Here is a 144,179-nt window from a genome sequence, read left to right on the forward strand (position 1 = left end):
CAGGTTCGACTTCACAAGCAACAATTATCAGATGTGACTGTAAGTCTTGTCTTTTAAGTCCATTTTTAAACAGTATTGCATGCACTGTATGCTTAATGAACATAATACACATAGGCCCAGAAATTCGGGTCTCCACGGGTGAGTACGCACGGGGTACTCACCCATAGGCCCGATGGAAGTGCCGGTGTCCTGCATGTGCTGCGCATGCATGGGAAACCGGCACTTCCGTTCCTCTGAAAGCAGGGGTTCAGAGGTCGAACGCGTGCACAGGAGATGCTGCGCGTGCGCATCAAACTTAGTTTTTTTTTACAGGTTTGTCCATGAGGGTAAGTCTCCAGAATTTAGAAATGTAAAAAGCAGGCGTAAGTCCTGCTTTTTACAAGGTAGGTGGTGAATTAATTAAAATTAAAACACTTTTTCCACAGGTTTATTATTTTTAAATACTTTAAAGCAAGGTAAGTTTATTTTTAGCCCTGCTAGAATATAAAATTATTTTTTTCAAAAATGTGTTATTCTTTAAAATAATTATTTCATGTAATTTATAGTTTATTTAAAAAATGTGACCAAAAAAAAAATTATTTCAAGGTTTAGTGCTATTTTGGGGCCGTAGTATTTATAAGTCTTGACAGCACTTCCTGTCGAGACTTATGAATGGAGCATTCCCTGCTCCGATTGGCTCCCCATGGCCCATGTGATACCAGGGGATGCATCGAACTGACTGCGCCCCTGGGATATGCAAGCACTGTGTGCCAGCAGCTGGACCAGGCCCCGGATCGGAATTCCATTGGAGCCCAGACCTCAACGGCTGGTGCACAAGGTAAGTGCAGATCGGGGGCCCACGAATGGCCCAGAAATTCGGGTCGAGGGCTTCCCGCGGGTGAAAACCCCCGACCTACACTTACCTATCACACTGACATTTGAGGACTGGGCCTGCGTGCATATCTGCTCTGTGACCCGGTCCAGCTCCCAGCGCGCTGTGCTTGCGTGATCCAGTGGCGCAGTTAGTTCGATGAGCCGGCTGGGATCACGTGAGCACTGGGCAACCAATCGGAGGCTGCAAAAGTTCATTCATGAGTTTGATAGTAGGAACTGTCAAGCTCATGAAAACTCAGGGCGCCCAAAACAGTACTTAAACTTCAAATAAAAGTTAAAAAAAATCCCACTAAATAAATGAACTATGAATAACTTTAAAAAAACTATTTTAAACAATTAATCAAATTTTTGAAAAAAATAATTTTTTTAAAAGTCGGGCCTAAAACTACACTGACCTTACTGTAAACTCTTTAAAAAATTATTTTATTAATAGACCACTTACCTTTTAAAACTAAGGCCTAGAAATTCAGTTGCGTTCGCCAGCCGTTAACGCCATAAGAGGGGTAGATCTCCAGCGCTAGGCACTTAGCGCCCGGGCGCAGGCCGATCTGCGCCTATGCCCAACTTCAGTTGACATTTAGCGCCGGGGCAAAGTGTTTGCGCCTGCTCAGCTGCGCGCGCAGCTTATGACATCATTTCGTCGTGCAACGCTGTTTGTGCGCCCCAAACCGGAAATTCAGTGGCGCCCGCCCAATGTGGGCGTGGCGCTGTTAAGAACTGTGAACTGGAACGCAGCAGAGGCCCTGCGGGCCTCGGGGAGCGCTAATTAAAGGGCACTTAGACTGAACTATAAAGGCCAGCCATTTTGCTGCAATGACTTTAGTGCTTTGGATTTCTGGACAGAGACCAAGGAACAGACCTTACTGATTTGGGACAACATAGGAGAGGTATTTTTGGCTTCTGGCCAGAGCTTTGAAATTAGACTCATTGTGATTTCACTTTTTGCAAGTTTATTATGGGGGCTGCATGGGGTTCCAACCCTCAGTTCCAGCATTATGTGCGAAGGGATCGCAGACGCTGTGTGAGAGGGCCAGCCATGCCTAGACGCAGAGGGGCCATCAGGTGTCAGCAATGTAGGCCTTACCCACTCAGGGAATACCGGCAGCAGGTGTCCTATCTCACCATGACTGCCGCGCATTGTGTTAAGAGGCTGCGCTTCAGAAGGGAGGTGGTTGCAGAGATCTGCCAGCTGCTTCACAGAGATCTGCGTCCACAGCTGATGGGCAGGACGTCTCTGTCGGTGGAAGTGAAGGTCACAGTGGCTCTGAACTTTTATGCAACCGGCTCCTTCCAAGCCGCTGCTGGGGACATAGCGAACATCTCCCAGTTCGCCGTGCATCGCTGCATCCGGCAGGTCACCGATGCCCTTTTCGCAAGGAGACACCAATTCATCTCCTTCCCCATGACCCTAGAGAGGCAGGAGCAGCGTGCAGTCGGATTTGCCAGGATCGCCAACTTCCCCATGGTGCAGGGCGCCATTGACTGCACGCATGTGGCTATGCGGGCACCTATCGACAATGCCGAGGATTACCACAACCGGAAGGGCTACCATTCCCTCAATGTACAGCTGGTGTGTGACCACAGGCAGCGCATCCTAGCTGTCAATGCCCGCTTTCCAGGAAGCAGCCACGATGCATTTATCCTGCGCCAGACTACTGTGGCTGACATGTTCGAGGCACAGCCTCCACCAAGGGGATGGCTTATTGGGGACAAGGGCTACCCTTTGTGTACATGGCTCATGACCCCGCTCCGCGCGCCCAGGACCCCTGCGGAGGAGGCATACAACGAAAGCCATCAAGCCACAAGGAACATCATAGAGCAAACGATTGGTGTCCTCAAGCAACGGTTCCACTGCCTGGATCGTTCCGGCGGATCTCTACAGTATTCGCCGGATAGAGTCTCCCAGTTCGTCGTTGTTTGCTGCATGCTGCACAACCTGGCTATCCGCAGGACTCAGGCACTGCCACCTCGCGTTGGACCACCACCTCAGGAGGACGAGCAGGAGGATCATGAGGAGGAGGAGGAGGAGGAGGAGTACCAGCCCAGGAGGGAGCCACAAGGTCCAAGGGCCGTCCGCCGGCGGCTTATTGAACGACACTTCTAGGCCCCCTGTCAGGGAATGGCTTGTGGCAATGAACGCACCTGAATGCAGCTGCTCCGCAAGCCCTCAGCCGGTTAACGCAACAACCACTTGAAACATGACACCTGGACAAGCTGAATAAATAAAAAGCTTTATTTAACAAACTCAGGGCCCTTCCCACATGAAACAGAAAAACAGACAAGACCCCCAAAAAACAGTCAAAAACATATCTCACTCCCGCAAACTTGGGAGGAATAACAAAAATTGTCCTTCCAATTGGCCTTCATCCTCGGCCTTACCAAAATAAGCCCCCCCCGTCAAGAACACAAACACCCCCTTATAAAAAAACATTTGCCTTCATTTTCGGCCTTACCAAAATAAGCACCCCCCCCCCAGAACACAAACACCCCCATATAAAAAAAACAGTTGGCAACACACACTACTTGGTGTGCCGAGAGGGCGAGTCCTTGTGCAGGCTTCTCCGGCCCCTGCCCGACCTGTTGCTCCGCCTCAACCTGGGCCCTGTGGGTGTTGCAAGGCTGGGGGAAGGCTCCTGAGGGGCACAATGCATGATGGCAGATGCCCTTGGGGGTCGGCCTAGACGAGGTCCGGCCCTGGAGGGGCCGGCTGCTGACTGCTGCAGCTGTGGCTGGCCAGCATCAGTCTCTCCAGCAGCTCGTCGCACCTTGGCTGGGGGAGTGGCAGTGGCGGCTGCAGCAATGGGGGCAAGCTGGCTGATGCCAGGCGCTCGCTGGTCGCCAGAGACACTGGCACTCGGCCGGGCTGGCACTGCAGCAAGCACAGCAATCTGGTGAAGGCCAGACCACTGTGCTGCAGCAGGGCGGCGGGTGCCCTGGCGATGCTTCCGTGACACAGCGAGTGTGGCAGAAGTGAGTGCGCAAACTGCCCTGGTCTGTGCCCGCATCAGATCAGCCAGTGTCTGGACGGCACCACTCATGAGCTCGCGACTCGCGTCCTGTGCTGCAGCGAGTTGGTCGACACCCCTGGCCTGTGCTGCCACGAGTTGCTCGACACCCCTGGCCTGTGAGTCCCCGAAGTTGGCCACACTATGAGCCAGGGACTCAATGGCCTGAGGCAACTGTCCCACAACCCCCATGAACTCATTGTGGCGCCGCTCCAAGGCCGCGGACATTTCATCAAGGAGGCGCACCTCCTGGGTGAGGACCGTCTCCGGACTGGAGGGCGGACTCTCCCTCTGGGGAGAAGGCCGCCGAGCTGCCCGACCCTTCCCACGTGCCTGGACGCCACTGGGCCCAGCAACTGCCCTCCCCTGCAACACTTCCCCCCTCTGGGGAAAAGGCAGCCGTGCTGCCCGACCCTTCCCGCGTGCCTGGATGGCACTGGGCCCAGGAGCTACACCCCCCTGCAACACTTCCCCCTGGCTCTCCTCCAGGCAAGACGTGTCCCCTCCATTGCCATCCCCTGGCGCGGATGAGCGTTCCCCCAATGTGCCGCCTTCCTCTTGGTCCTCGTCGTCCTCCTCTTCCGAGGGACTGGCACTCTCAGCTTCAGGGACCTCCTCCTCACCAGCTGAAAGCAGGAAGGCACAAGAGTAGCTTTAGAGTGAGGACAGGGCATCAGCGAGGGAGGCATGAGTGGTGCTATTATGCGCATTGGTGGGACAGTGGCAAAGGATGTAGATCTGAAGCGCAAGGGGAACCAGAGAGGTCCAAACGGTCATGTCCTTACCATTGGGTCCCAGCACAGGGTCGGCATCTCCAATAGCAACGGGGCCAGTCACCCGGCCATGCATGAGTCGAGCCATGCTCTCCTCCAGCTGACTGAGCTCCTGGAACTGGGCACGGCCTCCCCCGGTGACAGTCTGGCTCTTCAAATTCCGCGCCAGCTTGGCCTGCAAGAGAAAGGACGGCCTCTAAGTACAGTGTGGTGCCCTGTTGTTGTGTGCACTGCCTCCCATGGTGGAATAGCTTGGCCAGTGTGGTGCCCTGTTGTTGTGTGCACTGCCTCCCATGGCGGAATAGCTTGGCCAGTGTGGTGCACTGTTGTTGTGTGCACTGCCTCCCATGGTCGAATAGCTTGGCCAGTGTGGTGCCCTGTTGTTGTGTGCACTGCCTCCCATGGTCGAATAGCTTGGCCAGTGTGTTAAGTGCAGAGAGTGCTATTGATGATCATGCCAGTGCCATAGCTGCGGGAGGAGGGCTGGCCATTAGGCCTTTGAGGTCCCTTTGCCCATCATGTGAGGTGCTAATGCAAGGATGAGGAGGACACTGGAAAGGGTACTCACCCTGACCAACCGACTGAGGTCGTTGTACTTCTTGCGGCATTGGTCACCAGTCCTGGGGACATCGCTGTTGGCTGACACCCTCTGGGCGATTTCCCTCCAGGCTCTCCTGTACTGCCTCCTGGGAGCCTTCTCGCCACTGTCCGGGCACAAGATCTCTCTGTTCTTTTCCAAACCCTTAAGCAGCACCCTCAAAGCATGCTCTGAGAAGCGCTGCGCTCGTTCACGGGCCTTCTGCATGGCTTCAGGCGCTATTTGGGTCCACCAGCAGTGTTCAGGCCTAGCTGCAGGGCTCCACTATCCAGGGCGTGGCTGCAGACAAAGTCGGCCCTTCCCCCTTTAAGAGCTGGCCGGCGTCAGGGTGTCTGCTGTCAATCAAAACATGACCGCACCTGCGCTGCGCCCGGCCTCGGCGTTATCAGTTCGCACTGCCGGCTTAGCGCCTAAAGATAGGAGTGCAACGCCAGTTTCAGCGCTCGCCCAAACTCCTTGGCCAAAGCTACTGAATTTCGGCGAAGTGGCCTCCACTTTCCGGCGGGCGCTAACTTTGGCGCCCGCCTGACTTTACCGCCCCAAAACTGGCTATACTGAATTTCTAGGCCTAAGTACTTATGTCTGCTTTTTTCACGCGTACAAACCGGAGGCCTTTACGCATGGGCAACTCTTTAGAAAAAACTGAATTTCAAAGGAGACAATGAAGGATTCATTCAGTTTCAACCTTGCCTCAGTGGCACCTCTAAGTCGGAAGGTTGCGGGTTGATTTCCCACTCTAGGGATTTGCGCACATGATTGAGGCGGACACTCCAGCGCAGTACTGAGGATGTGCTGCACTGTCGGAGGTGACATCTTCCAGAAGAAACTTAAATTAAGACCCCATCTCCTCTCTCGAGTGGATGTAAAAGATCCTATGGCACTATTCGAGAAATAGAGGGGCAGTTCTCCTGGTTTTCTGGTGTTTTATCTATTAAAAAGCATCAGCAAAAACATCTCTTTTCAACCTTCTGGATTCAACATCGAGTTCAACAATTTCAGGTTAAAACCACTGCTTTCGTTTTATCGGAAAGCAGGAACTGGTAATGGAGTATAATTATGAAGTTTGCAGATGATACAAAATTGGCCATTGTGGGTGATAATGAATAAGAAGGCTGCAGACTGCAAGAAGATATCAATGGACTCGTCAGGTGGGCAGAACAGTAGCAAATGCAATTCAATCTGGAAAAGTGTGAGGTAATGTATTTGGAGAGGGCTATTAAGGCAAGGAAATACACGATACATGCTAGGACACTGAGAAGTGCAGAGGATCAGAGAGACATTGGAGTGCATGTCCACAGATCCGTGAAGGTAGCAGGACAGGTAGATAAGGTGGTTAAGAAGGCATACAGGATACTTGCCTTTATTAGCATAGATTATAAGAGCAGGGAGATTATGCTTGAACTGTATAAAACACTAGTTAGGCCGCAGCTAGAATACTGCGTGCAGTTCTGCCACCACATTACAGGAAGGATGTGATTGCCCTAAAGGGGGTGCAAAGGAAATTTTCAAGGATGTTGCTTGAGCTGGAGAATTTTAGCTATGAGGAACGATGGATTAGGCTGGGTTGTTTCTTTTGGAACAGAGGATGCTGAGGGGAGACCTAATTTAGGTGTATAAAATTATGAGGGGCCTAGATAGAGTGGATAGGAAGGACCTATTTCTCTTAGCAGAGAGGTCAATAACCAGGGGTCATATATTTTAAGTAATTGGTGGAAGGTTTAGAGGGGAGTTGAGGAGAATTCTTTTCACTCAGAGGGTGCTAGGTTTCTGGAACTCACGGTTTGAAAGGGTGGTAGAGGCAGCTTTGTTAAAAACAACAGAAACCCTCATTACATTTAAAAAGTTACTTGGACATGCAATTGAAGAGCCGTCTCCTACACGGCTACAGACCAAGAGCTGGAAAGTGGGATTAGGCTGGATAGCTCTTTGTCGGCCGGCACGGACATGATGGGTCGAATGGCCTCCTTCAGTGCTGTAAATTTCTATGATTTTATGCTTAGCCGGAAGCCGACAGCCCGAGGCCTTTGGTCAGAAATCAGCAGCAAGAACAATTCGTGCGTTTCTTGTTCCGAGACCGGAGCCTTTGGGGCCGATTGTTTTCCGAAGCGCTGGATGAAACTATCATTGTGGAATTTGGGTGTTTTCTTTTAAATTAAGAAACACCCATCCATTGTTATTAAAACAATGAAGTGAAACTGAGTGACGTGATCTGTTTGTTCAAATAACTGCAATTAACATAAATGGTGATTCGGACTATTTGTGTCACTGGAGGATTCCAACAAGTATAAATGAGGGACCCTCGAATATTTCACACAGCAGATTCAGATTCTCGTCGACACTCGAAGCGAGCTGATAGAGGATCTGGAGAAATGCTCGGACAAGTGACGGGGCCAGTCTACGCCATTTACTATCCTGTTCTCGCAGCTTTTGGTGTCCCGGGTAAGTCACTGCGATCACTGATTCATTTTACCGATCATTTTGAGCTGTCTCGCTGCTGTCGCCATGTAACTGGTGATGTAACGTGTGTCCTTGGTACAGAGTCCACCCATCTCTGCTATCGACTGCCCATTGCTTGTCTAAGGCGCTGTTTTAGATTTTTTTTTAAACTTTACATTCAAATATGATTAATATTATTTTGGGATTATTATTTTTCCCGTGTGTTTTAGGCCGAGTGCTGCCGGGAGATTCTAAATATGTCTTCCTGGTTTACAGTCTATTGGACAGGGAGTGGGGAAGGTCACCCGGCGGAACACACCGCTCGCCATCCATGTCCAACACCAACATTTTGAACTGTGTCACACTTTACTCCGATCATTGTTATTAGACTGGTAGTGGGGAAGGTCACAGGGCGGAACACATCACTCGCCATCCATGTCCAACACCAACATTTTGAACTGTGTCACACTTTACTCCGATCATTGTTATTAGACTGGTAGTGGGGAAGGTCACAGGGCGGAACACACCGCTCGCCATCCATGTCCAACACCAACATTTTGAACTGTGTCACACTTCACTCCGATCATTGTTATTAGACTGGTAGTGGGGAAGGCCACAGGGCGGTACCTACCGCTCGATCATTCGGTGGTTCCAGGACCGTACGCATTTACTGCCATCACCCACTCGGCAGCAGGGTCACTGCTTGTGGCTGATGATCAGCGGAATCACAAGAACTATCGAGGCTAATATCTCAACATCTTTTATACTTCGTTTATCCCCATTCATTTCTATTCAGTAAAAGTTCCAAGGAGCGGTCGCCTATTTAACCTGGGCTCAGTTTAAATCGTTTCCTCTTGGCTCTTCACATCAATTATTTCACCTGGTTGTAACTACAGAATGTTGTAACCTATTTCAATGTAACCCAATATATCTCAGAAATCTGGGATAACTGTTTAGATTTTGAGTGTTGTGTTGGTTTTCCATTATTCGTGCCGTTACCACAGAATTTTAACTTTTTTCCAGTTTTCTTCCCTGCTCTGATGCAAAACCGAGCAGTTCCAATGGCGCCGACAGCTATCGGGTACCCGAGCCTTTCTCCCTACTAAGGTTATTTGTAGCATAATTGGTAGAGTGAAGGTGGAAATAAAGTCCCTGTAATCAGAGGGAGGAATCTCAGCCTGGAACTCCGGGATCTGAGTATCCAATCCAGGCTAACCCCCCATAACAGTAGAGTGTTGGTGGGACTACATTGTTATTTGTGTATTAAGACAGCAGCATCTCGGTATAGATCTCCGGGACTTGAGTTCAAATCTAGGGCGATCCTCCATAACAGTAGAGTGATGGTGGAAATACATTGTTCGTTGTGTATTGAGACAGCAGGATCTCAGTTTGGATCTGCGGGACTTGAATTCCCAATATAGGGCGAACCTCCATAACAATAGAGTGATGGTGGATATTGTAAAGTCTGTGGGTTGTTTTGTTAATTAATACACAGACTACCAGAGTAACTTAAAACAGGACTTTACTATTCAAAGGTCAGGGCGAATCTGCCCAATAAATCCTGACACAACACTTATATACTGGTGTGGTCACCGTCGGTATTACAGTATACAGAAGCCAAACAAAGTAGTGCCACACCTAAAATAGTTCTCTTAAAGGTGAACGGTTACATACAATAGTTCTCTTAAAGGTAGACGGGTACATACACTACAATCCTCCCTTTTTAGCTTACAACATACTTATTCCCCATTAAACATAACATATAATCAACTTCATGTAAAACAATTCACAGATATAGTCTCTGCGGAAAACAGTTCACAGATTCAGTCTCTGCGGGAACAGTTCACAGATTCAGTCTCTGGTCTTGACTCGGTCTGAACAACATCTCTGTGGTGTAGCCGGTTCACATTTCTAGTGTGACTCATCCAATAGTCTTTCCCTTGGCTTAACAGCTTGAACTTCCGTCCTGCTGAACCAGCAGTGCTGACTTTTACAAACAGCTGCACTGCCTTGGTGACTTTTCCTACTTTCCAACTGATTTGGCCCCCTTCGTAGGGCCCACGTGCATGATCTGATAGAAGTGATAATGATTTAGATGTTTATCGTCTTCTGCTTCGTCTTTTTCCTTTCTGCTTCTTGGAGACTCTCGGGGCTCCCTTATCCGCTGCCAGCTGTAGCGCCACCATCTCCCTATGTTCCTTAGGCTTTAAGTGCTTCATCCTGATTTCTGCACTTTGGCAGTTTTCATCACAAGCTGGGCAGACCAAGTCATCGTAATATTCCGTGTCACTCAACAGGTCATTGTAATATTCGGTGTCGTCCTGAGCGAGTCTAGCGAGAGGGCCTGCTACTTCTTCCTTACCCAACTGGACGTTAGCCGACTGTTGTTCCCTCCCTAGACATCTTTCCTGAAGAGACTTCTTCATGCATTCATATTCATCCCGCTCTTCCTGGGTTTCCTGCCAATCCTTCACTAATGACCTCATTTGTGATTCCAATACTTCCCCTTCCATCGGGGATTGATTGATCGGGCTATTCAATCCTTCTACTGGAGCAGCTGTTTCAACATTCTGTTGTTCACATTGACGTGATTCAGCGTACTTTCGGCAGCCCCGTAAAATCTGTGTTGCAACCACAACTATTCCCCAAACTTTTGAGAGCTCCGAACCCCTTCCCTTTGAAGATTGAAGCTCGTGTTCAAATGGTTCCCATTGCAGAGTCGTATCTCTCAGCATATGAAGGAGTTGGCTGACCGTTAACTCTTCCCCGGGGACCCTGTGGATCAGAGTCTTCTCCATTTCATCCACCTTTTCCTCCAATGCTTTCACCTTTTTTCCTCTTGTACTTTGGCTTTAAGCGCTCGGAGAAGTTGTGCCTTGATGCTCTCTAGCTCATGTTCAGGGGCCATTCTTACAGTCTCTGTGTTTCTTACAGTTGCCTTTTCTTTCACTGAAAGAATTCCCAGTTGAATCTGTTCTTCAAGTTGTTGAACCTCGGTCATTGCCGCCTCATATTTGTCTTGGGTTTCCTTCAATATTTTTATGAGTTCTTGGACATCTTGACTTTCATGTTCTGCCATGTCTTTCACCTCTAATTTCTCATCTATGGATGGAACTTCTACCGATGAGTCTGTCTTGGCCTTGAGCTCATCAAGAATTTCCTGCAGCCTTTGGGCTTCTTGCTCATGTTCAACCTTTAGTTGCTCATAAGCTTCCATTGAAACTAGCTTTTCGGAGGTTGCCGAGTTAACCCCCTCCAGGATTGTAGCCTGGGCCTGTTCATACTGTTCCTTCAACTTCCAAACGCTGCTTGTAAGGGGTCGTAGAGAAGAACTGGAATAAAATCCTGGCTTCCTGAAGATTCCTCTTCATTTGCTTCTTTCTGCAAATATCCTAACTCCTGAACATCATAAGGGAGATGTGATCGGTGATTGGTCACAATGGCTCTATGGTCGCTCTCTGCTTGAGCTAGCTGCTTTTGTTGTCTTTCCAGATCCTCCCATTCGGTGTCATAGAACTTTTTCATTGTTTTCATCTCTTGTACGAGACGGTAACTCAATAGTTCTAATTGTTGTCGTAATTTGAAATAAAGTTGAGTCCGAGCTCGGTGTTCTTCTGTCATGGATATGTCCTTAAACTGAACAGACTCAGAATTCTCTGTCAAACTATGTTGTCGTTGTTCGGTGGAGATCTGTTCTGAAACTTTGTTCTTCTCTGGAGCATAAGCCTTTCTGCATGCCTTCGTTTTTCCAACCTTGGTCGGCAAGTCCATTTTAGCCTTGTCTTTCACATTTGGGTTGGTCTTATCGTCATCCGATTCAGAATCTGAGCTGATTGTCTGCACCAAGTCCTCACTCGTTATGGCTTTTAGATAGTGCCATTCCATGTCTATTTTCTTGATCCCCTCCCATCCTAGAAGTGGTGGTCCTCCCTCAGGTCGAACGTATAAGTTCATTCTTGGGTGTTCTTTACCCCTATCTCTCAGCTTGACTCTTATCTTTCCCATGGGGTATACTTTATGCCCTGTGTATGTCTGCAATACGAACTTGGTATCTCTTAAGGGTATATGTGAGAATAGCTGGTGGTAATCCCTTCGATTTATGACTGATAGAGCTGAGCCAGTGTCTAAATCCATTTTCACTTGGACTCCAGCTATTTTTAGCATGACCCAGATAGTTTGTAGGTCAGCTTCCTTACTCACATTGTGAATTCTCAGACTACCCAGCTCCTGGCCGTTTGGGTCTGAGTCCGAATTCTGTTCGTCTGAACTCTTCTCAGCCACCTTGTGTACCTTGTTGTACTTTTCCTGTGATGGCTTCCTTTGGTTGTTGGTCCTTTGGTTGTTGGTCTTCTTCCCTGACCGGCATACCTTAGCTATGTGACCCAGTTTGCCACATTTCCTACATTCCTGGTTCTTAAACCAGCATTGGTTCTGGTCGTGTGTTGTCTTCCCACAACGATAACATTTTGTTGTTGTCGAGGTAATTTGATCCACACTGAGTGCCGCTGTCTTTAGCTGCATTTCTGCAGTTCCCTTCGCTGCGGCTTTGTCCGATGCTGCAATAAGGACAGCCCTGTCAAGTGTAAGGTCGTTCTCTTCGAGTAGTCGCTTTTGCGTTCCTTCCTTTGCCAATCCGCACACGAACTTGTCTCGCAATGCCTCTGTCAGATTCCCTCCAAACTGGCAGTATTTCGCTAGTCTACGCAGTTCGACCAAGTATTCTGCGTTGCTTTCGTCTTTCCGTTGCGTTCTCGCATAGAATTTGAATCGTTCCGCCAACATCAACGGTGTGGGGTTCAAGTGATCCTTCAGAACAGCCACAATATCATCGAAAGTCTGATCCGCCGGTTTAGCTGATGATAGTTGATGCTTCAAGAGCCCGTATGTCTTCGCGCCCATCGAGTTTAGCAAGGTTATAGCTTTGTCATCTTCTTCTATTTTATTGGCCTCACCATAGATCTCAATGCGTTCCACATACGTGGCCCAGTCTTCTACCTCGGAATTAAAATCGTTGATGTTACCACGCTTAGGCATCTTCCTCTCTTCCTGCTAAGCGCCACGAATTATTTCTTAAAATTTTTTTTTTTCAAGATGGCGGTTCCCGCGAAAATGGCGGTTTCCCGCGCTTTTCTTCCCTCCCCACCCACTTCAATGGCAGTTTCCTGCTTCTGTCTTCTCCCCCACCTAATGGCGGCTTCCCGCGTTTCTTCCCTGGTGGGAGGGGTACACTTTCCCCACGGGCGACGGCCGCTGGCTTTCAGGTTCACAGCCTGCGCGTCGGCTTCAGTGCTTTCCCTTTTCTCGGCAGGGCAACCGGCGCTGGGTACACCCCATTGACGGTGAACAGTTTCAGCCACTGGGCTGGCTCTCGCTCAGTTCCCCTTGCTCGGGCTCTGTCTCTCTCCTGCTCGCTCGGCTCTACCGGCGCTGGGTACACCCCGTTGATGGAGAACAGTTTCAGCCGCTGGACTGGCTCTCGCTCAGTCTCCCTTGCTCGGGCTCTGTCTCTCTCCCGCTCGCTCGGCTCTACCGGCGCTGGGTACACCCCGTTGACGGAGAACAGTTTCAGCCGCTGGACTGGCTCTCGCTCAGTCTCCCTTGGTCGGCTCTGCCTCTCCCGCTCACTCGGCTCCCAATCGCGCCTCCCAGCCCTCTCACAGTCCGGTGCTTCCCTCCCCGGCTGCGGCTGAGTTTATCCCTTCCCGCGCCTACGTTCCCGGTCGCAGCGCTTTGTGGCTTCGGTCGCTGCCCGGCCTTTTTCGCCGGTTGCGGTCTAGCTGTCTCACGACGCCGTTGCTTCCCCCAGCCTGTCTGTACCGCGGCTTCCTTGCTCCACGCTGCCCCAGTCTCAGCGCCTCTGGACCCGACTTCTGTCCGGCTCCTTTCCCCCTTGACCGTGGTCGAGTGCACCGCCCTTATCCTCCGGTTATTCTTTTTACTTTCCCTTACTCACATTCACCGTGGCCGCCTTGCTTCTCGTGCTGATCGGCTCACTCCTCACCGTGGCAGAAGGGACAGTCGGTGCCTGTTGCTGATGGAAGTCTTTGTCTCTAAATTCTTCCTCCTTTCTAGTTCTGCAGCCTCGAGTTTTCTCCCAGCAGAACGACGAGGGCGGTTGCCTCTTCTCGACGCTCGTTAACTGCTTCGGAAGTATTGTTGCCGCAGGGTACGATCGGACTCGTCACCACTGTAAAGTCTGTGGGTTGTTTAGTTAATTAATACACAGACTACCAGAGTAACTTATAACAGGACTTTACTATTCGAAGGTCAGGGCGAATCTGCCCAATAAATCCTGTCACAACACTTATATACTGGTGTGTTCACCGTCGGTACTCCAGTATACAGAAGCCAAACAAAGTAGTGCCACACCTAAAATAGTTCTCTTAAAGGTGAACGGTTACATACAATAGTTCTCTTCAAGGTAGACGGGTACATACACTACAGATATACATTGTTACTTGTGTATTAAGACAGCAGGATGTCAAATTAAATCTCAGGGATTTGGGTTCCCAATCTAGAGCGATCCACAATAACAAGAGAATGGTGCTGGAAATATATTGTTATTTGTGTATTAAGACAACAGGATCGCAGTTTAGTTCTCTGGGATTTGGGATCCCAATCTAGGGCGAGCCTCCATAACAGTAGAGTGATGCTGGAAATACATTATTTGTGCATTAAGACAGAAGGATCTCAGTTTAAATCTCCGGGATCTCAGTTCCCAATCTAGGGCAATCCTCCATAACAATAGAGTGATGGTGGCAATACATTGGCCCAGAATTGGTGTCGGGGGCTTGCCGCGCGTGGAAGCCCCCGATCTGCACTCACCCTGCGCGCTGACATCTGAAGCCCGGGCCTGCTTGCATTTCCTGTCACAGGCCCGGTTCAGATGTCAGCGCGCAGTGCTGACCTGATCCAGCGGCGCAGTTAGTGCGATGTGCTTGGGATCAGCTGAGCAATGTACAACCAATCAGGGGAGGGGAAGGCTCTTTCATGAGTTTGAGAGTAAGAATTGTCAAACTCATGAAAACTACGGGGGCCCAAAACAATATTTAAACTTTAAATAAAAATTTAAAAAACATCCCAATCCTTAAATTAAGTATAAATAAGTTAAAAAAAATAACTTAAACAATAATTTTTTTTTTGAAAAAAATAAATTTGTAATAAAAAGTGTCTAAAACTAAACTTACCGTATTGTAGATGCTTTAAAATAATAAACCTGTGGGAAAAAACTTTCCAAATTGCACTAAAACACCACATACCTGTAAAAATAAATACTTACGTGTGCTTTTTACAAGCGTAAAGACCCAAGGCCTTTACACATGCGCAAATCCCCCAAAACAGAGGAAATCCAAGACGCACGCGCTGCCCCCTACAGCGCACGTGCTAGCCTCTTCAACTCTTGGGTTAGAGAGGAAATGCCGGTTTTCAGCGTTTGGGGAGGAATTGCTGCCCCATTGTTATTTGTGTATTAAGATAGCAGGATTTCAGTTTCTATCTCTGGGTTTTGGGTTCACAATCTAGGGAGATCCTCCATAACAGGAGAGTGATGGTGGAAATACAGTGTTATTTGTGTATTAAGGCAACACAGTTTAATTCTTTGGGATTTGGGTTTCCAATCTAGGGCGAACCTCCATAACAAAAGAGTGATGGTGGTAATAAATTATTATTTGTGCTTTAAGACTGCAGGACCTCAGTTTACATTTCCCTCAATTGAAAACCCAATCTAGGGCGATCCTCCATAACAATAGAGTGATGGAGAAAATACATTGTTATTTTTGCATTAAGGCAGCAGGATCTCAGTTTAAATCAAGGGGATTTGGGTTCCCAATCTAGGGCGATCCTGCATAACAGTACAGTGAAGGTGGAAATATATTGTTATTTTTGCATTAAGACTGCAGAATCTCAGTTTAAATCACTGGGATTTGGTTTCCCAATCTAGGGCGATCCTCCATAACAGTAGAGTGATGGTGGAAATACATTGTAATTTGCTTATTATGCCAGCAGGATCTCAGATTACATCTACGGGATTTGGGTTCCCAAGCAAGGGCGGTCCTCCATAACAGTAGAGGGATGGTGGGGCTACAATATTATTTGTGTATTAATTCAGCAGGATCTCAGTGTACATCTCCGGGATTTGAGTTCAAATCTAGGGCAATTCCCCCTAACAATAGAGTGATGGTGGGGCTTAATATTTATTTTTGTATTAAGACAGCAGGATCTCAGTGTCCATCTCCGGAATTTAAGATTCCAATCTAGGGCGATCCTCCATAACAATAGAGTGATGGTGGAAAGGCATTGTTATTTGTATATTAAGACAGCAGGATCTCAGTGTACATCTCCAGGATTTGAAAGCCCAAATTAGGGCGATGCTCTTTAACAACAGATTGATGGTGAAAATACATTGTTATTTGTGCATTAAGACAGCAGGATCTCAGTGTACATCTCCGGGATTTGAAAGCCCAATCTAGGGCAATCCTCCTTAACAACAGGGTGATGATGAAAATACATTGTTATTAGTGTTTTAAGACAGCAGGGTCTCAGTTTAAATCTCTGGGAATTGGGGTCCCAATCTAGGGCGATCCTCCATCACAAGAGAGTGATAGTGGAAGTACATTGTTATTTGTGTATTAAGATAGCAGGATAACAGATTAAATCTCTGGGAATTGGGGTCCCAATCTAGGTCGATCCTCCATCACAAGAGAGTGATAGTGGAAGTACATTGTTATTTGTGTATTAAGATAGCAGGATAACAGATTAAATCTCTGGGATTTGAGTTCCCAATCTAGGGCGATACTCCATAACAGTAGAGTGATGGTGGAAATACATTGTTATGTGTGTATTTTTACAGCAGGATCTCAGTGTACATCTCCAGGATTTGAGTTCAAATCTAGGGCGATCCTCCACAACAGTAGAGTGATGGTGGAAATACATTATTGTTTGTGTATTGAGACAGCAGGATCTCAGTTTGGATCTGCGGGACTTGAATTCCCAATATAGGGCGAACCTCCATAACAATAGAGTGATGGTGGATATACAATGCTACTTGTGTATTAAGACAGCAGGATGTCAAATTAAGTCTCAGGGATTTGGGTTCCCAATCTAGAGCGATCCACCATAACAAGTGAATGATGCTGGAAATACATTGTTATTTGTGCATTAAGACAACAGGATCGCAGTTTAGTTCTCCGGGATTTGGGATCCCAATCTAGTGCGAGCCTGCATAACAGTAGAGTGATGCTGGAAATACATTGTTATTTGTGCATTAAGACAGAAGGATCTCAGTTTAAATCTCCGTGATCTCAGTTCCCAATCTAGGGCAATCCTCCAAAACAATAGAGTGATGGTGGCAATACACTGTTATTTGTGTATTAAGACAAGAGGATTCCCGTTTCTATCTCTGGAATTTGGGTTCACAATCTAGGGAGATCCTCCATAGCAGCAGAGTGATGGTGGAAATACATTGTTATTTGTGTATTAAGGCAACAGGATCTCAGTTTAAATCTTTGGGATTTGGGTTTCCAATCTAGGGCGAACCTCCATAACAAAAGAGTGATGGTGGTAATAAATTGTTTTTTATACATTAAGACTGCAGGATCTCAGTTTACATTTCCCTGAATTGAGATCCCAATCTAGGTCGAACCTCCATAACAATAGAGTGATGGAGAAAATACATTGTTATTTTTGCATTAAGACAGCAGGATCTCAGTTTAAATCACGGGGATTTGGGTTCCCAATATAGGGCGATCCTCCATAACAGTAGAGTGATGGTGCAAATACATTGTTATTTGTGTATTAAGACAGCAGCAACTCAGTGTAAATCTCGGGGATTTGAAAGCCCAATCTAGGGCGATCCTCCATAACAGTAGAGTGATGGTGGAAATTCATTGTTATTTGTGTATTATTTCAGAAGGATCTCAGTGTACATCTCCAGGATTTGAGTTCAAATCTAGAGTGGTCCTCCCTAACAATAGAGTGATGGTGGGGCTTCATTGTGATTTCTGTATTAAGACAGCAGGATCTCAGTATAGATCTCGGGATTTGAGTTCCCAAACTTGGGCGATGCTCCATAACAATAGAGTGATGGTGGAAAGACGTTGTTATTTGGGTATTAAGACAACAGGATCTCAGTGTACATCTTCAGCATTTGAAAGCCTAATCTACGGCGATCCTCCTTAACAACAGAATTATCGTGAAAATACATTGCTATCTGTGTATTATGACAACAGGATCACAGTTTAAATCTCTGGGATTTGAGTTCCCAATCTAGAGCGATCCTCCATAACAATAGAATGATGGTGGAAAGACAGTGTTATTTGTGCAATAAGACAGCAGTATTTCGGTTTAAATCGCTGGGATTTGGGTTCCCAGACTAGGGTGATCCTCCATAACAGTAGAGTGATGGTGGAAATAAATTGTTACTTGTGTATTAAGACAGCAGGATGTCAAATGAAATCTCAGGGATTTGGGTTCCCAATCTACAGCGGTCCACAATAACAAGAGAATGATGCTGGAAATACATTGTTATTTGAGTATTAAGACAACAGGATCGCAGTTTAGATCTGTGGGATTTGGGATCCCAATCTAGGGCGAGCCTCCATAACAGTGGAGTGATGCTGGAAATACATTGTTATTTGTGTATTAAGGCAATACGATCTCAGTTTAATTCTTTGGGATTTGGGTTTCCAATCTATGGCGAACCTTCGTATCAAAAGAGTGATGGTGGTAATAAATTGCTTTTTGAGCATTAAGACTGCAGGATCTCAGTTCACATTTCCCTCAATTGAGATCCCAATCTAGGGCGATCCTGCATAACAATAGAGTGATGATGGAAATATATTGTTATTCTTGCATTAAGACTGCAGAATCTCAGTTTAAATCACGGGGATTTGGGTTCCCAATCTAGGGCGATCCTCCATAACAGTAAAGTGATGGTGGAAATTCATTGTTATTTGCGTATTAAGCCAGCAGGATCTCAGTTTAAATCTACGGGATTTGGGTTCCTAAATTGGGCGGTCCTCCATAACAGTAGAGTGATGGTGGGGCTACAATATTATTTGTGTATTAATTCAGCAGGATCTCAGTGTACATCTCCGGGATTTGACTTCAAATCTAGGGCGATTCCCCCTAACAATAGAGTGATGGTGGGGCTTCATATTTATTTTTCTATTAAGACAGCAAGATCTCAGTGTAGATCTCCGGAATTTGAGTTTCCAATCTAGGGCGATCCTCCATAACAATAGAGTGATGGTGGAAAGGCATTGTTATTTGTATATTAAGACAGCAGGATATCAGTGTACATCTCCAAGATTTGAAAGCCCAAATTAGGGCGATCCTCTTTAACAACAGATTGATGGTGAATATACATTGTTATTTGTGCATTAAGACAGCAGGATCTCAGTTTACTTCTCTGGGAATTGGATTCCCAATCTAGGGCGATACTACATAGCAGTAGAGTGATGGTGGAAATACATTGATATTTGTGTATTAAGACAGCAGGATCTCAGTGTACATCTCCGGGATTTGAAGGCCCAATCTAGGGCGATTCTGCTTAATAACAGATTTATGGTGAAAACACATTGTTATTTCTGTATTAAGACAGCAGGATCTCAGTTTAAATCTATGGGATTTGGGTTCCCGATCTACGGCTATCCTCCATAACAATAGAGTGATGGTGAAAATACATTGTTATTTGTGCATTAGGACAGCAGGATCTCCGTGCACATATCCGGGATTTGGGTTCCCAATCCAGGGCGATCCTCCATAACATCAGAGTGATGATGGAAATACATTGTTATTTGTGTATTATGACAGCAGGAGCTCAAAATAAATCTCTGGGATTTGGGTTCCCTATCTACGGCAATCCTCCATAACAATAGTGATGGTGGAATTACATTGTTATTTGTGTATGAAGACATCAGGATTTCAGTTTAAATCTCTGGGATTTGTGTTCACAGTCTGGGGCGATCCTCCATAACTGTAGAGTGATGGTAAAATACATTGTTATTTGTGCATTAAGACAGCAGGATCTCCATGTACATATCCGGGATTTGAGTTCCCAATCTAGGGCAATCCTCCATAACAACAGAGTGATGGTGGAAATACATTGTTATTTGTGTATTAAGATAGCAAGATCTCAGCATAAATCTCTGGGATTTGAGTTCCCAATCTAGGGCGATCCTCTATAACAGTAGTGTGATGGAGAATATACATGTTTATTTGTGTATTAAGACAGCAGGATCTCAGTTTAAAGCTTTGGGGTTTGAGTTCCCAATCTACTGCGATCCTCCATAACAGTAGATTGATGGTTAAAATAGATTGTTATATGTGCATTAAGGCAACAGGATCTCAGTTTAAATCTCTGGGATTTGGGTTCCCAATCAATGGTGATCCTCCATAACATCAGAATGATGGTGGAAATATATTGTTATTTGTGAATTAAGACAGCAGGTTCACAGTGTAGGCCTCTGGGATTTGAAAGCCCAATCTAGGGCGATCCTCCTTGAGAACAGAATGATGGTGAAAATTGTTCTGTATTTTGAATGTGTATTAGAATTGTCCACAGGGGATACCGTAGTTGTGATTTGCAATGCACTATGGGAAATGTAGTGCATTGACTGAAGAAGCACATTGTAAATAAAATGGCCGTTAACTAAACTCTCCACCACGGAGTCCTTCTTAATTGTTATATAGATAAGGTTATAAAACCCCTTGAGACACAATATAAAGCCCCTTGAGACGCAACAAAGAACTGGCAATGAGGACGATGGACTTGCGTATCACTTTGCAATGGAATCGGCAATGTTTAAAGTAAGAAGTTCCTGTCTTTTCTTAATGGCAGTTTAGGGCTGATGCAATCACCTCGTAATAGTGGCGGTTCGGGTGTTACACAAATCAGAAGGGGGAGAGTAATGATACAGTGAAACGAAGGGGCGAAAAAGGACTGTGAAAAACAAAAGAATTGGAGGAAAAAGGCCTGGAAAAAAAAAAGAAAAAATGGCTATGCTAACCGGACCGTTTGGACCATTTGATGAAACGGCAGAGCAATGGAGGGCTTATACAGAGCGTTTCGGATTTTTCGTGACTGCAAATGGCATTAAAGGTGATGTGAAAGTGGCGATGTTGCTCAGTGTGATCGGAGCAAAAACATTTAGCTTGTTACGGAGTTTGATGCACCCACATAAGCCCAGCGCTAAGACATATGATCAGATTGTGGAAGTTTTGGAAAAACATTTCACACCCAAGCCGCTGCTGATTGCCGAGAGGTTCAGGTTTCACCAACGAAACCAAGGGGAGGGTGAGTCCACAGCCGAATATGTTGCAGTGCTAAAGAAGCTAACTGAGCATTGTGAGTTTGGTGCAACTCTAAATGACACTGTCCGTGATAGGTTTGTGTCTGGATTAAGATGTGAAACAACACAGAAGCGCTTACTCACAACTGACATACTGACGCTGAAATCAGCAGTGGAGCTCGCTGTGTCTATGGAGTTAGCAGCTAAAGATGCACAGCTGTTGGGGACTGCTACGAGAGTGCACAGGGTAGCAGCTACACCGGATAAGATTGCAAGGGGCGCCAGAGAGTGTTACAGATGTGGGAGGTCAGTTCATCAGCCATCTGACTGCTGGTGTAAAGACCTGACCTGTCGGAAATGTGAAAAGCAAGGACACATTGAACGTGTGTGTAAAGGGCAAAGCAAACAATCCTACACAGAGACACACAAAAACAAATAAGGAAACACATCCATCTGGCGTTCTAAAAAGAAAAACCTACACATGGTGAAACAAGAACAGGAAGACAGTAACACAGACTCTGATGGGGAGTTGAATCTCCATGTGTTAACAGTGAATAGAGGCTCATCAGGCTATGGAGTCACTCCACTACTGGAGGGAATACCGGTCAAAATGGAGCTGGATACGGGGGCCGCTGTCTCCTTGATCTCAGAGAAGCTATTCAAAGAAAAACTGAACCACCTATCACTGACGCCAGCCAAGCTCATCTTAAAGGCCTACACTGGGGAAACAGTCCCAATGCTGGGTAAGACGGAGGTCAAGGTGGAGCTTAATGGACAAACCGTGATGCTGCCAGTTTACGTCGTCAAGGGTGCCTATCCATTCCTGATGGGCAGGCCATGGTTGGAGAAAATCCATCTGGATTGGGAAAAAGTGAATGCGGTGTCAGTCGAAGAGGCGGGGCTAGCAGCAGTGTTGATAATGCACACGGCTGTCTTTGACGGAGAATTGGGGAGTATGATGGGGATTACGGTCAAACTCAAGGTGAAGCCTGACAGCCAGCCGCAATTCGTGAAGGCCAGGAACGTTCCCTACGCCCTCAGACCAAAGGTGGAGGCTGACCTGGAGCGTCTGGTCAAGATAGGGGTCCTGGTGCCGGTTTCGCGCCGTGAGTGGGCCATGCCCATGGTACCAGTGATGAAGAGTGATGGCGTGGTTTGCTTATGTGGAGATTTCAAACTAACAGTGAATCCTGTGCTCTCAGCTGAACAGTGCCCCCTCCCCATCATTGAACATCTTTTCGCGGGTCTAGCAGGCAGTCAGAAGTTTATCAAGATTGATCTATGCCAACCCTACTTGCAGATGCATGTAGAAGAGGACTCACAGAAATACCTCAACATCACCACCCACAAGGGCCTCTACAGGCACTGCTGCCTACCTTTTGGTATAACGTCAGCACCAGCTTTGTTTCAGTGGGCTATGGACCAGATTTTAAGTGGCATTCCAGGGTTACAATGTTATCTCAACGATATCCTTGTCACAGGAAAGGATGACAATGAGCATCTGTAGAACCTGGCGAAGACACTGGGAAGACTTGAAGAATATGGCTTACACGTTCGCAAGGACAAATGCGAATTTTTCAGGCCACCAGTGGAGTACCTAGGCCATGTCACTGACACTGATGGCCTACACACAGCACCGTCGAAAGTGAAAGCCATTGCCGACGCTCCTGCACCTACAAATGTCGGCCAGCTGCGGTCATTCTTAGGTCTCCTGAACTATTACAGAAAGTTTATTCCACAGCTGGCATCACTGTTGAAGCCATTACATGAGTTGTTGTGTCAGGGCAAGGCCTGGGCGTGGACAAAGGAGTGCGAATCTGCATTCAAGAAAGCCAAAGCAGCTTTTACTGACCAAAGAGTGTTGACGCACTTTGACCCATCGTTGAAGATTCAGCTGGCCTGTGACGTGTCACCTTATGGTATCGGCGCGGTCGTGTCCCACATCTTTCCCTCAGGCAAAGAGAAGCTGATTGCATTCGCGTCAAGGTCCCTGAGCAAGGCGGAGGTGAAATACCCGCAGATCGGAAAAGAGGTTTTGGGCATCATCTTTGGAATCAAATAGATCCATCACTACTTGTTCGGAAGGAAATTCACCTTGCTGACGGATCATCGTCCTCTGACATCGATCTTTGGTCCACACACAGGAATACCCTCCCTGGCAGCGTGCAGGATGCAGCATGGGCGCTGATGTTAAGCGCTCACAATTACAACATCAAATACCGGAGGTCAGCAGCACATGGCAATGCGGACGGATTGTCAAGACTTCCGCTGCCTGTGCCCTCTGAAGGCTGTGAGCAGAAGATTTTCTACTTTGACATGGTGAGCAATGCCGCTGTCATGGCCCGGCAGGTCAAGAAAGAGACCAGAGTGGACCCTACACTATCCAAGGTGCTGGATCGGGTGATGCGAGGAGATGGATCACGGGTTTCAGATGCACCACCTGAGCTCCTACCTTACATGTCAAGAGGGAAGGAGTTGTCTGTCACGTCAGGATGCCTCGTTTGGGGCATGCGAGTGATCATACCACCAAAGCTGTGGAAACATGTCCTCAACCAGCTGCACTCGGGACATTGTGGTATTTTCCGGATGAATGAGCTGGCATGAAGCTACTTCTGGTGGACCGGTCTGGATCATGAAATTGAAGTTGAAGCGAAATCATACCCATCATGTGAGACAACCAGGGGTATGCCAAGAGCAGTGCCACTGCATCCATGGGAGTGGCTGGCGACACCGTGGCAACGGATCCATCTGGAATTCGCAGGACCAGTGGAAGGAGTGATGTTCCTGGTCGCGGTGGACCCCCATTCCAAATGGCCGGAGTCCGCAGTAATGTCCACTACGACTACGGAGAAAACCATCAAGACTCTGAGAGAGATGTTTGGGCGATTTGGTCTGCTGGAGCATATCGTAACCGACAATGGAACACAGTTCACATCCCAGGAGATGGAGGAGTTCCTCAAGAGCAATGGTATCCAGCACACATTCCCCGCGCCTTATCATCCATCCACGAATGGATTGGCGGGGAGATTTGTGAGAACGCTGAAACGCGCGTTGAAAGCTGTGAGAAGTGATGCTCCTCTAAAGCAGTGCCTGAATGCTTTCTTGCTGAAATACTGAAACACGCCTCATGCTACGACAGGAGCATCTACAGCTTACCTACTCATGGGAAGGCAGCTACGGACACGCCTTGACCTGCTGAGGCCAATGACCACAGAAGCAGTGGTGCACGCCAATCAGCAGGAACAGGTCAGCAGACGAGCTCACAGGTCCAAAGAATGACACTTTGTGGTGGGGGACAAAGTCCTCGCGCATAACTACACCACCCCGGAGTGGTGGGCCCTGGCTACGGTCATTCAAAAGACGGGCCCCATTTCATACCGAGTCCGCACCGGAGACAACCGAACATGGAGACGACATGTAGACCACTTACTGCCAAGACAGTCGCCACAGGTAACCCAAGAAACAGAGGTTCAAGGACCTGTTGGGGGCTCCAGCCGGGACTGGTCATCCGACCCTGAGACGGTGGCACCATTCACTCTTGTGCCATCCAGGGAGGAAGCCACGCCTGCAGGGTCACGGGAGAGCCAGCCAGAGCCTGCTCCTGAGGCTAGGCATTACCCCCAAAGAGAAGGGCAGCATCCGGATCGCCTTCGTTACAGTTAGTGCTAACCTGTGTGCATGGGGCATAATAATCCCCAGGGTTAGTGGAATGTAGAGGCAGTCTACCCTCTCTTCCAAAGTTATAGTCATTTTCAGTTATTCTGTTTTGTGGACATTCTATTTTAAGGGGTAGGAAATATGTTGTGTATTTTGAATGTGTTTTAGAATTGTCCACAGGGGATACCGTAGTTGTGATTTGCAATGCACAATGGGAAATGTAGTGCATTGACTGAAGAAGCACATTGTAAATAAAATGAACGTTAACTAAATTCTCCACCCCTTAGTCCTTCTTCATTGTTATATAGATAAGGGTATAAAACCCCTTGAGACACAATATAAAACCCTTTCAGACACAACAAAAATACTTTGTTATTTGTGCATTAAGACAGCAGGATCTCACTGCACACCTCCGAGATTTCATAGCCCAATCTAGGGCGATCCACATTAAAAACAGAATGATGATGAAAATACATTGCTTTTTGTGTATTAAGACAGCAGGATCTCAGTTTGAAGCTCTGGGAATTGGGGTCCCACTCTAGGGCGACCATCCATAACAATAGAGTGATGGTGGAAATACATTGTTATTTGTGTATTAAGACAGCAGGATTTCAGTGTACATCTCCGGGATTCGAAAGCCCAAACGAGGGCGATTCTGCTTAACAACAGATTTATGGTGTAAACACATTGTTATTTGTGTATTAAGACAGCAGGAACTCAGTTTATATCTCTGAGATTTGGGTTCCGAATCTACGGCGATCCTCCATAACAATAGAGCGATGGTGGAAATATATTGTTATTTGCGCATTAAGACAGCAGGATCTTCGTGCACAGATCTGGGATTTGGGTTCCCAATGCAGCGCGATCCTCCATAACATCAGAGTGATGATGGAAATAAATTGTTATTTGTGCATTATGACAGCAGTTTCTCAAATTAAATCTCTGGGATTTGAGTTCAAATCTAGGGCGATCATCCATAACAACAGAGTGGTGGTGGAAGTACATTGTTATTTGTGTATTAAGACAGCAGCATTTCATTTTATACCTCTGAGGTTTGGGTTCCCAATCTATGGCGATCCTCCATAATAATTGTGATGGTGGAAATACATTGTTATTTGTGTATTAAGACAGCAGGATTTCAGTTTAAATCTCTGGGATTTGGGTTCACATTGTAGGGCGATCCTCCATAACAGTAGTGTGAAGGTGGAAATACATTGTTATTTGTGTATTAAAACAGCAGGATCTCAGTTTAAATCTCTGAGGTTTGAGTTCCCAATCTAGGGCAATCCTCCATAGCAGTAGTGATGGTGAAAATACACTGTTATTTGTGCATTAAGACAGCAGGGTCTCAGTTTATATCTCTGAGATTTGTGTTCCCAATCTACGGCGATCCTCCATAACAATAGAGTGATCGTGGAAATACATTGTTATTTTTGTATTAAGACAGTAGGATTTCAGTTTAAATCTCTGGAATTTGGTTTCACAATCTAGGGCGATCCTCCATAACGGTAGAGTGTTGGTGGAAAAACATTGTTATTTGTGTATTAAGACAGCAGCATCTCAGTTTAAATCCCTGGGATTTGAGGTCCCAATCTAGGGCGATCCTCTATAACAGTAGAGTGATGGACAAAATACATGTTTATTTTGTATTAAGACAGCAGGCACTCAGTTTAAATCTCTGGGGTTTGAGTTCCCAATCTAGTGCGATCCCTCATAACAGTAGAGTGATGGTGAAAATACATTGTTATTTATGCATTGAGACAGCAGGATCTCAGTCTAGCCCTCCGGGATTTGAGTTCCCAATCTACGGCGATCCTCCATAACAACAGAGTGATGGTGGAAATACATTGTTATTTGTGTAAAATGACAGCAGGATTTCAGTTTCAATCTGTGGGATTTGGGTTCACAATCTGGGGCGATCCTCCATAACAGTTGAGTGATGGTGGATATACATTCTTATTTGTGTATGAAGACAGCAGGATCTCAGTTTAAATGTCTGGGATTTGAGCTCCCAATCTAGGGCGATGCTCCATAACAGTAGAGTGATGTTGAAAATACATTGTTATTTGTGCAGTAAGACAACAGGATCTCAGTTTAAATCTCTGGGATTTGGGTTACCAATATTCGGTGATCCTCCATAACAACAGAATGATGGTCCAAATACATTGTTATTTGTGCATTGAGACAGCAGGTTCACAGTGTAGACCTCCGGGATTTGTGTTCCCAATCTAGGGCGGCCCTCCATAACAATAGAGTGATGCAGAAAGTATATTTTTATTTGTGTATTATTTCAGTAAGGATCTCATTGTACGTCTCCGGGCTTTCAGTTCAAATTTAGAGTGGTCCTCCCTAACAATAGAGTGATGGTGGGGCTTCTTTGTTATTTCTGTATTAAGACAGCAGGATCTCAGTGTAGGTCTCGGGATTTGAGTTCCCAATCTTGGGCGAACCTCCATAATAATAGAGTGATGGTGGAAGGGCGTTGTTATTTGTGTATTAAGACGGCAGGGTCTCAGTGTTCATCTCCGGGATTTGAATGCCGAATCTAGGCCGATCCTTCTTAACAACAGAATGATGGTGAAAATTCATTGTTATTTGTGCATTAAGACAGCAAGCTCTCAGTGTAAATCTCCGGCATTTGATAGCCCAAACTATGGCGATCCTCCTTAACAACAGAGTGATGATGAAAATACATTGTTATTTGTGTATTAAGACAGCAGGGTCTCAGTTTAAAGCTCTGGGAATCGGGGTCCCAATCTAGGGCGATCCTCCATAACAATAAAGTGATGGTGGAAATACATTGGTATTTGTGATTAAGACAGTAGGTTCACAGTGTAGACCTCCGGGATTTGAAAGCCCAATCTAGGGCGATCCTCCATAACAACAGAATTATGGTGAAATCACGTTGTTATTTTTGTATTAAGACAGCAGGATCTCAGTGTACATCTCTGGGACTTCAAAGCCCAATCTAGGGCGATCCTCCATAACAATAGAGTGATGGTGGAAATACATTGTTATTTGTGTATTAAGACAGCAGGATAACAGTTTAAATCTCTGAGATTTGAGTTCATAATCTAGGTCGATCCACCATAACAACAGAATGAAGGTGGAAATATCTAGTTATTTGTCTATTATGACAGCAGGATCTCAAATTAAATCTCTGGGACTTGATTTCAAAGCTAGGGCGATCATCCATAACAATAGGGTGATGCTAGAAATACGTTGTTAGTTGTGTATTAGGAGAGCAGGATTTCAGTTTCAATTTCTGGGATTTGGGTTCACAATCTAGGGCGATTCTCCATAACAGTAGAGTGATGGTGGAAATACATTTTAATTTGTGTATTAAGACAGCAGGATCTCAGTTTAAATGTCTGGGATTTGAGTTCCCAATATAGGGCGATCCTCTATAACAGTAGAGTGATGGTGAAAATACAATTTTATTTGTGTATTAAGACAGGAGGATCTCAGTTTACATATCTGGGGTTTGACTTCCCAATCTCGGGCGATCCTCCATAACAATAGCGTGATGCTGGAAATACATTGTTATTTGTGTATTAAGACAGCAGCATCTCAACGTACATCTCCCGGATTTGAAAGCCCAATCTAGGGCTATCCTCCTTAACAACAGAATGATGGTGAAAATTCATTTTTATTTGGCATTAAGACAGCAAGATCTCAGTGTACATCTCTGGGATTTGATAGCCCAATCTAGGGTGATCCTCCTTAACAACAGAGTGATGATCAAATACATTGTTATTTGGGTATTAAGACAGCAGGATCTCGGTTTAAAACACTGGGATTTGCGTTCCCAATCTATGGTGATCCTCCATAACAATAGAGTGATGATGGAAATACATTTTTTTCTGTGTATTAAGACAGCAAGATTTCAGTTTAAATCTCTGGGATTTGGGTTTACAATCTAGGATGATTCTCCATAACAGCAGAGTGATGGTGGAAATACATTGTTATATATGTATTCAGACAGCAGGATCGCAGTTTAAATCTCTGGAATTTCAGTTCCCAATCTAGGGCGATCCACTACAACAGTAGAGTGATGGAGAATATACATTTTTATTTGTGTATTAATGCAGAAGGATCTCAATTTATTTCTCTGGGGTTTGAGTTCCCAATCTAGTGCGATCCTCCATAACAGTAGAGTGATGGTGAAAATACATTGTTATTTGTGCATTAAGACAACAGGATCTCAGTTTAATTCTCTGGAATTTGGGTTCCCAATCTACGGTGATCCTCCATAACAAAAGAATGATGGTGGATATACATTGTTATTTTTGAATTAAGACAGCAGGTTCACAGTGTAGACCTCCGGGATTTGTGTTCCCAACCGAGGGCGATTCTCCATAGCAGTAGAGTGATGGTGGAAATGCATTGTTATCTGTGTATTAAGACAACAGGATCTCAGTTTAAATCTCTGGGATTTGAGTTCCCTATCTAGGGCGATCCTCCATAACAATAGAATGATGCTGAAAATACATTGTTATTTGTGCATTTTGACAGCAGGATCTCAGTGTACATCTCCGGGATTTGAAAGCCCAATCTAGGTTGATCCTCCTTAACAACAGAATGAAGATGAAAATACATTGATATTTGTTTATTAAGACAGCAGGATCTCAGTTTAAAGCTCTAGGTATTAGGGACCCAATCTAGGGCGATCCTGCATAACAGTAGACTGATGGTGGAAATATATTGTTATTTGTGCATTAACACAGCAGGATCTCAGTGTACATATCCGGTATTTTAGTTCCCAATCTAGGGCGATCCTCCATAACATCAGAGTGATGGTGGAAATACATTGTTATCTGTGAATTAAGACAGCAGGATCTCAGTTTAATCTCCGGGGTTTGAGGTCCCAATCTAGGGCGATCCAGCATAACAGTAGAGTGTTGGTGGAAATACATTGTTATTTGTGTATTAACACAGCAGTATCTCAGGTTAAATCTCTGGGATTTGCTTTCCCAATCTACGGCGATCCTCCATAACAATGGATTGATGGTGGAAATACATTGTTATTTGTGCATTAAGACAGCAGTATCTCAGGTTAAATCTCTGGGATTTGCTTTCCCAATCTACGGCGATCCTCCATAACAATGGATTGAAGTGGAAATACATTGCTTTTGTGCATTAAGACAGCAGGATCTCCGTGTACATATCCGGGATTTTGGTTCCCAATCCAGGGCGATCCTCCATAGCAATAGAGTGATGATGGAAATACTTTGTTATTTGTGTATCATGAGAGCAGGGTCTCAAATTAAATCTCTGGGATTTGAGTTCAAATCTAGAGCGGTCATCCATAACAATTGAGTGATGGTGGAAATACTTTGTTTTTTGTGTATTGAGGCAGCAGGATCTCAACTTAACTCTCTGGGATTTGAGTTCAAATCTAGAGTGGTCCTCCCTAACAATAGAGTGATGGTGGGGCTTCATTGTTATTTCTGTATTAAGACAGCAGATTCTCAGTTTAACTCTCTGAGATTTAGGTTCCCAATCTAGGGCGATCCTCCTTAACGACAGAATAAAGATGAAAACACAACTTTATCTGTGTATTAAAACAGCAGGATCTCAGTTTAACTCTCTGGGCTTGTAGCTCAAATCTAGAGTGGTCCTCCCTAACAATAGAGTGATGATGGGGCTTCATTGTTATTTGTGTATTAAGACAGCAGGATCGCTATGTAGATCTCCTGGATTTGAAAGCCCAATCTAGGGCGATCCTCCGTAGCAACAGAATGAAGGTGAAAATTCATTGTTATTCGTGTATTAAGACAGCAGGACCTCAGTTTAAATCTGTGGGATTTGATTTCAAATCTAGGGCGATCCTCCATAACAATAGAATGATGGTGGAAAAAATTGTTATTTGTGCATTAAGACAGCAGGTTCACAGTGTAGACCTCCGAGATTTGTGTTCCCAATCTAGGGCGATTCTCCATAGCAGTAGAATGATGGTGGAAATACATTGTTGTTTGTGTATTAAGACAGCAGGATCTCAGTTTAAATCTCTGGGATTTGGGTTCCCAATCTAGGGCGATCCAGCATAACAGTAGAGTGTTGGTGGAAATACATTGTTATTTGCACATTAACACAGCAGGATCTCATGTTAAATCTCTGGGATTTGGGTTCCCGAACTAGGGTGATCCGGCTTAACAGTAGAGTGTTGGTGCAAATACATTGTTATTTGTGTATTATTTCAGCAGAATCTCAGTGTACATATCCGGGATTTGAGTTCAAATCTAGCGTGGTCCTCACTAACAATAGAGTGATGCTGGGGCTTCATTGCTATTTCTGTATTGAGACAGCAGGATCTCAGTGTAGATCTCGGGATCTGACAGCTCAATCTAGGGCGATCCTCCTTAAGAGCAGAATTATGGAGAAAACACATTGCTATTTGTGTATTATGACAGCAGGATATGAGGATAAATCTCTGGAATTTGGGTTCGCAATCTAGGGCGATCCTCCATAGCAATAGAGTGATGGTGGAAATACTTTGTTATTTGTGTATTATGACAGCAGGATCTCAAATTAAATCTCTGGGATTTGAATTCAAATCTAGAGCAGTCATTCATAACAATTGAGTGATGGTGGAAATACTTTGTTTTTTGTGTATTGAGGCAGCAGGATCTCAACTTAACTCTCTGGGATTTGAGTTCAAATCTAGAGTGGTCTTCCCTAACAATAGAGTGATGGTGGGGCTTCATTGTTATTTCTGTATTAAGACAGCAGATTCTCAGTTTAACTCTCTGAGATTTAGGTTCCCAATCTAGGGCGATACTCCTTAACGACAGAATGATGGTGAAAACACATCGTTATCTGTGTATTAAAACAGCAGGATCTCAGTTTAACTCTCTGGGATTGTAGCTCAAATCTAGAGTGGTCCTCCCTAACAATAGAGTGATGGTGGGGCTTCATTGTTATTTGCGTATTAAGGCAGCAGGATCTCAATGTAGTTCTCCTGGATTTGAAAGCCCAATCTAGGGCGATCCTCCGTAGCAACAGAATGATGGTGAAAATTCATTTTTATTTGGCACTAAGACAGCAAGATCTCAGTGTACATCTCCGGGATTTGATAGCCCAATCTAGGGCGATCCTCCTTAACAACAGAGTGATGATCAAAATACATTGTTATTTGTATATTAAGACAGTAGGTTCAAAGTGTAGACCTCCGGGATTTGAAAGCCCAATCTAGCGCGATCCTCCATAACAATAGAGTGATGGTGGAAATACATTGTTATTTGTGTATTAAGACAGCAGGATAACAGTTTAAATCTCTGAGATTTGAGATCATAATCTAGGTCGATCCACCATAACAACAGAGTGAAGCTGGAAATACATTGTTATTTGGGTATTATGACAGCAGGATCTCAAATTAAGTCTCTGGGATTTGATTTCAAAGCTAGGGCGATCATCCATAACAATAGAGTGATGCTGGAAATTCATTGTTATTTGTGTATTAAGACAGCAGGATCTCAATGTACATCTCCCGGATTTGAAAGCCCAATCTAGGGCGATCCTCCTTAACAACAGAATGATGGTGAAAATTCATATTTATTTGTGCATTATGACAGCAAGATCTCAGTGTACATCTCTGGGATTTGATAGCCCAATCTATGGTGATCCTCCATAACAATAGAGTGATGATGGAAATACATTGTTATTTGTGCAGTAAGACAGCAGGAATTCAGTTTAAATCTCTCGGATTTGGGTTTACAATCAAGGGCGATCCTCCATAACAGCAGAGTGATGGTGGAAATACATTGTTATTTGTGTATTATGACAGCAGGATCTCAGTTTAAATCTCTGGGAATTGGGTTCCCAATCTAGGGCGATACTCCATAACAGTAGAGTGATGGTGGAAATACATTGTTATTTGCGTGTTATTTCAGCAGGATCTCAGTGTACATCTTCGGGGTTTGCAAGCCCAATCTAGGGCTATCCTCCTTAACAACAGATTGATTTTGAAAATACATTGTTATCTGTGTATTAAGACAACAGGATCTCATTTTAAACCTGTGGGATTTGATTTCAAATCCAGGGCGATCCTCAATAACAATAGAATGATGGTGGAAATACTTTGTTATTTGTGCATTAAGACAGCAGGTTCACAGTGTAGACCTCCGAGATTTCTGTTCCCAATCTAGGGCGATTCTCCATAGCAGTAGAGTGATGGTGGAAATACATTGTTGTTTGTGTACTAAGACAGCAGGATCTCAGTTTAAATCTCTGGGATTTGGGTTCCAAATCTAGGGCGATCCAACATAACAGTAGAATGTTGGTGCAAATACATTGTTATTTGTGTATTATTTCAGCAGAATCTCAGTGTACTTCTCCCGGATTTCAAAGCCCAAACAAGGGCGATCCTCCTTAACAACAGAATGATGGTGAAAATTCATTTTTATTTGGCATTAAGACAGCAAGATCTCAGTGTACATCTCCGGGATTTGATAGCCCAATCTTGGGCGATCCTCCTTACCAACAGAGTGATGATCAAAATACATTGTTATTTGTGTATTAAGGCAGCAGAAATTCTGTTTAAATCTCTGGGATTTGAGCTCCCAATCTAGGGCGATCCTCCATTACAATAGCGTGATGGTGGAAATACATTGTTATTTGTGTATTAAGACAACAGGATCACAATGTACATCTCCCAGATTTGTAAGCCCAATCTAGGGCGATCCTCCACAACAATAGAGTGATGGTGGAAATACATTGTTATTTGTGTATTAAGAAAGCAGGATAACAGTTTAAATCTCTGAGATTTGAGATCATAATCTAGGTCGATCCACCATAACAACAGAGTGAAGCTGGAAATACATTGTTATTTGGGTATTATGACAGCAGGATCTCAAATTAAATCTCTGGGATTTGATTTCAAATCTAGCGCGATCATCCATAACAATGGAGTGATGCTGGAAATACATTGTTATTTGTGTATTAAGACAGCAGGATTTCAGTTTAAATCTCTGGGATTTGGATTCACAATCTAGGGCGATCCTGCATAACAGTAGAGTGATGGTGGAAATACAATGTAATTTGTGTATTAAGACAGCAGGATCTCAGCTTAAATGTTTGGGATTTGAGGTCCCAATCTAGGGCGCTCCTCCATAACAATAGCGTGATGGTGGAAATACATTGTTATTTGTGTATTAAGACAGCAGGAACTCAATGTACATCTCCCGGATTTGAAAGCCCTCTCTAGGGCGATCCTCCTTAAAAACAGAATGATGGTGAAAATTCATTTTTATTTGTGCATTATGACAGCAAGATCTCAGTGTACATCTCTGGGATTTGATAGCCCAATCTAGGGCGATCCTTCTTAACAAGAGAGTGATGATCAAAATACATTGTTATTTGTGTATTAAGACAGCAGGATCTCAGTTTATATCTCTGGGATTTGCCTTCCCAATCTATGGTGATCCTCCATAACAATAGAGTGATGATGGAAATACATTGTTATTTGTGTAGTAAGACAGCAGGAATTCAGTTTAAATCTCTCGGATTTGGGTTTACAATCAAGGGCGATCCTCCATAACAGCAGAGTGATGGTGGAAATACATAGTTATTTATGTATTGAGACAGCAGGATCTCAGTTGAAATCTCTGGGATTTGAGTTCCCAATCTAGGGCGATCCGCTATAACAGTAGAGTGATGGAGAAAATACATTTTTATTTGTGTATTAAGGCAGAAGGATCTCAATTTAACTCTCAGGTGTTTGAGTTCCCAATCTAGTGCGATCCTCCATAACAGTAGAGTGATGGTGAAAATACAATGTTCTTTATGCATTTAGACAACAGGATCTCAGTGTACATCTTCGGGATTTGCAAGCCCAATCTACGGTGATCCTCCACAACAAAAGAATGATGGTGGATATACATTGTTATTTGTGAATTAAGACAGCAGCTTCACAGAGTAGAGCTCCGGAATTTGTGTTCCCAATCTAGGGCGACCCACCTTAACAACAGAGCGATGGTGGAAATACATTGTTATTTGTGTATTAAGACAGCAGGAACTCAGTTTAAATCTCTGGGAATTGGGTTCCCAATCTAGGGCGATACGCCATAACTGTAGAGTCATGGTGGAAATACACTGTTATTTGCGTGTTATTTCAGCAGGATCTCAGTGTACATCTTCGGGATTTGCAAGCCCAATCTAGGGCTATCGTCCTTAACAACAGATTGATTTTGAAAATACATTGTTATCTGTGTATTAAGACAACAGGATCTCAGTTTAAATCTCTGGGATTTGAGTTCCCTATCTAGGGCGATACTTCATAACAATAGAGTGATGGTGGAAATACATTGTTATTTCTGTATTAAGACAGCAGGATCTCAGTGCACATCTCCGGGATTTGAAAGCCCAATCTAGGGCGATCCTCCTTAACAACAGAGTGATGATCAAAATACATTGTTATTTGTGTATTAAGACAGCAAAAATTCAGTTTAAATCTCTGGGATTTGAGCTCCCAATCTAGGGCGATCCACCATAACAATAGCGTGATGGTGGAAATACATTGTTATTTGTGTATTAAGACAGCAGGATCTCAATGTACATCTCCCAGATTTGAAAGCCCAATCTAGGGCGATCCTCCACAACAATAGAGTGATGGTGGAAATACATTGTTATTTGTGTATTAAGAAAGCAGGATAACAGTTTAAATCTCTGAGATTTGAGATCATAATCTAGGTCGATCCATCATAACAACAGAATGAAGCTGGAAATACATTGTTATTTGGGTATTATGACAGCAGGATCTCAAATTAAATCTCTGGGATTTGATTTCAAAGCTAGGGCGATCGTCCATAACAATGGAGTGATGCTGGAAATACATTGTTATTTGTGTATTAAGACAGCAGGATTTCAGTTTAAATCTCTGGGGTTTGGATTCACAATCTAGGGCGATCCTCCATAACAGTAGAGTGATGGTGGAAATACATTGTAATTTGCGTATTAAGACAGCAGGATCTCAGCTTAAATGTTTGGGATTTGAGGTCCCAATCTAGGGCGATCCTCCATAACAATAGCGTGATGGTGGAAATACTTTGTTATTTGTGTATTAAGACAGCAGGAACTCAATGTACATCTCCCGGATTTGAAAGCCCAATCTAGGGCGATCCTCCTTAACAACAGAATGATTGTGAAAACTCATTTTTATTTGTGCATTATGACAGCAAGATCTCAGTGTACATCTCTGGGATTTGATAGCCCAATCTAGGGCGATCCTTCTTAACAACAGAGTGATGATCAAAATACATTGTTATTTGTGTATTAAGACAGCAGGATCTCAGTTTAAATCTCTGGGATTTGCGTTCCCAATCTATGGTGATCCTCCATAACAATAGAGTGATGATGGAAATACATTTTTATTTGTGTATTAAGACAGCAGGAATTCAGTTTAAATCTCTGGGATTTGGGTTTACAATGTAGGGCGATCCTCCATAACAGCAGAGTAATGGTGGAAATACATTGTTATTTATGTATTCAGACAGCAGGATCTCAGTTTAAATCTCTGGGATTTGGGTTCCCAATCTACGGTGATCTTCCATAACAAAAGAATGATGGTGGATATACATTGTTATTTGTGGATTAAGACAGCAGATTCACAGTGTAGACCTCTGGGATTTGTGTTCCCAATCTTGGACGATTCTCCATATCAGTAGAGTGATGGTAGAAATGCATTGTTATCTGTGTATTAAGACAACAGGATCTCAGTTTAAATCTCTGGGATTTGAGTTCCCTATCTCGGGCGATCCTCCATAACAATAGAGTGATGGTGGAAATACATTTTTATTTGTGTATTAAGGCAGCAGGATATCAGTGTACATCTCCGGGATTTGAAAGCCCAATCTAGGGCGATCCTCCTTAACAACAGAATGATGCTGAAAATACATTGTTATTTGTGCGTTTTGACAGCAGGATCTCAGTGTACATCTCCGGGATTTGATAGCCCAATCTAGGGCGATCCTCCTTAACAACAGAATGATGATGAAAATTCATTGATATTTGTGTATTAAGACAGCAGGGTCTCAGTTTAAAACTCTGGGTATTAGTGTCCCAATCTAGGGCGATCCTCCATAACAATAGAGTGATGGTGCAAATACATTTTTATTTGTGTTTTAAGACAGCATGATATCAGTGTACTTCTCCGGGATTGAAAGCCCAATCTAGGGCGATCCTCCTTTAAACAGAATGATGCTGAAAATACATTGTTATTTGTGCATTTTGACAGCAGGATCTCAGTGTACATCTCCGGGATTTGATAGACCAATCTAGGGCGATCCTCCTTAACAACAGAATGATGATGAAAATACATTGATATTTGTGCATTAAGACAGCAGGATCTCCGTGTACATATTCGGGATTTGGGTTCCCAAACCAGGGCGATCTACCATAACAACAGCGTGATGGTGGAACTACATTGATATTTGTGTATTATGACAGCACGGTTTCAAATTAAATCTCTGGGATTTGAGTTCAAATCTAGGGCGATCATCCATAACAATAGAGTGTTGGTGGAAAAACATTGTTATTTGTGTATTAGGACAGCAGCATCTCAGTTTAAATCCCTGGGATTTGAGGTCCCAATCTAGGGCGATCCTCTATAACAGTAGAGTGATGGAGAAAATACATGTTTATTTTGTATTAAGACAGCAGGACCTCAGTTTAAATCTCTGGGGTTTGAGTTCCCAATCTCGTGCGATCCCCCATAACAGTAGAGTGATGATGGAATTACATTGTTATTTGTGTATTAAGACAGCAGGATCTCAGTTTATATCTCTGAGATTTGTGTTCCCAATCTATGGCGATCCTCCATAACAACAGATGTGATGGTGGAAATACATTGTTATTTGTGTAAAAAGACAGCAGGATTTCAGTTTCAATCTCTGGGATTTGGGTTCACAATCTAGGGCGAACCTCCATAACAATAGAGTGATGATGGAAGGGCGTTGTTATTTGTGTATTAAGACGGCAGGGTCTCAGTGTTCATCTCTGGGATTTCAATGCCCAATCTAGGCCGATCCTTCTTAACAACAGAATGATGGTGAAAATTCATTGTTATTTGTGCATTAAGACAGCAAGATCTCAGTGTCAATCTCTGGCATTTGATAGCCCAATCTAGGGCGATCCTCCTTAACAACAAAGTGATGATTAAAATACATTGTTATTTGTGTATAAAGACAGCAGTGTCTCAGTTTAAACCTCTGGGAATCGGGGTCCCAATCTAGAGCGATCCTCCATAATAACAGAATTATGGTGAAAGCACGTTGTTATTTTTGTATTAAGACAGCAGGATCTCAGTGTACATCTCTGGGATTTCAAAGCCCAATCTAGGGCGATCCTCCATAACAATAGAGTGATGGTGGAAATACATTGTTATTTGTGCATTAAGACAGCAGGATAACAGTTTAAATCTCTGAGATTTGAGTTCATAATCTAGGTCGATCCACCATAACAACAGAATGAAGGTGGAAATACCTTGTTATTTGTCTATTATGACAGCAGGATCTCAAATTAAATCTCTGGGACTTGATTTCAAAGCTAGGGCGATCATCCATAACAATAGGGTGATGCTAGAAATACGTTGTTAGTTGTGTATTAGGAGAGCAGGATTTCAGTTTCAATTTCTGGGATTTGGGTTCACAATCTAGGGCGATTCTCCATAACAGTAGAGTGATGGTGGAAATACATTTTAATTTGTGTATAAAGACAGCAGGATCTCAGTTTAAATGTCTGGGATTTGAGTTCCCAATCTCCGGCGATCCTCCATAACAATAGTGTGATGGTGGAAATACATTGTTATTTATGTATTAAGACAGCAGCATCTCAATGTACATCTCCCGGATTTGAAAGCCCAATCTAGGGCTATCCTCCTTAACAACAGAATGATGGTGAAAATTCATTTTTATTTGGCATTAAGACAGAAGGATCTCAGTGTACATCTCTGGGATTTGATAGCCCAATCTAGGGCGATCCTCCTTAACAACAGAGTGATGATCAAAATACATTGTTATTTGGGTATTAAGACAGCAGGATCTCAGTTTATAACTCTGGGATTTGCATTCCCAATTTATGGTGATCCTCCATATCAATAGAGTGATGATGGAAATACATTGTTATTTGTGTATTAAGACAGCAGGATTTCAGTTTAAATCTCTGGGATTTGGGTTTACAATCTAGGATGATCCTCCATAACAGCAGAGTGATGGTGGAAATACATTGTTATATATGTATTCAGACAGCAGGATCGCAGTTTAAATCTCTTGAATTTCAGTTCCCAATCTAGGGCGATCCGCTACAATAGTAGAGTGATGGAGAATATACACCTTTATTTGTGTATTAAGGCAGAAGGATCTCAATTTATTTCTCTGGGGTTTGAGTTCCAAAGCTAGTGCGATCCTCCATAACAGAAGAGTGATGGTGAAAATACATTGTTATTTGTGCATTAAGACAACAGGATCTCAGTTTAATTCTCTGGGATTTGGGTTCCCAATCTATGGTGATCCTCCATAACAAAAGAATGATGGTGGATATACATTGTTATTTTTGAATTAAGACAGCAGGTTCACAGTGTAGACCTCCGGGATTTGTGTTCCCAACCTAGGGCGATTCTTCATAGCAGTAGAGTGATGGTGGAAATGCATTGTTATCTGTGTATTAAGACAACAGGATCTCAGTTTAAATCTCTGGGATTTGAGTTCCCTATCTAGGGCGATCCTCCATAACAATAGAATGATGCTGAAAATATATTGTTACTTGTGCATTTTGACAGCAGGATCTCAGTGTACATCTGCGGGATTTGACAGCCCAATCTAGGTCGATCCTCCTTAACAACAGAATGAAGATGAAAATACATTGATATTTGTGTATTAAGACAGCAGGATCTCAGTTTAAAGCTCTGGGTATAAGGGACCCAATCTAGGGCGATCCTGCATAACAGTAGACTGATTTGGGAAATATATTGTTATTTGTGCATTAAGACAGCAGGCTCTCCATGTACATATCCGGTATTTGAGTTCCCAATCTAGGGCGATCCTCCAAAACATCAGAGTGATGGTGGAAATACATTGTTATCTGTGTATTAAGAGAGTAGGATCTCAGTTTAAATCTCCGGGGTTTGAGGTCCCAATCTAGGGCGATCCAGCATAACAGCAGAGTGTTGGTGGAAATACATTGTTCTTTGTGTATTAACACAGCAGGACCTCAGCTTAAATCTCTGGGATTTGCTTTCCCAATCTACGGCGATCCTCCATAACAATGGATTGATGGGGGAAATACATTGTTATTTGTGCATTAAGACAGCAGGATCTCCGTGTACATATCCGGGATTTTGGTTCCCAATCCAGGGTGATTCTCCATAGCAATAGAGTGATGGTGGAAATACTTTGTTATTTGTGTATTATGACAGCAGGATCTCAAATTAAATCTCTGGGACTTGAGTTCAAATCTAGAGCGGTCATCCATAACAATTGAGTGATGGTGGAAATACTTTGTTTTTTGTGTATTCAGGCAGCAGGATCTCAATTTAACTCTCTGGGATTTGAGTTCAAATCTAGAGTGGTCCTCCCTAACAATAGAGTGATGGTGGGGCTTCGTTGTTATTTCTGTATTCAGACAGCAGGTTCTCAGTTTAACTCTCTGAGATTTAGGTACCCAATTTAGGGCGATCCTCCTTAACGACAGAATGATGGTGAAAATACATTGTTGTCTGTGTATTAAAACAGCAGGATCTCAGTTTAGTTCTCTGGGATTGTAGCTCAAATCTAGAGTGGTCCTCCCTAACAATAGAGTGATGGTGGGGCTTCATTGTTATTTGTGTATTAAGACAGCAGGATCTCAATGTAGATCTCCTGGATTTGAAAGCCCAATCTAGGGCGATCCTCCGTAGCAACAGAATGAAGGTGAAAATTCATTGTTATTCGTGTATTAAGACAGCAGGACCTCAGTTTAAATCTCTGGGATTTGAGCTCCCAATCTAGGGCGATCCTGTATAAGGGTAGAGTGATGGAAAAAATACATTTTTATGTGTGTATTACGACAGCCGGGTCGCAGTTTAAATCTTTGGATTCTGAGTTCCCAATCTAGTGCGATCCTCCATAACAGTAGAGTGATGGTGAAAATACATTTTTATTTGCGTATTAAGACAGCAGGATCTCAGTTTAAATCTCTGGGATTTGAGTTCCCAATCTCGGGCGATCCTCCATAACAATTGCGTGATGGTGGAAATATTTTGTTATTTCTGTATTAAGACAGCAGGATCTCAATGTACATCTCCCAGATTTGAAAGCCCAAACTAGGACGATCCTCCTCAACAACAGAATGATGGTGAAAATTCATTTTTATTTGGCACTAAGACAGCAAGGTCTCAGTGTACATCTCCAGGATTTGATAGCCCAATCTAGGGCGATCCTCCTTAACAACAGAGTGATGATCAAAATGCATTGTTATTTGTGTATTAAGACAGCAGGTTCAAAGTGTAGACCTCTGGGATTTGAAAGCCCAATCTAGCGCGATCCTCCATAACAACAGAATTATGGTGAATGCACATTGTCATTTTTGTATTAAGACAGCAGGATCTCAGCGTACATCTCTGGGATTTCAAAGCCCAATCTTGGGCGATCCTCCATAACAATAGAGTGATTGTGGAAATACATTGTTATTTGTGTATTAAGAGAGCAGGATCTCAATGTACATCTCCCGGATTTGAAAGCCCAATCTAGGGCGATCCTCCATAACAACAGAATGATGGTGATAATTCATTTTTATTTGTGCATTATGACAGCAAGATCTCAGTGTACATCTCTGGGATTTGATAGCCCAATCTATGGTGATCCTCCATAACAATAGACTGATGATGGAAATAGATTGTTATTTGTGTAGTAAGACAGCAGGAATTCAGTTTAAATCTCTCGGATTTGGGTTTACAATCAAGGGCGATCCTCCATAAGAGCAGAGTGATGGTGGAAATACATAGTTATTTATGTATTGAGACAGCAGGATCTCAGTTTAAATCTCTGGGATTTGAGTTCCCAATCTAGGGCGATCCGCTATAACAGAAGCGTGAATGAGAAAAAACATTTTTATTTGTGTATTAAGGCAGAAGGATCTCAATTTAATTCTCTGGTGTTTGAGTTCCCAATCTAGTGCGATCCTCCATAACAGTAGAGTGATGGTGAAAATATAATGTTCTTTCTGCATTTAGACAACAGGATCTCAGTTTAAATCTCTGGGATTTGGGTTGCCAATCTACGGTGATCCTCCACAACAAAAGAATGATGTTGGATATACATTGTTATTTGTGAATTAAGACAGCAGGTTCACAGTGTAGAGCTCCGGAATTTGTGTTCCCAATCTAGGGCGACCCACCTTAACAACAGAGCGATGGTGCAAATACATTGTTATTTTTGTATTAAGACAGCAGGATCTCAGTTTAAATCTCTGGGAATTGGGTTCCCAATCTAGGGCGATACTCCATAACAGTAGACTGATGGTGGAAATACATTGTTATTTGCGTGTTATTTCAGCAGGATCTCAGTGTACATCTTCGGGGTTTGCAAGCCCAATCTAGGGCTATCCTCCTTAACAACAGTTTGATTTTGAAAATACATTGTTATCTGTGTATTAAGACAACAGGAGCTCAGTTGTGGGATTTGATTTCAAATCTAGGGCGATCCTCCATAACAATAGAATGATGGTGGAAATACTTTGTTATTTGTGCATTAAGACAGCAGGTTCACAGTGTAGACCTCAGAGATTTGTGTTTCCAATCTAGGGCGATTCTCCATAGCAGTGGAGTGATGGTGGAAATACATTGTTGTTTGTGTATTAAGACAGCAGGATCTCAGTTTAAATCTCTGGGATTTGGGTTCCCAATCTAGGGCGATCCAGCATAGCAGTAGCGTGTTGGTGGAAATACATTGTTATTTGCAGATTAACACAGCAGGATCTCAGATTAAATCTCTGGGATTTGGGTTCCCAATCTAGGGCGATCCAGCATAACAGTAGAGTTTTGGTGCAAATGCATTATTATTTGTGTATTTTTTCAGCAGAATCTCAGTGTACATCTCCCGGATTTGAAAGCCCAAACTAGGGCGATCCTCCTTAACAACAGAATGATGGTGAAAATTCATTTTTATTTGGCATTAAGACAGCAAGATCTCAGTGTACATCTCCGGGATTTGATAGCCCAATCTAGGGCGATCCTCCTTAACAACAGAGTGATGATCAAAATACATTGTTATTTGTGTATTAAGACAGCAGAAATTCAGTTTAAATCTCTGGGATTTGAGCTCCCAATCTAGGGCGATCCTCCATAACAATAGCGTGATGGTGGAAATACATTGTTATTTGTGTATTAAGACAGCAGGATCTCAATGTACATCTCCCAGATTTGAAAGCCCAATCTAGGGCGATCCTCCACAACAATAGAGTGATGGTGGAAATACATTGTTATTTGTGTATTAAGACAGCAGGATAACAGTTTAAATCTCTGAGATTTGAGATCATAATCTAGGTCGAACCACCATAACAACAGAGTGAACCTGGAAATACATTGTTATTTGGGTATTATGACAGCAGGATCTCAAATTAAATCACTGGGATTTCATTTCAAAGCTAGGGCGATCATCCATAACAATGGAGTGATGCTGGAAATACATTGTTATTTGTGTATTAAGACAGCAGGATTTCAGTTTAAATCTCTGGGATTTGGATTCACAATCTAGGGCGATCCTCCATAACAGTAGAGTGATGGTGGAAATACATTGTAATTTGTGTATTAAGACAGCAGGATCTCAGCTTAAATGTTTGGGATTTGAGGTCCCAATCTAGGGCGATCCTCCATAACAATAGCGTGATGGTGGAAATACATTGTTATTTGTGTATTAAGACAGCAGGAACTCAATGTACATCTCCCGGATTTGAAAGCCCAATCTAGGGCGATCCTCCTTAACAACAGAATGATTGTGAAAATTCATTTTTATTTGTGCATTATGACAGCAAGATCTCAGTGTACATCTCTGGGATTTGATAGCCCAATCTAGGGCGATCCTTCTTAAAAACAGAGTGATGATCAAAATACATTGTTATTTGTGTATTAAGACAGCAGGATCTCAGTTTAAATCTCTGGGATTTGCGTTCCCAATCTATGGTGATCCTCCATAACAATAGAGTGATGATGGAAATACATTGTTATTTGTGTAGTAAGACAGCAGGAATTCAGTTTAAATCTCTCGGATTTGGGTTTACAATCAAGGGCGATCCTCCATAACAGCAGAGTGATGGTGGAAATACATAGTTATTTATGTTTTGAGACAGCAGGATCTCAGTTTAAATCTCTGGGATTTGAGTTCCCAATCTAGGGCGATCAGCTATAACAGTAGCATGATGGAGAAAATATATTTTTATTTGTGTATTAAGGCAGAAGGATCTCAATTTAATTCTCTGGTTTTTGAGTTCCCAATCTAGTGCGATACTCCATAACAGTAGAGTGATGGTGGAAATACATTGTTATTTGCGTGTTATTTCAGCAGGATCTCAGTGTACATCTTCAGGATTTGCAAGCCCAATCTAGGGCTATCCTCCTTAACAACAGATTGCTTTTGAAAATACAGTTTTATTTGTGTATTAAGACAACAGAATCTCAGTTTAAATCTCTGGGATTTGAGTTCCATATCTAGGGCGATACTTCATAACAGTAGAGTGATTATGAAAATACATTGTTATTTGTGCGTTAAGACAACGGGATCTCAGTTTAATTCTCTGGGATTTGGGGTCCCAATCTACGGTGATCTTCCATTACAAAAGAATGATGGTGGATATACATTGTTATTTGTGGATTAAGACAGCAGATTCACAGTGTAGATCTCTGGGATTTGTGTTCCCAATCTAGGGCGATTCTCCATAGCAGTAGAGTGATGGTAGAAATGCATTGTTATCTGTGTATTAAGACAACAGGATCTCAGTTTAAATCCCTGGGATTTGAGTTCCCTATCTAGGGCGATCCTCCATAACAATAGAGTGATGGTGGAAGTACATTTTTATTTGTGTTTTAAGACAGCAGGATATCAGTGTACATCTCCGGGATTTGAAAGCCCAATCTATGGCGATCCTCCTTAACAACAGAATGATGCTGAAAATACATTGTAATTTGTGCATTTTGACAGCAGGATCTCAGTGTACATTTCTGGGATTTGATAGCCCAATCTAGGACGATCCTCCTTAACAACAGAATGATGATGAAAATACATTGATATTTGTGTATTAAGACAGCAGGGTCTCAGTTCAAAACTCTGGGTATTAGGGTCCCAATCTAGGGCGATCCTGCATAACAGTAGACTGATGGTGGAATACATTGTTATTTGTGCATTAAGACAGCAGGATCTCCATGTACATTTCTGATATTTGAGTTCCCAATCGAGAGCGATCCTCCATAGCATCAGAGTGATGGTGGAAATACATTGTTATCTGTGTATTAAGGCAGCAGGATCTTAGTTTAAATCTTCGGGGTTTGAGGTCCCAATCTAGGGCGATCCTCCATAACAGTTGAGTGAGGTGAAAATACATTGTTGTTTGTCTATTAAGACAGCAGGATCTCAGTTTAAATCTCTGGGATTTGGGATCCCAATCTAGGGTGATCCAGCATAACAGTAGAATGATGCTGGAAATACATTGTTATTTGTGTTTTAACAAAGCGGGATCGCAGGTTAAATCTCTGGGATTTGCTTTCCCAATCTAGGGCGATCCACCATAACAAAAGAGTGATGGTGGAAATACGTTGTTATTTCTGTATTAAGATAGCAGGATCTCAGTTTACATCTCTGGGAATTGGGTTCCCAATCCAGGGCGATACTCCATAACAGTAGAGTGATGGTGGAAATACATTGTTATTTGTGTATTATTTCAGCAGAATCTCAGTGCACATCTCTGGGATTTGAGTTCAAACCTAGAGTGGTCCTCACTAACAATAGAGTGATGGTGGGGCTTCATTGTTATTTCTGTATTGAGACAGCAGGATCTCAGTATAGATCTCTGCATTTGACAGCCCAATCTACGGCGATCTTCCTTAACAGCAGAATTGTGGTGAAAACAGATTGTTATTGTGTATTAAGACAGCAGGATCTCAGTGTACAATTCCGGGATTCGAAAGTCCAATCTAGGGCGATCCTCCTTAACAACAGATTTATGGTGAAAACACATTGCTATTTGTGTATTAAGACAGCAAGATTTCAGGATGAATCTCTGGAATTTGGGTTCCCAATCTAGGGCGAACCTCCATAATAGTAGAGTGATGGTGGAAAGACATTGCTTTTTTTGTATTAAGACAGCAGGATCTCAGTGTACATTTCTGGGATTTGGGTTCCCAATCTATGGCGATCCTCCATAACAATAGATTGATGGTGGAAATACATTGTGATTTGTGCATTAAGACAGCAGGATCTCCATGTACATATCCGGGATTTTGCTTCCCAATCCAGGGCGATCCTCCATAGCAATAGAGTGATGGTGGAAATACATTGTTATTTGTGTATTATGACAGCAGGATCTCAAATTAAATCTCTGTGATTTGAGTTCAAATCTAGGGCGGTCATCCATAACAATTGAGTGCTGGTAGAAATATTTTGTTTTTTGTGTATTAAGGCAGCAGAATCTCAATTTAACTCTCTGGGATTTGAGTTCAAATCTAGAGTGGTCCTCCCTAACAATAGAGTGATGGTGGGTCTTCATTGTTATTTGTGTATTAAGACAGCAGGATCTCAATGTACATCTCCGGGATTTGAAAGCCCAAACTAGAGCGATCCTCCTTAGCAACAGAATGAAGGTGAATATTCATTGTTATTCGTGTATTAAGACAGCAGGATCTCAGTTTAAAACTGTGGGATTTGAGTTCAAATCTAGGGCGATCCTCCATAACAATAGAATGATGATGAAAATACATTGATACTTGTGTATTAAGACATCAGGGTCTCAGTTTAAAACTCTGGTTATTAGGATCCTAATCTAGGGCGATCCTGCATAACAGTAGACTGATGGTGGAAATACATGGTTATTTGTGCATTAAGACAACAGGATCTCAGTTTATATCTTCGTGATTTAGGATCCCAATCTACGGTGATCCTCCATAACAATTGAGTGATGGTGGAATTACATTGCTTTTTGTGTATTAAGACAGCAGGATCTCTGTTTAAATCTCTGGGATTTGGGTTCCCAATCTAGGGCGATCCAGCATAACAGTAGAGTGTTGGTGGAAATACATTGTTACTTGTGTATTAACACAGCAGGATCTCAGGTTAGATCTCTGGGATTTGCTTTCCCAATAAGGGCGATCCACCATAATAAGAGAGTGATGGTGGAAATACGTTGTTATTTCAGTATTAAGACAGCAGGATCTCAGTTTACTTCTCTGGGAATTGAGTTCAAAACTAGAGTTGGCCTCACGAACAATAGAGTGATGGTGGGGCTTCATTGTTATTTCTGTATTGAGACAGCATGATCTCAGTGTAGATCTCGGCATTTGACAGCCCAATCTAGGGCGATCCTCCTTAACAGCAGAATTATGGTGAAAACAGATAGTTATTGAGTATTAAGACAGCAGGATCTCAGTGTACAATTCCGGGATTCGAAAGTCCAATCTAGGGCGATCCTCCTTAACAGCAGAATTATGGTGAAAACACATTGCTATTTGTGTATTAAGACAGCAGGATTTCAGGATGAATCTCTGGAATTTGGGTTCACAATCTAGGGCAATCATCCATAACAGTAAAGTGATGGTGGAAAGACATTGCTTTTTTTGTATTAAGACAGCAGGATCTCAGTGTACATCTCTGGGATTTGGGATCCCAATCTACGGCGATCCTCCATAACAATAGATTGATGGTGGAAATACATTGTGATTTGTGCATTAAGACAGCAGGATCTCCGTGTACATATCCGGGATTTTGCTTCCCAATCCAGGGCGATCCTCCATAGCAATAGAGTGATGGTGGAAATACATTGTTATTTGTGTTTTATGACAGCAGGATCTCAAATTAAATCTCTGTGATTTGAGTTCAAATCTAGGGCGGTCATCCATAACAATTGAGTGCTGGCAGAAATATTTTGTTTGTTGTGTATTAAGGCAGCAGGATCTCAATTTAACTTTCTGGGATTTGAGTTCAAATCTAGAGTGGCCCTCCCTAACAATAGAGTGATGGTGGGTCTTCATTGTTATTTGTGTATTAAGACAGTAGGATCTCAATGTACATCTCCGGGATTTGAAAGCCCAATCTAGGGCGATCCTCCTTAGCAACAGAATGAATGTGAAAATTCATTGTTATTCATGTATTAAGACAGCAGGATCTCAGTTTAAATCTGTGGGATTTGAGTTCAAATCTGGGGCGATCCTCCATAACAATAGAATGATGGTGGAAATACATTGTTATTTGTGCATTAAGACAGCAGGTTCACAGTGTAGACCTCCGAGATTTGTGTTCCCAAACTAGGGCGATTCTCCATAGCAGTAGAATGATGTAGGAAATACATTGTTGTTTGTGTATTAAGACAGCAGGATCTCGGTTTAAATCTCTGGGATTTGGGTTCCCAATCTAGGGCGATCCAGCATAACAGTAGAGTTTTGGTGGAAATACATTGCTATTTGCGTATTAACACAGCTGGATTTCAGGTTAAATCTCTGGGATTTGCTTTCCCAATCTAGGGCCATCCACCTTAACAACAGAGTGATGGTGGAAATGCATTGCTATTTTTGTATTAAGACAGCAGGATCTCAGTTTACTTCTCTGGGAATTGGGTTCCCAATCTAGTGCGATACTCCATAACAGGAGAGTGACGATGCAAATACATTGTTATTTGTGTATTATTTCAGCAGAATCTCAGTGTACATATCTGGGATTTGAGTTGAAATCTAGTGTGGTCCTCACTAACAATAGAGTGATGCTGGGGCTTCATTGTTATTTCTGTATTGAGACAGCAGGATCTCAGTGTAGATCTCGGAATTTGACAGCCCAATCTAGGGCGATCCTCCTTAACAGCAGAATTATGGTGAAAACAGATTGTTATATTGTGTATGAAGACAGCAGGATCTCAGTGTACAATTCCGGGATTCGAAAGCCCAATCTGGGGTGATCCTCCTTAACAACAGAATGATGGTGAAAATTCATTTCTTTTGTGCATTCTGACAGCAAGATCTCAGTGTACATCTCTGGGATTTGATAGCCCAATCCAGGGTGATCCTCCATAGCAATAGAGTGATGGTGGAAATACATTGTTATTTGTGTATTATGAGAGCAGGATCTCTAATTAAATCTCTGGGATTTGAGTTCAAATCTAGGGCGGTCATCCATAACAATTGAGTGCTGGTAGAAATATTTTGTTTTTTGTGTATTAAGGCAGAAGGATCTCAATTGAACTCCCTGGGATTTGAGTTCAAATCTAGAGTGGTCCTCCCTATCAATAGAGTGATGGTGGGTCTTCATTGTCATTTGTGTATTAAGACAGCAGGATCTCAATGTACATCTCCAGGATTTGAAAGCCCAAACTCGGGCGATCCTCCTTAGCAAAAGAATGAAGGTGAAAATTCGTTGTTATTCGTGTATTAAGACAGCAGGATCTCAGTTTAAATCTGTGGGATTTGAGTTCAAACCTCGGGCGATCCTCCATAACAATAGAATGATGGTGGAAATACATTGTTATTTGTGCATGAGAACAGCAGGTTCACAGTGTAGACCTCCGAGATTTGTGTTCCCAATCTAGGGCGATCCAGTATAACAGTAGAATTTTGGTAGAAATACATTGCTATTTGCGTATTAATACAGCAGGATCTCAGGTTAAATCTCTGGTATTTGCTTTCCCAATCTAGGGCCATCCACCTTAACAACAGAGTGATGATGGAAATGCATTGCTATTTGTGTATTAAGATAGCAGGACCTCAGTTTACTTCTCTGGGAATTGGGTTCCCAATCTAGGGCGAGACTCCATAACAGTAGAGTGACGGTGCAAATACATTGTTATTTGTGTATTATTTCAGCAGAATCTCAGTGTCCATATCTGGGATTTGAGTTTAAATCTAGTGTGGTCCTCACTAACAATAGAGTGATGCTGGGGCTTCATTGTTATTTCTGTATTGAGACAGCATGATCTCAGTGTAGATCTCGGAATTTGACAGCCCAATCTAGGGCGATCCTCCTTAACAGCAGAATTATGGTGAAAACAGATTGTTATTGTGTATGAAGACAGCAGGATCTCAGTGTACAATTCCGGGATTCGAAAGCCCAATCTAGGGTGATCCTCCATAACAAAAGATTTATGGAGAAAACACATTGCTATTTGTGTATTAAGACAGCAGGATCTCAGGATAAATCTCTGGAATTTGGGTTCCCAATCTAGGGCGATCCTCCATAACAATAGAGTGATATTGAAATACATTGTTATTTGTGCATTAAGACAGCAGGATCTCCGTGTACATATCCGGGATTTTGGTTCCCAATCCAGGGCTATCCTCCATAACAATAGAGTGATGGTGGAACTACATTGTTATTTGTGCATTATTACAGCAGGATCTCAAATCAAATCTCTCGGATTTGAGTTCAAATCTAGGGCGATCCTCCATAACAATAGAGTGATGGTGGAAATACATTGTTATTTGTGCATTATGACAGCAGAATCTCAGTTTAACTCTCTGGGATTTGAGTTCAAATCTAGAGTGGTCCTCTCTAACAATAGAGTGATGGTGGGGCTTCATTGTTATTTCTGTATTAAGACAGCAATCTCAGTTTATACCTTTGGGATTTGGGATCCCAATCTACGGCGATCCTCCTTAACGACAGAATGATGGTGAAAATTCATTGTTATTTGTGCATTAAGACAGCAAGATCTCAGTGTACATCTCCCGGATTTGATAGCCCTATCAAGGGCGTTCGTCCTTAACAACAGAGTGATCGTGGAAATGCATTGTTATTTGTGTATTAAAACAGCAGGATCTCCAATTAAGTCTCTACTATTTGAGTTCACATCTAGGGCGCTCATCCAATACAATAGAGTGATGGTAGAAATACATTGTTATTTGTTTATTAAGACAGCAGGATCTCAGTTTATATATTTGTCATTCAGGATCCCAATCTACGGCGATCCTCCATAACAATTGAGTGATGGTGGAATTACATTGCTTTTTGTGTATTCAGACAGCAGGATCTCAGTTTAATTCTATGGGATTTAGGTTCCTAATCGATGGTGAGCCTCCATAACAAAAGAATGATGGTGGATATACATTGTTATTTGTGGATTAAGACAGCAGATTCACAGTGTAGACCCATGGGATTTGTGTTCCCAATCTAGGGCGATTCTCCATAGCAGTAGAGTGATGGCGGAAATGCATTGTTATCTGTGTATTAAGGCAACAGGATCTCAGTTTAAATCTCTGGGATTTGAGTTCCCTATCCAGGGCGATCCTCCATAACAATAGAGTAATGGTGGAAATACATTTTAAATTGTGCATTTTGACAGCAGGATCTCAGTGTACATCTCCGGGATTTGATAGCTCAATCTAGGGCGATCCTCCTTAACAACAGAATGATGATGAAAATACATTGATATTTGTGTATTAAGACATCAGGGTCTCAGTTTCAAACTCTGGGTATTAGGGTCCCAATCTAGGGCGATCCTGCATAACAGTAGACTGATGGTGGAAATACATTGTTATTTGTGCATTAAGACAGCAGGATCTCCATGTACATATCCAGTATTTGAGTTCCCAATCTAGAGCGATCCTCCATAACATCAGAGTGATGATGGAAATACATTTTTATCTGTGTATTAAGACAGCAGGATCATAGTTTAAATCTCCGGGGTTTGAGGTCCCAATCTAGGGCGATCCAGCATAACAGTAGAGTGTTGGTGGAAATACATTGTTATTTGTGTATTAACACAGCAGGATCTCAGGTTAAATCTCTGGGAGTTGCTTTCCCAATAAGGGCGATCCAACATAACAACAGAGTGATGGTGGAAATACGTTGTTTTTTCTGTATTAAGATAGCAGGATCTCAGTTTACTTCTCTGGGAATTGAGTTCAAACCTAGAGTGGTCCTCACGAACAATAGAGTGATGGTGGGGCTTCATTGTTATTTCTGTATTGAGACAGCAGGATCTCAGTGTAGATCTCGGCATTTGACAGCCCAATCTAGGGCGATCCTCCTTAACAGCAGAATTATGGTGAAAACAGAGAGTTATTGAGTATTAAGACAGCAGGATCTCAGTGTACAATTCCGGGATTCGAAAGTGCAATCTAGGGCGATCCTCCTTAACAACAGATTTATGGTGAAAACACATTGCTATTTGTGTATTAAGACAGCAGGATTTCAGGATGAATCTCTGGAATTTGGGTTCCCAATCTAGGGCGATCCTCCATAACAGTAGAGTGATGGTGGAAAAACATTGCTTTATTTGTATTAAGACAGCAGGATCTCAGTGTACATCTCTGGGATTTGGGTTCCCAATCTACGGCGATCCTCCATAACAATAGATTGATGGTGGAAATACATTGTTATTTGTGCATTAAGACAGCAGGATCTCCGTGTACATATCCGGGATTTTGCTTCCCAATCCAGGGCGATCCTCCATAGCAATAGAGTGATGGTGGAAATACATTGTTATTTGTGTTTTATGACAGCAGGCTCTCAGTTTATATCTTTGGGATTTGGGATCCCAATCTACGGCGATCCTCCTTAATGACAGAATGATGGTGAAAATTCATTGTTATTTGTGCATTAAGACAGCAAGATCTCAATGTACATCTCCCGGATTTGATAGCCTAAACCAGGGCGGTCCTCCTTAACAACAGAGTGATCGTGGAAATACATTGTTATTTGTGTATTAAGACAGCAGGATCTCTAATTAAATCTCTGGGATTTGGGTTCACAATCTAGGGCGATCCTCCATAACAGTAGAGTGATGGTAGAAATACATTGTTATTTGTGTATTTAGACAGCAGGATCTCAGTTTAAGATTCTGGGATTTGAATTCCCAATCTAGGGCGATCCTCTATAAGAGTAGAGTGATGGAGAAAATACATTTTTATGTGTGTATTAATACAGCCGGGTTTCAGTTTCAATCTTTGGGTTTTGAGTTCCCAATCTAGTGCGGTCCTCCATAACAGTAGTGTGATGGCGAAAATATATTTTATTTGTGTATTAAGACAGCAGGGTCTCAGTTTTAATTTCTGGGGTTTGAGTTCCCAATCTCGGGCGATCCTCCATAACAATAGCATGATGGTGGAAATACATTGTTATTTGTGTATTAAGACAGCAGGATCTCAATGTACATCTCCGGGATTTGATAGCCCAATCTAGGGCGATCCTCTTAAAGCAACAGAATGATGGTGAAAATTCATTTTTATTTGGCAATAAGACAGCAAGATCTCAGTGTACATCTCCGGGATTTGATAGCCCAATCTAGGGCGATGCTCCTTAACAACAGAGTGATGATCAAAATACATTGTTATTGGGGAATTAAGACAGCAGGATCTCAGTTTAAATCTCTGGGATTTGCGTTCCCAATCTATGGTGATCATCCATAACAATAGAGTGATGATTGAAATACTTTGTTATTTGTGTATGAAGACAGCAGAAATTCAGTTTAAATCTCTGGGATTTGAGTTCCCAATCTAGGGCGATCCTTCATAACAATAGCGTGATGGTGGAAATACTTTGTTATTTGTGTATTAAGACAGCAGGATCTCAATGAACATCTCCCAGATTTGAAAGCCCAATCGAGGGCGATCCTCCACAACAATAAAGTGATGGTGGAAATACATTGTTATTTGTGTATTAAGACAGCAGGTTTACAGTGTAGACCTCTGGGATTTGAAAGCCCAATCTAGCGTGATCCTGCATAACAACAGAATTATGGTGAAAGCACATTCTTATTTTCGTATTAAGACAGCAGGATCTGAGTGTACATCTCTGGGATTTCAAAGCCCAATCTAAGGCGATCCTCCATAACAATAGAGTGATGGTGGAAATACAAGGTTATTTGTGTATTAAGACAGCAGGATAACAGTTTAAATCTCTGAGATTTGAGTTCATAATCTAGGTCGATCTACCATAACAACAGAATGAAGGTGGAAATACATGGTTATTTGTGTATTATGACAGCAGGATCTCAAAATGAATCTCTGGGATTTGATTTCAAAGCTAGGGCGATCCTCCATAACAATAGCGTGATGGTGGAAATACGTTGTTATTTGTGTATTAAGACAGCAGGACCTCAATGTACATCTCCCGGATTTGAAAGCCCAATCTCGGGGGATCCTCCTTAACAACAGAATGATGGTGAAAATTCATTTTTTTTTGTTCATTCTGACAGCAAGATCTCAGTGCACATCTCTGGGATTTGATAGCCCAATCTAGGGCGATCCTCTACAACAATAAAGTGATGGTGGAAATACATTGTTATTTGTGTATTATTTCAGCAGAATCTCAGTGCACATCTCTGGGATTTGAGTTCAAACCTAGAGTGGTCCTCACTAACAATAGAGTGATGGTAGGGCTTCATTGTTATTTCTGTATTGAAACAGCAGGATCTCAGTGTAGATCGCGGCATTTGTCAGCCCAATCTAGGGCGATCCTCCTTAACAGCAGAATTATGGTGAAAACAGATAGTTATTGAGTATTAAGACAGCAGGATCTCAGTGTACAATTCCGGGATTCGAAAGTCCAATCTAGGGCGATCCTCCTAATACACATTGCTATTTGTGTATTAAGACAGCAGGATTTCAGGATGAATCTCTGGAATTTGGGTTCACAATCTAGGGCGATCATCCATAACAGTAAAGTGATGGTGGAAAGACATTGCTTTTTTTGTATTAAGACAGCAGGATCTCAGTGTACATCTCTGGGATTTGGGATCCCAATCTACGGCGATCCTCCATAACAATAGATTGATGGTGGAAATACATTGTGATTTGTGCATTAAGACAGCAGGGTCTCCGTGTACATATCCGGGATTTTGCTTCCCAATCCAGGACGATCCTCCATAGCAATAGAGTGATGGTGGAAATACATTGTTATTTGTGTTTTATGACAGCAGGATCTCAAATTAAATCTCTGTGATTTGAGTTCAAATCTAGGGCGGGCATCCATAACAATTGAGTGCTGGCAGAAATATTTTGTTTTTTGTGTATTAAGGCAGCAGGATCTCAATTTAACTTTCTGGGATTTGAGTTCAAATCTAGAGTGGTCCTCCCTAACAATAGAGTGATGGTGGGTCTTCATTGTTATTTGTGTATTAAGACAGTAGGATCTCAATGTACATCTCCGGGATTTGAAAGCCCAATCTAGGGCGATCCTCCTTAGCAACAGAATGAAGGTGAAAATTCATTGTTATTCATGTATTAAGACAGCAGGATCTCAGTTTAAATCTGTGGGATTTGAGGTCAAATCTAGGGCGATCGTCCATAACAATAGAATGATGGTGGAAATACATTGTTATTTGTGCATTAAGACAGCAGGTTCACAGTGTAGACCTCCGAGATTTGTGTTCCCAAACTAGGGCGATTCTCCATAGCAGTAGAATGATGTAGGAAATACATTGTTGTTTGTGTATTAAGACAGCAGGATCTCGGTTTAAATCTCTGGGATTTGGGTTCCCAATCTAGGGCGATCCAGCATAACAGTAGAGTTTTGGTAGAAATACATTGCTATTTGCGTATTAACACAGCTGGATTTCAGGTTAAATCTCTGGGATTTGCTTTCCCAATTTAGGGCCATCCACCTTAACAACAGAGTGATGGTGGAAATGCATTGCTATTTTTGTATTAAGACAGCAGGATCTCAGTTTACTTCTCTGGGAATTGGGTTCCCAATCTAGTGCGATACTCCATAACAGTAGAGTGACGGTGCAAATACATTGTTATTTGTGTATTATTTCAGCAGAATCTCAGTGTACATATCTGGGATTTGAGTTTAAATCTAGTGTGGTCCTCACTAACAATAGAGTGATGCTGGGGCTTCATTGTTATTTCTGTATTGAGACAGCAGGATCTCAGTGTAGATCTCGGAATTTGACAGCCCAATCTAGGGCGATCCTCCTTAACAGCAGATTTATGGTGAAAACAGATTGTTATTGTGTATGAAGACAGCAGGATCTCAGTGTACAATTCCGGGATTCGAAAGCCCAATCTGGGGCGATCCTCCTTAACAACAGATTTATGGAGAAAACACATTACTATTTGTGTATTAAGACAGCAGGATCTCAGGATAAATCTCTGGAATTTGGGTTCCCAATCTAGGGCGATCCTCCATAACAATAGAGTGATGGTGGAAATACATTGTTATTTGTGCATTAAGACAGCAGGATCTCAGTTTATATCTTTGGGATTTGGGATCCCAATCTACGGTGATCCTCCTTAACGACAGAATGATGGTGAAAATTCATTGTTATTTGTGCATTAAGACAGCAAGATCGCAGTGTACATCTCCCGAATTTGATAGCCCAAACGAGGGCGGTCCTCCTTAACAACAGAGCGATCATGGAAATACATTGCTATTTGTGTATTAAGACAGCAGGATCTCTAATTAAATCTCTGGGATTTGGGTTCACAATCTCGGGCGATCCTCCATAACAGTAGAGTGATGGTGGAAATACAATTTTATTTGTGTATTTAGACAGCAGGATCTCAGTTTAAATCTCTGGGATCTGAGTTCCCAATCTAGGGCGATCCTCTATAAGAGTAGAGTGATGGAGAAAATACATTTTTATGTGTGTATTAATAGAGCCGGGTTTCATTTTCAATCTTTGGGTTTTGAGTTCCCAATCTAGTGCGGTCCTCCATAACAGTAGTGTGATGGTGAAAATACATTTTGTTTGTGTATTAAGACAGCAGGATCTCAGTTTTAATCTCTGGGGTTTGAGTTCCCAATCTCGGGCGATCCTCCATAACAATAGCGTGATGGTGGAAATACATTGTTATTTGTGTATTTGGACAGCAGGATCTCAGTTTAAGTCTCTGGGATTTGAATTCCCAATCTAGGGCGATCCTCTATAAGAGTAGAGTGATGGAGAAAATACATTTTTATGTGTGTATTAATACAGCCGGCTTTCAGTTTCAATCTTTGGGTTTTGAGTTCCCAATCTAGTGCGGTCCTCCATAACAGTAGTGTGATGGCGAAAATATATTTTATTTGTGTATTAAGACAGCAGTGTCTCAGTTTTAATTTCTGGGGTTTGAGTTCCCAATCTCGGGCGATCCTCCATAACAATAGCATGATGGTGGAAATACATTGTTATTTGTGTATTAAGACAGCAGGATCTCAATGTGCATCTCCGGGATTTGATAGCCCAATCTAGGGCGATCCTCTTAAAACAACAGAATGATGGTGAAAATTCATTTTTATTTGGCAATAAGACAGCAAGATCTCAGTGTACATCTCCGGGATTTGATAGCCCAATCTAGGGCGATGCTCCTTAACAACAGAGTGATGATCAAAATACATTGTTATTGGGGAATTAAGACAGCAGGATCTCAGTTTAAATCTCTGGGATTTGCGTTCCCAATCTGTGGTGATCATCCATAACAATAGAGTGATGATTGAAATACTTTGTTATTTGTGTATTAAGACAGCAGAAATTCAGTTTAAATCTCTGGGATTTGTGTTCCCAATCTAGGGCGATCCTTCATAACAATAGCGTGATGGTGGAAATACTTTGTTATTTGTGTATTAAGACAGCAGGATCTCAATGAACATCTCCCAGATTTGAAAGCCCAATCTAGGGCGATCCTCCACAACAATAAAGTGATGGTGGAAATACATTGTTATTTGTGTATTAAGACAGCAGGTTTACAGTGTAGACCTCCGGGATTTGAAAGCCCAATCTAGCGTGATCCTGCATAACAACAGAATTATGGTGAAAGCACATTCTTATTTTCGTATTAAGACAGCAGGATCTGAGTGTACATCTCTGGGATTTCAAAGCCCAATCTAAGGCGATCCTCCATAACAATAGAGTGATGGTGGAAATACAAGGTTATTTGTGTATTAAGACAGCAGGATAACAGTTTAAATCTCTGAGATTTGAGTTCATAATCTAGGTCGATCTACCATAACAACAGAATGAAGGTGGAAATACATGGTTATTTGTGTATTATGACAGCAGGATCTCAAAATGAATCTCTGGGATTTGATTTCAAAGCTAGGGCGATCCTCCATAACAATAGCGTGATGGTGGAAATACGTTGTTATTTGTGTATTAAGACAGCAGGACCTCAATGTACATCTCCCGGATTTGAAAGCCCAATCTAGGGGGATCCTCCTTTACAACAGAATGATGGTGAAAATTCATTTTTATTTGTGCATTCTGACAGCAAGATTTCAGTGTACATCTCTGGGATTTGATAGCCCAATCTAGGGCGATCCTCTACAACAATAAAGTGATGGTGGAAATACATTGTTATTTGTGTATTATTTCAGCAGAATCTCAGTGCACATCTCTGGGATTTGAGTTCAAACCTAGAGTGGTCCTCACTAACAATAGAGTGATGGTAGGGCTTCATTGTTATTTCTGTATTGAAACAGCAGGATCTCAGTGTAGATCTCGGCATTTGTCAGCCCAATCTAGGGCGATCCTCCTTAACAGCAGAATTATGGTGAAAACAGATAGTTATTGAGTATTAAGACAGCAGGATCTCAGTGTACAATTCCGGGATTCGAAAGTCCAATCTAGGGCGATCCTCCTTCACAACAGATTTATGATGAAAACACATTGCTATTTGTGTATTAAGACAGCAGGATTTCAGGATGAATCTCTGGAATTTGGGTTCACAATCTAGGGCGATCATCCATAACAGTAAAGTGATGGTGGAAAGACATTGCTTTTTTTGTATTAAGACAGCAGGATCTCAGTGTACATCTCTGGGATTTGGGATCCCAATCTTCGGCGATCCTCCATAACAATAGATTGATGGTGGAAATACATTGTGATTTGTGCATTAAGACAGCAGGGTCTCCGTGTACATATCCGGGATTTTGCTTCCCAATCCAGGGCAATCCTCCATAGCAATAGAGTGATGGTGGAAATACATTGTTATTTGTGTTTTATGACAGCAGGATCTCAAATTAAATCTCTGTGATTTGAGTTCAAATCTAGGGCGGGCATCCATAACAATTGAGTGCTGGCAGAAATATTTTGTTTTTTGTGTATTAAGGCAGCAGGATCTCAATTTAACTTTCTGGGATTTGAGTTCAAATCTAGAGTGGTCCTCCCTAACAATAGAGTGATGGTGGGTCTTCATTGTTATTTGTGTATTCAGACAGTAGGATCTCAAAGTACATCTCCGGGATTTGAAAGTCAATCTAGGGCGATCCTCCTTAGCAACAGAATGAAGGTGAAAATTCATTGTTATTCATGTATTAAGACAGCAGGATCTCAGTTTAAATCTGTGGGATTTGAGTTCAAATCTAGGGCGATCGTCCATAACAATAGAATGATGGTGGAAATACATTGTTATTTGTGCATTAAGACAGCAGGTTCACAGTGTAGACCTCCGAGATTTGTGTTCCCAAACTAGGGCGATTCTCCATAGCAGTAGAATGATGTAGGAAATACATTGTTGTTTGTGTATTAAGACAGCAGGATCTCGGTTTAAATCTCTGGGATTTGGGTTCCCAATCTAGGGCGATCCAGCATAACAGTAGAGTTTTGGTAGAAATACATTGCTATTTGCGTATTAACACAGCTGGATTTCAGGTTAAATCTCTGGGATTTGCTTTCCCAATTTAGGGCCATCCACCTTAACAACAGAGTGATGGTGGAAATGCATTGCTATTTTTGTATTAAGACAGCAGGATCTCAGTTTACTTCTCTGGGAATTGGGTTCCCAATCTAGTGCGATACTCCATAACAGTAGAGTGACGGTGCAAATACATTGTTATTTGTTTATTATTTCAGCAGAATCTCAGTGTACATATCTGGGATTTGAGTTTAAATCGAGTGTGGTCCTCACTAACAATAGAGTGATGCTGGGGCTTCATTGTTATTTCTGTATTGAGACAGCAGGATCTCAGTGTAGATCTCGGAATTTGACAGCCCAATCTAGGGCGATCCTCCTTAACAGCAGAATTATGGTGAAAACAGATTGTTATTGTGTATGAAGACAGCAGGATCTCAGTGTACAATTCCGGGATTCGAAAGCCCAATCTAGGGCGATCCTCCTTAACAACAGATTTATGGAGAAAACACATTACTATTTGTGTATTAAGACAGCAGGATCTCAGGATAAATCTCTGGAATTTGGGTTCCCAATCTAGGGCGATCCTCCATAACAATAGAGTGATGGTGGAAATACATTGTTATTTGTGCATTAAGACAGCAGGATCTCAGTTTATATCTTTGGGATTTGGGATCCCAATCTACGGTGATCCTCCTTAACGACAGAATGATGGTGAAAATTCATTGTTATTTGTGCATTAAGACAGCAAGATCGCAGTGTACATCTCCCGAATTTGATAGCCCAAACTAGGGTGGTCCTCCTTAACAACAGAGCGATCATGGAAATACATTGCTATTTGTGTATTAAGACAGCAGGATCTCTAATTAAATCTCTGGGATTTGGGTTCACAATCTAGGGCGATCCTCCATAACAGTAGAGTGATGGTGGAAATACAATGTTATTTGTGTATTTAGACAGCAGGATCTCAGTTTAAATCTCTGGGATCTGAGTTCCCAATCTAGGGCGATCCTCTATAAGAGTAGAGTGATGGAGAAAATACATTTTTATGTGTGTATTAATAGAGCCGGGTTTCAGTTTCAATCTTTGGGTTTTGAGTTCCCAATCTAGTGCGGTCCTCCATAACAGTAGTGTGATGGTGAAAATACATTTTGTTTGTGTATTAAGACAGCAGGATCTCAGTTTTAATCTCTGGGGTTTGAGTTCCCAATCTCGGGCGATCCTCCATAACAATAGCGTGATGGTGGAATTACATTGTTTTTTGTGTATTAAGACAACAGGATCGCAATGTACATCTCCCAGATTTGAAAGCCCAATCTAGGGCGATCCTCTTAAAACAACAGAATGATGGTGAAAATTAATTTTTATTTGGCATTAAGACAGCAAGATCTCAGTGTACATCTCCGGGATTTGATAGCCCAATCTAAGGCGATGCTCCTTAACAACAGAGTGATGATCAAAATACATTCTTATTTGGGAATTGAGACAGCAGGATCTCAGTTTAAATCTCCGGGATTTGCGTTCATAATCTATGGTGATCATCCATAACAATAGAGTGATGATGGAAATACATTGTTATTTGTGTATTAAGACAGCAGAAATTCAGTTTAAATCTCTGGGATTTGAGTTCCCAATCTAGGGCGATCATCCATAACAATAGCGTGATGCTGGAAATACATTGTTATTTGTGTATTAAGACAGCAGGATCTCAATGTACATCTCCCGGATTTGAAAGCCCAATCTAGGGCGATCCTCCACAACAATAAAGTGATGGTGGAAATACATTGTTATTTGTGTATTAAGACAGCAGGTTTACAGTGTAGACCTCCGGGATTAGAAAGCCCAATCGAGCGCGATCCTGCATAACAACAGAATTATGGTGAAAGCACATTGTTATTTTTGTATTAAGACAGCAGGATCTGAGTGTACATCTCTGGGATTTCAAAGCCCAATCTAATGCGATCCTCCATAACAATAGAGTGATGGTGGAAATACATGGTTATTTGTGTATTAAGACAGCAGGATAACAGTTTAAATCTCTGAGATTTGAGTTCATAATCTAGGTCGATCCACCATAACAGCAGAATGAAGGTGGAAATACATGGTTATTTGTGTATTATGAAAGCAGGATCTCAAAACCAATCTCTGGGATTTGATTTCAAAGCAAGGACAATCCTCCATAACAATAGCGTGATGGTGGAAATACATTGTTATTTGTGTATTAAGGCAGCAGGACCTCACATACATCTCCCGGATTTGAAAGCCTAATCTAGGGTGATCCTCCTTAACAAGAGAATTGTGGTGAATATTCATTTTTATTTGTGCATTCTGACAGCAAGATCTCAGTGTACATCTCTGGGATTTGATAGCACAATCCAGGGTGATCCTCCATAGCAATAGAGTGATGGTGGAAATACATTGTTATTTGTGTATTATGACAGCAGGATCTCTAATTAAATCTCTGGGATTTGAGTTCAAATCTAGGGCGGTCATCCATAACAATTGAGTGCTGGTAGAAATATTTTATTTTTTGTGTATTAAGGCAGCAGGATCTCAATTGAACTCTCTGGGATTTGAGTTCAAATCTAGAGTGGTCCTCCCTATCAATAGAGTGATGGTGGGTCTTCATTGTTATTTGTGTATTAAGACAGCAGGATCTCAATGTACATCTCCAGGATTTGAAAGCCCAAACTCGGGCGATCCTCCTTAGCAAAAGAATGAAGGTGAAAATTCGTTGTTATTCGTGTATTAAGACAGCAGGATCTCAGTTTAAATCTGTGGGATTTGAGTCCAAACCTAGGGCGATCCTCCATAACAATAGAATGATGGTGGAAATACATTGTTATTGGTGCATTAGGACAGCAGGTTCACAGTGTAGACCTCCGAGATTTGTGTTCCCAATCTAGGGCGATCCAGCATAACAGTAGAATTTTGGTGGAAATACATTGCTATTTGCGTATTAATACAGCAGGATCTCAGGTTAAATCTCTGGTATTTGCTTTCCCAATCTAGGGCCATCCACCTTAACAACAGAGTGATGATGGAAGTGCATTGCTATTTGTGTATTAAGACAGCAGGACCTCAGTTTACTTCTCACGGGAATTGAGTTCCCAATCTAGGGCGATACTCCATAACAGTAGAGTGACGGTGCAAATACATTGTTATTTGTGTATTATTTCAGCAGAATCTCAGTGTCCATATCTGGGATTTGAGTTTAAATCTAGTGTGGTCCTCACTAACAATAGAGTGATGCTGGGGCTTCATTGTTATTTCTGTATTGAGACAGCATGATCTCAGTGTAGATCTCGGAATTTGACAGCCCAAACTAGGGCGATCCTCCTTAACAGCAGAATTATGGTGAAAACAGATTGTTATTGTGTATTAAGACAGCAGGATCTCAGTGTACAATTCCGGGATTCGAAAGCCCAATCTAGGGCGATCCTCCATAACAACAGATTTATGGAGAAAACACATTGCTATTTGTGTATTAAGACAGCAGGATCTCAGGATAAATCTCTGGAATTTGGGTTCCCAATCTAGGGCGATCCTCCATAACAATAGAGTGATATTGGAAATACATTGTTATTTGTGCATTAAGACAGCAGGATCTCCGTGTACATATCCGGGATTTTGGTTCCCAATCCAGGGCTATCCTCCATAACAATAGAGTGATGGTGGAAATACATTGTTATTTGTGCATTATTACAGCATGATCTCAAATCAAATCTCTCGGATTTGAGTTCAAATCTTGGGCGATCCTCCATAACAATAGAGTGATGGTGGAAATACATTGTTATTTGTGCATTATGACAGCAGAATCTCAGTTTAACTCTCTGGGATTTGAGTTCAAATCTAGAGTGGTCCTCTCTAACAATAGAGTGATGGAGGGGCTTCATTGCTATTTCTGTATTAAGACAGCAGGATCTCAGTTTATACCTTTGGGATTTGGGATCCCAATCTACGGCGATCCTCCTTAACGACAGAATGATGGTGAAAATTCATTGTTATTTGTGCATTAAGACAGCAAGATCTCCGTGTAGATCTCCCGGATTTGATAGCCCTATCAAGGGCGTTCGTGCTTAACAACAGAGTGATCGTGGAAATGCATTGTTATTTGTGTATTAAAACAGCAGGATCTCTAATTAAGTCTCTACGATTTGAGTTCACATCTAGGGCGATCCTCCATAACAGTAGAGTGATGGTGGAAAGACATTGCTTTATTTGTATTAAGACAGCAGGATCTCAGTGTACATCTCTGGGATTTGGGTTCCCAATCAACGGCGGTCCTCCATAACAATAGATTGATGGTGGAAATACATTGTTATTTGTGCATTAAGACAGCAGGATCTCCGTGTACATATCCAGTATTTTGCTTCCCAATCCAGGGCGATCCTCCATAGCAATAGAGTGATGGTGGAAATACATTGTTATTTGTGTTTTATGACAGCAGGATCTCAGTTTATATCTTTGGGATTTGGGATCCCAATCTACGGCGATCCTCCTTAACGACAGAATGACGGTGAAAATTCATTGTTATTTGTGCATTAAGACAGCAAGATCTCAGTGTACATCTCCCGGATTTGATAGCCCAAACTAGGGCGGTCCTCCTTAACAACAGAGTGATCGTGGAAATACATTGTTATTTGTGTATTAAGACAGCAGGATCTCTAATTAAATCTCTGGGATTTGGGTTCACAATCGAGGGCAATCCTCCATAACAGTAGAGTGATGGTGGAAATACATTGTTATTTGTGTATTTAGACAGCAGGATCTCAGTTTAAATCTTTGGATTTGAATTCCCAATCTAGGGCGATCCTCTATAAGAGTAGAGTGATGGAGAAAATACAATTTTATGTGTGTATTAATACAGCCGGGTTTCAGTTTCAATTTTTGGGTTTTGAGTTCCCAATCTAGTGCGGTTCTCCAAAACAGTAGTGTGAAGGTGAAAATAAATGTTATTTGTGTATTAAGACAGCAGGATCTCAGTTTTAATCTCTGGGGTTTGAGTTGCCAATCTCGGGCGATCCTCCTTAACAATAGCGTGATGGTGGAAATACATTGTTATTTGTGTATTAAGACAGCAGGATCTCAATGTACATCTCCCAGATTTGAAAGCCCAATCTAGGGCGATCCTCCTTAACAACAGAATGAGGGTGAAAATTCATTTTTATTTGGCATTAAAACAGCAAGATCTCAGTGTACATCTCCGGTTATTTCATAGCCCAATCTAGGGCGATGCTCCTTAACAACAGAGTGATGATCAAAATACATTGTTATTTGGGAATTAAGACAGCAGGATCTCAGTTTAAATCTCTGGGATTTGCGTTCCCAATCTATGGTGATCATCCATAACAATAGAGTGATGATGGAAATACATTGTTATTTGTGTATTAAGACAGCAGAAATTCAGTTTAAATCTCTGGGATTTGAGTTCCCAATCTAGGGCGATCCTCCATAACAGTAGCGTGATAGTGGAAATACATTGTTATTTGTGTATTAAGACAGCAGGATCTCAATGTACATCTACCGGATTTGAAAGCCCAATCTAGGGCGATCCTCCACAACAATAAAGTGATGGTGGAAATACTTTGTTATTTGTGTATTAAGACAGCAGGTTTACAGTGTAGACCTCTGGGATTTAAAAGCCCAATCTAGCGCGATCCTGCATAACAACAGAATTATGGTGAAAGCACATTGTTATTTTTGTATTAAGACAGCAGGATCTGAGTGTACATCTCTGGGATTTCAAAGCCCAATCTAAGGCGATCCTCCATAACAATAGAGTGATGGTGGAAATGCATGGTTATTTGTGTATTAAGACAGCAGGATAACAGTTTAAATCTCTGAGATTTGAGTTCATAATCTAGGTCGATCCACCATAACAACAGAATGAAGGTGGAAAATACATTGTTATTTGTGTATTATGACAGCAGGATCTCAAAATAAATCTCTGGGATTTGATTTCAAAGCTAGGGCGATCCTCCATAACAATAGCGTGATGGTGGAAATACATTGTTATTTGTGTATTAAGACAGCAGGACCTCAATGTACATCTCCCGGATTTGAAAGCCCAATCTAGAGCGATCCTCCTGAACAACAGTATGATGGTGAAAATTCATTTTTATTTCTGCATTCTGACAGCAAGATCTCAGTGTACATCTCTGGGATTTGATAGCCCAATCTAGGGCGATCCTCTACAACAATAAAGTGATTTTGGAAATACATTGTTATTTGTGTATTATTTCAGCAGAATCTCAGTGCACATCTCTGGGATTTGAGTTCAAACCTAGAATGGTCCTCACTAACAATAGAATGATGGTGGGGCTTCATTGTTATTTCTGTATTGAAACAGTAGGATCTCAGTGTAGATCTCGGCATTTGACAGCCCAATCTAGGGCGATCCTCCTTAACAGCAGAATTATGGTGAAAACAGATTGTTATTGTGTATTAAGACAGCAGGATCTCAGTGTACAATTCCGGGGTTCGAAAGTCCAATCTAGGGCGATCCTCCTTAATAACAGATTTATGGTGAAAACACATTGCTATTTGTGTATTAAGACAGCAGGATTTCAGGATGAATCTCTGGAATTTGGGTTCCCAATCTAGGGCGATCCTCCATAACAGTAGAGTGATGGTGGAAAGACATTGCTTTTTTTATATTAAGACAGCAGGATCTCAGTGTACATCTCTGGGACTTGGGTTCCCAATCTACGGCGATCCTCCATAACAATAGATTGATGGTGGAAATACATTGTTATTTGTGCATTAGGACAGCTGGATCTCCGTGTACATATCCGGGATTTTGCTCCCCAATCCAGGGCGTCCTCCATAGCAATAGAGTGATGGTGGAAATACATTGTTATTTGTGTATTATGACAGTAGGATCTCAAATTAAATCTCTGGGATTTGAGTTCCAATCTAGGGCAGTCATCTATAACAATTGAGTGCTGGTAGAAATATTTTGTTTTTTATGTATTAAGGCAGCAGGAACTCAATTTAGCTCTCTGGGATTTGAGTTCAAATCTAGAGTGGTCCTCCCTAACAATAGAGTGATGGTGAGTCTTCATTGTTATTTGTGTATTAAGACAGCAGGATCACAATGTACATCTCTGGGATTTGAAAGCCCAATCTAGGGCGATCCTACATAGCAACAGAATGAAGGTGAAAATTCATTGTTATTCGTATATTAAGACAGCAGGATCTCAGTTTAAATCTGTGGGATTTGAGTTCAAATCTAGGGCGATCCTCCATAACAATAGAATGATGGTGGAAATACATTGTTATTTGTGCATTATGACAGCAGGTTCACAGTGTAGACCTCCGAGATTTGTGTTCCCAATCTAGAGCGATCCAGCATAACAGTAGAATTTTGGTGGAAATACATTGCTATTTGCGTATTAACTCAGCAGGATCTCAGGTTAAATCTCTGGTATTTGCTTTCCCAATCTAGGGCCATCCACCTTAAAAACAGAGTGATGATGGGAATGCATTGCTATTTGTGTATTAAGACAGCAGGATCTCAGTTTACTTCACTGGGAATTGGGTTCCCAATCTAGGGCGATACTCCATAACAGTAGAGTGACGGTGCAAATACTTTGTTATTTGTGTATTATTTCAGCAGAATCTCAGTGTACATATCTGGGATTTGAGTTTAAATCTAGTGTGGTCCTCACTAACAATAGAGTGATGCTGGGGCTTCATTGTTATTTCTGTATTGAGACAGCATGATCTCAGTGTAGATCTCGGAATTTGACAGCCCAATCTAGGGCGATCCTCCTTAACAGCAGAATTATGGTGAAAACAGATTGTTGTTGTGTATTAAGACAGCAGGATCTCAGTGTACAATTCCGGGATTCGAAAGCCCAATCTAGGGCGATCCTCCATAACAACAGATTTATGGAGAAAACACATTGCTATTTGTGTATTCAGACAGCAGGATCTCAGGATAAATCTCTGGAATTTGGGTTCCCAATCCAGGGCGCTCCTCCATAACAATAGAGTGATGGTGGAAATACATTGTTATTTGTGCATTAAGACAGCAGGATCTCCGTGTACATATCCGGGATGTTGGTTCCCAATCCAGGGTGATACTCCATAACAATAGAGTGATGGTGGAAATACATTGTTATTTGTGTATTATGACAGCAGGATCTCAAATCAAATCTCTCGGATTTGAGTTCAAATCTAGGGCGATCCTCCATAACAATAGAGTGATGGTGGAAATACATTGTTATTTGTGTATTATGACAGCAGAATCTCAGTTTAACTCTCTGGGATTTGAGTTCAAATCTAGAGTTTTCCTCTCTAACAATAGAGTGATGGTGGGGCTTCATTGTTATTTCTGTATTAAGACAGCAGGATATCTAATTAAATCTCTCGGATTTGGATTCACAATCTAGGGCGATCCTCCATAACAGTAGAGTGATGGTGGAAATACATTGTTATTTATGTATTAAACAGCAGGAAATCAGTTTAAATCTCTGGGATTTGAGTTCCCAATCAAGGGTGATCCTCTATAACAGGAGAGTGATGGAGAAAATACATTTTTATGTGTGTATTAATACAGCAGGGTCTCAGTTTAAATCTTTGGGTTTTGAGTTCCCAATCTAGTGCGGTCCTCCATAACAGTAGTGTGATGGTGAAAATACATTTTTTTGTGTATTAAGGCAGCAGGATCTCAGTTTCAATCTCTGGGGTTTGAGTTCCCAATCTCGGGCGATCCTCCACAACAATAGCGTGATGGTGGAAATACATTGTTATTTGTGTATTAAGACAGCAGGATCTCAATGTACATCTCCCAGATTTGAAAACCCAATCTAGGGCGATCCTCCTTAACAACAGAATGATGGTGAAAATTCATTTTTATTTAGCATTAAGACAGCAAGATCTCAGTGTACATCTCCGGGATTTGATAGCCCAATCTAGGGCGATGCTCCTTAACAACAGAGTGATGATCAAAATACATTGTTATTTGGGAATTAAGACAGCAGGATCTCAGTTTAAATCTCTGGGATTTGCATTCCCAATCTATGGTGATCATCCATAACAATAGAGTGATGATGGAAATACATTGTTATTTGTGTATTAAGACAGCAGAAATTCAGTTTAAATCTCTGGGATTTGAGTTCCCAATCTCGGGCGATCCTCCATAACAATAGCGTGATGGTGGAAATACATTGTTATTTGTGTATTAAGACAGCAGGATCTCAATATACATCTCCCGGATTTGAAATCCCAATCTAGGGCGATCCTCCACAACAATAAAGTGATGGTGGAAATACTTTGTTATTTGTGTATTAAGACAGCAGGTTTACAGTGTAGACCTCCGGGATTTGAAAGCCCAATCTCGCTCGAACCTGCATAACAACAGAATTATGGTGAAAGCACATTGTTATTTGTGTATTAAGACAGCAGGATAACAGTTTAAATCTCTGAGATTTGTGTTCATAATCTAGGTCGATCCACCATAACAACAGAATGAAGGTGGAAATACATTGTTATTTGTGTATTATGACAGCAGGATCTCAAAATAAATCTCTGGGATTTGATTTCAAAGCTAGGGCGATCGTCCATAACAATAGCGTGATGGTGGAAATACATTGTTATTTGTGTATTAAGACAGCAGGACCTCAATGTACATCTCCCGGATTTGAAAGCCCAATCTAGGGCGATCCTCCTTAACAACAGAATGATGGTGAAAATTCATATTTATTTGTGCATTATGACAGCAAGATCTCAGTGTACATCTCTGGGATTTGATAGCCCAATCTAGGGCGATCCTCCTTAACAACAGTAACGATCAAAATACATTGTTATTTGTGTATTAAGTCAGCAGGATCTCAGTTTAAATCTCTGGGATTTGCATTCCCAATCTATGGTGATCCTCCATAACAATAGAGTGATGATGGAAATACATTGTTATTTGTGCAGTAAGACAGCAGGAATTCAGTTTAAATCTCTGGGATTTTGATTTACAATCAAGGGCGATCCTCCATAACAGCAGCGTGATGGTGGAAATACATAGTTACTTATGTATTGAGACAGCAGGATCTCAGTTTAAACCTCTGGGATTTGAGTTCCCAATCTAGGGTGATGCGCTATAACAGTAGAGTGATGGAGAAAATACATTTGTATTTGTGTATTAAGGCAGAAGGATCTCAGTTTAATTCTCTGGGGTTTGAGTTCCCAATCTAGTGCGATCCTCCATAACAAAAGAATGATGGTGGATATACATTGTTATTTTGTGAATTATGACAGCAGGTTCACAGTGTAGACCTCCCGAATTTGTGTTCCCAATCTAGGGTGACCCACCTTACCAACAGAGCGATGGTGGAAATACATTGTTATTTGTGTATTAAGACAGCAGGATCTCAGTTTAAATCTCTGGGATTTGAGTTCCCTATCTCGGGTGATCCTCCATAACAATAGAGTGATGGTGGAAATACATTGTTATTTGTGTATTAAGACAGCAGGATCTCAGTTTAAATCTCTGGGATTTGAGTTCCCTATCTTGGGCGATCCTCCTTAAAAGCAGAGTAATGATGAAAATACATTATTTTTTGTGTATTAAGACAGCAGGATCTCAGTTTAAATCTCTGGGATTTGCGTTCCCAATCTATGGAGATCCTCCATAACAATAGAGTAATGATGAAAATACATTTTTATTTGTGTATTAAGACAGCAGGATTTCAATTTAAATCTCTGGAATTTGGGTTTACAATCTAGGGCGATCCTCCATAACAGCAGAGTGATGGTGGAAATACATTGTTATTTGTGTATTAAGACAGCAGGATCTCAGTTTAAATCTCCGGGATTTGAGTTCCCAATCTAGGGCGATCCACTGCAACAGTAGAGTGATGGAGAAAATTCATTTCTTTTTGTGTATTAAGGCAGAAGGATCTCAATTTAATTCTCTGGGGTTTGACTTCCCAATCTAGGGCGATCCTCCATAACAGTAGAGTGGTGGTCAAAATACATTGTTATTTGTGCATTAAGACAACAGGACCTCAGTTTAATTCTCTGGGATTTGGTGTCCCATTCAAGAACGATCCTCCATAACAGTAAGTTGATGGTGGAAATACATAGTTGTTTGTGTATTAAGACAGCAGGATCTCAGTTTAAATCTCTGGGACCTGGGTTCACCAATCTAGGGCGATCCTGCATAACAGTAGAGTGATGGTGGAAATACATTATTATTTGTGTATTAAGACAGCAGGATCTCAGATTTAATCTCTGGGATTTGCTTTCCCAATCTAGGGCGATCCAACATAATAACAGAGTAATGGTGGAAATAAATTGTTATTTGTGTATTAAGACTGCAGGATCTCAGTGTACATCTCTGGGATTTGGGTTTCCAATCTACGGCAATCCTCCATAACAATACAGTGATGGTGGAAATACATAGTTATTTGTGCATTAAGACAGCAGGATCTCCATTTACATATCCGGGATTTGGGTTCCCAATCCAGGGCGATCCTCCATAACAAAAGAGTGATGGTGGAAATACATTGTTATTTTTGTATTATGACAGCAGGATCTCAGTTTAAATCTCTGGGATTTGGGTTCCCAATCTATGGAGATCCTCCATAACAATAGAGTGATGGTGGAAATATATTGTTATTTGTGTATTAAGACAGCAGGATCTCAGTTTAAATCTCTGGGATTTGTGTTCCCAATCTAGGGCCGATACTCGTTAACATGAGAGTGATTGTGGAAATACGTTGTTATTTCTGTACTATTTCAGCAGGATCTCAGTGTGCGCCTCGGGGATGTGGATTCCCAATCTAGGGCGATACTTCATAACAGTAGAGTGATGGTGAAAATACATTGTTATTTGTGTATTCGTTCAGCATGATCTCAGTGTACATCTCGGGGATTTGAGTTCAAATCCAGAGCGATCCTCCCTAACAATAGAGTGATGGTGGGTCTTCATTGTTATTTCTGTATTGAGACAGCAGGATCTCACTGTAGATCTCGGGATTTTACAGCCTAATCTAGAGCGATCCTCCTTAACAGCAGAATTATGGTGAAAACAGATTGTTATTGTGTATTAAGACAGCAGGATCTCAGTGTACAATTCCGGGATTCGAAAGCCCAATCTAGGGCGATCCTCCTTAATAACAGATTAATGGTGAAAACACATCGCTATTTCTGTATTAAGACAGCAGGATCTCAGGATGAATCTCTGGAATTTGGGTTCACAATCAAGGGCGATCCTCCATAACAATAGAGTGATGGTGGAAAGACATTGCTTTTTTTGTATTAAGACAGCAGGATCTCAGTGTACATCTCTGGGATTTGGGGTTCCAATCTACGGCGATCCTCCATAACAGTAGATTGATGGTGGAAATACATTGGTATTTGTGCATTAAGACAGCAGGATCTCCGTGTACATATCCAGGATTTTGGTTCCCAATCCTGGGCGATCCTCCATAGCAATAAAGTGATGGTGAAAATATATTTTTATTTGTATATTATGACAGCAGGATCTCAAATAAAATCTCCCGGATTCGAGTTCAAATCTAGGGCGGTCATCCATAACAATTGAGTGATGGTGGGGCTTCATTGTCATTTCTATATTAAGACAGCAGGTTCTCAGTTTAACTCTCTGGGATTTGGGTTCCCAATCTAGGGCGATACTCCTTAACGACAGAATGATGGTGAAAATACATTGTTATCTGTGTATTGAGACAGCAGGATCTCAATTTAACTCACTGGGATTGGAGTTCAAATCTAGAGTGTTCCTCCCTAACAATAGAGTGATGGTGGGGCTTCATTGTTATTTGTGTATTAAGACAGCAGGATATCAATGTACATCTCCGGGATTTGAAAGCCCAATCTAGGGTGATCCTCTTTAGCAACAGAATGAAGGTGAAAATTCATTGTTATTCGTGTATTAAGACAGCAGGATCTCCGTTTAAATCTGTGGGATTTGAGTTCAAATCTAGGGCGATCCTCCAAAACAATAGAATGATGGTGGAAATACATTGTTGTTTGTGCATTAAGACAGCAGGTTCACAGTGTAGACCTCCGAGATTTGTGCCCCAATCTAGGGCGATTCTCCATAGCAGTAGAGTGATGGTGGAAATACATTGTTGTTTGTGTATTAAGACAGCAGGATCTCAGTTTAAATCTCTGAGATTTGGGTTCCCAATCTAGGGCGATCCAGCATAACAGTAGAGTGTTGGTGGAAATACATTGTTATTTGCGTATTAACACAGCAGGATCTCAGGTTAAATCTCTGGGATTTCCTTTCCCAATCTAGGGCGATCCATCTTAACAACAGATTGATGGTGGAAATACATTGTTATTTATGTATTAAGACAGCAGGATCTCAATTTACTTCTCTGGGAATTGGGTTCCCAATCTAGGGCGATACTCCATAACAGTAGAGTGACGGTGCAAATACAGTGTTATTTGTGTATTATTTCAGCAGAATCTCAGTGTACATATCCGAATTTGAGTTCAAATCTAGCGTGGTCCTCACTAACAATAGAGTGATGCTGGGGCTTCATTGTCATTTCTGTATTGAGACAGCATGATATCAGTGTAGATCTAAGGATTTGACAGCCCAATCAAGGGCGATCCTCCTTAACAGCAGAATTATGGTGAAAACAGTTTGTTATTGTGTATTAAGACAGCAGGATCTCAGTGTACAATTCCAGGATTCTAAAGCCCAATCTAGGGCGATCCTCTATAACAACAGATTTATGGAGAAAACACATTGCTATTTGTGTATTATGACAGCAGGATCTCAGTTTAACTCTCTGGGATTTGAGTTCAAATCTAGTGTGGTCCTCCCTAACAATAGAGTAATGGTGGGGCTTCATTGTTATTTCTGTATTAAGACAGCAGGATCTCAGTTTATATCTTTGGGATTTGGGATCCCAATCTACGTCGATCCTCCTTAATGAGAGAATGATGGTGAAAATTCATTGTTATTTGTGCAATAAGACAGCAAGATCTCAGTGTACAACTCACGGATTTGATAGCCCAAACTAGGGCGGTCCTCCTTAACAACAGAGTGATCGTGGAAATACATTATTATTTGTGTATTAAGACAGCAGGATCTCTAATTATATCTCTGGGATTCGAGTTCAAATCAAGGGCGATGATCCATTACAATAGAGTGATGGTGGAAAAACATTGTTATTTGTTTATTAATACAGCAGGATCTCAGTTTGTATCTTTGGGATTTGTGATCCCAATCTACGGCGATCCTCCATAACAATTGAGTGATCGTGGAAATACATTGCTTTTTGTGTATTAAGACAGCAGGATCTCAGTTTAAATCTCTGGGATTTGGGTTCACAATCTAGGGCGATCGTCCATAACAGTAGAGTGATGGTGGAAATTCATTGTTATTTGTTTATTTAGACAGCAGGATCTCAGTTTAAATCTCTGGGATTTGAGTTCCCAATCTAGGGCGATCCTCTATAAGAGTAGAGTGATGGAGAAAATACATGTTTATTTGTGTATTAAGACAGCCGGGTCTCAGTTTAAATCTTTGGGATTTGAGTTCCCAACCTAGTGCGATCCTCCATAACAGTAGAGAGATGGTGAAAATAAATTGTTTTTTTTGCATTAAAACAACAGAATCTCAGTTTAAACCTCTGGGATTTGGGTTCCCAATCTAGGGTAGTCCTCTATAACAAGAGAGTGATGTAAGAAATACATTGTTATTTGTGTATAAGACAGCAGGATCTCTGTTTAAATCTCAGGGACCTGGGTTCGCAATCTAGGGCGATCCTGCATAACAGTAGAATGATTTTGAAAAGCCATTGTTATTTGTGCATTAAGACAGGGGGATCTCAGTGTACATCTCTGGGATTATGGTTCCCAATCTAGGGCGATCCTCCATAACAATAGAGTGATGGTGGAAATACATTGTTATTTGTGCATTAAGACAGCAGGATCTCAAATTAAATCTCTGGGATTTGAGTTTAAGTCTAGTGCGATCATCCATAACAATTGAGTGATGGTGGAAATACATTGTTATTTGTGTATTAAGACAGCAGGATCTCAGTTTAAATCTCTGGGATTTGGGTTCACAATCTATGGCGATCCTCCATAACAATAGAGTGATGGTGGAAATACATTGTTATTTCTGTATTATTTCAGCAGGATCTCAGTGTACATCTCAGGGATGTGGGTTCGCAATATAGGGCGATACTCCATAACAGTAGAGTGATGGTGGAAATACGTTGTTATTTCTGTATTATTTCAACAGGATTCCAGTGCACATCTCGGGGATGAGGGTTCAAACCTGGAGCGATCCTCCCTAACAATACAGAGATGGTGGGGCTTCATTGTTATTTCTGTATTAAGACAGCAGCTTTTCAGGGTAGATCTCCGGATTTGAGTTCCCAATCTAGGGCGATGCTCCTAACAATAGAGTGATGTTGGAATGATTTTGTTATTTGTGTATTAAGACAGCATTATCTCAGTGCACATCTCTGGGATTTGAAAGCCCAATCTTGAGCGATCCTCCTTAACAACAGAATGATCATGAAAATACATTGTTATTTGTGCATTATGATAGCAGGATCTCAGTGTACATCTCTGGGATTTGTGTTCCCAATATATGCGATCCACCTTAACAACAGAGTGATGATGAAAATACATTGTTATTTGTGTATTAAGACAGTAGGATCTCAGTGTACATCTCTGAGATTTGGGATCCCATTCTAGAGCGATCCTCCCTAACATTAGAGTGATGGTGGAAATACATTGTTGTTTGTGTATTAAGACAGCAGAATCTCAGTTTAATTCTCTGGGACCTGGGTTCCCAATCTAGGGCGATCCTGCATAACAGTAGAGTGATGGTGGAAATACATTGTTATTTGTGTATTAAGACAGCAGGATCTCAGGTTTCATCTCTGGGATTTACTTTCCCAATCTAGGGCGATCCACCATAAAGCAGTGTAATGGTGGAAATACATTGTTATTTGAGTATTAAGACAGCAGGATCTCAAGATAAATCTCTGGAATTTGGGTTCCCAATCTAGGGCAATCCTCCATAATAATAGTGATGGTGGAAATACATTGTTGTTTGTGTATTAAGACAGCAGGATCTCAGTGTACATCTCTGGGATTTGGGTTCCCAATCTACGGCAATCCTCCATAACAATACAGTGATGCTGGAAATACCTTGTTATTTGTGCATTAAGACAGCAGGATCTCCATTTACATATCCGGGATTTGGGTTCCCATCCAGGGCGATCCTCCATAACAAAAGAGTGATGGTGGAAATACATTTTTATTTGTGTATTATGACAGCAGGATCTCAAATTAAATCTCTGGGTTTTGAGTTCAAATCTAGGGCGATCATCCATAACAATTGAATGATGGTGGAAATACATTGTTATTTGTGTATTAAGACATCAGGATCTCAGTTTAAATCTCTGGGATTTGGGTTCCCAATCTATGGCCATCCTCCATAACAATAGAGTGATGGTGGAAATATATTGTTATTTGTGTATTAAGACAGCAGCGTCACCGTTTATAATCTCTGGGATTTGGGTTCCCAATCTAGTGCGATACTCCATAACAGTAGAGTGATTGTCGAAATCCGTTGTTATTTCTGTATAATTTCAGCAGGATCTCAGTGTGCACCTCGGGGATGTGGATTCCCAATCTAGGGCGATACTCCATAACAGTAGGGTGATGGTGAAAATACATTGTTATTTGTGTATTAGCTCAGCAGGATCTCAGTGTTATCTCTGGGATTTGAGTTCAAATCTAGAGCGATCCTCCCTAACAATAGAGTGATGGTGGGGCTTCATTATTATTTCTGTATTAAGACAGCAGCTTCTCAGTGTAGATCTCGGGATTTGAGTTCCCAACCTCGGGCGATGCTGCATAACAATAGTGTGATGTTGGAAAGATTTTGTTATTTGTGTATGAAGACAGCATTATCTCAGTGCACATCTCTGGGATTTGATAGCCCAATCTTGAGTGACCCTCCTTAACAACAGAATGATCGTGAAAACACATTGTTATTTGTGCATTAACGTAGCAGGATCTCAGTGTACATCTCTGGGATTTGAAAGCCCAATCTTGAGTGATCCTCCTTAACAAAAGAATGATCGTGAAAACACATTGTTATTTGTGCATTAAGATAGCAGGATCTCAGTGTACATCTCTGGGATTTGTGATCCCAATCTAGGGCGATCCACCTTAACAAAAGAGTGATCTGGAAATTCATTGTCATTTGTGCATTAAGACAGCAGGATCTCAGTTTACTTCTCTGGGAATTGGGTTCCCAAACTAGGGCTATACTCCATAACAGTAGACTGATGGTGGAAATACATTGTCATTCGTGTATTATTTCAGCAGGATCACAGTGTACATCTCCGGGATTTGAGTTCAAATCTAGAGTGGTCCTCCCTAACAATAGAGTGATGGTGGGGCTTCATTGTTATTTGTGCATTAAGACAGCAGGATCTCAGTGTAGATATCGGGATTTGAAAGCACAATCTAGGGCGATCCTCCAAAACCGTACAGTGATGGTTAAAATACATTGTTATTTGTGCATTAAGACAACAGGTTCTCAGTTAAAATCTCTGAGAATTGGGTTCCCAATCTAGGGCGATCCTCCATAACAATGGAGTGATGGTGGAAATACATTGTTATCTGTGTATTAAGACAGCAGGATCTCAGTTTAAATCTCTGGGATTTGGTTCCCAATCTAGGGCGATACTCCATAACAATAGAGTGATAGTGAAAATACATTGTTATTTGTGTTTTAAGACAGCAGGATCTCAATTTAAATCTCTGGGATTTGGGTTCCCATTCTTGGGCGATCCTCCATAACAGTAGAGTGATGGTGAAAATACATTGCTTTTTGTGTATTAAGACAGCAGGATCTGAGTTTAAATCTGTGGGATTTGGGTTCCCAAACTCAAGCGATCCTCCATATCAGTTGAATGATGGTGGAAATACACTTATATTCTGCATTAATACAGCAGGTTCTCAGTGTTGACCTCCGGGATTTGAAAACCCAATCTAGGGAGCTCGTCCATAACAAAAGAGTGATGATGAAAATACATTGTTACTTGTGTATTAAGACAGCAGGATCTCAGTTTATATCTTCGGGATTTGGGATCCCAATCTACGTCGATCCTCCTTAACGACAGAATGATGGTGAAAATTCATTGTTATTTGTGCAATAAGACAGCAAGATCTCAGTGTACAACTCCTGGATTTGATAGCCCAAACTAGGGCGGTCCTCCTTAACAACAGAGTGATCGTGGAAATACATTGCTTTTTGTGTATTAAGACAGCAGGATCTCAGTTTAAAACTCTGGGATTTGGGTTCACAATCTAGGGCGATCGTCCATAACAGTAGAGTGATGGTGGAAATTCATTGTTATTTGTTTATTTAGACAGCAGGGTCTCAGTTTAAATCTCTGGGATTTGAGTTCCCAACCTAGTGCGATCCTCCATAACAGTAGAGTGATGGTGAAAATAAATTGTTTTTTTTGCATTAAAACAGCAGGATCTCAGTTTAAATCTCTGGGATTTGGGTTCCCAATCTAGGGTGGTCCTCTATAACAAGAGAGTGATGTTGGAAATACATTGTTATTTGTGTATAAGACAGCAGGATCTCTGTTTAAATCTCAGGGACCTGGGTTCCCAATCTAGGGCGATCCTGCATAACAGTAGATTGATTTTGAAAAGCCATTGTTATTTGTGCATTAAGACAGGGGGATCTCAGTGTACATCTCTGGGATTTGGGTTCCCAATCTAGGGCGATCCTCCATAACAATAGAGTGATGGTGGAAATACATTGTTATTTGTGCATTAAGACAGCAAGATCTCAAATTAAATCTCTGGGATTTGGGTTCACAATCTGTGGCGATCCTCCATAACAATAGAGTGATGGTGGAAATACATTGTTATTTCTGTATTATTTCAGCAGGATCTCAGTGTACATCTCGGGGATGTGGGTTCGCAATATAGAGCGATGCTCAATAACAGTAGAGTGATGGTGGAAATACGTTGTTATTTCTCTATTATTTCAACAGGATTCCAGTGCACATCTCGTGGATGAGGGTTCAAACCTGGAGCGATCCTCCCTAACAGTAGAGAGATGGTGGGGCTTCATTGTTATTTCTGTATTAAGACAGCAGCTTTTCAGGGTAGATCTCCGGATTTGAGTTCCCAATCTAGGGCGATGCTCCTAACAATAGAGTGATGTTGGAATGATTTTGTTATTTGTGTATTAAGACAGCATTATCTCAGTGCACATCTCTGGGATTTGAAAACCCAATCTTGAACGATCCTCCTTAACAACAGAATGATCATGAAAATACATTGTTATTTGTGCATTATGATAGCAGGATCTCAGTGTACATCTCTGGGATTTGTGTTCCCAATATATGCGATCCACCTTAACAACAGAGTGATGATGAAAATACATTGTTATTTGTGAATTAAGACAGTAGGATCTCAGTGTACATCTCTGAGATTTGGGATCCCATTCTAGAGCGATCCTCCCTAACATTAGAGTGATGGTGGAAATACATTGTTGTTTGTGTATTAAGACAGCAGAATCTCAGTTTAATTCTCTGGGACCTGGGTTCCCAATCTAGGGCGATCCTGCATAACAGTAGAGTGATGGTGAAAATACATTGTTATTTGTGTATTCAGACAGCAGGATCTCAGGTTTCATCTCTGGGATTTACTTTCCCAATCTAGGGCGATCCACCATAAAGCAGTGTAATGGTGGAAATACATTGTTATTTGAGTATTAAGACAGCAGGATCTCAAGATAAATCTCTGGAATTTGGGTTCCCAATCTAGGGCAATCCTCCATAACAATAGTGATGGTGGAAATACATTGTTGTTTGTGTATTAAGACAGCAGGATCTCAGTGTACATCTCTGGGATTTGGGTTCCCAATCTACGGCAATCCTCCATAACAATACAGTGATGCTGGAAATACATTGTTATTTGTGCATTAAGACAGCAGGATCTCCATTTACATATCCGGGATTTGGGTTCCCATCCAGGGCGATCCTCCATAACAAAAGAGTGATGGTGGAAATACATTGTTATTTGTGTATTATGACAGCAGGATCTCAAATTAAATCTCTGGGTTTTGAGTTCAAATCTAGGGCGATCATCCATAACAATTGAATGATGGTGGAAATACATTGTTATTTGTGTATTAAGACAGCAGGATCTCAGTTTAAATCTCTGGGATTTGGGTTCCCAATCTATGGCCATCCTCCATAACAATAGAGTGATGGTGGAAATATATTGTTATTTGTGTATTAAGACAGCAGGGTCACCGTTTAAATCTCTGGGATTTGGGTTCCCAATCTAGTGCGATACGCCCTAACAGTAGAGTGATTGTCGAAATCCGTTGTTATTTCTGTATTATTTCAGCAGGATCTCAGTGTGCACCTCGGGGATGTGGATTCCCAATCTAGGGCGATACTCCATAACAGTAGAGTGATGGTGAAAATACATTGTTTTTTGTGTATTAGTTCAGCAGGATCTCAGTGTACATCTCTGGAATTTGAGTTCAAATCAAGAGCGATCCTCCCTAACAATAGAGTGATGGTGGGGCTTCATTTCTATTTCTGTATTAAGACAGCAGCTTCTCAGTGAAGATCTCGGAATTTGAGTTCCCAACCTAGGGCGATGCTCCATAACAATAGAGTGATGTTGGAAAGATTTTGTTATTGGTGTATCAAGACAGCATTATCTCAGTGCACATCTCTGGGATTTGATGGCACAATCTTGAGTGACCCTCCTTAACAACAGAATGATCGTGAAAACACATTGTTATTTGTGCATTAAGACATCTGGATCTCAGTTTAAATCTGGGGATTTGGTTCCCGATCTATGGAGAACCTCCATAACAACAGAATGATGGTGCAAATTCATTGTTATTTGTGCATTAAGACAGCAGGATCTCAGTGTAAAAATCTGGGATTTGGGTTCCCAATCTAGGGCGATCGTCCATAACAATAGAATGATGGTGAAAATACATTGTTATTTGTGTATTAAGACAGCAGGATCTCAATGTAGACCTCCGGGATTTGAATTCCCAATCTTTGTCAATCCTCCATAACAATAGCGTGATGGTGGAAATACATTTTTATTTGTGTATTAAGACGGCAGGATCTCAGTTCAAATCTCTGGGAGTTGGGTTCCCAATCTACGGCGATCCTCCATAACAATAGAATGATGGTGGAAATACATTGTTGTTTTTCCATTAAGAAAACAGGATCTCAGTGTAGACCTCCGGGATTTGAAAACCCAATCTAGTGAGCTCGTCATTAACAAAAGAGTGATGATGAAAATACATTGTTGTTTGTGTATTAAGACAGCGGGATCCCTGTTTAAATCTCTGAGAATTGAGGTCCCAATCTAGGGCGATGCTCCATAACAATAGAGTGATGGTGGATATACATTGTTATTTGTGCATTATGACAGCAGACTCACAGTTTAAATCTCTCGGATTTGGGTTCCCAATCTAGGGCGATCCTCCATAACAATAGAGTGATGGTGGAAATACATTGTTATTTGTGTATTTAGACAGCAGGATCTCAATGTAGACCTCCAGGATTTGAGTTCCCAATCTAGGGCAATCCTCCATAACTATAGCGTGATGGTGGGAATACATTTTTATTTGTGTATTAAGACAGCAGGATCTCAGTTCAAATCTCTGGGAGTTGGGTTCCCAATCTACGGCGATCCTCCATATCAACAGAATGATGGTGGAAATACATTGTTATTTGTCCATTAAGACAACAGGATCTCAGTGTAGAACTCTGGGATTTGAAAACCTAATCTAGTGCGCTCGTCCTTAACAAAAGAGTGATGATGAAAATACATTGTTGTTTGTGTATTAAGACAGCAGGATCCCTGTTTAAATCTCTGAGAATTGAGGTCCCAATCTAGGGCGATACTCCATAACAATAGAGTGATGGTGGATACACATTGTTATTTGTGCATTATGACAGCAGACTCACAGATTAAATCTCTGGGATTTGGGTTCCCAATCTAGGACGATCCACCATAACAATAGAGTGATGGTGGAAATACATTGTTATTTGTGTATTAAGACAGCAGGATCTCAGTGTACATCTCTGGGATTTGGGTTCCCAATCTCTGGCAATCCTCCATAACAATAGCGTGATGGTGGAAATATATTGTTACTTGTGTATTAAGACAGCAGGATGTCAGTTTAAATCTCTGGGATTTGGGTTCCCAATCTAGGGCAAAACTCCATAACAATAGAGTGATTGTAGAAATACGTTGTTATTTCTGTATTATTTCAGCAGGATCTCAGTGTGCACTTCGGGGGATATGGATTCCCAATCTAGGGCGATACTCCATAACAGTAGCGTGATGGTGGGGCTTCATTGTTATTTCTGTATTAAGACAGCAGCTTCTCAGTGTAGATCTCGGGGTTTGAGTTCCCAACCTAGGGCGATGCTCCATAACAATAGTGTGATGTTGGAAAGATTTGGTTATTTGTGTATGAAGACAGCATTATCTCAGTGCACATCTCTGGGATTTGATAGCCCAATCTTGAGTGACCCTCCTTAACAACAGAATGATCGTGAAAACACATTGTTATTTGTGCATTAACGTAGCAGGATCTCAGTGTACATCTCTGGGATTTGAAAGCCCAATCTTGAGTGATCCTCCTTAACAAAAGAATGATCGTGAAAACACATTGTTATTTGTGCATTAAGATAGCAGGATCTCAGTGTACATCTCTGGGATTTGTGATCCCAATCTAGGGCGATCCACCTTAACAAAAGAGTGATCTGGAAATTCATTGTCATTTGTGCATTAAGACAGCAGGATCTCAGTTTACTTCTCTGGGAATTGGGTTCCCAAACTAGGGCTATACTCCATAACAGTAGAGTGATGGTGGAAATACATTGTCATTCGTGTATTATTTCAGCAGGATCACAGTGCACATCTCCGGGATTTGAGTTCAAATCTAGAGTGGTCCTCCCTAACAATAGAGTGATGCTGGGGCTTCATTGTTATTTGTGCATTAAGACAGCAGGATCTCAGTGTAGATATCGGGATTTGAAAGCACAATCTAGGGCGATCCTCCAAAACCGTACAGTGATGGTTAAAATACATTGTTATTTGTGCATTAAGACAACAGGTTCTCAGTTTAAATCTCTGAGAATTGGGTTCCCAATCTAGGGCGATCCTCCATAACAATGGAGTGATGGTGGAAATACATTGTTATCTGTGTATTAAGACAGCAGGATCTCAGTTTAAATCTCTGGGATTTGGTTCCCAATCTAGGGCGATACTCCATAACAATAGAGTGATAGTGAAAATACATTGTTATTTGTGTTTTAAGACAGCAGGATCTCAATTTAAATCTCTGGGATTTGGGTTCCCATTCTTGGGCGATCCTCCATAACAGTAGAGTGATGGTGAAAATACATTGTTGTTTGTGTATTAAGACAGCAGGATCTGAGTTTAAATCTGTGGGATTTGGGTTCCCAAACTCAAGCGATCCTCCATATCAGTTGAGTGATGGTGGAAATACATTTATATTCTGCATTAATACAGCAGGTTCTCAGTGTTGACCTCCGGGATTTGAAAACCCAATATAGTGAGCTCGTCCATAACAAAAAAGTGATGATGAAAATACATTGTTACTTGTGTATTAAGACAGCAGGATCTCAGTTTATATCTTTGGGATTTGGGATCCCAATCTACGTCGATCCTCCTTAACGACAGAATGATGGTGAAAATTCATTGTTATTTGTGCAATAAGACAGCAAGATCTCAGTGTACAACTCCCGGATTTGATAGCCCAAACTAGGGCGGTCCTCCTTAACAACAGAGTGATCGTGGAAATACATTGTTATTTGTGTATTAAGACAGCAGGATCTCTAATTATATCTCTGGGATTCGAGTTCAAATCAAGGGCGATGATCCATTACAATAGAGTGATGGTGGAAAAACATTGTTATTTGTTTATTAATACAGCAGGATCTCAGTTTATATCTTTGGGATTTGTGATCCCAATCTACGGCGATCCTCCATAACAATTGAGTGATCGTGGAAATACATTGCTTTTTGTGTATTAAGACAGCAGGATCTCAGTTTAAAACTCTGGGATTTGGGTTCACAATCTAGGGCGATCGTCCATAACAGTAGAGTGATGGTGGAAATTCATTGTTACTTGTTTATTTAGACAGCAGGATCTCAGTTTAAATCTCTGGGATTTGAGTTCCCAATCTAGGGCGATCCTCTATAAGAGTGGAGTGATGGAGAAAATACATGTTTATTTGTGTATTAAGACAGCCGGGTCTCAGTTTAATTCTTTGGGATTTGAGTTCCCAACCTAGTGCGAACCTCCATAACAGTAGAGTGATGGTGAAAATAAATTGTTTTTTTTGCATTAAAACAGCAGGATCTCAGTTTAAATCTCTGGGATTTGGGTTCCCAATCTAGGGTGGTCCTCTATAACAAGAGAGTGATCTTGGAAATACATTGTTATTTGTGTATAAGACAGCAGGATCTCTGTTTAAATCTCAGGGACCTGGGTTCCCAATCTAGGGCGATCCTGCATAACAGTAGAGTGATTTTGAAAAGCCATTGTTATTTGTGCATTAAGACAGGGGGATCTCAGTGTACATCTCTGGGATTTGGGTTCCCAATCTAGGGCGATCCTCCATAACAATAGAGTGATGGTGGAAATACATTGTTATTTGTGCATTAAGACAGCAAGATCTCAAATTAAATCTCTGGGATTTGGGTTTAAGTCTAGGGCGATCATCCATAACAATTGAGTGATGGTGGAAATACATTGTTATTTGTGTATTAAGACAGCAGGATCTCAGTTTAAATCTCTGTGATTTGGGTTCACAATCTATGGCGATCCTCCATAACAATAGTGTGATGGTGGAAATACATTGTTATTTCTGAATTATTTCAGCAGGATCTCAGTGTACATCTCGGGGATGTGGGTTCGCAATATAGAGCGATACTCCATAACAGTAGAGTGATGGTGGAAATACTTTGTTATTGCTGTATTATTTCAACAGGATTCCAGTGCACATCTCGTGGATGAGGGTTCAAACCTGGAGCGATCCTCCCTAACAATAGAGAGATGGTGGGGCTTCATTGTTATTTCTGTATTAAGACAGCAGCTTTTCAGTGTAGATCTCCGGATTTGAGTTCCCAACCTAGGGCGATGCTCCTCACAATAGAGTGATGTTGGAATGATTTTGTTATTTGTGTATAAAGACAGCATTATCTCAGTGCACATCTCTGGGATTTGAAAGCCCAATCTTGAACGATCCTCCTTAACAACAGAATGATCATGAAAATACATTGTTATTGGTGTATTATGATAGCAGGATCTCAGTATACATCTCTGGGATTTGTGTTCCCAATATATGCGATCCACCTTAACAACAGAGTGATGATGAAAATACATTGTTATTTGTGTATTAAGACAGTAGGATCTCAGTGTACATCTCTGAAATTTGGGATCCCATTCTAGAGCGATCCTCCCTAACATTAGAGTGATGGTGGAAATACATTGTTGTTTGTGTATTAAGACAGCAGAATCTCAGTTTAATTCTCTGGGACCTGAGTTCCCAATCTAGGGCGATCCTGCATAACAGTAGAGTGATGGTGGAAATACATTGTTATTTGTGTATTAAGACAGCAGGATCTCAGGTTTCATCTCTGGGATTTACTTTCCCAATCTAGGGCGATCCACCATAAAGCAGTGTAATGGTGGAAATACATTGTTATTTGAGTATTAAGACAGCAGGATCTCAAGATAAATCTCTGGAATTTGGGTTCCCAATCTAGGGTAATCCTTCATAACAATAGTGATGGTGGAAATACATTGTTGTTTGTGTATTAAGACAGCAGGACCTCAGTGTCCATCTCTGGGATTTGGGTTCCCAATCTACGGCAATCCTCCATAACAATACAGTGATGCTGGAAATACATTGTTATTTGTGCATTAACACTGCAGGATCTCCATTTACATATCCGGGATTTGGGTTCCCATCCAGGGCGATCCTCCATAACAAAAGAGTGATGGTGGAAATACATTGTTATTTGTGTATTATGACAGCAGGATCTCAAATTAAATCTCTGGGTTTTGAGTTCAAATCTAGGGCGATCATCCATAACAATTGAATGATGGTGGAAATACATTGTTATTTGTGTATTAAGACAGCAGGATCTCAGTTTAAATCTCTGGGATTTGGGTTCCCAATCTAGTGCGATACGCCCTAACAGTAGAGTGATTGTCGAAATCCGTTGTTATTTCTGTATTATTTCAGCAGAATCTCAGTGTGCACCTCGGGGATGTGGATTCCCAATCTAGGGCGATACTCCATAACAGTAGAGTGATGGTGAAAATACATTGTTATTTGTGTATTAGTTCAGCAGGATCTCAGTGTACATCTCTGGAATTTGAGTTCAAATCTAGAGCGATCCTCCCTAACAATAGAGTGATGGTGGGGCTTCATTTCTATTTCTGTATTAAGACAGCAGCTTCTCAGTGTAGATCTCGGAATTTGAGTTCCCAACCTAGGGCGATGCTCCATAACAATAGAGTGATGTTGGAAAGATTTTGTTATTGGTGTATTAAGGCAGCATTATCTCAGTGCACATCTCTGGGATTTGATAGCACAATCTTGAGTGACCCTCCTTAACAACAGAATGATCGTGAAAACACATTGTTATTTGTGCATTAAGACATCTGGATCTCAGTTTAAATCTGGGGATTTGGTTCCCAATCTATGGCGAACCTCCATAACAACAGAATGATGGTGGAAATTCATTGTTATTTGTGCATTAAGACAGCAGGATCTCAGTGTAAAAATCTGGGATTTGGGTTCCCAATCTAGGGCGATCGTCCATAACAATAGAATGATGGTGAAAATACATTGTTATTTGTGTATTAAGACAGCAGGATCTCAATGTAGACCTCCGGGATTTGAATTCCCAACCTTTGTCAATCCTCCATAACAATAGCGTGATGGTGGAAATACATTTTTATTTGTGTATTAAGACAGCAGGATCTCAGTTCAAATCTCTGGGAGTTGGGTTCCCAATCTACAGCGATCCTCCATAACAACAGAATGATGGTGGAAATACATTGTTGTTTTTCCATTAAGAAAACAGGATCTCAGTGTAGACCTCCGGGATTTGAAAACCCAATCTAGTGAGCTCGTCATTAACAAAAGAGTGATGATGAAAATACATTGTTATTTGTGTATTAAGACAGCAGGATCCCTGTTTAAATCTCTGAGAATTAAGGTCCCAATCTAGGGCGATGCTCCATAACAATAGAGTGATGGTGGATATACATTGTTATTTGTGCATTATGACAGCAGACTCACAGTTTAAATCTCTCGGATTTGGGTTCCCAATCTCTGGCGATCCTCCATAACAACAGAGTGATGGTGGAAATACATTGTTATTTGTGTATTAAGAGAGCAGGATCTCAATGTAGACCTCCGGGATTTGAGTTCCCAATCTAGGGCAATCCTCCATAACTATAGCGTGATGGTGGGAATACATTTTTATTTGTGTATTAAGACAGCAGGATCTCAGTTCAAATCTCTGGGAGTTGGGTTCCCAATCTACGGCGATCCTCCATATCAGCAGAATGATGGTGGAAATACATTGTTATTTGTCCATTAAGACAACAGGATCTCAGTGTAGAACTCCGGGATTTGAAAACCTAATCTAGTGCGCTCGTCCTTAACAAAAGAGTGATGATGAAAATACATTGTTGTTTGTGTATTAAGACAGCAGGATCCCTGTTTAAATCTCTGAGAAATGAGGTCCCAATCTAGGGCGATACTCCATCATAATAGAGTGATGGTGGATACACATTGTTATTTGTGCAGTATGACAGCAGACTCACAGTTTAAATCTCTGGGATTTGGGTTCCCAATCTCTGGCAATCCTCCATAACAATAGCGTGATCGTGGAAATATATTGTTATTTTTGTATTAAGACAGCAGGATCTCAGATTAAATCTCTGGGATTTGGGTTCCTATTCTAGGACGATCCTCCATAACAATAGAGTGATGGTGGAAATACATTGTTATTTGTGTATTAAGACAGCAGGATCTCAGTGTACATCTCTGGGATTTGGGTTCCCAATCTCTGGCAATCCTCCATAACAATAGCGTGATGGTGGAAATATATTGTTACTTCTGCATTAAGACAGCAGGATGTCAGTTTAAATCTCTGGGATTTGGGTTCCCAATCTAGGGCAAAACTCCATAACAATAGAGTGATTGTAGAAATACGTTGTTATTTCTGTATTATATCAGCAGGATCTCAGTGTGCACTTCGGGGGATATGGATTCCCAATCTAGGGCGATACTCCATAACAGTAGCGTGATGGTGAAAATACATTGTTATTTGTGTATTAGTAGAGCAGGATCTCAGTGTTATATCTGGGATTTGAGTTCAAATCTAGAGCGATCCTCCCTAACAATAGAGTGATGGTGGGGCTTCATTGTTATTTCTGTATTAAGACAGCAGCTTCTCAGTGTAGATCTCGGGATTTGAGTTCCCAACCGAGGGCGATGCTCCATAACAATAGTGTGATGTTGGAAAGATTTTGTTATTTGTGTATGAAGACAGCATTATCTCAGTGCACATCTCTGGGATTTGATAGCCCAATCTTGAGTGACCCTCCTTAACAAAAGAATGATCGTGAAAACACATTGTTATTTGTGCATTAAGGTAGCAGGATCTCAGTGTACATCTCTGGGATTTGAAAGACCAATCTTGAGTGATCCTCCTTAACAAAAGAATGATCGTGAAAACACATTGTTATTTGTGCATTAAGATAGCAGGATCTCAGTGTACATCTCTGGGATTTGTGATCCCAATCTAGGGCGATCCACCTTAACAAAAGAGTGATCTGGAAATTCATTGTCATTTGTGCATTAAGACAGCAGGATCTCAGTTTACTTCTCTGGGAATTGGGTTCCCAAACTAGGGCTATACTCCATAACAGTAGAGTGATGGTGGAAATACATTGTCATTCGTGTATTATTTCAGTAGGATCACAGTGTACATCTCCGGGATTTGAGTTCAAATCTAGAGTGGTCCTCCCTAACAATAGAGTGATGGTGGGGCTTCATTGTTATTTGTGCATTAAGACAGCAGGATCTCAGTGTAGATATCGGGATTTGAAAGCACAATCTAGGGCGATCCTCCAAAACCGTACAGTGATGGTTAAAATACATTGTTATTTGTGCATTAAGACAACAGGTTCTCAGTTTAAATCTCTGAGAATTGGGTTCCCAATCTAGGGCGATCCTCCATAACAATGGAGTGATGGTGGAAATACATTGTTATCTGTGTATTAAGACAGCAGGATCTCAGTTTAAATCTCTGGGATTTGGTTCCTAATCTAGGGCGATACTCCATAACAATAGAGTGATAGTGAAAATACATTGTTATTTGTGTTTTAAGACAGCAGGATCTCAGTTTAAATCTGTGGGATTTGGGTTCCCAATCTCAGGCGATCCTCCATATTAGTTGAGTGATGGTGGAAATACATTTATATTCTGCATTAATACAGCAGGTTCTCAGTGTTGACCTCCGGGATTTGAAAACCCAATCTAGTGAGCTCGTCCATAACAAAAGAGTGATGATGAAAATACATTGTCACTTGTGTATTAAGACAGCAGGATCTCAATGTAGACCTCCGGCATATGAGTTCCCAATCTAGGGCAATCCTCCATAACAATAGCGTGATGGTGGAAATACATTTTTATTTGTGTATCAAGACAGCAGGATCTCAGTTCAAATCTCTGGAAGTTGGGTTCTCAATCTACGGCGATCCTCCATAACAACAGAATGATGGTGGAAATACATTGTTATTTGTCCGTTAAGACAACAGGATCTCAGTGTAGACCTCCGGGATTTGAAAACCCAATCTAATGCGCTCGTCCTTAACAAAAGAGTGATGATGAAAATACATTGTTATTTGTGTATTAATACAGCAGGATCCCTGTTTAAATCTCTGAGAATTGAGTTCCCAATCTAGGGCGATGCTCCATAACAATAGAGTGATGGTGGATATACATTGTTATTTGTGCATTATGACAGCAGACTCACAGTTTAAATCTCATGGATTTGGGTTCCCAATCTAGGGCGATCCTCCCTAACAATAGAGTGATGGTGGAACTACATTGTTATTTGTGTATTAAGACAGCAGGATCTCAGTTTAAATCTCTGGGATTTGGGTTCCCAATCTCTGGCAATCCTCCATAACAATAGCGTGATGGTGGAAATATATTGTTATTTGTGTATTAAGACAGCAGGATCTCAGTTTAAATCTCTGGGATTTGGGTTCCCAAACTAGGGCGAAACTCCATAACAGTTGAGTGATTGCAGAAATACGTTGTTATTTCTGTATAATTTCAGCAGGATCTCAGTGTTATCTCTGGGATTTGAGTTCAAATCTAGAGCGATCCTCACTAACAATAGAGTGATGGTGGGGCTTCATTGTTATTTCTGTATTAAGACAGCAGCTTCTCAGTGCAGATCTCGGGATTTGAGTTCCCAACCTAGGGCGATGCTCCATAACAATAGTGTGATGTTGGAAAGATTTTGTTATTGGTGTACTAAGACAGCATTATCTCAGTGGACATCTCTGGGATTTGATAGCCCAATCTTGAGTGACCCTCCTTAACAACAGAATGATCGTGAAAACACATTGTTATTTGTGCATTAAGTTAGCAGGATCTCAGTGTACATCGCTGGGATTTGAAAGCCCAATCTTGAGTGATCCTCCTTAACAAAAGAATGATCATGAAAACACATTGTTATTTGTGCATTTAGACAGCTGGATCTCAGTTTAAATCTCGGGATTTGGTTCCCAATCTACGGCGAACCTCCATAACAACAGAATGATGGTGGAAATACATTATTATTTGTGCATTAAGACAGCAGATTCACAGTTCAAATCTCTGGGATTTGGGTTCCACATCTAGGGTGATCCTCCAAAACAATAGAGTGATAGTTGAAATACATTGTTATTTGTGTATTAAGACAGCAGGATCTCAGTGTACAAATCTGGGATTTGGGTTCCCAATCTAGGGCGATCGTTCATAACAATAGAATGATGGTGAAAATACATTGTTATTTGTGTATTAAGACAGTAGGATCTCAATGTAGACCTCCGGGATTTGAATTCCCAATCTTGGTCAATCCTCCATAACAATAGCGGGATGGTGGAAATACATTTTTATTTGTGTATTAAGACAGCAGGGTCTCAGTTCAAATCTCTGGGAGTTGGGTTCCCAATCTACGGCGATCCTCCATAACAACAGCATGATGGTGGAAATACATTGTTATTTGTCCATTAAGAAAACAGGATCTCAGTGTAGACCTCCGGGATTTGAAAACCCAATCTATTGAGCTCGTCCTTAACAAAAGAGTGATGATGAAAATACATTGTTATTTGTGTATTAAGACAGCAGGATCCCTGTTTAAATCTCTGAGAATTGAGTTCCCAATCTAGGGCGATGCTCCATAACAATAGAGTGATGGTGGATATACAATATTATTTGTGCATTATGACAGCAGACTCACAGTTTAAATCTCTCGGATTTGGGTTCCCAATCTAGGGCGATCCTCCATAACAATAGAGTGATGGTGGAAATACATTGTTATTTGTGTATTAAGACAGCAGGATCTCAATGTAGACCTCCGGGATTGGAGTTCCCAATCTAGGGCAATCCTCCATAACAATAGCGTGATGGTGGAAAAACATTTTTATTTGTGTATTAAGACAGCAGGATCTCAGTTCAAATCTCTGGGAGTTGGGTTCCCAATCTATGGCGATCCTCCATAACAATAGAGTGATTGTGGAAATACATTGTTATTTTTGTATTAAGACAGCAGGATCTCAGTTTAAATCTCTGGGATTTGGGTTAGCAATCTAGGGCGAAACTCCATAACAGTAGAGTGATTGTAGAAAAACGTTGTTATTTCTGTATTATTTCAACAGGATCTCAGTGTGCACTTCGGGGGATATGGATTCCCAATATAGGGCGATACTCCATAACAGTAGAGTGATGGTGAAAATACATTGTTAATAGTGTATTAGTACAGCAGAATCTCAGTGTTATCTCCGGGATTTGAGTTCAAATCTAGAGCGATCCTCCCTAACAATAGAGTGATGGTGGGGCTTCATTGTTATTTCTGTATTAAGACAGCAGCTTCTCAGTGTAGATCTCGGGATTTGAGTTCCCAACCTAGGGCGATCCTCCATAACAATAGAGTGATGGTGGAAATACATTGTTATTTGTGTATTAAGACAGCAGGATCTCAATGTAGACCTCTGGGATTTGAGTTCCCAATCTAGGGCAATCCTCCATAACAATAGCGTGATGGTGGAAAAACATTTTTATTTGTGTATTAAGACAGCAGGATCTCAGTTCAAATCTCTGGGAGTTGGGTTCCCAATCTATGGCGATCCTCCATAACAACAGAATGATGGTGGAAATACATTGTTATTTGTCCATTAAGACAACAGGATCTCAGTGTAGTCCTCCGGGATTTGAAAACCCAATCTAGTGCGCTCGTCCTTAACAAAAGAGTGACGATGAAAATACATTGTTATTTGTGTATTAAGACAGCAGACTCACAGTTTAAATCTCTTGGATTTGGGTTCCCAATCTAGGGCGATCCTCCATAACAATAGAGTGATTGTGGAAATACATTGTTATTTGTGTATTAAGACAGCAGGATCTCGGTTTAAATCTCTGGCATTTGGGTTCCCAATCTCTGGCAATCCTCCATAACAATAGCGTGATGGTGGAAATATATTGTTATTATTGTATTAAGACAGCAGGATCTCAGTTTAAATCTCTGGGATTTGGGTTAGCAATCTAGGGCGAAACTCCATAACAGTAGAGTGATTGTAGAAAAACGTTGTTATTTCTGTATTATTTCAACAGGATCTCAGTGTGCACTTCGGGGGATATGGATTCCCAATATAGGGCGATACTCCATAACAGTAGAGTGATGGTGAAAATACATTGTTAATAGTGTATTAGTACAGCAGAATCTCAGTGTTATCTCCGGGATTTGAGTTCAAATCTAGAGCGATCCTCCCTAACAATAGAGTGATGGTGGGGCTTCATTGTTATTTCTGTATTAAGACAGCAGCTTCTCAGTGTAGATCTCGGGATTTGAGTTCCCAACCTAGGGCGATCCTCCATAACAATAGAGTGATGGTGGAAATACATTTTTATTTGTGTATTAAGACAGCAGGATCTCAGTTCAAATCTCTGGGAGTTGGGTTCCCAATCTATGGCGATCCTCCATAACAACAGAATGATGGTGGAAATACATTGTTATTTGTCCATTAAGACAACAGGATCTCAGTGTAGTCCTCCGGGATTTGAAAACCCAATCTAGTGCGCTCGTCCTTAACAAAAGAGTGACGATGAAAATACATTGTTATTTGTGTATTAAGACAGCAGACTCACAGTTTAAATCTCTTGGATTTGGGTTCCCAATCTAGGGCGATCCTCCATAACAATAGAGTGATTGTGGAAATACATTGTTATTTGTGTATTAAGACAGCAGGATCTCGGTTTAAATCTCTGGCATTTGGGTTCCCAATCTCTGGCAATCCTCCATAACAATAGCGTGATGGTGGAAATATATTGTTATTAAAGTATTAAGACAGCAGGATCTCAGTTTAAATCTCTGGGATTTGGGTTAGCAATCTAGGGCGAAACTCCATAACAGTAGAGTGATTGTAGAAAAACGTTGTTATTTCTGTATTATTTCAGCAGGATCTCAGTGTGCACTTCGGGGGATATGGATTCCCAATCTAGGGCGATACTCCATAACAGTAGAGTGATGGTGAAAATACATTGTTAATAGTGTATTAGTACTGCAGAATCTCAGTGTTATCTCTGGGATTTGAGTTCAAATTTGGAGCGATCCTCCCTAACAATAGAGTGATGGTGGGGCTTCATTGTTATTTCTGTATTAAGACAGCAGCTTCTCAGTGTAGATCTCGCGATTTGATTTCCCAACCTAGGGCGATGCTCCATAACAATAGAGTGATGTTGGAAAGATTTTGTTATTTGTGTATTAAGACAGCATTATCTCAGTGCACATCTCTGGGATTTGATAGCCCAATCTTGAGTGACCCTCCTTAACAAAAGAATGATCGTGAAAACACATTGTTATTTGTGCATTAAGGTAGCAGGATCTCAGTGTACATCTCTGGGATTTGAAAGCCCAATCTTGAGTGACCCTCCTTAACAAAAGAATGATCGTGAAAACACATTGTTATTTGTGCATTAAGGTAGCAGGACCTCAGTGTCAATCTCTGGGATTTGAAAGCCCAATCTTGAGTGATCCTCCTTAACAAAAGAATGATCGTGAAAACGCATTGTTATTTGCGCATTAAGATAGCAGGATCTCAGTGTACATCTCTGGGATTTGTGATCCCAATCTAGGGTGATCCACCTTAACAAAAGAGTGATGTTGGAAATTCATTGTCAGTTGTGTATTAAGACAGCAGGATCTCAGTTTACTTCTCTGGGAATTGGGTTCCCAAACTAGGGCGATACTTCATAATAGTAGAGTGATGGTGGAAATACATTGTTATTCGTGTATTATTTCAGCAGGATCTCAGTGTACATCTCCGGGATTTGAGTTCAAATGTAGAGTGGTCCTCCCTAACATTAGAGTGATGGTAGGGCTTCATTGTTATTTGTGCATTAAGACAGCAGGATCTCAGTGTAGATATAGGGATTTGAAAGCCCAATCTAGGGCGATCCTCCAAAACCGTACAGTAATGGTCAAATACATTGTAATTTGTGCATTAAGACAACAGGTTCTCAGTTTAAAACTCTGAGAATTGGGGTCCCAATCTAGGGCGAAGCTCCATAACAATAGAGTGATGGTGAAAATACATTGTTATTTGTGCATTATGACAGCAGACTCACAGTTTAAATCTCTCGGATTTGGGTTCCCAATCTAGGGCGATACTCCATAACAATAGAGTGATAGTGGAAATACATTGTTATTTGTGTTTTAAAACAGCAGGATCTCAATTTAAATTTTCGGTATTTGGGTTCCCATTCTTGGGCGATCCTCCATAACAGTAGAGTGATGGTGAAAATACATTGTTGTTTGTGTATTAAGACAGCAGGATCTCAGTTTAAATCTGTGGGAATTGGGTTCCCAATCTCAGGCGATCCTCCATATCAGTTGAGTGATGGTGGAAAAGCATTTTTATTCTGCATTAATACAGCAGGTTCTGAGTGTAGAGCTCCGGGATTTGAGTTCCCAAACTAGTGCGATCCTCCTTACCAACAGAGTGATGATGAAAATACATTGTTATTTGTGTATTAAGATAGCAGGGTCTCTGTATAAATCTCTGGGAATTGGGGTCCCAATCTAGGGCGATACTCCATAACAATTCAGTGATGGTGGAAATACATTTCTTTTTGTGCATTAAGACAGCAGGATCTCCGTGTATATATCCGGGATTTGCGTTCCCAATCCAGGGCGATCCTCCATAACAAAAGAGTGATGGTGGAAATAGATTGTTATTTGTGTATTATGAAAGCAGGATCTCAAATTAAATTTCTGCGATTTGGTTCCCAATCTCAGGCGATCCTCCATATCAGTTGAGTGATGGTGGAAATACATTTTTATTCTGCATTATTACAGCAGGTTCTCAGTGTACATCTCCGATTTTCAGTTCCCAATATAGGCCGGTCCTCCTTACCAACAGAGTGATGATGAAAATACATTGTTATTTGTGGATTAAGACAGCAGGGTCTCTGTTTAAATCTCTGGGAATTGCGGTCCAAATCTATGGCGATGCTCCATAACAATAGAGTGGTGGTGGAAATACGTTGTTAGTTATGTATTAAGACAGCAGTATAACAGTTTAAATCTCTGGGACTTGAGTTCCCAATCTAGGGCGATCCTCCATAACAATAGACTGATGGTGCAAATTCATTGTTATTTGTGTATTAAGACAGCAGGACCAAGTGTACATCTCCGGGATTTGAAAGCCCAATCGAAGGCAATCCTCGTTAACGGCAAATTTATGTTGAAAATACATTGTTATTTGTGCATTAAGACAGCTGGATCTCAATTTAAATCACGGGATTTGGTTCCCAATCTATGGCGAACCTCCATAACAACAGAATGATGGTGGAAATACATTGTTATTTGTGCATTAAGACAGCAGGTTCACAGTTAAAATCTCTGGGATTTGGGTTCCCCATCTAGGGCGATCCTCCATAACAATAGAGTAATAGTGGAAATACATTGTTATTTGTGTATTAAGACAGCAGGATCTCAGTGTATAAATCTGGGATTTGGGTTCCCACTCTAGGGCGATCCTCCATAACAATAGAATGATGGTGGAAATACATTGTTATTTGTGCATTAAGACAGCAGGATATCAGTTTAAGTCTCTGGATTTGTGTTCCCAATCTAGGGCGATCCTCCATAACAACAGAATGATGGTGAAAATACTTGTTACTTGTGTATTAAGATGGCAGGATCTCAATGTAGACCTCCGGGATTTGAGTTCCCAATCTAGGGCAATCCTCCATAACAATAGCTTGATGTTGGAAATACATTTTTATTTGTGTATTAAGACAGCAGGATCTCAGTTCAAATCTCTGGGATTTGGGTTCCCAATCTAGGGCGATCCTACATAACAGTAGTGTGATGGTGGAAGTACATTGTTGTTTGTGTATTAAGATAGCAGCATCTCAGTTTAGATCTCTGGGATTTGGGTTCCCAATCTAGGGTGATCCTGCATAACAGTAAAGTGATGGTGGATATACATTGTTATTTGTGTATTAAGACAGCACGATCTCAGTTTAAATCTCTGGGAATTGGGGTCCCAATCTAGGGCGATGCTCCATAACAATAGAGTAATGGTGGAAATTCATTGTTATTTCTGTATTAAGACAGCAGGATAACAGTTAAAATCTTTGGGTATTGAGTTCCCAATCTAGGGCGACCCCAATCTAGGGCGATCCAGCTTAATAACAGAGTGATGTAGAAAGAAGGTTCTCAGTGTAATTCGCTGGGGTTTGGTTCCCAATCTATGGCGATCCTCCATAACAACAGAATGATGGTGGAAATACTTTGTTATTTGTGCATTACGACAGCAGGTTCACAGTTTGAATATATGGGATTTGGAATCACAATCTAGGGCGATCGTCCATAACAATAGAGTGATGTTGGCAACATATTGTTATTTGTGTATTAAGACAGCAGGATCCCTGTTTAAATCTCCGGGATTTGGGTTCCCAATCTAGGGCGATCCTCCATGACAACAAAATGATGGTGGAAATACATTGTTGTTTCTGTATTAAGACAGCAGGAACTCAGTTTTAATCTCTGGGATTTGGGTTCCCAATCTAGGGCGATCCTCCATAATAATAGTGATGGTGGAAATACATTGTTATTTCTGTATTAAGATAGCAGGATCTCAGTTTAAATCTCTGGGATTTGGGTTCCCAATCTAGGGCGATCCTCCATAATAATAGTGATGGTGGACATACATTGTTATTTGTGTATTAAGGCTGCAGGATCTCAGTTTAAATCTCTGGGATTTGCGTTCCTAATCTAGTGCGATACTCCATAACAGTAGAGTGAATGGTGGAACTACATTGTTATATGTGTATTATTTCAGCAGAATCTCAGTGTACATCTCCGGGATTTGAGCTCAAATCTATAATGTCCTCCCTAACAATAGAGTGATGGTGGGGCTTCATTGTTATTTCTGTATTAAGACAGCAGGATCTCAGTTTAAATCTCTGGGAATTGAGATCCCAATCTAGGACCATCCTCCTTAACAACAGAATGATGGTGAAAATACATTGTTATTTGTGTATTAAGACAGCAGGGTCTCAGATTAAAACTCTGGGATTTGGGGTCCCAATCTAGGGCGATCCTCCATAACAATAGAGTGATGGTGGAAATACATTTTTATTTCTGCATTAAGACAGCTGGATCTCCGTGTACATATCCGGGATTTGAGGTCAAATCTAAGGCGATCCTCCTTAACAACAGAATGATGGTGAAAATACATTGTTATATGTGTATTAAGACAACAGGATCTCAGTTTAAATCTCTGGGATTTGGGTGCCCAATCTACAGCGATCCTCCATAACAATAGTGTGATGGTGGAAATACATTGTTATTTGTGTATTAACACAGCAGGATCTCAGTTCAAATCTCTGGGATTTGGATTCCCAATCTACAGCGATCATCCATAACAGTAGAGCGATGGTGGAAATACATTGTTATTTGTGCATTAAGACAGCAGGTTCACAGTGTAGACCTCCGGGATTTGGGTTCCCAACCTAGGGCGATCCTCCTAATAGTAGAGTGATGGTGTAAATACATTGTTGTTTGTGTATTAAGGCAGCAGGATCTCAGTTTACATCTCTGGGATTTGGGTTCCCAATCTAGGGCGATCCTGCATAACAGTAGAGTGATGGTGGAAATACATTGTTGTTTGTGTATTAAGACAACAGGATCTCACGTTAAATCTCTGGGATTTGTGTTCCCAATCTACATCGATCCTCCATAACAGTAGAGTGATGGTGGAAAAACATTTTTGTTCTGCATTAATACAGCAGGATCTCAGAGAAGAACTCTGGGATTTGAGTTCCCAATCTATGGCGATCCTCCATAACAATAGAGTGATGGTGGAAATACATTGTTTTTTGTGCATTAAGACAGCAGGGTCTCAGTTTAAACCTCTGGGAATTGGGGTCCCTATCTAGGGCGATGCTCCATAACAATAGAGTAATTGTGGAAATACATTGTTATTTTTGTATTAAGACAGCAGGATCTCATTGCAAGTCTCTGGGATTTGGGTTTCCAATCTATGGCGATTCTCCCTACCAACAGAATGATGGTGGAAAGACATGTTATTTGTGTATTAAGACAGCAGGATCTCATTTTATGTCTCTGGGATTTGGGTTTCCAATCTAGGGCGATCCACGATAACGACAGAATGATGGTGGAAATACATAGTTATGTTATTTGTGAATTAAGACAGCAGGATCTCAGTTTAAATCTCTTGGATTTGGGTTCCCAATCTAGGGCGATCTACCATAACATCAGAACATAAGAACATAAGAAATAGGAGCAGGAGTAGGCCAATCGGCCCCTCGAGCCAGCTCCGCCATTCAATAAGATCATGGCTGATCTGATCCTAACCGCCAATCCACTATCACAGAACCATCTCCTGAATCTAACAGAATTAGACACATGAAATAGGAGCAGGATCATGCTACACGGCCCCTGGGCCCGCTCCGCTACCCACAGGGCCATGACCGATCCGAACCTAGACTCATGTCCACATTCCTGCCCGCTCCCCGTAACTCTTAATTCCCTTTACTTCTAGGAAACTGTCTATTTCTGTTTTAAATTTATGTAATGATGTAGCTTCTACAGCTTTTTGGGGCAGCATATTCCATGGACCTACCACCCTCTGAGTGAAGTAGTTCCTCCTCATCTCAGTTTTGAAAGAGCAGCCCCTTATTCTAAGACTATGTCCCCTAGTTCTAGTTTCACCCATCATCGGGGACATCTTCCCCGCATCCACCCGATCCAAACCCTTCACAATCTTATATGTTTCTTTAAGATCGCCTCTCATTCCCCACCAATGTATTTCCACCATCACTCAACTGAACTCCAATGAGTAGAGTCCCAATCTACTCAACCTCTCCTCATATGTCCATTCCCTCATCCCCGGGATTAACCGAGTGAACCTTCTTTGTACTGACTCGAGAGCAAGTATGTCCTTTCTTAAGTATGGACACCAAAACTGTACGCAGTATTCCAGGTGCGGTCTCACCAATACCTTGTACAACTGAAGCAATACCTCCCTATTTTTATATTCTATCCCCCTAGCAATGAAAGCCAACATTCCATTGGCCTTCTTAATCACTTGCTTCACCTGCATACTAACCTTTTGAGTTTCGTGCACCAGGACCCCCAGATCCCTTTGTACTTCTGTACTTTCCAGTTTCTTGCCATTAAGATAATAGCTTGCTCTACGATTTTTCCTGCCAAAGTGCATAACCTCACACTTTCCAGTGTTGTATTCCATCTGCCAAATCTCTGCCCACTTACTTAGCCTGTCGATGTCCCCTTGCAGGTTTTTTATGTCCTCCTCACTCACTACTTTCCCTCCCATCTTAGTATCATCTGTTGGACAAGTGCAAGGGCTGTGGCTCCTCCAACACTACCTCCTTGATCCCCGTACCTGCCTCACTTCTAGTCACACCATCCTGACCTTGGCCACGGACTACATCTGAATTAATTAATCGAATTGGTGTGAATACCTCGTGATACACAGAGTCCAGGTAACTCTCCCCCTCCCTGATGTGTCTCAGTGTTTGAAGCTTGGACTCCAGCTCTTCAACACGGAGCCGGAGTTCCTCGAGCAGCCAACACTTACTGCAAATGTGATCACCGTGAGCATCAATGGTGTTCACCAGCTCCCACATATTGCAGCAGCAACACATCACCTGATCACCCATTCTATGTAATTAATTACATTTATTAATATTATTCTTAAATACCCTCTGCCCCGATTCTAGATGGTGAATATCACACCTTAGAATCTATAAACCAAAGAGATTTAAGCTTAAAAAGGGAGAAATACTTAACAACCATTCACTTACCCGCTTTCTGGTGACGTCACACTTGGATTACTTTTTACCTCTCCTTCCCTCCGAGTTCCCAGACTGGAGACTGGTATGCCTTACCTGGTCTCTGGGGCCTTTTATAGCCCCGCACTGCCGCTCGAGATACCCGCCGACGCTGTGAGGCCTTACCTGGTCTCTGGGGCCTTTTATAGCCCCGCTCTGCCGCTCGAGATACCCGCCGACGCTGTGAGGCCTTACCTGGTCTCTGGGGACTTTTATAGCCCCACTCTGCCGCTCGAGATTCCCGCTGATGCTGTAAGGCCTCACCTGGTCTCTGGGGACTTTTATAGCCCCGCTCTGCCGCTCGAGATTCCCGCCGACGCTGTGAGGCCTTACCTGGTCTCTGGGGACTTTTATAGCCCCGCTCTGCCGCTCGAGATTCCCGCCGACGCTGTGAGGCCTTACCTGGTCTCTGGGGACTTTTATAGCCCCGCTCTGCCGCTCGAGATTCCCGCCCACGCTATGAGGCCTTACCTGGTCTCTGGGACTTTTATAGCCCCGCTCTGCCGCTCGAGATTCCCGCCGACGCACTGAGGCCTTACCTGGTCTCTGGGGACTTTAAAAGCCCCGCTCTGCAGCTCGAGATCCCCGCCGACGCACAACAGAGTGATGATGGAGATACATTGTAATTTGTGTATTAAGAAAGCAGGATCTCAGTGTACATCTCCGGTATTTGAAAGCCCAATCTCGGGCGAGCCTGCATAACAATAGAGTGCTGGTGGAAATACATTGTTATTTGCGCATTACGACAGCAGGATCTCAGTTTAAATCTCTGGGATTTGAGTTCCCAATCTAGGGCGATCCTCCATAACAGTGGAGTGATGGTGGAAATTCATTGTTATTTGTGCATTAAGACAGCAGGGTCTCAGTTTAAATCTCCAGGATCTGAGGTCCCAATCTCGGGCGATTCACCATAACAGTAGTGTGATGGTGGAAATACATTGTTATTTGTGTAATAATTAAGCAGGATCTCAGTTTAAATCTCTGTGATTTGAGTTCACAATCTCGGGCGATCCTCCATAACAATAGAGTGATGGTGAAAATACATTTTTATTTGTGTATGAAGTCAGCAGGATCTCAGTTTAAATCTCCGGGATTTGAGTTCCCAGTCAAGGGCGATCCTCCATAACAACAGAGTGATGGTGAAAATATATTATAATTTGTTTATTAAGATAGCAGGATCTCAGTGTAGATCTCTGGGATTTGATTTCCCAATCTAGGACGATCCTCCATAACAACAGAGTGATGGTGGGATTACACTGTAATCTGTATACACAGAGAGAAGACTCTCAGCCTGGACCTCTGGGATTTGAACTTCCAATCTCGGCAGACCGTCCAGTACACTGCTGACGGTGAGCGGCATTATCAGAGCTGCTATTCATTGGATGAGATGTTATGACCTCAGCCTCGATCCCCTATTACTTTGAGTCAGGGGCCCCTTAAAAATTCTCAGGCTCTATTTGAAGATCAGTTGGCGCTCCTGAGGTTTTGACAAAAATCTCTATCTCAATTCATATGAAACCAACCCTTTGATGTCTCTGACATACACTCCGGATATACGGCGTCTGATTCCGTGTATTCCCATTAAAGGTGTGAGGCGTCATACTGCACGGGCTTTGGAAAGTAGTTTATTACTCACCAATGTGCAGCTATAATATTGACCTGGTTTAATCATCAATTAACTAATTGATTTCTAAAATGATTACCATTTTTACTAGCTCCATTTCCGCCCAGAGGATATATTCAATTTACTAAATACCTACAGAGCGGGCTGATTTCAAAAACTTATAATAATGGGAACTGGATGTAATAATAAAGGAAATATTATTGCATTTAATGGTTATTATTTATTGAAGACACGTAACATGCCAATCAGCTGTTGGTAAAAGTTAATGAACATCAAATAGTTAGTTAGTTAGTTAGTTAGTTAGTAAGCTGCATCGCCCCTACTATCCGGCCTATTTCCCGAAATCCTTGCTGTTCTTTTGTGGTCATTCCTTCTTTCGGTTGAAGTTCTCTGGATCTTGATCCGGCGATTGACTCTGACACTGCTCTTCCAACACGGTTCTCTCAGCCTCCTGCCAGCCAGCGCTGTTCAACACCCCGTGAACTTTCCACCCCTCACTCCGCTCACTGTCACTGGCTCGTCCGGTCTCTTTGTTTCCGGAAGCTCACTCCGCCCGGCAAATGCACGATCATTGTCTGGAAACCTGTTCCTGATGAGGGCTATGTCCGGCTATGGCCAGCGCCCTATCTGTTGGGGTCACCTTCCTCGCAAACAGATCAGTTGGGGCCTAGCTCCGTTTAGGGATCCGCTCCGGACGGAAATCAATGGTGAGCCTCAGTGAGTGCTCAGGCGACGCGTCAGTAGAAGTGTAAAATCGGGTGTTAGAACCGCGACTGCATGGCGGTAAAAGTAAAAACTCACCCAGTTTTTACGTCGTATGCTGAATGTTATTTAAATTCAAATTGAGTCCATAGGTAACGAGTGACAACTTCCGATTAAAACACTGTTTGAGTCACCTGTTCTTTTCCACCCACAGCTAACCTGGTGACGATTGTGACCCTGTCCCGAGGAAGGTGCGGTCTCTCCAAATGTGTCACTCGGTACCTGGTGTCCATGGCGGTGACGGATCTCCTGGTCATTATCACCGCTGTGATATTAAACCGGATCAGTGTCATTTATTTTCCAGTTCTTTTCCTGTCTAACACTCCAGTCTGTAGCCTAAAAATCGCTCTACTCTATGCAGCCAGGGACAGCTCTGTCTGGCTGACGGTCGCTTTCACCTTCGATCGATTTGTGGCCATTTGTTGCCAGAAGCTGAGAACAAAATATTGCACCGACAAAACGGCTGCCATTGTAATAGGAGCGATCTGTGCCGTGAGCTGTGTAAAAAACATCCCCTGGTACTTTGTATATGAGCCTTTGTATATAATTAACTGTGTCCCGTGGTACTGCAAAATTAAGCAAAGTTTTATTTCTGAACTTGCATGGGCAGCGTTTGACTGGATTGACCGTATTTTAAACCCCTGTGCCCCGTTCCTCCTGATGTTACTGTTCAATGCTCTGACCGTCAGACACATTCTAGCGGCCAATAGAGCACGCAGGAGACTCCGGGCCCACAGCAATGGAGAGACTCAGAGCGACCCAGAGATGGAGAGCCGGAGAAAGTCCATCGTTTTACTCTTCGCCATCTCGGGAAGTTTCATCCTGTTATGGATGACCTATTTTGTAAATTTCCTGTATGTGCGAATGACGAACGTTTATAAGATCTCGGGATTCAATGATCCAAAGTTCATTCTCCAGGAAAGCGGAAAAATGCTCCAGCTCCTGAATTGCTGCACCAACACTTGTATTTATGGAGTGACCCAGACTAAATTCTGAGAGGAGTTCATGAAAATGTTCAAATCTCCAGTGAACCTGACCATTAAAAGAGTTAAATAATGATAACAGTCGAATGAGTTTCTCCATTAGCGCAAGGTTAAGTTTCACAGTCCATCCTGGACTGTCTCTCTCTACACCCCGCCACCCTGGAACACACCAACAGACACACATTCACAGGCCATCCTGAACTGTCTCTCACTGCACCCCGCCACACTGGAACACAGCAACAGAAACTGTTTCACAGTCCATCCTGAACTGTCCCTCACTGAACCACACCACCCTGGAACACACCAACAGACACTGTTTCACAGTCCATCCTGAACTGTCCCTCACTGCACCCCGCCACCCTGGAACACACCAACAGACACTGTTTCACAGTCCATCCTGAACTGTCCCTCACGGCACCCTGCCACCCTGGAACACACCAACAGACATTGTTTCACTGTCCATCCTGAACTGTCCCTCATTGCAACCCCGCCACCCAGGAACACACCAACAAACTCTGTTTCACAGTTCATCCTGAACTGTCCCTCACTGCACCCCGCCACCCTGGAACACACCAACAGACACTTTTTCACGCTCCATCCTGAACTGTCCCTCACTGCACCCCGCCACCCTGGAACACACCAATAGACACTGTTTCACGGTCCATCCTGAACTGTCCTTCACTGCACCTCGTCACCCTGGAACACACCAACAGACACTGTTTCACAGGCCATCCTGAACTTTCCTTCACTGCACCTCGTCACCCTGGAACACACCAGCAGACAGTGTTTCACGGTCCATACTGAACTGTCTCTCACTGCACCCCGCCACCCTGGAACACACCAACAGACGCTGTTTCACAGCCCGTCCTGGATTGACTCTCACTGCACCCCGACACTCTGGAACACACCAACAGCCACTTCCCCAACACTGGACGGCAGCCCAACTGGAGAAAACTCTGAACGTTAGCGTTTGTTAAATATCTGATCGTATTAGAATATCTCAAATCCTCCAGTGAAGCTCATCCTGATTTCATCCAATTCCAGCGAGGCCAGAACGTTTGTCGACTAAAATGTGGCAGGTGTTGAGAGTTGTTGGGTTATAATGAGTGGAATTCCTCATTGTCATGAAGGACATCAGGCCTGTTGTTGCGTTCCCTCTGTGGTTATTTTACTCTCCCAATGGGAACACGTGGGGTTAATATTAACTTACAGCGATGGTGTAAAATGGGCAATGTGTAATTAGCCACCCAAGGTACACTACGCTCGATTTTGTATTCCGTTGAATTCTATGAAGGGGAAATCAGGCGGATGTTTACTGGGCCGCCAATTAGATTTCACCCATTTTACACTATCGTACAAAGTTAAAATTACTGCCATATGTTGGCCTCGGAGCCGATCACCGTGCATCGTAAGGTGGCTAGACAGTTTCCTCCAAGTGACCTGGAAACCCCGTCCTCGCTACCCACCCCACCCCCCGGCCTTTGAGGACTGTACTTTATGCCATTCCTCACAGGGAGGATCCTTCCATACACTTGACAAAGGAGCAAATCTGTGTGGATAAGATCACAGAGATCAGCGTGAGAGAGTAAATCTGCATGCGGCTAGTGGGGAATTTGTGGTGGAGTGGAATTTTTCTCATTAATGGTTGGGTCAGTGTTAAATAGTATTTTATCATTAATGGCGGGGTTTGGGTGAGATGCTTAACACTTTGCAATGAAACCTACTGCAGTCAGACATCTCCTGCTAAAGTAGGCAGCTGGGTACTTCTTCCCCTGCGTCTGCCATTATTGTCCCTGAACCTATCATGGGGAGCTATTGTGCATATTAACAACTTTGCATTGTTACCTGGATCTTATCCACCGGATTTGTTCCGAATGTGCAGCCTCCACTCGTTGACGCTTTGTAAGCAGAGATTTCTCACCGCGGCCCTCTCTGTGAATAGAGGAACTAGAATTGCATCGGTCTGCTCAGAGGTTTCAGTTAATAAAGAGAACACTTGAATTATTTTAATGTCCTCTTTAATGTGTTTCAAGGAAGTGCTTCTTGAGATGATTATTAATTGAGAAGCGACGAGGTGTTGACTAAAACATTTGTAGAACTTCTGTGCCAGTGACGTAAACTTCCCATTTCAATTTACCAGTAAGGTCTCCAATAGCAGAGAGGCTGTTTAGGGCTTGCAGTTGCTAGAGATTGTGAGATTCTGAAGATAATTTGACGGGAATGTGGGCAAATTATTGGAAAACATTCTGAAGGACAGTATTAATTGTCTTGTAGAAAGGCAGGGATTAATCCAGGGCAGTCAGCTTAGATTTGTTAAGGGAAGGTCGTGTCTGACGAACTTGATTGAATTTTTTAAGATGGTAACAAGCAGGTTCGATGAGGGTAGTGCGTTTGTTGTTGTCTGCATGGATTTAGCAAGGCTTTTCTCCAGGTCCCATATGGCAGACTGGTCAGAAAAGTGAAGGCCCATGGAATCCAATGGAAAGTGCAAAGTTGGATCCAAAATGGCTCAGTGGCAGGAAGCAAAGGGTAATGGTCGACGGGTGTTTTTGTGACTGGAAGGCTGTATACAGTGGGGTTCCGCAAGGCTCAGAACGAGGTCACTTGCTTTTTGGGGTGTACATCAATAATTTGAAATTCAATGTAAGGGGCATGATTAATAAATTTGCAGATTATACAAAAAATTGATAGTGAGGAGGAAATCTGCAGACTGCAGGAAGATATCAATGGACTGGTAAGAAGGGTAGAAATGTGTCAAATGGAATTCAATCCAGAGAAGTGTGAGATAATGCATTTGGGGAGAGCTAAACAAGAAATGGTGGGACATTGAGAAGTGTAGAGGGACCTTGGAGTGCATGAACAGGTAGGTAGATAAGTTGGTTAAGAAGGCATACAGGGTACTTTCCTTTATTAACTGAGGCATAGAGTATAAAATAGCAAAATACTGCAGATGCTGGATATCTGAAATAACAACAGAAAGTGGTGGAAACACTCAGCCAGTCAGGCAGCATCGAGGAGAGGAGAAACAGAATCAACGTTTCAGGTCAAACATTTTGTCATAGAATATAAAAGCCGGGAGGGTATTCTTATTAGGTCACAGCTAGAGTACTGCATGCAGTTCTGGTCATCACATTACAGGAAAGATGTGATTGCGCTAGAAAGGGTACAGAGGAGTTCTACGAGGACATTGCCGGGTTTGGAGAATTTTAGCTGTCAGGAAAGATTGGATAGGCAGGGATTGTTTTATTTGTAACAGTGGAGACTCAGGGGCGACTTGATTGAGGTGTATAGAATCATGAGGGCCCCAGATAGAGTGGATAGGAAGCACCAATTTCCACGAGCAGAGAGGTCAATAAATTGGGACATCGATTTAAAGTAATTGGTCGGAGATTTAGACGGGAGCTGAGGAGAACTTTTTTCACCCAGGGTGTGGTGGGGGTTTGGAACTCATTCCAGAAAGGGTGGTAGAGGCTGAAACCCTCATCACATTTAAAAAGAATTTGGATATGCACTTGAAGTGCTGTAACCAACAAGGCTACAGACCAGGAGCTGGAAAGTGAGATTAGGCTGGATAGCTCTTTTTCGGGCAGCACAGACACGAATGGTCTCGTTCTGTGCTGTAACTTTCTATAATTCTGTGGAGAGAGGCTCCCTTTTCGTGTACTGTGGGTGAGCAGTTAATCCAGGGGTAATCCTCAGCCTCTAACACCTGGCAATCTGCTCATTGGAGGCCGAGACCCCCCATTGCACACCCCCCACAAACTCGCTCGGGCTCGCTTGATTTTAGGAGCTGGTATACAAGCAACAAACAGACCCATTTGGCGTACTGACCTCTACCTAGCGGAAGCTGAACGCCAACTCTCCGACACCTCCTCCTACCTCCACCTGGACCATGACCCTACTACCGAACATCAAACCACCGTTTCCATGACTGTCACTGACCTCATCTCCTCTGGAGATCTTCCCCCCGCTGCCACCAACCTCATAGCTCCCCAACCCCGCACAGCCCGCTTCTACCTTCTTCCCAAGATCCACAAACAGGACTGCCCTGGTAGACCCATCGTTTCAGCCTGTTCTTGAATTACGGAACTTATCTCTTCCTATCTTGACTCTATCTTTTCTCCCCTTGTCCAGTCTCTTCCCACCTACATCCGCGACTCTTCGGATGCCCTCCGCCACTTTAACAGTTTCCAGTTTCCTGGCCCCAACCGCTTCCTTTTCACCATGGACGTACAATCCCTCTACACCTCCATCCCCCACCCGGATGGCCTGAGGGCACTCCGCTTCTTCCTTGAACAGAGGCCCGACCAGTCCCCATCCACCACGACCCTCCTCCGTCTGGCTGAACTTGTTCTCACATTGAACAACTTCTCCTTTAACTCCACTCATTTCCTCCAAATCAAAGGCGTTGCCATGGGTACCCGCATGGGTCCTAGCTATGCCTGCCTTTTCGTGGGCTATGTGGAACAATCTTTGTTCCAGTCCTACTCGGGTCCCCTCCCTCACCTCTTTTTCCGATACATTGATGACTGTATCGGTGCCGTTTCCTGCTCTCGCCCCGAACTTGACAATTTCATTCAGTTTGCCTCCAATTTCCACCCTTCCCTCACCTTCACATGGTCCATCTCTGACTCTTCCCTTCCCTTCCTCGACTTCTCCGTCTCCATCTCTGGGGATAGGTTATCGACCAATATTTACTACAAGCCCACTGACTCCCACAGCTACCTGGACTACACTTCCTCCCACCCCGCTTCCTGTAAGGACTCTATTCCATTCTCCCAGTTTCTCCGCCTCCGCCGTATCTGCTCCGACGATGCCACCTTCCACACCAGTGCTTCAGACATGTCTTCCTTTTTCCTCAACCGAGGATTCCCCTCTACCGTGGTGGACACTGCCCTCGACCGTGTCAGTTCTATCTCCCGCACGTCTGCCCTCACCCCTGCCCCTCCCTCCCGGAACCACGATAGGGTTCCCCTTGTCCTCACCTTTCACCCCACCAGCCTCCACATTCAACGGATCATCCTCCGGCATTTCCGCTACCTCCAAAGTGATCCCACCACCAAACGTATCTTCCCCTCCCCTCCCCTTTCAGCATTCCGCAGGGACCGCTCTCTCCGAGACACCCTAGTCCACTCCTCTATCACCCCAAACAGCCCTTCCCCTTCGCCTGGCACCTTCCCGTGCAAGCGGAGGAGGTGTAACACCTGCCCCTATACCTCCCCCCTCCCCACTGTCCAGGGCCCCAAACACCCCTTCCAGGTGAAACAGCGATTTACTTGTACTTCTCGCAATCTAGTATAATGTATTCGCTGCTCACGATGCGGTCTCCTCTACATTGGGGAGACCAAACGCAGATTGGGTGACCGCTTTGCGGAACACCTCCGTTCAGTCCGTAAGGGTGACCCCGAGCTTCCGGTCGCCTGTCATTTCAATTCACCGCTCCATTCCCACTCGGACCTCACCGTCCTTGGCCTCTTGTACTGTTCCACGGAAGCTCAACGTAAACTCGAGGAACAGCACCTCATCTTCCGATTAGGCTCTCTGCAGCCTTCCGGTCTCAATGTCGAGTTCAACAATTTCAGATCATAACCTCGGCCCCTATTTCATTTTTACTTATATTTTTCCACTCCTTTCCTCCCCCCCCCTTTCCTTTTGTTTCTCTCTCACACCTGGCAGCTATCTTTTGCCCTGCCAGTACACTTTACACCTAATCCCAGCCTATTACCATCTCGTCTAGCTTCTAATCTCTTTTACTTCTTTTGGTTCTTTTATTCTTTTGTCCGATCGCAGCCCTGCCTTCGATCTAGTTCCTTTTCTCTCCAGTTTTGAAGAAGGGTCAAACCCGAAACGTCAACTCAAATTTCTCTCCACGGATGTTGCCTGACCTGCTGAGTTTTTCCAGCATTTTCTGTTGTTATTTCGGATTTCCAACATCTGCAGTATTTTGCTATCAAACAGACCCATTATATAGTAATCTGGGATGTTATGATTAAGGTTATCCACCAGGTGGTGCTGTAGCCAGTGCTGCCACTAGTTAAGGTCAGGGGGTTGCTTCCTGTCAAGGTCAGCAAAGGTGGAATGCCAGGATGCAGGCCTGTTTTGTTTGCTACACAGTTGCTAATAAAATACTCGTGCTAATTCTAAGATATCGCCTCTTTGAGTTTTTGCTCCACTAAATGGATTTATCACATTTGGCGACAAGGTAAAAAGGACCCTGAATAAAGAAGAGAAGTCTGCCGGGACTTTTAAACAACAAAATCACGAGCTAAAGTTAGCTACCAGTTGGAAGAGAGCATGGCTGCCATGATAGGAACGGTTTCTGCTTTTGATATTAGAGCACAAACCTGGGAGGAATACTGTGAAGTGTTGGGTTATTTCTTCAAAGCAAATGAAAGAAATGATGCCGGAAAAAGGAAAGCCATTCGGCTTAGTTCAGTGGGAAGCCAGTCCTACAGTTTGATGAGGAATCTGCTCAGTCCTGAAAAGCCTGGAGACAAATCATTTGTTGAATTAGTGGCCTTGCTCAAAGAACATTTCAACCCCAAGCCTAGTGAGACTGTACAGCAGTTCAAGTTTAATTCAAGGAACAGAAAAGAGGAAGAGAGTGTAATGGACTATGTTGCGGTGTTGCGTAAATTAGCACAAGATTGCAATTATGGGAACAACCTGAAGGAAATGCTGATAGATAGGCTAGTTGGCGGAATAATGGACGACCGAATGCAGTGTAGATTAATATCTGAGACTGGGCTTACTTATGAAAAAGCATTGGAACTTGCTCAAGCCACAGAGACAGCGAACCGAGATGTAAAAGAAATACAGGGTTCAGACAGGGCTAATGCTAAGCAAGTTGGTCAGGTTGTTGTGCACAAGTTAAACATGCATCAGAAACCTCAACGTGGGCATGGGAAGGCATGTTATAGATGCAAGGGCGATCACCTGGCGTGTGAATGCCGGTTTCTGGAGCAAAAGTACCACAAATGTGGGAAACAAGGACACATAAAACGAGCATGCAGTGCAAAATCACCTGTGGAGGAATCCAAACAAAAAGGGGGTGGAAAGCAAAACCAAGGAAGAGAAGTGAAAAAACAGGGAGCACACCACATCAGCGGGGAAGCTGGGGAAGAAGAGGACATGTTCATAATGTATAGCATGTTAGAGAACATTCCAAAAGTGGCTCATATCACATTGCAACTGACAGTAAATGACTCTAAGGTGAACTTTGAAGTCGATACAGTGTGCAGTGCAACCGTAATGAACAAGGCAGAGTACTCAAAATTGTGGAACCATGCAAAAGTTCCAGAGTTAAAGTCTTGCTCTCTGCATCTTAAAACATATACAGGTGAACGAGTAGCGACATTAGGTGCAGCTAATGTAACTGTGCAGCACAGGGACATTGTGGAACAGCTACCTGTAGTTATAGTATCGGGTACCAGACCAAATGTGTTAGGTCGGGGCTGGATAAAAGAAATTAAATTAGCCTGGGGAGCAGTAAAGCAAATAGATGAGGGCAAACAGTTGACTTTGCAAGAAGTGTTGAGTGAACATGAGAATGTGTTCAAGGAGGAACTTGGCACATTTAATGGCCCCCCAGCTAAGTTTTATGTAGACAAGGAGGCACCGCCAAGATTTTTTAAACAACGACATGTGACTTATGCCATGAAGCCAAAGGTAGAGGCTGAGCTTGACCGTCTATTGAGAGAGAACATACTGGAGCTGGTGAAATGTACGGAATGGGCAGCTCCCATAGTACCTGTTTTGAACCGGACAATTCGGTAAGACTCTATGGAGATTATAAATAGACAGTCAATCGGGTGTCCAAACAAGAGCAGTATCCTATTCCCAAAACAGAGGATCTCTTTGCAAACCTGGCTGGAGGAAAGAAATTCACAAAGTTGGATATGAGTCATGCATACTTGCAGATTACACTGGATGACGAATCAAAGAAGTATGTCACCATAAATACACACAAGGGCTTGTTTACATATAACCGCTTACCGTTTGGTGTCTCATCTAGTCCAGCTATCTTCCAGAGGACAATCGAAGGTGTACTGCAAGGGATTCCACATGTTTCCATCTATCTGGATGACATTCTGGTGATGGGAAGAACCGACCAGGAGCATCTGAGCACTCTGAGAGAGGTACTACAGAGATTGGAGAGGGCAGGGTTCCGACTCAAGAGGAGTAAGTGCACTTTCCTAGGGAATGAGGCAGTGCTCCTGGGACACAGAGTGGACGTCACCGGGCTCCATCCACTCAAGGAGAAGGTACAAGCACTGCAGGACGCCCCTGCTCCTACCAATGTGGCTGAGTTAAAAGCTTACCTGGGACTGCTGAATTATTATAACTTGTCAACAGTGTTAGCACCGCTTCACAAACTACTGCACAAGGAGACACAGTGGCAGTGGGGAGAGGAGCAGGGGGTTTCATTTGAACAGTCCAAAAAATTGATGCTGTCGTCGGATGTGCTGGTTCACTACAATGAAGAGAAAGACATTATTCTCTCTTGTGATGCTTCACCTTACCGGGTGGGGGCAGTTCTTTCACACCGCATGGAAGATGTAACTGAAAGACCAAAGAGGGTTTATGACACGAACTCTAACACCAGCGAAAAAAAACTATTCCCAGTTAGACAAAGAGGGGTTAGCAGTAATGTTTGGGTTACAGAGGTTCCACAAGTACATATATGGCAGGAAGTTCGCCATATGCAGCGATCATAAACCTCTTATCTCTCTTTTCAATGAAATGAAAGCTGTTCCACAGATGGTGTCACCCCGGATCCAGAGGTGGGCTATGACGTTGAGGGCATATGAGTAAGTCATTGTCTACAAGGCGGGCAAGTACCATGGGAACGCAGATGCCTTGAGCCATCTTCCACTGCCAGGCACAGCTATCTGTGCAGCTCCAGAGGACAGAGTTTTGATGTTGGAGGATACTGACACGGCACTTGTGACTGCAGAGCAAGTAAGAACATGGACAGGTAAATATCCAGTACTTTCTAGTGTTCGAGAAGATGTGGTGAGGGGATGGCCACAGCATCCGGAAGGGGCTGACTTCACACCCTACAGTGTCAGGAACACAGAGCTGAGTGTGCAGGATGGTTGCGTGTTGTGGGGAGCATGAGTGATTATTCCACAGCCAGCACGACAGTCTATCCTAGGGCAACTATATCAGTGTAATCCTTGGGTCTCGCGTATGAAAGCCTTGGCTAGGAATTACTTGTGGTGGCCAAAGCTAGATGAGGAGATAGAAAATCTAGTCAAGACATGCAGCACTTGTCAGGCATACAGGAAGGCACCAGCAGTGGCTCCTCTCCACCCCTCAGAGTGGCCGGATAAACCATGGAGAAGATTGCACTTAGATTAAGCGGGCCCATTCATGGGGAAGATGTTCCTCATAATCATTGATGCACATTCCAAATGGATGGATGTTTATCCTGTTAATTCTGCTTCCTCCACTACTAGTTTAGACTGCCTGTGTCAGAGCTTTAGTAATCAAGGGCAACCGGAGATCGTGGTAAGTAACAATGCCACTTGTTTTGTGAGTACAGAGACAAAAGAGTTCATGAGAAAAAATGGCATAGTGCAGGTGACCTCGGCTCCATATCATCCATCCTCAAATGGACTTGTGGAGAGAGCCGTACAAATGGACTTGTGGAGAGAGCCGTACAAACATTTAAAGAGATGATGAAAAAAAGTGCAGAAGGGAGTTTAGCAGCCAAAGTGTCACGGGTTCTGTTCAGCTACAGAATAACACCTCAATCCACCACAGGACTCTCTCCTGCTGATATGTTATTAGGTTGTAGACTACGCTCCACTCTTGACCTTGTCCACCCAGACCTAAAAAGGAAAATAGAAAACAGACAAAACAAACAAAAAGAGAACCATGACAAAAGAACAAAGAGCCAAAGATTTGGAGAAGGAAATGCAGTCCTTTTCAGGAATTTCAGTTATGGACCAAAGTGGATTCCTGGCTGCATAGACTCAATGACAGGGCCAGTATCATACAAGGTCATGTTGGGAGATGGTAGGGTAGTATGCAGACATGTAGATCAGATACTTCACAGACACGGGGAAATTGAAATGAAGGTTCCAGATGCAATGGCTGAGGACAGGTTTGCCCCCAGTTATCCAAGTGCATCTGTGGTGCCACCACCATGGACAGAGACAATTCCACAGGAACCTGTTCTTCAAGAGGAAACCATCTTTGCAGAGTCAGATACTCTGAGCACTGCTCAGGACCAGCTGGTGACTTCACCACAAACAAGCAGGGACTTTATTTTTAGACGGTCACAAAGGACTCGCAAGCCACCAGAGAGATTGAAACTGACCTGTTAGATTCATCACGTATGGAACATAGTGAATAGAGACTTATGTGGGTTGTTAAGAAATTCATACTGAAATCTTAAGGGGGGGGGAATATAGTAATCTGGGATGTTATGATTAAGGTTATCCATCTGGTGGTGCTGTAGCCAGTGCTGCCACTAGTTAAGGTCAAGGGGTTGCTTCCTGTCAAGGTCAGCAAAGGTGGAATGCCAGGATGCACGATGCAGGCCTGTTTTGTTTGCTACACAGTTGCTAATGAAGTGCTCATGCTAATTCTAAGATATCGCCTCTTCGAGTTCTTGTTCCACTACATCGATTTATCACATATTACTAGCTCCAGAAATTAGATTTAAATGGCGGGCGCTCCCAGGTTGTCGGTCACAAAAGCAGTTGTGCTTTAACAGGATTCTAGGATATAGACACATCTTGAAACATATGCCTTGAAAGGTTCCCAGCCCAGCGTTAGAGAGACAATAACCCGAGCCAGAACAGTTCTTCATACCCTCCCAAGCCACTCGAGCAAAGGGTAACATTTCATTCTAACCCTGCCGGTTATAATCCTCTGGGAACTTCCAGCCCAGAGACTGTGTGGCAGGCAGTGGGTTAGGTCCCAGTGAGAAGTTGAACACTCTCTGGGACTCAATCTGTTCACAGCAGTAATTTGAACACAGCCTGGTCTGGGGTAGTGAGCCCAGACTCCCGAGCTCCTGGTTTAGAAAGATCACTCGAGTGGCCCACGTGGATCGCTGGGTCGGATGGGCAGGTCACCGAGACAGAGGCGTGGCAACGTTTGAAAAGCAAACTTTACATTAAAAACATGTCTAACTCGGCAGTACCGGGTTCGGTGTAAAAAGTGAAACATTACTCTCGGAGCCGAGACATTACACAAAGGGCAGTAGAAGTTAGGAACTCACTTCCACAAGTAGCAATTGATGTTCGCTCAATTGCTAAATTCAAGTCTGGGATTGATATTACCTTTGGTTAACAAATATATAAGAGATATGGGGCAAAGGCCCATATGGAGATCTGGAGTTAGGTCACAGACCAGCCGTGATTTAATTGAATGGTAGAACTTGCTCGAGCGGCTAAGTGGCCTCTTCCTGTTCCGATATCATCGGTTCTTGGGATTTTGTTGGGAAATCTAATTATGAAGGGGAATGTTAACATTAGTTCCAGTCTTGAAAAGAATGAGTGTATATAATTCAAAGATGGCAGTAAGGGCTTTATTAGTATATAAAAGCTAAAAGAATAGTTAATGAAAGGATACAACCAATTTAGGATGAAGAGGGCGTCATCATGTGAGGGGAAGGATATTAAATCAACACTTTACAGTATTGTTACAAATGATGGTTGAAGTGAGATTGCAGGTGTGTTTAGAGGACAGTTGTTGGAGGCAACCGTCTCAAGATGATTTGCTCTGAAATCAGCAGAACTCAAGGTGCAGAGGTTACATGGGCCCGCATTAAATGTGCGCTTTGTGCCTGTAGTTTATTTTTTATTCATTTATGGGATGTGAGCGTCGCTCTCAAGGCCAGCATTTATTGCCCATCCCTAATTGCCCTCGAGAAGGTGGTGGTGAGCAACTTTCTTGAACCGCTGCAGTCCGTGTGGTGAAGGTACTCCCACAGTGCAGTTAGGTAGGGAGTTCCAGGATTTTAATCCGGCCACAATAATGGATCGGTGATATACTTCTAAATCAGGATGGTGTGGGACTTGGAGGGGAACTTGGAGGTGGTGGTTTTCCCATGCATCTGTTGCCTTTGTCCTTCTAGGTGGAAGAGGTCACGGGTTTGGGAAGTGCTGCCAAAGAAGCCTTGGCGAGTTGCTGCAGTGCATCTTGTAGATGGTACACACTGCAGCCACAGTACACCAGTGGTGGAGGGAGTGAATGTTTATGGTGGTGGATGGGTTGCCAATCAAGTGCACTGCTTTGTCCTGGAAGGTGTCGAGCTTTAGTGTTTTTGGAGCTGCACGCATCCAGACAAGTGAAGAGTCTTCCATCACACTCCTGACTTGTGCCTTGTAGATGGTGGAAAGGCTTTGGGGAGTCAGGAGGTGAGACACTCACCGCAAAATACCAACCTCTGACCTGCTCTTGTTGCCACAGTATTTATGTAGCTGGTGTAACATCTTTGCTCAAGAATGTGGAGACCGTTCAGACGGTAACTAAAGACCACTGAGTAAAATGTCAGCTGTGACCACACTCTTAGAATACATCATTCCAGATAAAGTTAGTGAAAGTTTAGAGCAGCGTGTTTTTTTTTAAACAAGGATGGTCAGCAGGGATATGTTAAATGCAAGGCGTGTTTGTTCATTTAAATATTGTTTTGCCAAGGAGACCGATTAGATAAAGAGAATAAAGTGACTATAAAGTATGTGGATTTTCAGAAGATGTTAGGTAATGTGTCTCACTAAATTCTCGATACACAAGTTCAGGAGAAAGGGAAAGAGGAAATGTAGTACCGTGGATAGGAAATCATATGGACTGGGAACAAAAGTTTCGGGTAAATGGGTGTTGCTTTAACTGGAGCCGGGTCAGAAGTGAAACATGGCAGGTAGTACTGGCCCCACTTTATATAATGATCATTGGGACTTTGGGCATAGGAAAATAAGCTGAAAATCAGATGACAACACAACAGTAGGAGGTTGAACAAAGGACAAGAATTCAGGAAGACAAAGAGCTTAGCAGTATGGGCAAATAGGCAGAGGATACAATTCAATTGGGTAAATAATATATATTCGGAGAATAAACTAGGAATGGGAGTATACTAAATGGAAAGATACTGAAAGATGTGTGTTAATAGCGAGCCCTGAAAATGCAGATATGTAACCACCAAACGTGTGGCTGCACGTATGGAATGACAGAAGAAGCGTCAAGAACATTTTGGGATGTGTAAATAGAACCATAGAGTACAAGCGGGAGGAATAATAATACATTTTTACACAATATTGGTTAAGCCACAGTTAGAGTACAGTGTGCAGTTTCTGGCACCATAATAGAAAGGACATTAAAGCCATTGAGATCGTGCAATGATTCGCCAACAACAACTTGTATTTATACAGCACCTTTAATGAAGTAAAAAGTCCCAAGGCGCTTTACAGCAGTTATGCAACAACATTTGAAATCGAGCCTCATAGGCAGAAGTCTTTAATTCCTCGAAAGATTCCAGTAAAACTCCTCTGCACTCCCTCAAAGGCCTTGACACCCTTCCAGCTGGTACCTAACCAGTGTTTTCTAAAGGTTTAGCATAACATTGATGCTTTTGTACTTTATGCCTCAATTTATAAAGCCAAAGAACCCGTATCTTTTTCTAATGTGTTTCTCAACTTTTCCTGTCACCTTCAAAGACATGTGTATGTCCACCCGCAGGCCTCTGTTCCTGCAGAACTTTAAACTTTTACCGGTTTTATATTGAAAATTGAAAGAGGTTTCTCAATTTATAAAGGGTTTTGACTGGGCGAATAGGATTAGCTTAATCCCTCTGGCGGAGGTGAGTAATGAGAGATCATCAATGTAACACGAAGCGATAGGTTCGGGGATCAGATCAGGATTGATAGAAGACTATGGGGAGGGAGCGGGGCAGTGGGTTTAGTTTTCAATTGATACGGGGCTATGGGGAGAGAGCGGGGCAGTGGGTTTAGTTTTCAATTGATACGTGGCTATGGGGAGAGAGCGGGGCAGTTGGATTAGTTTTCAATTGATACGGGGCTATGGGGAGAGAGCAGGGCAGTGAGTTTAGTTTTCGATTGATATGGTTACACCATTATGTAGTTGTACCATTATTCAAGATGGGTAGTAGGGATAAACCAGGGAATTACCAGGGAATTATAGGCCACTGAGCCTAACATTAGTGGTAGGGAAGTTATTGGAAAAAATTCTGAGGGACAGAATTAGTCTCCACTTGGAGAGGCAAGGATTAATCAAGGATAGTCAGCATGGCTTTATCAGGAGGAGATCATGTCTAACCAATTTGATGGAATTTTTCGAGGGGGTGACTTGGTGTGTGGATGAGGGTAGTGCAGTTGATATAGTCTACATGGACTTCAGTAATGTTTTTGACAAAGTCTCACATGGGAGACTGGTCAAGAAGGTAAGAGCCCATGGGATCCAGGGCAATTTGACACATTGGATCCAAAATTGGCAAAGTGGCAGGAGGCAGAGGGTGATGGTCGAATGTTGTTTTTGTGACTGGAAGCCTGTGTCCAGTGGTGTACCGCAGGGATCGGTGCTGGGTCCCTTGCTGTTTGTAGTGTACATTAATGATTTAGATATGAATGTAGGAGGTATGATCAGTAAGTTCGCAGATGACACAAAAATTGGTGGAGTGGTAAATAGTGAGGAGGGAAGCCTCAGGCTACAGGACGATATAGACAGGTTGGTCAGATGGACAGAACAGTGACAAATGGAATTTATCCCAGACAAGTGTGAGGTGATGCATTTTGGGAAGACTAACGAGGCAAGGGAATATACAATGAATGGTAGGACCCTAGGAAGGACAGAGGATCCGAAGGACATTGGTATGCATGTATATAGATCACTGAAGGTAGCAGGACAGGTAGATAAGGTGATTAAGAAGGCATATGGGATACTTGCCTTCATTAGCCAAGGCATAGAATAAAAGAGCAGGGAGGTTATGATGGAGCTGTACAAAACGCTAGTTAGGCCACAGTTGGAATAGTGTGTGCAGTTCTGGTTGCCACACTATATGAAGGATGTGATTGCATTAGAGAGGGTGCAGAGGAGATTCACCAGGATGTTACCTGGGCTGGAGCGTTTCAGCTATGAAGAGAGACTAGACAGGCTGGGATTGTTTTCCTTACAACATTGAAGGCTGAGGGGGACCTGATTGAGGTGTACAAAATAATGAGGGGCATAGATCGGGTAGATAGAAAGGAACTTTTGCCCTTAGCAGAGGGATCAATAACCAGGAGGCATAGTTTCAAGGTAAGAGGCAGGAGGTTTAGAAGGGATTTGAGGAAAAAAAAATTCACCCAGATGGTGGTTGGAATCAGGAACTCACTGCCTGAAAGTGTGTTAGAGGCAGGAACCCTCACAACATTCAAGAAGCATTTAGATGAGCACTTGAAATGCCATAACATGCAAGGCTACGGACCAAGTGCTGGGAAATTGGATTAGAACAGCTAGGGCTTGATGTCTGGCGAAGACACGTTGGGCTGAAGGGCCTCTTTCTGTGCTGTATAACTCTATGACTCTATGAGGTCTATGTGGAGAGAGCGGGTGGAGGGATTAGTTTTGGATTCATACAGGGCTAAAGGGAGAGAGCATAGCAGTGGGAATAGTTTGGGGATTAACACAGGGCTATGGGGCGAGCACGTGGCAGTGGGGTTCGTTTGGGATTGATACAGGGCTATGGCAAGAAGTGGGCCAGTGGGTTTAATTTTGGATTCATACAGGTCTCTGGGGAGGGAGCAGGGCAGTGGGATTAGTTTTGGATTCATACAGAGCTTAGGGGAAAGTGCGGGGCAGCGGGAGTGGTTTAGGATTGATATAGGGCTTTGGGGAGAGAGCAGGGCAGTGATTAGTTTTGGATTCATACAGGGCTAAGGGGAGAGTGCAGGGCAGTGGGAGTGGTTTGGGATTGATACAGGGCTTTGGGGACAGAGCAGGGCAGTGATTAGTTTTGGAATCATACAGTGCTAAGGGGAGAGTGCAGGGCAGTGGGAGTGGTTTGGGATTGATACAGGGCTTTGGGGAGAGAGCAGGGCAGTGATTAATTTTGGATTCATACAGGGCTATGGGGCGAAAGTGGGGCAGTGGTACTAATTTTGGACTAATACAGGGCTATGGGTAGAGACCAGGGCAGTAGGATTAGCTTTGGATTGATACAGGGCTATGGGGAGAGAGCAGGGCAGTGGGATTAGTTTGTGATTGATACAGGGCTATGGAGAGAGAGCGGGTCAGTGGTACTAATTTTGGATTGATACAGGGCTATGGGGAGAAAGCAGGGCAGTGGGATTAGTTTAGGATTGATACAGGGCTATCGGGAGCGAGCGGGAGAAATTCTGGATTCATACAGGGCTATGGGGAGAGACGGGGTGCTGATTTTAGTTTGGGATTTATATAGGGGCTGTGGAGAGAGCGGGCAGTGGGATTAGTTTGGGGATTGATACAGGGCTGTGGAGAGAGCGGGGCGGAGGGATTAGTTTGGGATTGATACAGGGCTATGGGGAGAGAGTGGGGCAGTGGGATTAGTTTGGGGATTGTTTCAGGGCTACGGGGAGAGAACGGTGCAGGGGGATTAGTTTGTGATTGATACTGGGCTACGATGAGAGAGTGCAGCAGTGAGATTAATTTGTGATTGATGAAGGCCTACGGTGAGAGAGTGGTGCAGTAGGATTAGTTTGTGTTTGGTACTGGGCTATGGTGAGTGAGTGCAGCAGTGGGATTAATTTTGGATTGATAAAGGACTTGCTTGAGACAGTGCGGAATTGGGTTTAGCTTTGAATTGAAAGATGGCTTGGTTGAGAAACTGGGGCAGTGGCATTTGTACTGGATTGAGAGAAGGCTTGTTTGAGACAATGAGGCAGTGGGATTAGTTTTGGATTCATACAGGGCTAGGTTGAGAGAGTGGGGCAGTGGGTTTAGTTTTGGATTGATACAGGGCTAGGTTGAGACAGTAGGCAGTGGGTTTAGTTTTGGATTGATACAGGGCTTCGTTGAGACAGTGGGTTTAGTTTTGGATTGATACAGGCCTGGGTTGAGACAGTGGGTTTAGTTTTGGATTGATACAGGCCTGGGTTGAGACAGTGGGTTTAGTTTTGGATTGATCCAGGGCTAGGTTGAGACATTGGGGCAGTGGGCTTAGTTTTGGATTGATACAGCGGCAGTGGGTTTAGTTTTGGATTGATAAAGGGCTAGGTTGAGAAAGTGGGGCAGTGGATTTCGTTTTGGATTGATACAGTGCTTGGTTGAGACAGTGGGTTTAGTTTTGGATTGATACAGGGCTAGGTTGAGACAGAGGGGCAGTGGGTTTAGTTTTGGATTGATCCAGAGCTAGTTTGAGACAGTGGGGCAGTGGGTTTACCTTTGGATTGATACAGGGCTTGGTTGAGACAGTGGGGCATTTGTTTGGTTTTGAATTGAAATAAGGCTTCGTTGAGACAATGGGGCAGTGGCATTATTACTGGATTGAGAGAGAGCTTGGTTGAGACAGTGGGTTTAGTTTTGGATTGATACAGGGCTAGGTTGAGACAGTGGGGCAGTGGGTTTAGTTTTGGATTGATACACGACTAGCTTGAGACAGTGGGGCAGTGGGTTTAGTTTTGGATTGATACAGGGCTAGGTTGAGACAGTGGGGCAGAGGGTTTAGTTTTGGATTGATACACGGCTAGGTTGAGACAGTGGGGCAGTGGGTTTAGTTTTGGATTGATACAGGGCTAGGTTGAGACAGTGGGGCAGTGGATTAGTTTTGGATTGATACAGGGCTTGGTTGAGACAGTGGGTTTAGTTTTGTATTGATACAGTGCTAGGATGAGACAGATTGGCAGTGGGTTTAGTTCTGGATTGATACAGTGCTAGGTTGAGAAAGTGGGGAAGTGGGTTTAGTTTTGGATTGATACAGTGCTAGGTTGAGACAGTGGGCCAGTGGGATTAGTTTTAAATTGATATAGGGCTTGGTTGGGACAGTGAAGCTCTCAGTTTAGTTTTGGAATTATAATAGGATCTGGCGGAGTAGGGCCGTGCGATTAGTTTTTGATTGAAGCAAAGCTATTTGGCCAGAGTGTGCCAGTGGGATTAGTTCTGGATTGAAACAGGGCTATAGAGGGAATGCGTGACTCTGGGTTTTGTTTTGGATTGATACAGAGGAATGCCTGGAGGGTGGGTCTGTGGGATTATTTTCACTTGATAGAGATAAGGCGAAACTGGGACAGTGTCTCTAAATTGTCATTCAAACAGGGCTAGGGGGCAAGTGCGAGGCAGTAGGATTAGTTTGTGATTGATACGGAGCTATGGGGATAGAGCAGGGCAGTGGGATTAGTTTGAGATAGATACAGGGCTAGGGGGCAAGTGCGAGGCAGTAGAATTAGTTCGTGATCGATACAGAGCTTTGGGGATAGAGCAGGGCAGTGGGATTAGATTGGGATTGATGCAGGGCTATGGGTAGAGAGTGGGGCAGCAAGACTGGTTTTGGATTGATACAGCTTTATTGTGAGACAGTGGGATTAGGTTGTGATTGATACAGGGCTATAGGGAGATAGTGGGGCAGTGGGATTGTGCTGTGATTGATACAGGGCTGCGGTGTGAGAGCCCGGCAGTGGAGTTAATTTGTGATTGATAAAGGCCTACGCTGAGATTGGTGCAGTAGGATTAGGTACTGTTTGATACTGGGCAATGGTGAGAGACTGCAGTAGTGGGATTAGTTTTCGATTGATACAGGGCTAGGCTGAGACAGTGGGGAAGTGGGATTCGTTTTGGATTGGTAGAGGGCTAGGTTGACAGTGGAGCAGTGGGGTTGTTTTTGATTGATACAGGGCTACGTTCAGACATTCGGTCAGTAGGATTCGTTTTAAATTGATCAGGCTAGGTTGAGACAGTGGGTTTAGTTTTGGATTGATACGGGGTTTGGTTGAGACAGTGAGATTAGTTTTGCATTGATGCAGGGTTAATTTGAGACTGTGGGATTAGTTTTGTATTAATAGAGGGCGAGGTTGAGACAGTGGGGCAGTGGGTTTATTTTTGGATTGATACAGGGCTAGATTAAGACAGTGGGGCAGTGGGATTAGTTTTGGATTGATACAGGGCTAGGCTGAGACAGTGGGGCAGTGGCTTTAGTTTTGGATGATACAGGGCTAGTTTCAGACTGTGGGGCAGTGGGTTTAGTTTTGGATTGATAGAGCTTGGCTGAGTGAGTGGGGTAGTGGCATTAGTTTTGGATTGATACAGGGCTAGGCAGAGACAGTGGGGCAGTGGCTTTAGTTTTGGATTGATACAGGGCTAGGTTCAGACTGTGGGGCAGTGCGTTTAGTTTTGGATTGATAGAGCTTGATAGAGCTTGGCTGAGTGTGTGGGGTAGTGGCATTAGTTTTGGAATTGATACAGGGCTAGGCTGAGACAGTGGGGAAGTGGGATTCGTTTCTGATTGATATAGGGCTAGGTTGACACAGTGGAGCAGTGGGGTTGTTTTGGATTGATAAAGGGCTTGGTTGCAACTGTGGGGCAGTGGGTTTCTGTATTGATAGTGGGCTTGGTTCAGGCAGTGGGGCGGTGGGTTTCGTTGTGGATTGATACGGAGCTTGGTTGAGACAGTGAGATTAGTTTTGCATTGATGCAGGGCTAGTTTGAGACAGTGGGGCAGTGAGTTTAGTTTTGGATTGATACAGTGCTCGGTTGAGACAATGTGGCAGTGGCTTTAGTTTTGGATTGATACGGAGCTTGGTTGAGAAAGTGAGATTGGTTTTGCATTGCTGCAGGGCTAGTTTGAGACAGTGGGTTTTGTTTTGTATTAATAGAGAGCTTTGTTGAGGAATTGGGGCAGTGGGATTAGATTGGGATTGATACAGTGCTAGGTTGAGACAGTGGGGCAGTGGGTTTATTTTTGGATTGATACAGGGCTAGATTAAGATTGTGGGGCAGTGGGTTTAATTTTGGATTGATACAGGGCTAGGTTGAGACAATTGGGCATTGGGATTAGCTTTGGGTTGATAGAAGGCCTGGTTCAGGCAATGGGATTAGTTTTGGATTGAAACACGGCTAGGTTGAGACAGTGGGTTTACTTTTGGACAGATACGGGGCTTGGTTGAGGCAGTGAGCAGCACTCGTTTGAGACAGTGGATTTTGTTTTGGATTGATAAAGGTCTAGGTTGAGACAGTGGGATAGTGGGTTTAGTTTTGGATTGATACAGGGTTTGGTTGAGACGGTGGGGATGTGGGAGTAGTTTTGGATTGAAAGAGGGCTAGTCTGAGACAGTGTGGCAGTGGCTTTAGTTTGGGATTGATACAGGGCTACGTTCAAACATTCGGTCAGTAGGATTCAATTTAAATTGATAGGGCTATATTGAGAGAGTAGGGCAGTGGGTATAGTTTTGGATTGATACAGGACTAGGTTCAGACTGGGGGGCAGTATTTTTAGTTTTGGATTGATACAGGGCAAGGCTGAGACAGTGGGGCAGTGGGTTTAGTTTTGGATTGATACATGGGCTAGGTTGAGACAATGGGGCAGTGGGTATAATTTTGGATTGATACAGGGCTAGGTTGAGACAATGCAGTTAGTTTTGGATTGATAAAGGGCTTGGGTGGGACAGTGTGTTTAGTTTCAGATTGATACAGGGTTAGGTTGAGAGAGTGTGGCAGTGGGTTTAGTTTTGCATTCATACAGTGCTTGGTTGAAACAGTGGGTCAGTGGGGATAGTTTTCGATTGATACAGTGCTAGGTTGAGACAGTGGGGCATTGGGTTTAGTTTTGAATTGAAATAAGGCTTGGTTGAGACACGGGGCAGTGGCATTATTACTGGATTGAGAGAGAGCTTGGTTGAGACAGTGGGTTTAGTGTTGGATTGATACACGGCTAGGTTGAGACAGTGGGGCAGTGGGTTTTGTTTAGGATTTTTACACGGCTAGCTTGAGACAGTGGGGCAGTGGGTTTAGTTTTGGATTGATACAGGTCTCGGTTGAGTCAGTGGGTTTAGATTTGGATTGATACAGGGCTAGGTTGAGACAGTGGGGCGGTGGATTTAGTTTTGGATTGACACTGGGCTAGGTTGAGAAAATGGGTTTAGTGTTGGATTGATACAGTGCTAGGTTGAGACAGTGGGGCAGTGGAATTAGTTTTGGATTGATACAGGGCTAGGTTGAGACAGTGGGTTTGTTTTGGATTCATACAGGGCTTGGTTGAGACACTTGGTTTAGTTTTTTATTGATACAGTGCTAGGTTGAGACAGAGTGGCAGTGGGTTAAGTTTTGGATTGATACAGTGTTAGGTTGAGACAGTGGGGAAGTGGGTTTAGTTTTGAATTGATACAGTGCTAGGTTGAGACAGTGGGGCAGTGGGATTAGTTTTGGATTGATACAGGTCTTGCTCGATACAGTGGGCCAGTGGGATTAGATCTAAATTCATACAGGGCTTGGTTGGGACAGTGGAGCTGTCGGTTTAATTTTGGAATTATAATAGGATCTGGCGTAGCAGGGCCGTGCGATTAATTTTTGAATAAAGCAAAGCTATTTCGCCAGAGTGTGCCAGTGGGATTAGTTCTGGATTCAAACAGTGCTATAGAGGGAGTGCGTGACTGTGGGATTTGCTTTGGATTGATACAGAGCAATGCCTGGATGGTGGGTCTGTGGGACTATATTCGCTTGGTAGAGATAAGGCGAAACTGGGACAGTGTCTCTAAGTTGTCATTCAAACAGGGCTAGGGGGCAAGTGCGAGGCAGTAGGATTAGTTTGTGACTAATACAGAGCTATGGGGATAGAGCAAGTCAGTGGGATTAGTTTGTGATAGATACAGGGCTAGGGCGAAAGTGCGAGGCAGTAGAATTAGTTAGTGATCGATACAGAGCTATGGGGATAGAGCAGGGCAGTGGGATTAGATTGGGTTTGATACAGGGCTTTGGGTAGAGAGTGGGGCAGCAAGACTGGTTTTGGATTGATACAGCTTTATTGTGAGACAGTGGGATTAGGTTGTGATTGATACAGGGTTGTGGTGAGAGAGTAAGGCAGTGGGATTTGCTTGAGTTTGATACAGGGCTGCGGTGAGAGAGCCAGGCAGTGGAATTAATTTGTGATTGATAAAGGCCTACGCTGGGATTGGTGCAGTAGGATTAGGTTCTGTTTGATACTGGGCAATGGTGAGAGACTGCAGTAGTGCGATTAGTTTTCGATTGATACAGGGCTAGGCTGAGACAGTGGGGATGTGGGATTCATTTTGGATTGATAGAGGGCTAGGTTGACACAGTGGAGCAGTGGGGTTGTTTTTGATTGATACAGGGCTACGTTCAGACATTCGGTCATTAGGATTCGTTTTAAATGGATAGGGCTAGGTTGAGAAAATGGGTTTAGTTTTGGATTGATGCGGGGTTTGGTTGAGACATTGAGATTAGTTTTGCTTTGATGCAGGGTTAATTTGAGACTGTGGGATTAGTTTTGTATTAATAGAGGGCGAGGTTGAGACAGTGGGGCAGTGGGTTAATTTTTGGATTGATACAGGGCTAGGATAAAACAGTGGGGCAGTGGGGTTAGTTTTGGATTGATACAGGGCTAGGCTGAGACAGTGGGGTAGTGGCTTTAGTTTTGGATTGATACAGGGCTAGGCTGAGACAGTGGGGCAGTGGGTTTAGTTTTGGATTGATAGAGCTTGGCTGAGTGAGTGATGTAGTGGCATTAGTTTTGGAGTTGATACAGGGCTTGGCTGAGACAGTGGGGAAGTGGGATTCGTTTCTGATTGATAGTGGGCTAGGTTGACAGAGTGGAGCAGTGGGGTTGTTTTGGATTGATAAAGGGCTTGGTTGTAACTGTGGGGCAGTGGGTTTCGATCTGTATTGATAGAGGGCTTGGTTCAGACAGTGGGGCGGTGGGTTTCACTTTGGATTGATACGGATCTTGGTTGAGACAGTGAGATTAGTTTTGCATTGATGCAGGGCTAGTTTGAGACAGTGGGGCAGTGAGTTTAGTTTTGGATTGATACAGGGCTAGGTTGAGATAATGGGGCAGTGAATTTAGTTTTGGATTGATACAGTGCTCGGTTGAGACAATGGGGCAGTGGCTTTAGTTTTGGATTGATACGGAGCTTGGTTGAGAAAGTGAGATTAGTTTTGCATTGATGCAGGGCTAGTTTGAGACAGTGGGTTTGGTTTTGTATTAATAGAGGGCTTGGTTGAGAAAGGGCTTCGTGGAGACAGTGGGGAAGTGGGTATAGTTTTGGATTGTTACAGGGTTGCATTCAGACAGTGAGCCAGTGGGTTTAGTTTTGGATTGATACAGGACTTGAATCAAACTGGGGGGCAGTGGTTTTAGTTTTGGATTGATACAGGGCAAGGCTGAGACAGTGGGGCAGTGGGTTTAGTTTTGGATTGATACACGGGCTAGGGTGACACAATGGGGCATTGGTATAATTTTGGATTGAAACTGGGCTAGGTTGAGACAATGCGGTTAGTTTTGGATTGATAAAGGGCTTGGGTGGGACAGTGTGTTTAGTTTCAGATTGATAAAGGGTTAGGTTGAGACAGTGTGGCAGTGGGTTTAGCTTTGGATTGATACAGTGCTTGGTTGAGACAGTGGGGCAGTGGGTTTAGTTTTCGATTGATACAGTGCTAGGTTGAGACAGTGGGGCAGTGGGTTTAGATTTGGATTGATACACGGCTAGGTTGAGACAATGGGGCAGTGGTTAGTTTTTAATTGATACAATGCTCGGTTGAGAGAGTGGGCAGTGGGGTTAGTTTTGGATTGATACAGGGCTGGGTTGAGACAGTGGGGCAGTGGGTTTTGTTTTGGATAGATATAGGGCTAGCTTGAGACAGTGGGTTTAATATTGGATTGATACAGCGCTTGGTGCAGTCAGTGTGGCAGTGGGTTTACTTTTGGATTGATACAGTGCTTGGTTGAGACAATGGGGCAGTGGGTTTAGTTTTGGATTGATACAGGGCTAGGTTAAGACAGCGGGGCACTGGGATCATTTTTGGATTGATACACGGGCTAGGTTGAGACAATGTGGTTAGTTTTGGATTGATAAAGGGCTAGGTTGAGCCAGGCAGTGGGTTTAGTTTCGGATTGTTAGAGGGCTTGGTTGAGACAGTGGGTTTATAGAAACATAGAAGATAGGAGCAGGAGTAGGCCATTCGGCCCTTCGCACCTGCTCCGCCACCCAATGAGATCAAGGCTGATCATCCAAATTCAGTAATCTGTCCCTGCCTTCTCCCCATCTCCCTTGATCCCTTTAGCCTTAAGAAATATATCCAACTCCTTCTTGAATATATTTACTGAACTGGCCTCCACCGCCGTCTGTGGCAGAGAATTCCACAGGTTCACCACTCTCTGGGTGAAGACATTCCTCCTCATTTCTGTCCTTAATGGCTTACACCTTATCCTTAGACTATGACCCCTGGTTCTGGACTCCCCGGCCATCAGAAACATCCTTCTTACATCTAGTCTGGCCAGGCCTGACAGAATTTTATAGGTTTCGATGAGATCTCCTATCAATCTTCTAAACTCCAGTGAGTACAAGCCCAATCGACCCAATCTCTAATCATACATCATTCCTGCCATCCCAGGTATCACCCTGGTGAATCTTCGCGGCACTCCTTCCATGGCATGAATGTCCTTCCTCAGATAAGGCGACCAAAACGGTACACAATACTCAAGGTGCGGTCTCACCAAGGCCCTGTACAACTGCAGCAAGACATCCTTGTTCCTGTACTCAAACCCTCTTGCTACGAAGGCCAACATACCATTTGCTTTCTTAACCGCCTGCTGCACCTGCATGCTTACCTTCAGCGACTGGTGCACAAGAACACCCAGGTCTCTTTGCACTTCCCCTTCTCCCAATCTATTGCCATTCAAAAAATAATCTGCTTTCCTGTTTTTGCCACCAAAGTGGATAACCTCACATTTATCTACATTACAGTGCATTTGCCATGTTTCTGCCTAATCACCCAGCCTGTCCAAATCGTACTGGAGTTTCACGACATCCTCCTCACAGCATACCCTCCCACCCAGCTTTGTGTCATCTGCAAATTTGGAGATATTACATCCAATTCCCTCGTCCAGATTATTAATATATATTGTGAGCAGCTGGGGTCCTAGGACCGATCCTTGCGGTACCCCACTAGTCACTGCCTGCCACTCGGAAAAAGAGCCGTTTATTCCAACACTTTGCTTTCTGTCCGCCAACCAGTTCTCTATCCAAGTCAATACCTTGCCCACCAATCCCATGTGCCTTAATTTTGCACGCTAATCTCTTATGCGGGACCTTATCGAAAGCCTTCTGAAAGTCCAATACAGCACATCCACTGGTTCTCCCTTATCTATTTTACCAGTTACATCCTCAAAAAATTCCAGTAGATTAGTCAAGCATAATTTACCTTTTGTAAATCCATGTTGACTTTATCCGATCCTGTCACTGCTTTCCAAGTGCTCTGCTATTACATCTTTTATAATGGACTCCAGCATTTTCCCCACTACCAATGTCAGTCTTACCGGTCTATAATTCCCTGCTTTTTCTCTACCATCTTTTTTGAATATTGGGGTAATATTAGCTACCCTAAATCCATGGGTACTGTTCCAGAATCTTTCGAGTCCTGGAAGATGACCAGTAGTGCATCTACTATTTCTAGGGCCACTTCCTTAAGTACACTAGGATGTAGATTATCAGGCCCTGGAGATTTATTGGCCTTCAGTCCCATCAACTTTCCTAATACCATTTCCCTACAAATACTGATTTCTTTCAGTTCCACCCTTTCATCAGACCCTATGTTCCCTGGCATCTCTGGGAGGTTATTTGTGTCCTCCTTTGTGAAGACAGAACCAAAATATGTATTTAGTTGGTCTGCCATTTCTTTGTTCCCCATTATAAATTCCTCTGATTCTGACTGCAAGGGACCTACGCTTGACTTCACCAATCTTTTTCTCTTCACACATATATATATATATATATAAAAGCTTTTACAGTCAGTTTTTATGTTCCCTGCAAGCTTATTCTCATAATCTATTTTCCCTTTCTTAATTAATCCCTTTGTCCTCCTTTGTTGAATCCTAAACTGCTCCCAATCCTCAGGATTATTGCTTTTTCTGGCAAATTTATATCTCCTCTCCTTGGATCTTCTGCTATCCCTGATTTACCTTGTTAGCCACGGTTGAGTCAACTTTTTTGTTTTATGTTTATGCCAAACTGGGATGAACAAATTCAGTAGTTCATCCATTCGGTCTTTGAATGTTTGCCATTGCCTATCCACCATCAACCCTTTGAGTGATATTCCCCAATCAGTCCTACCCAACTCGCTCCTCAGACCATCGTAGTTTCCTTTATTTAAATTGAGGACCCTAGTCTCTGAGTCAACTGCTTCATTTTCCATCTTAATGAAGAATTCGATCATATTATGATCGCTCTGACCCAAGGGGCCTCGTACAACAGGATTGCTAATTAATCCTTTCTTGTTACATAATACCCAGTCTAAGATGGCCTGATCTCTGGTTGGTTTCTCGACATATTGGTCCAGGAAACCATCCCGAAAACACTCCAGCAATCCCTCCTCCACAGTATTGTTACTAATTTGGTTAGCCCAATTTATATGTAGATTAAAGTCATCCATGATGACTGCTGTGCCCTTATTGCACGCTTCTTTAATTTCCCTTTTAATGCCATCCCTTACCTCCGCCTTACTGTTTGCAGGTCTATATACCACTCCCACTAACGTTTTCTTCCGCTTAGTATTTCTCAATTCTACCCATACAGATTGATAGAAGGCTTGGTGCAGACAGTGGGGAGGTGCGATTAGTTTTGGATTGAAGAGGGTTTGGTTGGAACTGTGGGACAGTGGGTTTGTTTTGTAGTAATAGGGGGCTAGTTTGAGACAATGGGGCAGTGGGTTTAGTTTAGGATTGATACAGGGCTTCGTTCAGACAGTGGGTTTAGTTTTGGATTGATACAGGGCTAGCTTAACACAATGGGGCAGTGCTTTTAGTTTTGGATTGATACAGTGCTAGGTTGAGAGAGTGGGGCAGTGGGATTAGATTTGGTTTGATACAGGGCTTGGTTAAGACAGTGGGGCTGTGGGTTTTGTTTTGAATTGTTACAGGGTTAGGTTGAGAAAGTGGGTTTAGCTTTGGGTTGGAAGAGGGATTGGTTCAGACAGTGGGGATGTAGGATAAGTTTTGGATTGATACAGGGCTAGGTTGAGACAATGGGTCAGTGGCTTTAGTTTTTGATTGATACAGCGCTTGGTTGAGACAGTGGGGCAGTGGGATTAGTTTTGGATTGAAACAGGGCTAGGTTGAGACAGTGGGAGAGTGGGAATAGTTTTGGATTGATACGGGGTTTGGTTGAGACAGTGAGATTAGTTTTGAATTAATGCAGGGCTAGTTTGATACAGTGGGTTTAATTTTGTATTAATAGACGGCTAGGATGAGACAGTGGGGCAGTGGTTTTAGATTTGGATTGATACAGGCTAGGTTGAGACAATAGGACAGTGGGCTTAGTTTGAAATTGATACAGGGCTGGGTTGAGACAGTGGGTTTAGCTTTGGATTGATGGAGGGATTCGTTCAGACAGTGGAGTTGTAGGATTAGTTTTGGATGGATACTGGGCTAGGTATAGACAGTGGGTTTAGTTTTGGATTGATACAGGGCTAGGTTCCGATTGTGGGGCAGTGGGTTTAGTTTTGGATTGATACATGGCTAGGTCGAGACATTGGGGCAGTGTGTTTAGTTTTGGATTGATACAGGGCTCGGTTGAGACAGTGGGGTAGTGGGTTTAGTTTTGGATTGATACCGGGTTGGGTTGACACTGTGGGACAGTGGGATTAGTTTTGGATTGAAACAGGGCTAGTTTGAGACAAAGGGGCAGTGGGTTTAGTTTTGGAATGATAGGACTAGGCCGAAGCAGTGGGGCAGTGGGTTTAGTTTTGGATTGATACAGTGCTAGGTTGAGAGAGTGGGGCAGTGGGATTAGTTTTAGGTTGATACTGCTTGTTTGAGACAGTGGGGCAGTGTGATTAGTTTTGGATTGATACAGGGCTAGGTTGAGAGAGTGGGGCAGTGGGATTTGTTTTCGATTGATACAGGGCTAGGTTGAGACAGTGGGGCCGTGCGATTCGTTTTGGATACATACAGCGCTTGGTGGAGACATTGGGGCAGTGGTTTTATTTTTGGACTGATACAAGACTTGGTGCAGACAATGGGGCAGTGGTTTTAGTTTTGGATTGATACAGGGCTAGGTTGAGACAATGGTGCAGTGGGAATTGTTTTGGATTGATACAGAGCTACGCTGAGACACTGGGTCAGTGGGTTTAGATTTGGATTGATACAGGACTAGGTTGAGACAGTGGGGCAGCGGGTTTAATTTTGGATTGATACAGGGCTAGGTTGAGACAGTGGGGGAGTGGGATTTTCTTCGATTGATGCAGGGCTAATTTGAGACAATGGGGCAGTGCGATACGTTTTGGATTGATACAGGGCTAGTATGAGACAATGGGGCAGTGGGTTTAGTTTTGGATTGATACAGGACTAGGTTGAGACAGTGGGGCAGCGGGTTTAATTTTGGATTGATACAGGGCTAGGTTGAGACAGTGGGGGAGTGGGATTTTCTTCGATTGATGCAGGGCTAATTTGAGACAATGGGGCAGTGCGATACGTTTTGGATTGATACAGGGCTAGTATGACACAATGGGGCAGTGGGTTTAGTTTTGGATTGATACAGGGCTAGGTTGAGACAGTGGGGCAGCGGGTTTAATTTTGGATTGGTACAGGGCTAGGTTGAGACAGTGGGGCAGTGGGATTTTCTTCGATTGATACAGAGCTAGGCTGAGAGAGTAGGTCAATGGGTTTAGTTTTGGATTCATAAAGGGCTAGGTTGAGACAGTGGAGCAGTGGGATACGTTTTGGATTGAGACAACGGGGCAGTGAGATTCGCTTTGGATAGATATAGGGCTTGGTTGAGACAGTGGGGCAGTGGGTTTTGTTTTGGACTCATACAGGGCTAGGTTGAGACAGTGGGGCAGTAGGATTCGTTTTGGGTAGATACAGGGCTAGGTTGAGAGAGTGGGGCAGTGGGAGTTGTTTTGGATTGATACAGGTCTACGTTGAGACAGTGGGGCAGTGGGATCAGTTTTGGATTGATACACGGGTTGCTTGAGACAATGGGGTTAGTTTTGGATTGATAAAGGGCTAGGTTGAGACAGAGGCTGTGGGTTTAGTTTCGGATTGATAGAAGGCTTTGTGCAGACAGTGGAGGGTTGCGATTAGTTTTGGATTGAAGAGGGTTTGGTTGCAATAGTGGGGCAGTGGTTTTAGATTTCAATTGATACGGGGCTAGTTTGAGACAGTGGGGTAGTGGGTTTAGTTTTGAATTGATACAGGGCTAGGTTCAGACAGTGTGGCAGTGTGTTTAGTTTTGGATTGTTACACAGGCTAGGTTAAGACAATGGAGCATTGGATATAGTTTTGGATTGATACAGGCTAGGTTGAGACAATGTGGTTAGTTTTGGATTGATACAGTGCTTGGTTGAGACAGTGGGGCAGTGGTTTTAGTTTTGGATTGATACAGGGCTAGGCTGAGAAATTTGGTGCAGTTGGTATTGTTTTGGATTGATGCAGAGCTAGGCTGAGACAGTGGGTCAGTTGGTTTCGTTTTGGATTGATACAGGGCTTGGTTGCGGCAATGGGGCAGAGAGTTTAGTTTATAATTGATACAGTGCTCGGTTGAGAGAGTGGGCAGTGGTGTTACTTTTGGATTGATACAGGGCTAAGTTAAGACAGTGGGAAAGCCGGATTTGTTTTGGATTGATACAGGGCTAGCTTGAGACAATGTGGCAGTGGGATTAGTTTTGGATAGATATAGGGCTTGGTTGAGGCAGTGGGATTCGTTTTGGATAGCTATAGTGCTTTGCTGAGACATTGGGGCAGTGGGTTTTGTTTTGGATTGATACAGGGCTAGTTTGAGACATTGGGGCAGGGGTTTAGTTTTGGATTGATAGAAGGCTTGGTGCAGACAGTGGAGAGTTGCAATTAGTTTTGGATTGAAGAGGGTTTGGTTGAGACATTGGGGCAGTGGGATTAGTTTTGGATTGATACAGGGCTTGGTTGCGATTTGGATTGATACAGGGCTAGTTTGAGACAGTGGGGCAGTGGGTTTAGTTTTGGATTGATACACGGGCTAGGTTGAGACAATGGGGCAGTGGGTATAGTTTTGGATTGGTACAGGTCTAGGTTGAGACAATGCAGTTAGTTTTGGATTGATAAATGGCGTGGGTGGGACAGTGTGTTTAGTTTCAGATTGATACAGGGTTAGGTTGAGACTGTGGCAGTGGGTTTAGTTTTGGATTGATACAGTGCTTGGTTGAGACAGTGCGGCAATAGGTTTAGTTTTGCATTCATACAGTGCTTGGATGAAACAGTGGGTTTAATTTTGGATTGATACAGTGCTAGGTTGAGACAGTGGGGTGGTGGGTTTAGTTTTGGATTGATACAGGACTAGGTTGGGGCAATGGTGCAGTGGGATCAGTTTTGGATTGATACACGGCTAGGTTGAGACAATTTGGCAGTGGTTTCGTTTTTAATTGGTAGTGTTCGGTTGAGAGAGTGGGCAGTGGGGTTAGTTTTGGATTGATACAGAGCTATTTTGAGACAATGGGGCCGTGGGATTCGTTTTGGATTGATATAGGGCTAGGTTGAGACAGTGGGTTTTGTTTTGGATAGATATAGGGCTAGTTTCAGACAGTGGTGCAGTGGTTTTAATATTGGATTGATACAGCGCTTGGTGCAGTCGGTGTGGCAGTGGGTTTAGTTTTGGATTGATAAAGGGCTAGGTTGAGACAGCGGGGCAGTGAGATCAGTTTTGGATTGATACAGGCTAGGTTGAGACAATGTGGTTAGTTTTGGATTGATACAGTGCTTGGTTGAGGCAGTGGGTATAGTTTTGGATTGATACAGTGCTAGGTTGAGAGTGTGGGACAGTGGGATTAGTTTTAGATTGATAGTGCTTGGTTGAGACAGTGGGGCAGTCAGTTAAATTTTGGATTGATACAGGACTAGGTTGAGGCAATGGCGCAGTGGTGTTAGTTTTGGATTGATACACGGGCTAGGTTGAGACAATGGAGTTAGTTTGGATTGATAAAGGGCTAGTTTGAGACAGAGGCAGTGGGTTTAGTTTCGGATTGTTAGAGGGCTTGGTTGAGACAGTGCGTCAGTGGGTTTAGTTTCGGATTGATAGAAGGCTTGGTGTAGACAGTGGGAGGTGCGATTCGTTTTGGATTGAAGAGGGTTTGGTTGGAACTGTGGGGCAGTGGGTTTAGTTTTGTTTTAATAGAGGGCTTGGTTGAGACAGGGGGGCAGTGGGTTTCGTTTTGGATTGATACAGGGCTAGGTTGAGACAGTGGGGCAGTGTGTTTAATTTTGGATTGATACAGGGCTAGGTTGAGGCAATGGGGCAAAGAGTTTAGTTTTAATTGATACAGTGCTCGGTTGAGAGAGTGGGCAGTGGTGTTACATTTGGATGGATACAGGGCTAGGTTGAGACAGTGGGGAAGCCGGATTTGTTTTGGATTGATACAGGGCTAGTTTGAGACAATGTGGCAGTGGGATTAGTTTTGGATAGATATAGGACGTGGTTGAGGCAGTGGGATTCGTTTTGGATAGCTATAGTGCTTTTTTGAGACATTGGGGCAGTGGGTTTTGTTTTGGATTGATACAGGGCTAGGTTGAGACATTGGGGCAGGGGGTTTTGTTTTGGATTGATACAGTTCTAGGTTGAGACAGAGGGCAGCGGGTTTAGTTTTGGAATGATAAAGGGCTAGGTTGAGGCACAGGGCAGTGGGTTTAGTTTTGGATTGATAGAAGGCTTGGTGCAGACAGTGGACAGTTGCGATTAGTTTAGGATTGAAGAGGATTTGGTTGAGAAATTGGGGCAGTGGGATTAGCTTTTGATTGATACAGGGCTTGGTTGCGATTTGGATTGATACAGGGCTAGTTGGAGACACTGGGGCAGTGGTTTAATTTTGGATTGATCCAGTGCTAGGTTGAGACAGTGGGGTGGTGGGTTTAGTTTTGGATTGATACAGGACTAGGTTGGGGCAATGGTGCAGTGGGATCAGTTTTGGATTGATACACGGCTAGGTTGAGACATTGGGGCAGGGGGTTTTGTTTTGGATTGATACACGTCTAGGTTGAGACAATGCAGTTAGTTTTGGATTGATAAAGGGCGTGGGTGGGACAGTGTGTTTAGTTTCAGAATGATAAAGGGTTAGGTTGAGACAGTGGGTTTAGTTTTGGATTGATACAGTGCTTGGTTGAGACAGTGGGGCAGTAAGTTTAGTTTTGCATTCATACAGTGCTTGGTTGAAACAGTGGGTCAGTGGGTTTAGTTTTGGATTGATACAGTGCTAGGTTGAGACAGTGGGGCAGTGGGTTTAGTTTTGGATTGATACAAGACTAGGTTGAGGCAATGGTGCAGTGGGATCAGATTTGGATTGATAAAGGGCTAGGTTGAGACGGTGGGGCAATAAGTTTAGTTTTGCATTGATACGGTGCTTGGTTGAAACAGTGGGTCAGTGGGTTTAGTTTTGGATTGATACAGTGCTAGGTTGAGACAGTGGGGCAGTGAGTTTAGTTTTGGATTGATACAGGAATAGGTTGAGGCAATGGTCCAGTGGGATCAGTTTTTAATTGATACAGTGCTCGGTTGAGAGAGTGGGCAGTGGGGTTAGTTTTGGATTGATACAGGGCTAGGTTGAGACAGTGGGGCAGTGGGATTTGTTTTGGATTCATACAGGGCTAGTTTGAGACAATGGGACAGTGGGATTCGTTTTGGATAGATATAAGGCTAGGTTGAGACAGTGGGTCAGCGGGTTTTGTTTTGGATCGAAATAGGGCTAGGTTGAGACAGTGGGGCAGTGGGTTTAGTTTTGGATTGATACAGGACTAAGCTGAGGCAATGGTGCAGTGGGATCAGTTTTGGATTGATACACGGCTAGGTTGAGACAATGGGGCAGTGGTTTAGTTTTTAATTGATACAGTTCTCGGTTGAGAGAGTGGGCAGTTCGGTTAGTTTTGGATTGATACAGGGCTAGGTTGAGAGAGTGGGGCAGTGGGATTTGTTTTGGATTGATACAGGGCTAGTTTGAGACAATGGGGCAGTGGGATTCGTTTTGGATTGATATAGGGCTAGGTTGAGACAGTGGGGCAATGGGTTTAATATTGGATTGATACAGCGCTTGGTGCAGTCAGTGTGGCAGCGTGTTAATTTTGGTTTGATACAGTGCTTGGTTGAGACAATGGGGCGTTGGGTTTAGTTTTGGATTGATAGACGGGCTAGGTTGAGACAATGGCATTAGTTTTGGATTGATAAAGGGCTAGGTTGAGCCAGGCAGTGGGTTTAGTTTCGGATTGTTAGAGGGCTTGGTTGAGACCGTGGGTCAGTGGGTTTATGGTGACATAGAAGATCGGAGCAGGAGTAGGCCATTCAGTCATTCGAGCCTGCTCCGCCATTCAATGAGATCATGGCTGATCATCCAAATTCAGTACCCTGTCCCTGCCTTCTCCCCATATCCCTTGATCCCTTTAGCCTTAAGAAATATACCCAAATCCTTCTTGAATATATTTCCTGAAATGGCCTCCACCGCCATCCGTGGCAGAGAATTCCACAGGTTCACCACTCTCTGGGTGAAGAAATTCCTCCTCATTTCTGTCCTAAATGTCTTACACCTTATCCTTAGACTATGACCCCTGGTTCTGGACTCCCCGGCGATCAGAAACATCCTTCCTGCATCTAGTCTGTCAAGGACTGACAGAATTTTATAGGTTTCGATGAGATCCCCTCTCAATCTTCGAAACTCCAGTGAGTATAAGCCCAATCGGCACAATCTCTCCTCATACGTCATTCCTGCTGTCCCAGGTATCACCCTGGTGAATCTTCGCTGCACTCCTTCCATTGCAAGAATGTCCTTCCTCAGATAAGGCGAACACAACTGCACACAATACTCAAGGTGCGGTCTCACCAAGGCCCTGTACAACTGCAGCAAGACATCCTTGTTCCGGTACTCATACCCTTTTGCTACGAAGGCCAACATACCATTTGCCTTCTTAACCGCATGCTGCACCTGCATGCTTACCTTCACCGACTGGTGCACAAGAACACCCAGGTCTCTTTGCACTTCCCCTTCTCCCAATCTATTGCCATTCAAAAAATAATCTGCCTTCCTGTTTTTGCCACCAAAGTGGATAACCTCACATTTATCCACATTATAGTGCATCTGCCATGTTTCTGCCTAAACATCCAGCCTGTCCAAATCGTACTGGAGTTTCACGACTTCCTCCTCACAGCATACCCTCCAACCCAGCTTTGTGTCGTCTGCAAATTTGGAGATATTACATCCAATTCCCTCGTCCAGATCAATAATATATATTGTAAACAGCTGGGGTCCTAGGACCGATCCTTGCGGTACCCCACTGGTCACTGCCTGCCACTCGGAAAAAGAGCCGTTTATTCCAACTCTTTGCTTTCTGTCCGCCAACCAGTTCCCTATCCAAACAATACCTTGCCCCCCAATCCCATGTGCCTTAATTTTGCACGCTAATCTCTTATGCGGGACCTTATCGAAAGCCTTCTGAAAGTCCAATACACAACATCCACTGGTTCTCCCTTATCGATTTTACCAGTTACATCCTCAAAAAATTCCAGTAGATTAGTCAAGCATAATTTACCTTTTGTAAATCAATGTTGACTTTGTCCGATCCTGTCACTGCTTTCCAAGTGCTCTGCTATTACATCTTTTATAATGGACTCTAGCATTTTCCCCACTACCGATGTCAGGCTTACTGGTCTATAATTCCCCGTTTTTTCTCTACCACCTTTTTTCAATAGTGGGGTAACATTAGCTACCCTAAATCCATGGGTACTGTTCCAGAGTCTATCGAGTTCTGGAAGATGACCAGCAGTGCATCTACTATTTCTAGGGCCACTTCCTTAAGTACACTAGGATGTAGATTATCAGGCCCTGGGGGTTTATCGGCCTTCAGTCCCATCAATTTTCCTAATACCATTTCCCTACAAATACTGATTTCTTTCAGTTCCACCCTTTCATCAGACCCTATGTTCCCCAGCATCTCTGGGAGGTTATTTGTGTCCTCCTTTGAGAAGACAGAACGAAAATATGTATTTTGTTGGTCTGCCATTTCTTTTTTCCCCATTATAAATTCCCCTGATTCTGACTGCAAGGGACCTACGCTTGACTTCACCAATGTTTTTCTCTTCACACATATCTATAAAAGCTTTTACAGTCAGTTTTTATGTTCCCTGCAAGCTTACTCTCATAATCTATTTTCCCTTTCTTAATTAATCCCTTTGTCCTCCTTTGTTGAATCTTAAACTGCTCCCAATCCTCAGGATTTTTGCATTTTCTGGCAAATTTTTAAGTCCTCACCTTGGATCTTATGCTATCCCTAATTTCCCTTGTTAGCCACGGTTGAGTCACCTTTTTTGTTTTATTTTTATGCCAAACTGTGATGAACAAATTCTGTAGTTCATTCATTCGGTCTTTGAATGTTTGCCATTGCCTATCCACCATCAACCCTTTGAGTGATATTCCCCAATCAATCCTACCCAACTCGCTCCTCAGACCATCGTAGTTTCCTTTATTTAAATGGAGGACCCTAGACTCTGAGTGAACTACTTCATTTTCCATCTTAATGAAGAATTCGATCATATTATGATTGCTCTGACTCAAGGGGCCTCGTACAACAGGATTGCCAATTAATCCTTTCTCGTTACATAATACCCAGTCTAAGATGGCCTGATCTCTGGTTGGTTCCTCAACATATTGGTCCAGGAAACCATCCCGTAAACACTCCAGGAATTCCTCCTCCACAGTATTGTTACTAATTTGTTTAGCCCAATCTATATGTAGATTAAAGTCACCCATGATGACTGCTGTGCCCTTGTTGCACGCTTCCTTAATTTCCCTTTTAATGCCATCCCTAACCTCCGCCTTACTGTTTGGAGGTCGATATAACACTCCCACTAACGTTTTCTTCCGCTTAGTATTTCTCAATTCTACCCATACAGATTGATAGAAGGCTTGGTGCAGACAATGGAGAGGTGCGATTAGCTTTGGATTGAAGAGGGTTTCATTGGAACTGTGGGGCAGTGGGTTAGTTTTGTATTAATAGGGGGCTCGCTTGAGACAATGGGGCAGTGGGTTTAGTTTAGGATTGATACAGGGCTTGGCTCAGACAGTGGGGCAGTGGGTTTAGTTTTGGATTGATAGAGGGCTTGTTTCAGACAGTGGGGCAGTGGGTTTAGATTTGGATTGATACATGGCTAGCTTAAGACAATGGGGCAGTGCTTATCGTTTTGGATTGATACAGTGCTAGGTTGAGACAGTGGGGCAGTGGTATTGTTTAGGATTGATACAGAGCTAGGCTGAGACAGTGGGTGAGTGGGTTTAGTTTTGGATTGATACAGGCTAGGTTGAGGCAGTGGGGCAATGGGTTTAATTTTGGATTGAAACAGGGCTAGATTGAGGCAGTCGGGCAGAGGGTTTAGTTTTTAATTTATACAGTGCTCGGTTGAGAGAGTGGGCAGTGGTGTTAGTTTTGGATTGATACAGGGCTAGGTTGAGACAGTGGGGCAGTGGCATTCGTTTTGGATTGATACATGGCTAGTTTGAGAGAGTGGGGCAGTGGGAGTTGTTTTGGATTGAGACAGGGCTACGTTGAGACAGTGGGGCAGTGGGCTTAGTTTTGGATTGATACAGGTCTAGGTTGAGACAGTGTGGCAGTGGCATTTGTTTTGGATTGATACAGGGCTAGTTTGAGACAATGGGGCAGTGGGATTTGTTATGGATTGATACAGGGCTAGGTTGAGACAGTGGGATACGTTTTGGATTGATACAGGGCTAGTTTGAGACAATGGGGCAATGGGATTAGTTTTGGATAGATATAGTGCTTTGTTGAGACAGTGGCCTAGAAATTCAGTAAGGCCCCGCCAGGTCTTTAGCGCCCGAAATTTAGCGCTCGCCCGGATTCCCGTAGCGCCCGCCTGAAATTCAGTTGCGACGGGCCAAGACGGAGGCGGGCGCTATTGCAGGGTTTGGCCGCCTCGCTTGGGGCGATGAAAGTCTATTTCCGGCATCCAGCTGCCGCTGTGCCACCCGATGCGGTGTGGCAGGCTGGGGTACTGCAGGCCTCCTCCTTCTCTTAAGGAGGAGCTGCCTGCAGCCGTGAGATCGCCGCTGGATTCCCCCGGCAAATGAGCCTGGCACCACGGAGAAGTGCCGGGCTCGCGGGAGTCAGACAGCAATGCCGCGGGGGGGTGGTGCAGGAGTCCGGGAAGGGAGGTGCGGCCATGCGGCCGCCGGCCGCCCCTCCACCTTTATGCGCCGGCCTCTCGGAGCTGCAAGGCCCCGTTTTTCAAACGTTGTTTGCGGCCGCTGCGGGTGAGGCGGCCGCAACTGAATTTGGCCTTCGGCACGGAATCGCGTTGGAACCGGGGTGCTGCACACACCGATGACGTCATCGGTGCCGGCGCAGCGCTACCGGCTAACGCTGCTGTTAGGGACCAACTTAATTTCGGGCGCTAAAAACTTCCGCCGCAACCCACTCTTTCGCCCCTAAGTGGTCGTAAACGCGACTGAATTTCTAGGCCAGTGGGTTTTGTTTTGGATTGACACAGGGCTATGTTGTGACAGTGGGGCAGTGGCATTCGTTTTGGATTGATACAGGGCTAGGTTGAGACAGTGGGGCAGTGGGCTTAGTTTTGGATTGATACAGGTCTAGTTTATGACAGTGGGGCAGTGGGATCAGTTTTGGATTGTTACACGGGCTAGGTTGAGACAATGGGGTAAGTTTTGGATTGATAAAGGGCTAGGTTGAGACAGAGGCAGTGGGTTTACTTTCTGATTGTTAGAGGGCTTGGTTGAGACAGTGGGTTTAGTTTTGGATTCATACAGGGCTTGGTTCAGAGTGTGGCAGTGGGTTTAGTTTTGGATTGATACAGGGCTCGGTTGAGACAGCGGGGAAGTGGGGTCAGTTTTGGATTGATACACGGGCTAGGTTGAGACAGTGGGGCGGTGGGTATAGTTTTGTATTGATACAGGGCTAGGTTGAGACAATAGGGTTAGTTTTTGATTGATAAAGGGCTTGGGTGGGACAGTGTGTTTAGTTTCAGATTGATACATGGCTAGGTTGAGACAATGTGGCAGTGGGTTTAGTTTTGGATTGATACAGGACTTGGTTGCGATAGTGGGGCAGTGGGATTAGATTTGGATTGATACAGGGCTTGGTTCAGACAGTGGGGCAGTGGGTTTAGTTTTGGATTGATACAGGGCTATGTTGAGACAGTGGGGCAGTGGGATTAGTTTTGGATTGATACAGGGCTAGGTTGAGACAGTGGAGCTGTCGGTTTAGTTTTGGAATGATAATAGAATCTGGTGGGAGCAGGGCAGTGCGATTAATTTTTGATTGAAGCAAAGCTGTTTCGACAGAGTGGGCCAGAGGGATTAGTTCTGGATTCAAACAGGGCTATAGTGGGAGAGCGTGACTGTGGGATTTGTTTTGGATTGTTACAGGGCAATGCCTGGATGGTGGGTCAATGGGACTATTTTCGCTTGATAGAGATAAGGCGACACTGGGACAGTGTCTCTAATTTGTCATTCACACAGCACTAGAGGGCAAGTGAGAGGCAGTAGGATTAGTTTGTGATTGATGCAGAACTTTGGGGATAGAGCAGGGCAGTGGGATTAGCTTGTGATCGACACAGGGCTAGGGGGCAAGTGTGAGGCAGTAGAATTGGTTTGTGCTCAATACAGAGCGATGGGGATAGAGCAGGGCAGTGGGATTAGATAGGGGTTGATACAGGGCTTTGGGGAGAGAGTGGGGCAGCAAGATTAGTTTGGGATTGATACAGCTTTATTGTGTGACAGTGGGATTAAGTTGTGATTGATACAGGGTTGTGGTAAGAGACTAAGGCAGTAGGATTTGTTTTAGTTTGATACAGGGCTGCGGTGAGAGTGGTGCAGTAGGATTAGGTTCTGTTTGATACTGGGCAATGGTGAGAGACTGCGGCAGTGGGATTAATTTTGGATTGATACAGGTTTAGGTTGAGACAGTGGGATTAGTTTTTGATTGATAGAGGGCTAGGTTGACACAGTGGAGTAGTTTTGGATTGATAAAGGGCTTGGGTTGGACAGTGCGGCAGTGGATTCAGTTTTGGATTGATAGAAGACTTGGTTCAGAGAGTGGGGAGGTGGGATTAGATTTGGATTGATAGAGGAGTTAGTTGGAACTGTGGGGCAGTGGGTTTAGTTTTGTATTGCTGGAGGGCCTGGATGAGACAGTGGGGCAGTCGGCTTTGTTTTGGATTGACACAGGGCTTCGTTGAGACAGTGAGATTAGTTTTGCATTAATGCAGGGCTAGTTTGAGACTGTGGGTTTAGTTTTGTATTAATAGAGGGCTTGGTTGAGGCAGTGGGATTAGTGTAGGGTTGATACAGTGCTAGTTTGAGACAGTGGGGCAGTGAGTTTCGTTTTGGATTGATACAGTGCTAGGCTGAGACAATGGGGCAGTGGGCTTAGTTTTGGATTGATACAGTGCTCGGTTGAGACAATGGGGCAGTGGCTTTAGTTTTGGATTGATACAGGGCTAGGTTGAGACATTGTGGCAGTGGGTTGAGTTTTGGATTGATAGAGGGCTATGTTGAGACAGTGGGGTAAGTTTTGGATTGATACCCTGCTAGGTTGAGACAATTCGGCATTGAGATTAGCTTTGGATTGATAGAGGGCTTGGTTGAGACGGTGGGGCAGTGGGTTTAGTTTTGGATTGATACAGTGCTAGGTTGAGACAGTGGGGCAGTGGGATTAGTTTTGAATTGTTACAATGCTAGTTTGAGACAATGGGGCATTGGGATTAGCTTTGGATTGATAGAGGGCCTGGTTGAGAGAGTGGGACAGTGGGTTTAGTTTTGTATTTATAAAAGGCTTGCGAGGGACAGTGGGATTAGTTTCAGATTGATACGGTCCTTTGTTGAGACAGTGGGTCAGTGAGTTTAGCTTTGGATTGATAGAGGGATTGGTTCAGACAGTGGGGATGTAGGATTTGTTTTGGATTGATACAGTGCTTGTTTCAGGCAGTGGGTTTAGTTTTGGATTAATACAGGGCTTGGTTCAGACAGTGGGGCGGTGGGATTAGTTTTCGACTGATACAGTGCTTGTTTGAGACAGTGGGCTAGTGGGTTTAGTTTTGGATTGATACAGGGCTAGATTGAGACAGTGGGGCAGTGGGATTATTTTTGGAGTGATACAGGGCTATGTTTTGACAGTGGGGCAGTGGGATTAGCTTTACATTGATAGACAGCTTGCTTGAGACAGTGGGCAGTGGTTTTAGTTTTGGATTGATAGATGGCTAGTTTGAGCCAGTATGGGCAGTGGGTTTAGTTTCGTGTTCATTCAGGGCTAGGTTGAGAGAGTGGGTACTCGGCTTAGTTATGGATTGATACAGTGCTAGGTTGAGACAGTGGGGCAATGGGTTTAGTTTTGGATTGTTACAGGGCTACGGGGAGACAGTGAGGCAGTGGGTTTTGTTTTGGCTTGATACAGGGCTAGGTTGAGATAGTGGAGAACCGGGTTTAGTTTTCGATTGATACAGGGCTAGGTTGAGACAATGTGGCAATGGGTCCAGTTTTTAATTGATACAGAGCTAGGTTGAGAGAGTGGGGCAGTGGGTTTCGTTTTGGACTGTTAGTGGGC

The 144,179-nt window shown here is 43.0% G+C and overlaps 1 pseudogene; it reads left to right on the forward strand.

Moving 5' to 3' along the window:
- The first annotated feature begins 7,537 nt into the window (after positions 1 to 7,537).
- On the forward strand, positions 7,538 to 103,529 carry LOC147119863 (putative G protein-coupled receptor 139; annotated as a pseudogene).
- Positions 103,530 to 144,179: the final 40,650 nt, after the last annotated feature.

Source organism: Somniosus microcephalus, chromosome 4 (assembly GCF_052327205.1).
Source record: "Somniosus microcephalus isolate GS21.2 chromosome 4, FLI_Smic_1.0, whole genome shotgun sequence".
NCBI lineage: Eukaryota > Metazoa > Chordata > Chondrichthyes > Squaliformes > Somniosidae > Somniosus > Somniosus microcephalus.